We start from the raw sequence: 144179 nt of genomic DNA, 5'->3' as shown, positions 1-144179 counted from the left end.
TTTCTGGCTCAAAGGGCAGTGGTGGCAGTGGCCCCTCTTACCGGGCCTAGGCTCCAGTTCCTCAACAGTCTGATGAGGCTTTGAGGCCGGTTCTGCCTTCTTTGTCTCCACCAGGAGTTCTGTGAGCTGGTGTAGGGATTTTGACTGGAGCTGGGCTGGGCCACAGTGAGCTATCACTAGATAAGGGCCTAGGTCTGGAGGAGGGGAGAGTAAAGAACTGGCCTAGTCAGGATTTCTCAGGCCTCCCTCACCTCCCCCACCCTGAATATCCCTTTTGGTCTTCAGCTGAAGGCCCGAAGCAGCAGGAATATCCGGTCGGTTAACCCAGCTCTGCCCCTGGGTACGTTACTTCACCTTAGTGCGCTTTGTCTTGTAAAAAGGGGAGACCAGGTGTGCTTACCTCTTGAGTTATTGTGAGGGTTAAATGAATTAATCATTTAAAGTGCTTGCAGATGGGGGCAAACCTCCGTACCCGTGAGCTTGATTTCTAGAACCTTGTGCTGCTGGGTTTGTGACTGCTGAGCCTCAGTGGTTTTTTGTTTTTCTCCTGAATCCGTGATTGCCGTGGGGAGTTGGGGAAGGGCCGACTCTCCAGGAGAGCCCTGGGTTGGATGCAGGGTTATTGTCAGCCAAGAGACCGCCTCTGTGCAAAGCAGGAAGAACATCTCTTTAATTCTGGCTAAGTTATGCTCAGGGTTCCATTATATACAATCAAAAATATCCTTCCACAAAGAAAATACCACTTCCAAAAGTAAGAATTGCGCTAAGTAAAGTTCGCCTTAGCAGGATAGAGAATTGTGACCAAAGCTGTGTCAAATTATTTTAAGTCAGCCAGTTCCACCTCTGCGGGTGATAAGGAGTGCTGACTGTTCTCAGCCACTCTATGTAAGGGATTTGAGCATCCACAAGTTTTGGAATCCGGGGGGGGGTGGTCCTGGAACCAATCTCCTGTGGATACTGAAGGACAATTGTACTTTTTTTTTTTTTAATAGACCTTATATTTTAGAGCAGTTTTAGGGTGAAACTATAGGGGAGGAAAATTTTTTATTCTCTGCTAGGTTCTTAGGCTGTTCTAATAATTAAATCAGCATACAGCAGATTGACAGGAGAAAAACAAATTTTAATTTTGTCTGAGGAGGAGACACAAAGATATGAGACCCAAAGGCAGGCAGGCAGTTGAGGCTTATATACCATCCTGATCTAAGGAAAGGGGTGGGGGCCTGGGGCTTCAAAGAAGAGGAGGACAAATCTCAGGAACGTGAGAAGAGCAAGTGTTTGGTAACAAATGTTTTCCCTCATGCAGATAAGTCAGATATAAAAAGTTACCTCTGGCGATGGCTCCTGGTATAGGTCCCCTTTCTAAGTTCTTGTAGGCGGTTAAGGAGGAGTTGGAAATCTTTTCCGAGTCTACTGTGCTTTGACTGCCTTTAGCTCAAAATAATGCCAAAGAACATGCCAGACTGGCCCATTGTGGGGTGGCTTGAACCCCTTCAACGGAAGGATGATCAGGAAGTGTAGAGTTCCTTACTCTCCATCACTTCTGCAATTTTCCTGTATTAATACCCTGCATTAGTGTGGTACATGTTAATTGGTGAGCCAATATGGACACATTAGTGTTAACAAGTCCATAATTCGCATTAGGATTCACTCTTTGCATGTGCTATTTTGAATGCTAGTGAAACTTTTGACCAGAAACTTCCATTATATGTGTGTCTTTACCCACAGTAAATACAATCTTGTTTGAAAAAAGATTTGTGTGAATTCAGGGTCTTTTCTTTCCCTGAACTGGCTTTTAGGTTAGTCTTGGCTTTGCCCGAGGGGGTGGCAGCTGGCATTGTGATTCTTTCTTTAAAATTGTGCTGTACTTTGTTGTTGCTACTTTTTGAATTCAGGTTCTTGGTGCCTGCTCTTTACTCAACTGGGCCAGCCTCTGCACCTAACATTCTTACTATTTCTGCTTTTACTTGTTAGACCTCTCAGTAGAGTCGGGGTGCTAAGTGGGAACAGGTGGTGGCTTTCCTGGGTGATGGTAAAATCAGTTGGGAATCCCACTCGTTAGAATTTGAGTTAAGCAATTGAGTCCAAAGTTTAGGGAAGAAGCAGAGCCTTTCCTAACTGTGCCTCTGGACTCCTGCCAGCAGGGCCGCTGGTTCTCAAACAAGAACAGACCAAAGCTTGATCCCCTCCTGGTATATACACTTTTCCTCTTGGATGCTCACTCATGTGGGGCTACTTCTGCTTGGTCCTGACCTTTCTGGATGGCCTTGCCTGTGAGGACAAACCACGGTTTCGTTTAGTTCATTTGTGTTAAACCTGGAATTTTTCAAAGGGAACTTTGTCTCCTTTTTCCTTAAAAAAAAAAAGTATGAAAATATGAAAAAGTAGTTATAAAAACATTTCTTTCTCTTAACTAAATCTAACCACAGGGAACCTGGTTGGGACTTCTCGCTCTGTTGCTTTCTTTCATGAGCTAAGTTTAGTCTGAATGCCACCTGTTTCTGCCTCTCTCCATCTGCTGTGTGTGTCATCATTTTCTCCATTTCTGGTGAGGAAGTGCCAGAGATGACAGGAACTGTGAATGGGGCTCCTCTAGCTGAATAAAAGGATACCAGATACTTGGTAACTCTTTAACATGGGTGGGTATCTTTGTAGTACTTCCCCAAGGGCTCAGCTGATACTTCCTCAGTGGTCATAGTTGTCTCCTATGGCTGCCTTTGATGCTCATTCTAAATCTAACTTCACGGTGAGGTGTGTAGGGATAAGGGCTCTCGTTTGCCATCTCAGGAGGGTCTGAGGTTATTGATGCCCCGTCACGCTGGGACTGATCAAGCCCACACGGGGAATATGGCTGTATTCCTGGTTTCCCGCTCCCACCTCACATCCCTCACCTCATACCTAATCCTGCCTTTCTTCTCATCTCTTGCCGCTCCTACTAATCATCTTGGAAGCTGGAGGAAAAAGAAAAAAAGAAACGCCAGGTTTGAGTGGTCTGGGATGGAATGTAGTTTAAAGTGTGGGTGGTGGTTCTAATATGTAGCCAGGGTTGAGACTTGATCAATTACCAAGCCTTAAACACTTTGAATTATATTTCTCTCTATTGCTATTTTTGTGGTCCAGACAGCCACCATCTCTTGTCTGGCCTCATTTCCTACCTGAGTCTTTTCTCCCTCCAATCCATTTTCTATACACATTTAGAGTGGTATTTTAAAAAGCACTGTGATTTTTCTCCCCACCATATAAAACCCTCTAGTGATTTCCCCACTGCTCTTTGGATCCTTTACATAGTCCTTGGCAGTGTGGCCCCTACATTCCTCTCCTACCTCTTTGAAGTCTTTATAGTTTTCCAGAATCACCGTGTTCTCTTGTCTTTTAGCCTTTGCGTATGTTATGCTCCCTGTCCCCCATACTTTCTCTACCTCTTCAGCTGGTGAACACCAGTCATGCTTTAGGTCTTAGGTCTCAACTCTAAACTTCTTTTTTTTTTTTTTTTTTTGCGGTACACGGGCCTCTCACTGTTGTGGCCTCTCCTGTTGCGGAGCGCAGGCTCAGTGGCCATGGCTCACGGGCGCAGCCGCTCCGCGGCATGTGGGATCTTCCCGGACTGGGGCACGAACCCGTGTCCCCTGCATCGGCAGGCAGACTCTCAGCCACTGCGCCACCAGGGAAGCCCTCTAAACTTCTTTAAAAAGCCTCCTACCTCCCCACCTCCTTGCCTGCAAGTAATGCTAGGTTAACACTCATAGGTGGTCCAGTTGTGCAGTCTAGCTCCATCACGGTGCTTACCACATGAAATTGTAATCTCCTGTTTTGTTTCTACCACCCTCACTCGATCATTGGCTCTAGGGGGCATGAATCGTAGCTGACTTGTTTCCCTAGTATCCCAGGGGTTAGCACAATATCTGGCACATAGAACGTGTGCAGTAAGTGGTGGTCGAAAGACTGATAGAATAAATGTGCTTAGAATAGCTATGTGTACTGAGTTGGCCATTCTGAGTTGAAATTAACCAATTTGCTAAGTTTATAAATGTGGGCTAAATTTGATCAAAACATTATTAAACCCATTCCATGCCTTAGAAAATACAAAGGATCTGTGCTACTTCATTTAATGTTATAATTTTTGTTTACTGTTTCTGAAAGTGTGCAGGTATCGTAAAAATGGCAAATATCCACATACAAAATGTGGAGAATGAAAGTCTCTTATGATTCCATTTCCCAGAAATTACAACTGTTAATATCTTTTATATTCCTTCAAACTTAATGCATATGGTAAGTAAACTTTTGCTTATCTTGCTTTTTTTTTTTTTTTTGCGGTACGCGGGCCTCCCGCCGCTGTGGCCTCTCCCGCTGCGGAGCACAGGCTCCGGACGCGCAGGCTCAGTGGCCATGGCTCATGGGCCTAGCCACTCTGCGGCATGTGGGATCCTCCCGGACCGGGGCACGTCCCCTACGTCGGCAGGCGGACTCCCAACCACTGCGCCAGCAGGGAAGCCCCTATCTTGCTATTTTTATGGCTTTTAAAAGTTTTTCCTTATAAATCTATTCTTTAGAAAGTGTCAAGCATTCCATTTTATGGCTATTCCATAATAAACCAATCATATACCGATGGACATTTAGATGGTTTTTGTTTTCTCTACTGGAAACAGCACTGCAGTAAATGCTGTTGTACCTCTACTTTTGCACACTTATGTATATACTCAATTTCCAGAAGTAGAACTGCCTATTCAAAGCAGGGGACATTTTAAATGTTAATAGAATACCAAGCTACCCTTCAGAAAAGCTATACTAAGACATTTGGGGTACATCTGGGAAGGAGAGAGAGCGAGGAAGAGCCCTGAGCTCACGGTCAAGCTCTGGGAGGCCTCTCTGTGAGGAGGTCATGGGGGGACTGGCTGCAGCCTGGGGGGGTGGGAATGGTCCGGTTAGTTGCCTTTTGAGGGAGAGGTGGAATAAATCAGGAAGAGCTGGAAGGGAGAGAAGGGGTGACATCATAGGTGGCGAAAGTATGTCTCCATTCATGCATCACATCTCAAACTTAATATGGCCCAACCTGTACTCCACCTCCAAAAGAAAATCCTGATGCTTCTTCTGAGTTATCTTCATCCCTGTAATTCTACTTCCATCTACCTAGCTATTCAAGCCAGAGACCTGGGAGTCATCCTTAGTGCTTTCATTTCCCATACCTGTTCCATTAGTGTGTTCTGTCCATTCTACTTCCAAAATAGATTCTGAATCCACTTTTTGTCTCCCTTGCTTCTATCTTAAGGCTCAGTCACCAGTATTTTTTGCCTAGGCTAGTAGAACATGTTCTTAGTTGGTCTCCCTGCTTCTACTCTTTTCCCCTGCAACTTATTCTACACCCATCAGGCACTGATCTTAGAAAAGTTCAAGCGAATCATCTTATTCTGCCTCTTAAAAACCATTAAAGACGTCCCATTGCACCTGGAGTAAAATTCAGACTGCTTAAAGCTCCTTCTAGCTGTAGGCGTAGTGTCCTCCTCAGTCAGCCCCTCATATATGATAGGCTTTTATTTTCTATGGGTCTCTTACACGTTTTTCTTTTCCTTGGGAAGAATATTCCTATGGTTGACTTTTCCCAACCTTAGGTTTCGGCTTAAATCTCACCTTGGAGATTTGGGTTGACAGCCTTTTAGGTAAAGTAATGTACCCATTTATCCTCCAAGCCTGCTGTTTTCTCTGTCTTAGAACCCTCTTTATTTCCTTGGTCTTTATAGCCCTTGTGGCACTTCGTAATTATTTGTTGCCTCCCCCCGCCCGTTATTAGTACCATGACTGCTGCTAGATAATTATTAGCTCCATGAGTGCCTCACTTATTTTAGCCCCGGTGCCTAGTACTGCTGTTGTCACATAGTATGTAGGTGCTTAGAAGTATTTGGTGAGTGAGTGGTACTATTTGAATGGATTATGGAATACCAGCTTTGTAAGTAAGCTGAATTTAGGGTTTGGGCATGCAGTCAGTTTGACCCATATGAAAATACCTCTGGGAATCATAAAGGGTTACAGGTATGTAAGGCATTCTGAGCTTTCTGGAGCCATCCCCAAAAGTTGTGTTCAATCTGAATTTCTCTATGTACTTAGCACAGTCCTTGGCTCACGAAGAACGTATCATCTGGATATTTTTTTGGTCTGTGGTATGGGTTTTGGGGCCTGCCATGTCACAGTCTTGATGGGATCAAAACAGTTGTCTTTGATGTGCTTGTACTTTGTTCTCTTTTTGCACATTTATCTAATACTGTGTTATAGACACAAGCTTACACTTTGAATCAGACACTAAAATTCCACTATTTTCTTAGATTCCTGCTCCAAAGCGAGGAGAAGTAGTGAGACAGATTGGTGATGCCTTGCGGGAGAAGATCCAAGTACTAGGAAGCTTGGTAAAGTATTTTTGTAGTAAATATACAATCCTTCGAGTGAGGAATAAGGCTATCTTGTCCTCCTGTGTATAAGATTGTGATTTTTAAGAAGAGTAATTTATATATTTCAAAAATGTTTTCTTTAGAGGGAAGATTAACAAGATGGACAGGAAAAAGTGAAGACAATTCTTGGGTTTTAAAATTCTTCAGAAAAATAAGAACGGACTTGATGAAGTTTATGAGCATCACAAAACAAACAAAATATGTTTTGATTTACCCACCATAAATTTAATCTTTAAAGTACGAATTCTCTTGGAAAAATACGGCTTGGTCTTTTGTATTTTTAGGTGTCTTTGGAGATGGGGAAGATCTTAGTGGAAGGTGTGGGAGAAGTTCAAGAGTACGTGGATATTTGTGATTATGCTGTTGGCTTATCTCGGATGATTGGGGGACCCATCCTGCCTTCTGAAAGTAAGCAATGAAGTCAGTTCAGCTAAGAAATTTTTTATTTTATTTTATTTATTTTTAAGGGTTTCATACTCTAATACAGAGAGCTCCAAAAATTTCTCTGGCTGTGAACAGTTTGCAAAAAAGGAATTTCAGGTAATACATAGATATGATAATAACTTTAATCTCTTTACTAAGAAAGGCAAAGTAAAACAAATGAAGACATCAGATTAAAATGCTTAAACTTTAAAAAAATTTTTTTAAATTGGCAAGTCCATGGGTGAGACAGACACTCTTTTACGGGGACTTTTGGCAATGTGGATCACCAGTCTGTCTGGGGAACAGTTTGGAAAAATATCTATCCAAAGAGCCTTAAATACTTAATACCAGTTTCCAGAATCTAATTGAAGTAAATAATCTGAAATGTGACTGAGGTTCATGTGTGAAGATGTTCATTGTCCTATTCATAGGAAACATTAGAAATGGCCTACATGTCAAATCATATGACAAAAGTTGAGTAAATAATTTTGGTAGTCTATTAGCAGGCATTAAAAAAATCATGAAGTTTGCTTTCCCCAACCCCAAATTTTATAGGAAAGTTGTATTTACTTATTTTTGAATTATTTTTATTTTTTTGAAGAGGTAATATGTTCATATCACAAAATTAAAAAGGAATAAAAGGGTAAAGGATGAAAAGTTTTTGTCCTCCCCACGGGATACTCCATAGTATCTCCATGGAAGTATCGAATGTTTCTGGTTTCTTGTGTATCTTTTTAGAGCTTTTATTCACGTGCAGGCAAATACGTGTCTTAGGAACATAAACGTTAGCAAACTGTATGTTCTGTTCTCTACTTTTTTACTACTTAATGTGTCTTAGAAATTGTTTCATATTATTCCAATAAGGTACTTCCTTCATCGTTTTTTTATGGTTTCTGTTTGTTGTAAGGATGGCCAGTTCTTAAAAGATGGATATTTAGGGTATTTTCAGTCTTTGGTTGTTAAACTGTGCTGCGGGGACCAACCTTGTACTTATGATGAGAACAAGGAAAAGTACCAGGGTGGAAGTCTGCCAAAGTAGTCACGGCAGAATTATTGATGGTTGTTATTGTCTTCTTTATATTTTTCTATATTTTCCAAAGTTTCCACAATGGGAATTGTGTTACATTTATAATCAGGAAAAGAAATTTTTTAAAAAATCGTATTTTCCTGGGCTTCCCTGGTGGTGCAGTGGTTGAGAGTCCGCCTGCCGATGCAGGGGACACGGGATTGTGCCCCGGTCCGGGAAGATCCCACATGCTGCGGAGTGACTGGGCCCGTGAGCCATGGCCGCTGAGCCTGTGTGTCTGGAGCCTGTGCTCCGCAACGGGAGAGGCCACAACGGTGAGAGGCCTGCGTACCGCAAAAAAAAAAAAAAATCGTATTTTCCTATTTTTTCTTAGAATATCGGGCAAATTCCCTGCTTGTAGGAAGTTAGGGGATTCTTTTCAAATGTACAGTTACTGTCTTTAATTAGATACATAATAGCGATTGCCTTTAGCCATTAGTAACTGTGTTAACTTCAACACTGCTGGAGGGCACAGTGTGAGGGGGAGAGATGGGTGGAGAGGGAACCTTGGGGTAGGGACTTTTCAAGGAGTTTGGACTTTATCCTGAGGGCAGCTGCAGTACTGATCCAGACACCAAAGTGTGGCAAGCTACCGAGGGATGTTATAAGAGCTCCCCTGGCCTACTTGAGGGGAGGATAAAGACGGAAGGGGCAGAGAAGAGGAGGCAGGCCCTGCAGGAAGAGGCCCTGTGAGGCTGTACCAGCACATCATCTCCAGGGAGATTAGGGTTCCTAGACTAAGGAAGGGCCTGGGAATGAGGTGCAGCAAGTGGTGGGTTCCCTGTTTTTGCTAGCAGCGTGAGCGTGGCCAGAAAGGTGGATGGCTGGGAACGTGACCTTCCTAGTGCTTTTAACCAGGTTTTGTGAACCTTCACACTCCTTGCTCTGCTTCTTCACTGCTCCAGCTGCCTTTGATTAAAATAAGGCCCTTGTGGGATTATGGTGTCTTTAAAGTTTGTCTATAAAATGCAAATGGTTCAATTTATATTTTCAGTTTTCCTGTATGTATGTAAAGCTTTATTTGTGCACTTCATTCGTTCAGCATTTTTATAATTATTATAACTTTTTTCACTGTACATGAGCCACTTTGTTTTGAATTTAGAGAGGTTAGCTGAGGGCTTCATCAGAACATCAAGAACACGGCCCTGAGAGTCACGACTCCTGTGTTGTGATCATGCCCTGCCCTTGGCAATCACATCACCTAGGACACGTCTCATCTACTCTCTGAAGTTTCCTTGTCTCCCAGATGGGACTGAAACTGCTCTGATCTACACCGAGTTCCTATGAGCAGAGGCGTAATGGATATCCTCATGGTTTATAAGATAATGTGGTAGTAATAACAGCTTTTGTTGTATGCTCATTAATGTACCAACATCCCACAGCTGTGTAAAGTGATCCGCTACAAGGCATCTGGAGTCGCCACCTGGTGTGGTGCACCTTTGTTCTGAAAATGAAAGATTGCAGACTTTGTTCTTATTACCTTGACAGGCATGAAATTAACGTGCTTAAGCATGTTGCATGCTTTCCCTCTCCTCAGGACCTGGCCATGCGCTCATTGAACAGTGGAATCCTGTAGGCCTGGTTGGAATCATAACTGCGTTCAACTTCCCTGTGGCGGTGTATGGCTGGAACAACGCCATCGCCATGATCTGTGGGAATGCCTGCCTTTGGTAAGAACGGCTCATTTTCTTATCCAGTAGTTAGATAGTAAAATTAGCTATTTTCAAGTACTACTGAAAGTATTGCAAATGTATTGAAATGTTTTCTACTACTCTTTAAAGTAACATAGCTAAGTCACACCTGGTAGTTGTGAAATGCTGATTTTTAATTATTACAAATTTTACCATTGGTAAAATTTATTTTTTTGACCTCCTTTTTTTGACACAGCCTTGTCCCCTGTTCCTTCCAGTTATTTCCATCCCAAGCAGGTGTACTGTAATTCAATTCTGACACTATCTGTACTCAGTGTCAGGCTCCACCTGTTTAAGGGCTCAGTCTTCCACAATACTGCCCCTACTTAAGATGCAAGCTGCAGATGTTCCCAGTCCCCGGGACATCTGTAGTTCTGACCAGCCATCTACAAATCTGGAGGTTCCTGTGAACCATTGGTTTCAGTAATTCATTAGAATGGCCTACAAAACTCAAGAGAGCGCAATATTTAATGATTGCAGTTTTATTTTAAAGGATACATATAGGGCATGGTCTAGAAGGGTCCCAGACTCAGAGCTTCCCTGCTCTCTCCCTGTGAGGGGAGGACACGTCACCTTCCCAACCAGGAGGCTCCACTGAGCTTTGGAGTCCAGAATTTTTATGGGGGTTTTAGTACGTTGGCATGACTGAGTAAATCATTGTACATGTGATTGAACTTTAGTCTTCATCCCTCCTCCCCTCCCCATGGTTGATCTTTCTGGTGAACAATGACCAGCACCCATCCTGACTATCTTGGGGGCGGGCCCACTAGTCACCTATTAGCATAACAAAGACACTTCTCTCACTCGGGAAATTCCAAGGGGTGTTGATAACAGGGTATGCCGGAAAACTGGGAGTGAAAACCAGATAGTCTTTATTATACTATACTAACAAACAGAAAACTAAGTGAACAAATAGGAGGGAAAAAAATAACTTGTGATACGTCACAACCTTTTAAAAATTCGATTCTTTTTTTTAACTCAGTAAAATTTGACAGTGAATTCCCAAGTGATTCTGAGGCACTTGGCCATATTCCCATTGATGCATTAAATGTTACATCGCTATAAAATATGTGATAGTAAAAATTAGCTGGGACAATGTCAGTATTTATAGTTGACAAAATGGTTGCTTGTTTTTAGCTTTCCTGTTCAATGGAGGAACTTAGATGGGAAAACCAGGAGAATTGTCTTTGCCCCTTTTCTGTCGGTCCTGCTAATATGTACTGATCTTAGTGTTGTTTTCAGTTGAAGGTATTCAAAGACTGTATGAAAGCAAGGGCATAGTTGGGAGGATTAATGATCTGGCACCATGTTACCAAAGGCTAGTTGTATAGTTTTCCTCAGCCCTCTGAGCCTTCCAATGAAAGTTCATGTTGATTGATTTCTGTTTTACTCAGTTTCCTTAATTGGCAGAGGTTAATGTAACAGTTCCTGTGATCAGTGCAGCAAGCAGGTTCAGAATTGCTTGGTGCCATTTTTCTATTTATAAAAGTTTTATAGTTCCTTAGGTCCCAGAGGCACCAAGCTGAAGGATAGACTTCTCTTTTAGTTACTAGTCTCAGTTGCTTAATTGGAGAGAACTTTTTCTCACAAAGACTTCTGCTTGAAAATAAAAGGTATTTATGATTTCTACCAAATTAAACTGCCTTTTTTTTTTTTTTTTTTTAACCCTTATAAGGAAAGGAGCTCCAACAACTTCCCTCATTAGTGTAGCTGTCACAAAGTAAGTATGTATGACTTTATTCTTTCTGGGTATGGAAGAATCTTAAAAGGGTGATTGATAGGCACTGAATTTTTAATATGACATGGAAGTGTCATATTTATTTTAGCATGGAGTTTGGATAAACTCTTTCTTCTTTGGTTGTAATAACATTTTTGATTCATTAGGCCGTTTACAGAGCTTTTTCAGAGCCATACATTTAAGTCTTGGGAAACATGCCAAATACTGATATAAATGTTGAACTTGAACTCTTTTTTTTTTTTTGCAGTACATGGGCCTCTCACTGTTGTGGCCTCTCCCGCTGCGGAGCACAGGCTCCGGACGCGCAGGCTCAGCGTCCATGGCTCACGGGCCCAGCTGCTCCGCGGCATGTGGGATCTTCCCGGACCGGGGCACGAACCCGTGTCCCCTGCATCAGAGGCAGACTCTCAACCACTGCGCCACCAGGGAAGCCTGAACTTGAACTCTTAAAACATTTTTTTTTTTTTGTCACTTGCAAAATAAAAACAAATCCAGTAGAGAGGAAATAGTCTTACAATTTAGGGGCTTTATGCTATAACTATTCAGCATGTTAATGGTCTTGATTTCTACTCACCTGATACTTTTACTGCTTTTGTTTAATAGACAGTTAGCAAAGCAGAAAGAAAGGGTTATTATATTATTCCACTGATTCTTCTGACACTATGTAAAATGTATTTCATCTTTTGGTTAAAAAAATTACTGTTTTATTTATTCCTATTTGGAAACATGACAACTCTGATTAGGTCATAAAATCAGTGTTACTAATTTATCATTCCAGAATTTAGAGAATGTATAGAAGAGAGTGCCTTCCCATGTAGGGTGACGGTGGGCCCTTGATGTTCCATCGTTTGTGTGGTCTACATTCTCTGATTTAAAGAATTGTTGGTAGAAAGTTTGTGATGGATTCTATACATAAGAGGGTCCTTAATGTTGGAAGGTCATTTTAGGAACACTGGCTTAGGAAGTGAAAAGTCGGCTAAAAAAAGAGTAGCATGTATTAAGTGTTTACTTGAAAGGAATATGTGATATTGAGAAAACAATATCTTTTAAGGCAATGTTGTTCAAATTAAGTATTAAGAACACTGACATACAAAGCACATAAAAATTATGAGATTCCCCAGGCAATTTTTAAAAATAATCCTTGGGCTTCCCTGGTGGCCCAGTGGTTGAGAGTCCGCCTCTGATGCAGGGGACACGGGTTCGTGCCCCGGTCCGGGAAGATCCCACATGCCGCGGAGCGGCTGGGCCCGTGAGCCATGCCACTGAGCCTGCACGTCCAGAGCCTGTGCTCTGCAATGGGAGAGGCCACAACAGTGAGAGGCCCGCGTACCGCAAAAAAAAAAAAAAAAAAATCCGTAAAAAAAATTAATGTGGATATAGTGAACTGACTTGCCAATTGTTATTAGTAGCTGGTTAAATTATTATTAATTTTGATATTCGTTCTAAGTTATTGTTGCCTTGTGCTTTTAAATATTTGCTTTATTTATTTAAACCTTTGAAGGGTTTGAGGTGTTCATAGGAACATGGATGATTTTTTTTAGGTAATTGAGAATATTATCTGATTTTTAATGTAAGACAATAAGTAAAATGATGCTAAATTGTGCTGGAATTAACCAAGGGTGCTGCAACGTCCACTGGGAGTTTTTAAAATTCAGCTAATATTCAGACTCATAAAATGACCACATATTGTACCTCTATATGTTCAGAAAGATATAGGACAGGAACATAGTTTGCTAGGAGGATAACATCAGGTGTTCCTCTTGATTCAGTGTCTTTGTAGCAGTTTATTCAGGGCAAAGGAGATGAGATCCATACTGGACAGGTGTGAAGGTTGCCCTGGCTTAAAAGCCTAATGCCCCACACGAGCTAAAATGTCTTGTAACAATTCTATCCACGTGGCTTTCAACCACCCACCAGGGACATACAGTTATAGGAGTCACTGCGCTCAGAGAAGGGCAAGCATGAGGTTTCCAGCTGTAGTTCTCAGGTCGTTAATTCCAGTTTAGATTGAGTTGACCAGTCAGGGGTCATCTTTACCATGAGCCATATTGTCTAGGTAGCATTGTTGATACTCTGGCATTTATCAGGTAACTTGAGGAACAAAACTAAAGAGTTACCCCAAGGTCAGATTCTCACGCATTAGGGGAAGAGGTTTTGGTTAACCTTTACCCACAGGCCAAAGCAAAATACCTACCCTTCAGGAGCAGTCAGCTACTTGTACAGATAGTAGATACACCCTGAGTCCCTGGAGAGAATTGTACAGCCTGACACCTGGTCTCAGACATGACAACTGCAGTATGTGGTCCTTGATTGGGTGGAGGAAAAAAAACTGCTGTAAAGGACATTTTTGGGGACAATTGGAGAATTTACTTAGGTGACAATGGTATCTTTTTTATGGAAGTGGGTACAGGATTTGGATCCTTTTGAAATGTAAGTTAAGCAAATTAGAAAGTAGCCTGTAGCTTGGGATGATTGATCGAAAGAACTTTTGCTCTATTTAGGCCCATGCTCCTCAGGAAGCTCAAAATCGATGAAAGAACCCTGTTCCAGAGAAATCAGAATTACTGGAGCCATTTTTTACAACTTAAAATCAGATTTAAGTAGCATTGAACTGTGTTTCTCATTTTGACTCTAACAGCCTAAGTTGTAAGCGGACTAATTAAGAAAAAGCTGTGCTTGTCCACCTTACTTTAGCCTGGAGGGCACTATTTCCTGACTAAGGTGGGCGCGAAGCCAGTAGAAACTAGTCCTGAACTTCTCTGGGGTTCTGCAGGCAGGTCCAGTGCCTTCTGCTCTGTCTTCTCAGCATACTGTCTAGGTGTGGCAAACCTCTTTCCCTTTTCACCCTTTACCACTTCTCTGGCTGGCTCTGCTTGGGAGAGATGCGTCAAAACCTCTCATTTGCTAATGGGAGCTATCTTTCATTTTCTTCATCTTTGTGGGTTTTATTCCATATTTCCCTTTTTATTTCTTTAACATCATTTTAGTGGATTTGTGGTGAGAAGCCAAAAAAAAAAAAAAAAAGCCCTGCAATCAGGCTACCATCTTGAACCAGATATGTCTTCATAGTTTGGCAGAAAATACTTGAGAACAGTGGTCACTTGAACTTCCTGACCAGTGCTTTAGGTGTTTTGTATATTTCGCATGTCTTTTTTTTTTTTTTTGGTGTGTGTGTGTGTGTGTGTGGTTCGCGGGCCTCTCACTGTTGTGGCCTCTCCCGTTGCGGAGCACAGGCTCTGGACGCGCAGGCTCAGTGGCCATGGCTCACGGGCCCAGCCGCTCCGCGGCATGTGGGATCTCCCTGGACTGGGGCACAAACCCGTGTTCCCTGCATTGGCAGGCGAGCTCTCAACCACTGCGCCACCAGGGAAGCCCACATGTCTTCTTCTTAAGTTTCTTTTAGGAAAAAAAAAAAAAGAGTCCTGCTTTGTAAGTGTTTGAAAACCTCATCTGTAGTATGTGAGGAGAAATCTAGGCCTGGATATTTGAGGGATGGGAGAGAAAGTTGAAAAAAGAAAGTAGTCACGTAGTTGGGATTTATTGTTATTTTTCAAAAAATGGTAAGAAATTAAATCACTCCTTTCCTTAGTAATTGCTTTTTTCCCCCTAGGATAATAGCCAAGGTTCTGGAGGACAACAAGCTGCCTGGTGCGATTTGTTCCTTGACTTGTGGTGGAGCGGTTATTGGGTAGGTCAATAGTAGGCCCAGAGTGTCTTTCTGCTGAAGGGCTTGGGTTGATCAACTAGAATCATCTTTACTAGAATTTCGAAACTCGGTATAGCTCAGGAGGTGAGAATGGTTTTTTGGAAACATTATTGTTACGGATCTCATTGGGCTTTACTTCATTAATGTGTAGCGTCTGTTGGAGGATGAGTGAGAACTGTCTTTTTCATTGCCCAGAGCTACTATTGTAAGGTGTTTATATCCTAAAATAACACCCTGCCGTACCACTGTGCAGCCCATGACTTCCTAACGCTTGATTTATCAACGTGCTCACTTACAAAGCAAAGCTGTGGAATTGTGCTCTGGTTTCTCACTCCCCACCAAGGACCTAGCCTCTTCTCTGGGTTCTTCAGCTGACCAAAAAAGGGAACCCTGGAGACACAGCTTCTAATTTATTGCTTTTTAAAAATCGTCATGTAATTCACATACCATAAAGTTCTCTCCTTAAAAATGTACAATTCAGTGGTTTTTAGAATAGTCACAGTGTTGTGCAACCATCCCCATTACCTTATTCCAGACTTTTTTGTTACCCCCAAAGGGACCTGGTGTACCCCTTAGCAGTCATTTCCCCCTCCCCTTCCCCTGGCAGTCCCTCATCGGCTTCATGCCTGTTGGTTTGCCTCTTCGGGGTGTTACAGGTAAATGGAATCATGCGGCCTTTATATCCGGCTGCTTTCACTTGGCAGAATGTCATAGCATCTTTTCAGCTGGAATGGACTGTACTGTCTCTGAACCATGGTGAAGCTGGTTCTAGCAGCCTTGACTTTGATTAGATGGCGTTTCATAGGAGTCAGGTCTTAGAACCCTTACAGGTGTGATGAACGTGTTAGTCCCCCTCTAGCACTTTGACCGCATTATTGTACTTCATGGGCAGTCTCAAAAAGGTGTAATACCTGACTCCTTTTTTTAGATAAGTGAGAAAATTTTAGAAATTTTATTTAGAAAATACAACTCGCACATAAAGAGTGCATAGTGAAGTGTTATCTAAATTGTCATTTACAACAAATAGTCTATCCTTTGACGCGCTCTGTTCTTGTACTTTGGGCATGCAGTCCTTCACGTTGGCCTTGGAATAGCTCAGATAATAACAATAATGTGTGCAGAAGGGCTTTACACAGCAACCCCCTTGAGTGTCAGTGCTCACATGTGCTGTGCTGACCTGGGAAGCCCACATGCACTGTCTGATCACACAGTTCCAGCCCTTTGAAGCCCTGAACTATGAGCAAGAAGGTTCAGATCAGTAGTGTCTGGTCTACATTCCTTAGACACTGGAAATAGCACAGCCTTTCTGAGTCAGCTTCCAAGAAGGACACTTAGGATATTTCCCTACAGTCTTTAAAATTGTCTTCTTTTTTTTTTTTTTGCATATTTTTAAAAATTTTATTTTTTATTTTTGGCCGTTTTGGGTCTTCGTCACGGCATGCAGGCTGTTCATCACGGCACATGGATTCTCTCTAGTTGTGGCGTGCAGTGTTCTCTCTCTAGTTGTAACGTGTGGGCTCTGTAGTTGTGGCACATGGGCTTTCTCGTTGAGGCACACGAGCTTAGTAGTTGTGGCACGTGGGCTTAGTTGCCCCGTGGCATGTGGGATCTTAGTTCCCCAACCAAGGATTGAACCCACATACATCCCCTGCATTGGAAGGTGGCTTCTTTACCACTGGACCACCGGGGAAGTCCCTAAACTTTTAATTCTTAAAGGAATCAGTTTTAAGAGACTGCAAAATAACTGGGATGCTCGTCAAGGAACTGCTACGGTTGTATTGTCCAGTCACCCATCAGTACAAGAAAGAATATCTTCCTTAACAACATCCTTGTGGTGATTTCTGTTTACGGAGAGCTTCCAGAACGGGTTCGTCTGTTCTGCTGTATGGTTCTCCTTGTGAAAATCATTTTCATGAAGACCTTCCCTTGCTCCCTTGGGATAGATCCTTGTGTCTTTTTTTTTTTTTTTAACATCTTTATTGGAGTATAGTTGCTTTACAATGGTGTGTTAGTTTCTGCTTCGATCCTTGTGTCTTTCACTGACGTCTTTCCATGACAGGGGTTTCAGAGTTTTCTGGCCTGGCACCGTCGAGTGCCACCATTGCTGGGTTTCTCTGCTTCGGTGACCGTGTCTGTTCCCCTTGCAGCACAGCCATGGCCAAAGATGAGCGAATGAACCTGCTGTCCTTCACTGGGAGCACTCAGGTGGGAAAACAAGTGGCTCTTATGGTGCAGGAGAGGTTTGGTAAGTGTTGGCTTTATATCGAGCTTTTAATTCCCTCAGGTATGGATATGAAATAAAGGTTGGGTGTTTTTCCTTGACTCTTTCCGTGGAGACACCAGCTGTGTTTATTTGAATGTCCAAGTAAAAGGAAGGGTACAGTTAATAGTGGCTTAATATTAGGGAGATAGCAGATTTAATAGCATAATTTGGAAAAGGATGTCATTCCCTCCCTAAATGACCATAGTAGAATCATATCAAATGTACTTATCAATTTCTATCAGACTGGTTTGGCAAATAAAAAAGAAAACTGACATTTAAACAGGACCAGTGAGAGTACAGGACCTAGAGTGAATGTTGTGTAGAAGACTTACATCTGTTTTTCTCTCATTTCTGTTTCATGCATATATGACTGAAAAGGGCTGTAAGACATAGCTTTGTATGCTCTACTTTATGGCTCATTAAAGAGGTTTTCTAGGATAATATTTATGGTCAATTTTTGCCTATTTTGCTGATTTAGACTAACCCTAGCATAAGGTGAGATTCGAATAGTTAATCTGTTAGCTATTTTGCTATATGGCCATTGCTTTTATAAAGGAAGTTTACAAACTATTAGAGCTAATAAACATGGTTGGCAAGGTTGCAGGATACAAAAATCAATTGTATTTCTATACATTAACAACGAGCAATCTGAAAATGAAATTCATAAAACTTTCATTTACAGTAGCATCAGAAAGAATAAAATTCTTAGGAATAAATTTAACAAAAGAAGTATAAGTCTTTCACACAGAGTACCACAAAGCATCATTGAAAGAAATTTTAAAAGACCTAAATAAATGTAAATACCTCCCATTTTCAAATTGTTTGGAAACAATTTAATACTATTACTGCCCAAGATAAGTACTGTCCAAGTGATTTGCAGATTGAATGCAATCCCTTTCAAAATGTCACTTGGCTTCTTTGTAGAAATGACAAGCTGATTCTAAAGTTCATATGAAATGCAAGGGACCCCAAATAGCCAAAACAATCTTGGAAAGAACGAAGTCAGAGGACTCACACTTCCCAATTTCAGAATTTATTACAGAAGTATAGCAATCCAGACTGTGTACTGGCATAAAGATAGAAAATTCAATGGAATAGATTGAGAGCCCAGAAATGCACGCTTACACTTATGGTCAAGGATGCCAAGACATTTCAATGAGGAAAATAGTCTTCAACAAATAGTGCTGGGACAACTAGATAACCATAACGTATGTATGAAGTTGGACCCCAACCTACCCCTATACACAAAAATTAATTTAAAACATAATCAAAGACCTAAAGGTGAGAGCTATAAACTGCTTGAGGGAAACATAGGAATAGGTCTTTGTGACCTTGGATTAGGCAGTGGTTTCTTAGATATGACACCTAAAGCAGAAGCAACAAAAGAAAGAATAGATAAATTAGACTTCATCAAAATTAAAAACTTTTCTGTTTGAAAAGATCAGGACTTCGCTGGCGGTCCAGTGGTTGAGACTTCGCCTTCCAATGCAGGGGGCACGGGTTTGATCCCTGGTCGGGGAGCTGAGATCCCACATGCGTCGCAGCCAAAAAACCAAAACATAAAACAGAAGCAATATTGTAACAAATTCAATAAAGACTTTAAAAATGGTCCACATTAAAAAAAAAACAAAACTTAAAAAGGGCACACCATCAAAAAAGTGAAAAGAGGGCTTCCCTGGTGGTGCAGTGGTTGAGAGTCTGCCTGCCGATGCAGGGGACGCAGGTTTGTGCCCCGGTCTGGGAGGATCCCACATGCTACAGAGCTGCTGGGCCCGTGAGCCATGGCCGCTGGGCCTGCGCGGAGCCTGTGCTCCGCGGCGGGAGGGGCCGCAGCAGTGAGAGGCCCGCGTACCCCCCCCCCCCCAAAAAGTGAAAAGAACAACCTATAGAATGGGAGAAAATATTTAGAAATCCTTTATCTGATAAGGGATTTATGTCTAGAATATATAAAGAATTCTTACAATTCAGTAATATAAAAGACAACCCAATTAAAAAATGGGCAAGCATTTGATTAGATGATTTCTTCAAAGATAAACAAATGTCCAGTAAGTATGTGTAGTGGTGCTTAAGATCGTTAATCCTGCTTCTCCCACTAGAAGATACTGTCCTCCTCCCTATGCCTCCTTTTAACTCAAAGCGGTAGAGTTTGTAGTTCTCTTATAAGTAGTACCATTAGTAGGATTACAATTTTTAAATGATGCATCTGCCTGTCTTAAGTTGTAGGTGCTTTTCCTGGAGGGGGTTGGTGGTTTTGAACATGGTTAGGGAGCACATAGAGAATTGGAAGGATATGGAAGGTACAGATGGAATTGTCAGATCTTATGGTAATACTGTATTGGGAAATTGTCATACAATTTTCCAAAGTGACTGCACCATTTTATACTAACTGGAGTTTTGGGGGATATAATTTTAAACTTAGAGAAATTCCAAGACTAACTCAAGGAATTCCCATATTCCCTTTAATGAGTTTTACCAATTGTACCATTTTTAAAATCACTTTCTCTCTACCAACACACACACACACACACACACACACAAACAAACATATATATTGTGAGAGCATATTTTTGAACCTTTTGAGAAAATTGAAGACATTGTATTCCTTTACCACTAAATGTGTTTTGTGTATTTCCTAAGAACAAGGACATTCTATCATATAACCATGATACAATTATTAAAATCAGGAATCTAGACATTGATGCGATGCTCATGCTTTTTTTTTCCCTTGAAAATTTTTTTAAGAGTTACAGTTTATTGTCATGCTGTGTTTTAAATCAGAAAATAAAACAATTGGGATAGGCTATGATTTGAGGCCGTGTAGCTGTGTGCATTAAACAATGAAATAGGAATTAATTTGTGTTTATATATTTTAAAGGGAGAAGTTTATTAGAACTTGGAGGAAACAATGCAATTATAGGTAAAGCTGCCTTTTCTTTGTTTGCGTGATTTCTGTTTAGAATATCTTCAGTAGCCATCCTGAATGTATAGAACTTGTGTAAGAACTCATCCCTTTTATGTTGTGTGTGTGTCTAAGATCTAATTCCCATGCTTAGGAACTTTCCTTGTGAGACAGGACACATGGTTTGTAGGCAGAGATAACTAGGAGGGAAAGGCGTTCATGTTTGGAAAATGTTACCTGGGGCTTAGAATCTGTGTATGAGAGTTTCTAATGTGTCATTGTTTCTTGTTTTCCTTCTGTTTTTTGAAAACTGGCCACATGTTTCTCTAGAATAAATAAGTAAGTAACTCTATGTGACCTGCTGTTTCCAAAAACATTAGTTCGTCTTCAGTGGGGTATTGAGTGCTTTTACATTGGGAAGGAACGCTTCCTTAAGGCATTTTATCATTTACCTATAGTCTTGGAGATTATTTAATTCTCTTTTTCACTGGTTTGACACAAAAGGAAATAGTCTACCAGCCTAACTTCTGGATAATATAATGAACATCAGTTGGTTGAGACTTCATAGAATCATGAATTTTATGCTAAAAACTTGCTAATTGTATATTGCCATCATTATCATCATGTTTAAGTGCTTATGTGTTTGTGGGGTACACCAGAAATATAAAAATTATATGGTGAAGGGTTTGTTTTGGATGAACTTCTGATTTCGTAAAAGAGAGAGTTGATTAGAAAATATAGTTAGCGTTTATTGATCAGTGGGTATGTGTCAGGCACTGTGCTCAGTTTTTTCATATGCAATATGTCATTTAATCCCCAGAGTAACCGCATGAGGCAGATACCTTTATTAATCTCATTTGAAGGTTACACCCTGAGGCTTAAAATGATTATGTGCCTGAAGTGACAGAGCCAGCATTTGTATCCTTGCAATCAGACCCCAGAGCATAGCTCTCTTCCTAAAACTCCTTACTATCGTCCCTTAGTACCCCAGATAATGTTATCCCATTTTATGGATGAGGAAACTGAGGCTTAAAAAGTTAAAATAACACGATGAAAAAGTGGTGGTGATGGATAAGAGCTTCGGTCTGTTTGGTTGTGTAATCCACCTTCTTAACCATCATGCTAGTCTGAGAATGCTCTTAGACTGGACAGGGGAAAATTGAAGATGTAAGAGGGAATTGGGACTGTAAGTTTCTGGAAGGGATAGAAAGGAAGGAATTATAAGTAATACAATGGATCGATGGACGGGTAACCTTGTAAAGACTATGTTAGTTTTTTCTTCGGAGGGCAGAAGAGGAGGAGGAAGGAATAGACAAAAGTAGAGAGCAGTCTGAAAGTGATTTTGCACTGATCTCTTCAGAGATGCAGAGGAAGCAGGAAAGGGCCTTGTGTGTGATCACTTTGAGATTTTCCTCGAAGTAAAGGGTGAAGTCATCTGGAGCAGGACTACAGGGCTGGAGGGGTTTGAGACATTTGAAAAAGCTGCTGTAGCGGGGAGAACAAGAGGCATTTTAGGGAATGGACTGATGTGGATGAGGGTGCAGAGGTTGTTGGAGAGCTTGGTTTGATGGCGGTAATAAATCAGAAGGATCCCACTGACTTCCCTATGGGCCCAGGGAAGCTGCCGTCTAAATGGGTGGTGGGGTTGAGACTGGAGGCAAGTAAGACTGACAGACAGTGGTGCTTTTAGAGAAGAGACCACATGAAGGTGCAGAGAAGGCTCAGTCAGCACCAGAAACTTCAGAGAGGTGAAAGATGAAGAGGTCAGAGGAGGGGGAGCTCATTGCTCTCTTCTCATATCATTTTCTTTGGGAGAAAAGTTGCCTCTGCGGTATGAACTTGCTTATTTTACAAGGATAGTTCTGGCGTTCTCTCACTGCGCTTTCTAAAGGCATCATCTTATACCAGTTAGTAAAGTACCTTGTCTGACTACCTCACGACACTGATGGGTATGTTTCTGCTTCCCTAAGCTTTTGAGGATTCGGACCTCAGCTTAGTCGTTCCCTCAGCTCTCTTTGCAGCCGTGGGGACAGCCGGCCAGAGGTGTACCACTGCGAGGCGCCTGGTGAGTGTGTCTGCGTGGGCACATGAGAGTGTCCTCCTCTTCCAGTGCTGCTTTTCAACACATTGTACTTTTAAGGAGGTGTCGTAGAAACACTGCTAGAAACGTGTATTCCCTGGATGTGGTTGGCAAGCATGTGGCCCTGCTGCTCTGTTCTGTGCTCCTGGCAGATGCTGCTAGTCAGCGAGGGACCCTGCCTTACCTCCCCAAGCTGAACGTGGTCCAGTCCTCATTGACTGGAGTTGGACGTGGGTGATGAGACCTGCTTTCAATGCTACACCTAGAACAATGTGGACAAAGTCCCATGTCACTTAGAGAATAAAACAAGATAAACATTTGAAAAATTCACAACTATTTGCTAAAAGGTAGACAGTCTTAGCTGTCATGTAAAAACATTTTAAGTAGTAAAATATTTAAAAAAATCAAAAATTTTTGGCTTATAGGTCAAGTCTTAGATTTGACTTGATGTGACGTAGTTTATTGGAAAGTAAATATATGTGTGTTCTCTATATAAGTGTATAAGTCTGCATGCATATATATAGGACACATTAATATTAAGTGCACGTGAGGAGAGTGGTTTCGCTTCAGTGTTTGGGGTTTGGGAAGTTTAATCTCCACACTTAGATTTGAGCTGGATTTTAAAATGTTTTTTATGAGGTACAACCTTGATTTTCATGACTCATGCTATTGAAAAACTGGGCCAAACAAGTTTTGATTAGGTAGAAAATTTGGCTACAATTGCCTTTTTAAAAATTATTATTGTTGAGTTTTCCTCCTGTGATTAAAAAAAAATAAACAGTTTACAATTGAAGTATGGAGGAATTGGCCTTGGGTTTTTCCTCTTACCCACAATGAGTATGAACAAATTCTTTATAAGGTTGACATAATCTAAATTAATTAGAATAGATAAAAAATATAGGGAAATTAAGTCTTTACTTTTGCCCATGGTCTTCCAAATCTGCAGATCCAACCAATTGGGAACAATGTAGTCCTGTAACATTTACTCTTGAAAAATATGTTTATACAGGTGGACCCATGCAGTTCAAACCCATGTTGTTCAAGGGTCAACTGTATAAATCAGTACTGTTAAGAAAACTTGAGGGAATTCCCTGGTTGTCCAGTGGTTAGGACTCCGCGCTTTCACTGCTGAGGGTGCAGGTTCAATCCCTGGTTGGGGAGCTAAGACCTACAAGCTGTGCACCACGGCCAGAAAAAAAGGCTGGGGGAAAAAAAATAAAAATTGTGCATTTTTAACAATTTCGTACATTTATTTGTGCTATTTAATAGTTCATTTATATGTACTAATCCCTTGAATGTTTCTTTTTTCATTTAGTTTTTACATGAAAGCATTCATGATGAAGTTGTTAATAGACTTAAAAAGGCCTATGCACAGATCCGTGTTGGGAACCCATGGGACTGTGAGTATCTGGTTGATTCCAAAGATGTTGCTTTTTGACAGATGGTGTTATAAGAGTTTCTGATTTTCTACTTTTATTTTTTTCCCTTTCCTGAGAGGCCCGAGGGAATACAAAGCAGTGTATTTTGCATTTGGGGTGACACGTCTGCTCCTAGTTTAGTATATCAGTGCTTGACGTGGGCCGGTGGGTGAGCTTGGGAGATGGTATTGAGATGGGATGAGTCTGAGAAGCTTTTCCCTCTTCACTTCCCTCCTCCCAGATACCACCATCCTCCCTCATGCAAGGTTGCAAGAGTCACCTGCCTGACTTTTCTGCTTTCACTTCTGCCTTCCACCATAACCAAAGTAATTTTTAAACATGTAATTAAATAATTCACTCTCTTGCTAAAAACACTCATCACTGTTTGACTAAAACTTGGATGCCTTTTGAGACCCTTTTTGCAAGCTCACAGTCTTTCGTGATCTGACCCCGGCCACGTCCCCTTCTGGACCCGCTGTGCGCCATTTGCCCCATTGCTCCCGGAGCTCCAGCTTCTCCAACCTTCTTTCAGTGCTCTGGACATTCCAGGCTCTGCCCTGCTGGAACTGCTCTTTGCCCAGTCCTTCCCACCTCCTCGCTGAGGCCTACCTATATCTTCCTTCTTACTCTGTCTCACGGTCACCTTTAATGCTCTGGTTTCTGACAGCCATACAGAGGGAGCATCAGCCTCTTCCCCTTAAATTGTTCACCGACTGCTGGTTCTGTGAAGTTCTTAGAGAATGATCACCCTGTAATAAGCAGAGCCTATATTTTTACTGCAGGACTCTGATGAATTGATAGCTCTTTCCCTAGATTTGGCCCTCCGTGCTTCTGTATAGAAAGCTTATGAGGACCCAGCCATACCTTTTGTGCATATCTTCTGTGGCTGCTTTTGCACTACATTGGCAGAATTGAGTAGTCGTGGCAGAGACCACATGACATGCAAAGTATTAAATAGTTACTGTCCGGCTCTTTGCAGAGAAAGGTTGCTGACTCCTGCTCTCAGCTGAGGGGATATATGAAGGGATTGGTCTGTTCATTGGGAAAGCTGTTTAATTATAAAATGATGCCAGTTACGGTGAAATGAAGAGCATTCCTTTTTCTTTCCAGCTAATGTTCTCTATGGGCCACTCCACACCAAACAGGCAGTGAGCATGTTTCTTGGAGCAGTGGAGGAAGCAAAGAAAGAAGGTGGCACCGTGGTCTATGGTGGCAAGGTAATGACAACTTGAGATCAGGAGTGACAGGTTCTTTCTTTTCCTTTCGCACAAGCAGGGCTCTGGGTAAATTGATGAAGGGTGCCTGACTGCCACTTTTCTTTTCTCCATCCCTTTTATAACGGGGAAATACATATTTTAAAGAATGACAATGTAACATGAATGGAAAATTTCTGGAAAGACACAACTCAGAGCCAGGGTTGCCTATAAATTGAGTCCCTGGGAATTTGTATGGAAGGGAGACCTCTTTTTCATGGTATGGAAGACTGTATTTAGTGCAATTTAAAATCCGCGTTTAGGGCTTCCCTGGTGGTGCAGTGGTTGAGGGTCCACCTGCTGATGCATGGGACATGGGTTCGTGCCCCGGTCCAGGAGGATCCCACATGCCGCGGAGCAGCTGGGCCCGTGGGCCATGGCCGCTGAGCCTGTGCTCCGCAACGGGAGAGGCCGCAGTGGTGAGAGGCCCACGTACTGCAAAAAAAAAAAAAAAAAAAAAAAAAAAATCCACATTTAGTAGTGATTATTAAATCATTTAAGGCAGGGAATCAAAAAAAAAAACATACCAAAAGGACTTTTAACACATATTACTATTGTCGATGAAAAATTAGTTGATTTAAGAAAGAAATGGAAATTTTTATTTGAGCCAAATCGAGGATTATAACCCGGGAACCGCACCTCAGAAAGCTCCGAGAACCGTTCTACCTGTTAGAAGTCAAGGCAGTTATATAGGTTTTTTGCTGTACATTGAATGACGTATCTTTGACAGTTTACACAATCTAGATCTAAGCATCTAAGCGTCATCATGGCCCCTTACAATATAAGGAATGTTATCTTTTAAGGAGTTGTCTTGGTGGTGCTAGGAGAATGTTGCTGTTTATGGTTGAGCAGGTATTTCTGCCAATGGGGAGGTTTGGTTGATGCATGATACAGATACACAGTGCACAGTTGAGGGGAGAGAGGAGGCCATAGGGCAGAGAGTTTTTGATGTTTAAATTTTTCTTGTCTTCCCATAAAATATGAATTTCATTTCACACTATATTTGTTTGATTCTTGAGATGTAGATTCAAGGCGTTTTCTTCGTGTATGATAGGAATTTGTCTTCATCCTTGAATAAGCTATACATATAATTTATTATCTACAATTTATTTTCACTTCTTTAAAACTCACTGAAAACTGAGTCTCTTGGCAAAGCTCTCTGAGAAGCAGAATCCTTCTCCCTAGTCTCTCAACGTTGACATACCCACATCTCATTGCATAGAGATGTGTATGTGTATTTGTACTTTTTGTTACTTACCTTGAGTTTTTTAAAGCATTTTAACTTAATCTTTAGAAGTAGCTTTTTTTTCCCCTTTGTGTAATATTTACTTAAGTTACATAATGCAATATGGTATTGTAATAACAAATACAGCTGCCACATACAGGATTGGGAGTAAATACAGATGACTCTTGGTAAACATACAGCTCAGAGGGTGAGAGCAGAATCACACAGTCACCCCGGAGAGCTGACCACCAGCCAAGCAGCTTGCTGCAGGCATCAGAATATTTTATAGAAGTTAAGTGGAGATGAACTAGTAATTTTGTTATGTGGAGGTTAGTTAGGAGAGTGTCTATAGTATACCCTTTTAGAGCTTTTGATTTCTGTATTAATATGTTAGTTTGCTAGGGCTGCCATAGCAAAATATCACAGACTGGGTGGCTTAAACAACAAATTTGTCTCACAGTTCTGGAAGCTGAGTCCCAAATCACGGTGCTGGCCGGGTTGATCCTTCCTGGTGAGGCCTCTGTCCCTGGCTTGCAGACAGCCACCTTCTCTCCATGTCCTCACATGGCCTTTCCTCCCTGCCTGGAGAGAGGAGGTCCCTGGTGTCTCTTCCTCTTCTTATGAGGAATTATTTCTGTCTGATTAGGGCCTCACCCACATGACCTCATTTAACTTTACCTCCTTAAAGGTCCTGTCTCCAAATTTAGTCATAATGGGAGTGGGGTGGGTTTAAGGCTTCAACATAAGAATTTGGGGGTGTGGGTATGGGCACAATACAGTTTGTAACAGAACAGGTATAGATTACCTCTTTTAAAATTATGTGAAGTTAAAAATAACCACCAGCGTTTTTTCCCTGTAACTTGGTCATGATGCACGGCACAGCTCTTTATCCTTGACTCCTTTATTCTATTTTTTTTCTAACCAACTAAGTTAGAACCAATAAGAGGCAGAGAAAATTTTCATTCATGATGGGAGGTTATTTTGGAGAAATAATTCACTTATAAATGGTGTTTATTTTTTTTTCTCAAAATTATAAACAAAGATGGTATCCTCTGACTTCAGGAACCAGAAAACAAAATGCTCTTGTTTTTATTTCCTTTCTCTACTGCAGGTTATGGATCGCCCTGGAAATTATGTAGAACCGACAATTGTGACAGGCCTTGACCACAACGCGTCCATTGTACACACAGAGACTTTTGCCCCAATTCTTTATGTCTTTAAATTCAAGGTAAAAAACTGGATTCCTTCTCTCTTTTCTCTAGTTCAACATTGAAACAAGTGAGAAGACTAGGAGAAAATAAAGGTATATTAAATTTCAGTCAGCCTTTAGGGAGGTTTTAGAAAGTCACTCCGATTAGTAAAGATTTGAAGGTTAAGGACAAACTATGATGAGATGAACACTTTCAACAATAGAGCATAAGCTAGCTGCCAGGGGAATTAAGACAAGTAGAGGGCCAACATTGAAATTTATGGAGAGCGTGGCCCTCATCACCTGTATCAGCTGTGTGGACTATGAAGTCAGCTTCTGCACAAAAGGGCGAGGTAGTTTGATAGTCTGAGTGCTAAGTATCAGTGGACAAAATGAGAAGATACAAGGGCAATTTGTAGACATACAATTACAACTTGTATCAGAGGACAGGCTGTGGAGGTTTTAACAGATAAAGGTAACTAGAGGGCCTCCTTCCCAGCCCATGACAGGCCCTACCATGCCAGCAGATGTCTAGAGATTGAATCAAGGCTTGGCTGTGCCATGATTAACAGTTGAAGGATGATGAGATTTATACCTTGTTGCAATTATATGATTGCACTAATTAAAATCTTGCTTTAAGTTGTCTATTATTGTTTCACATAATGTGACTACAGAGTGTAATTTCATGTTTTGTCTTGTGTCTGTGTGTTTGACTGTGAGTTCCTGAGCAAATCATTTAGCCTCTCTTGCCTAATCTGTACATTAGGGATAATACAGAGCCTGTGTCATTGGGTGAGGATTAAATGTATAAATGCATGCTCAGTGCCTAGGTCAGTGTGTTGCGCATAGTAAGAGCTCAGTAAATAACAGCTCTTATACGTAGTGGCTTGAATGGAAGAATGTACTCATGTTTTTCTCAAAGTTCAGGTAAAGGGAAAATCCCACAAAGCACTGTACAAGATAAACAGAATTAGGAAGATGTTGACTCCTTAGTTTCCTTTTGTGCACTAAAATTATACTGGTAAATTTCACGAAATGAGTTTACTATTAGTCAGTTTGGACCAGAACAGTGTGTATCATCTAACAGCTTCCAATGCCTGTCCTTTTAGAATGAAGACGAGGTCTTTGCATGGAATAATGAAGTAAAACAGGGACTTTCAAGCAGCATCTTTACCAAGGATTTGGGCAGAATCTTTCGCTGGCTTGGGTATAACTTTGTCTATTTTGAAAACTTACGTAAGTCTGATTTATGTGGTGAATGGACTATAAAAAAAGAAAATGAAACCATCATAGGTGAAAATATTTTTTTAAATAAATTTATTTATTTATATTTTAAAATTTTGGCTGCGTTGGGTCTTCGTTGCTGCACGTGGGCTTTCTCTGGTTGCAGCGCGCGGGGGCTACCCTTCATAGCGGTTGTGGTGCATGGGCTTTTCACTGCGGTGGCTTCTCTTGTTGCGGAGCATGGGCTCTAGGCGCACATGAGCTCAGTAGTTGTGGCTCGTGGACTCTAGAGCGTAGGCTCAGTAGTTGTGGTGCACGGGCTTAGTTGCTCCGTGGCATGTGGGATCTTCCTGGACCAAGGATCGAACCCGTGTCCCCTGCATTGGCAGGCGGATTCTAAACCACTGCGCCACCAGGGAAGTCCCCTATTTTATTTATTTATTTATTGTTTAGCATTGAGAGTCTTAGAGGTTTTGTTTGGATTATTTATTCATTTCTGTATATTTGTTTTATGTGTGTGTGTTTTTCCTTTTTATTTATTTATTTATTTTTAACTTTCACATATTTTGCTTTCACTTTGCCTCCCTTTTTACACACAGCCCAAAAGGATCAGACTGTGGCATTGTAAACGTCAACATTCCAACGAGTGGGGCTGAGATTGGAGGTGCGTTTGGTACGTAGAGAATCCTTTCTCTTTTTCATGTTGGCCAGTTTATTAGTCTGCCGGGGCTGCCATAACAAAATACCAGACTGGGTGGCTCAAACAATAGAAATGTGTTTTCTCACATTCTTGGAGGCTGGAAGTCCAAAATCAAGGTGTTGGCAGGTTTGGTTTTTCCTGAGGCCTCTCTTCTGGCTTGTAGATGGCCGTCTTCCTCCTGTGTCCTCACATGGCCTGTTCTCTGTGCACGTACATCCCTGGTGTCTCTTTATCTTCTTATAAGGACATTAGTCCTATTGGCTTAAAACCCCACCTTTATGACTTCATTTAACCTTAATTACCTCTTTAAGGGCACTGTTGCCAAATACAGCCAGCCACGTTCTAAGGAGTTGGAGGTTGGGGCTTCAACCTATGAAATTGGGGCAGGGGAACACAATTTAGTCCATAACAGGTGGCAAAGAAAAAGTACTAGTCTTTTAGAAAAGTTTGACCAAGACACTGAAATAATAATCTTATCTGGTCTGACATGCTCGAGAGAGCTTATGCTCTATATTCAGAGTTATTGTCCAAGGTCCTACATTTTATTCTCAGATGCAGCATCATGTTAGAACAGGGGCCCTTCACGTGAATTATGTGAACTCTTGAAATGGCATCTGTTTTCTTGGGAGACGCTTGAAGACCCCAAAAAGATTAAGAACCTCTGCTTCAAAGCCAGAAAATTTCACATGAAAAATTCTGGTTTTTATTTGCAAAATGGGCATAGTAAATATTATACATTATCTTTTATCTTAGATAAAATATTGAGTTGTTTCTTTTCATTAGGCCCAGCTCCTCTTTTCTCTTAATGAGCCTGGGGCTCTTGATGCTTAAACTTAGTACTAATAGTAAAAGTTTTTTGTTTTTTTTTTAAAAAGGCCTTCCCAACAATCATATATTAACTTATTAAAAATTATCCAAAATATAGTAAAAACAGATTGCATTATTTATATATATATACACACACAGAGAAGTAAAACAAATACCTGTAAAATTTAAATAATTAGAAGCATTTTTTTTGAAGCATTCTTTTATACATTTTAAAGCAGAGGGCAATTACTATTCAGCGTACAGAGATTGATAAACGTTCCTGATTTCAGCTTAGCCATTTATCTCTGTGCTCCACTATTAAGTGAGTGTCTGCTCCTTCTGTAGGCCCTCAATCCCTGTTTGCCGCCCGTGCCTTCTCTCTCCAATTGACTCTTTTATTTCAGCCTTTACAGTTCATTTCTAAAGTTTTTAAAAAGTCTCATTAATGGAAAAAGCAGTTCTGCCCCATACTTTGCTTTTCCTCCTCTTTTCCCGGAGGCAGCTACTTTGAGATTCTTACTGAAGGAAAAAGGAAATTGACCTTTGAATTTACTTCAGTTTTTCTAAGTAATGTGCTTTAACTGCTCTTTCACAACTTTAGACATTATGTACCGACCCTTTGTTATCATAGATTAACTTTCTTAAACCCTCCCTCTCTTTTCCTGTGAGCTGTTATTGCACAGGGTGAGGTCTAGAGAAAACCAGATACTAAGTGTCTGGCTCCTAAGTCTTCTCCCAGTGTAGTCACAGAAGATGTGCTTAATTCTTCCTGCATCGGATTGTGACAACATATGTGAAACATTGTCTACCAGCAAAGCATAGACTCAGTACCCAAGGCTTTTATTGGGGGTCGGTCACACAGGCAACCTCTGCCTAAGCACCCAAATTCCAGACTCCCTGAAGGAAAGCAGGTATTTAACATAAACCACATTGCTCAATGAGACAGTGTAGGGGACTGTTTAGCCTACAAGTTTCCAGATGCCAGCAACATTGTAAGCAGACCTGCTATTCTTTTCTGCACAGGTTGTAAGTTTTTCTCAGCCTTTGGAAGCTATAACTTACTTGTCTTCTGGTTTCCATTACTGTGGTTGAAAAGCCCAATCCACTTTGATTTCTGGTCTTTTTTTCCCCCATTTCAAAAAATTTGGGGTCTGTTATTTATGTCTGATGTTCTGAAATTCTTCAGTAATATGCCTCAATGGAGATCTTGGTAAACATTTTTGTTGGACAGTCAATGGGCCAGTAATTGGCCTTAGCATTGGGACTCACAGTTTTTAGTTCTGGGAAGTTTTTGATAGTTTTATTTTGTTTTGATAGTGTTTCTTTGACAATTTTTTCCCTTTGATTTTTCTGTATTTTAATTTCTAGAACTGCTAGTATTTGAATGTTATCTCTTGAAGAATGATCTAATTGTGTTATTTTTTCCCCTCTTATTTTCCATCTCGTTAGTCTTTTTGGGAGATTTCCTCAAACTTTTCTTCTAACGCTTCTATTTTTTTTTCTCCTCTGCTCTTACTAAAAACGATACTAAGTGTGCTTTGATGGCACGCTTTTAAACAGTACCCTTTTCTTGTTTTATGGAATCATTATCCTTTTTGTAACCTTTAAAAATAATAGGACATTTAAACATTTTTATTATAAAATCAGTTTATGTATACCGTAGAAAATTATATACAGATAAGCATAAATGGGAAAATAAAATTACATTTCCACTATTCAGAGGTTTCCACTCTTAACACCTTGGTCTAATGGTAAGGTTTTTTTTAAGGTGCTTCCTGACATTTCTGTTTTTTTGGTTAATTCCTTTTACTTTATTTTCCAACCTAGTTCCCTCTTTCCCATTTGGTTTGGCCTCTGTCTTTTATTTATTTGTTTGCAGAGGGCATACTCTGGCTACCTGTTGGTCAGGTGGCTCTGGTCTCCTGGCGCCTTCATTTCTGTGATCCTGAGTAGGAGCCCACACAGAGGCACTGCGCAAGATTCATGACCTGCTTGTGTATTTCTCTAGGAGGAGAGAAGCACACTGGCGGTGGCAGGGAGTCTGGTAGTGATGCCTGGAAACAGTACATGAGAAGATCTACTTGGTAAGGAAAGGCTTTGGGAAAATCGTTTGGCTTTACAGCCTCTGGAATGTACTTCTACAGTCTCCTACTGTCTGTTCTGTTCGTGCAGTTTCTCTCGATTTTGTGTTTCTAACATTCCACAGCTCTCCCCTCCCAGAGCAGCTATTTGGTGCTATTATTTTCCTACCCATCTTTCCAGCTTCAGCTAGTGCCCAGCACCTGACTGTGAAACTATCTCGGTAGTGGTTTCTGTCTAGAGACAGCACAGGAGCAGGACACTTGGGGTCAACCAGCAGGAGAAAGTGAAGAGGCTGTCCTTTCAGTTTTTTTCCTTGGGTACAGTTACCACCCCTGCAGGCTGCCAGGGCAGTAGGACATGGAAGTGGGCAGGCGGGCTGCGGGCCTGGCTAGCGAGCTGGGGGATACAGCTCTGGGAATAGTGAGCACAAGCTTTGAAAGTGGATTAGCACGTTCACCCAGCACAAGGGTAGCTGGCAAGGGAACCTGTTGCTGGGACGTTCTGGCTAGGAGCTTCTTTTTATTTGTTTTCTGTTTTCCCTCCCTCTTGGGTAGAAATCACTTTATCCAAGAGCAGTAAAATGGTGTGTGGGGTCAGGCCCATGTCATGTTAGGTTGTAGAAAGAGCACAGGGTGAGGAACCCAGGACGCCGTCTGTCTCATTTACTACTTTTTACTGGCTCTGGAACCTCTCGGGGAGAGGGGTTTCCTACACCTTCGCTCATTGTCTCCTCAGCAACTTCATGTCTGTTAGGAATTTTTTTTTCCCCTCCAGCTTTATTGAGGTATAATTGACAAATTAAATCGTAATATATTTAAAGTGTGCAACATGCTGATTTGACATACACATACATTGTGAAAAGATTCCCACAATCAAGTTAGCACATCCTTTACCTCACAACAGTGTGTGTGTGTGTGTGTGTGTGTGTGTGTGTGTGAGAGAGAGAGAGAGAGAGAGAGAGAGAGAGAGAGAGAGAGAGCTTAAGATCCACTCTTAGCAAATTTCAAGTATATATCAGGAGTTTCTGAGTTGCTTTGGCTATGGCTTGTTTACTCTCAGACACATGCATGCTCTTTGCCTGATTCCCATTTGTTGAAGTCAGTTATGTTCCTTTTACTTTTCTTGTGTACCTGAGATCTAGGGGACCAAGCATGTAGCTGCAGCCTTTTTGGAACCCATCTGATGGAGACACTTCCTCTCAGAAGAAAAGCCAGATGGCTGACTAAGAGGGAATCTTTTATTTTCCAAATTATTATAGTTTTATTTTATTTCTATCAAAATGGGAATATCTGTATTTTTCCTCCTAATTCAGTACAAGGTATTGAGAGACATAAAGAAGAGGAAGTTATAATCCCCATATTCTTGTGCCCTGAAAACCATTACTAACACATATGCTGTGTGTCCTTCCAGAATTTTGTGTTTCTCATTTTTTTTCTTTTATAAAACTGGATCTATACTAACGTTTTTTTGTATCCTAATTTTTTTCTTCATTAACTTATAGCTTGAATATTTGACCTTGTTAATATATGCAGATCCGACACATTTTTTTAATGGCATAAAATTTCCTCTATTACGTGTATACTATATCCATTTAATTTTGTTCATTTTCTCCCCCACCTTAGTACCATCAACTACAGTAAGGACCTGCCTCTGGCCCAAGGAATCAAGTTTCAGTAAAGTTGCTTTCAATTGACATTTCAAGTGTTTCAGGCATTGTTGCATCTCTTTCTTCTGAAGAAGATGAAGAAAATTACTATTTGCCTTGAATAAATGGATCATTTTGAATTTGACAGTGGTTAATCCCTTATGCTTCTGAAGCCTAAATCAAGAGACTTTTTTAAAAAATAAAAATTTTCATGACATAGCCTTAAGTAATAAAAGATAGATTAGATGGATTTTTATGTTACTAGTAGTTACTGATTTTTTTAAACTTTAGCATTATTTTTATAATTTAGAAAAATATAATGCATGCCATGGTAGGAATTTGAAAAGTACAGAACATAATAGGGAAAAAAATAGAAGCCTTGTCAGGAGGTGCAGGAACGTCTCCTGAGCAAGTAAAGAAATCGGTAGCAAGTATTGATTCATGTCACCTTCCTCAGCAGGTGTTGGAAAGGTTGTGATTGAAGGGAGTGTCCCTTGTTTATGGAGGACCATAGCACAGTATCCCTGTGGAACGACTTGCTGTTTAAGATGTCTGAGGGCATTCATCATTATCACAGCTTCTCTCGCTCAGGATGACTTGTGTCACCACAGAAGAAATTTGGGGGGTGGATGGAGATTTTGCTCCTGCCCTACCTAGAACCTGCACCTGCGGATGACTGTGTGGAATTCTATGCAGAGCACATCTGGATTTCTTATGCAACCTCAGACCATCTTCATTAGCTGTTAGGCTTCTTTAGTTGCCCTTAGGTTTGTTGTCAGAATAACCAAGTGTGTAGCAGCATGTGTTCGCAGTGGACTCGGCATAGTTCACTTTTTCTTTCCTGGGAGTCCACTTCCTTCTCTTGAGAAGCTGCCCGGGAGCTACTGGAGTGATTCAGCCCAGGGCCCTGTCGAGCTCACGCTGGCTCCTGCAGTTCTGTCTTCCTGGCAGCCTTCACTTCCCTGATGGGTAGCAGCCACCACCCCGTCGACTCCTGCCAGACTGGACTGGGACAGAAGAAGCCTTGCAAGAAGATGACATCTATAGATGACCTGATGTGTCAAGATATATGGAGAGATGTAGACACCTGGCAAAGAATTTGGGGTTGAGTTATGGCAGAGAAGCAAGCAAATGAAAAAACAAAGCAATTATAAATTTATCAGGGAAGGAAAGGTATAACATGTTCCATGGCCCAGCTGTGACTAGTGTTCACCCAGGTATGCTGTTGTCAACCTTGAATATTAAGCCAAACATGGACGATAGGCCTTCTGAGAGCGTGTTGGCAGGAAAAGTTCAGGGTTTGAAGGTAGGTCAGAGAGGCAGGCAGTTTATGTTCTGTAGTGGAAAATCAATAATGCCTAAAATTACAAAAGCAAGAAATAGAAACATAGGCTTATAAAAGATAGCTAAATTCTGAAAATATCATTGCTTCAGGAGAGGGCAAGTGGGGGGTGGGGCATGGAGACAGGAGGGATTATCTTCCATAACAAGTCTTGTAGAGCTATTTGACTCTTTAAATCAAGAGAATGTATAACTTTGATTAAAAATTCAAACCAACAAAAAAATGATGTCGGAGAATCAGGTGCTTGGAATCCTAGGCTTCCTAACCCCCTTTCCACCACCCCTCTCCCAGCACACACAAACTGCACACTTGTGAGCTTCCCCTTATTCAACTAGGGACTCTTTAAATATCTCATGAAAGGATTGTGCTGAAAGCCAAGTTTCCTTCCATGTGTTGAAGCACAAAATAGATTAAAAGTATATGTGTATCAATACAAGGTTAATACAAGCAGTTGCCTAAGAAAATTACGCAGTTTGGGCATTTGTATAAAAAAACCTTGCTGTGGTTTTTCTTTGTAAGTCACAATGTTAGGTATTGTAGCCCTGTCTTTAGTGTCTATAATAATGTCTGAAGAAAATAGTAAAGCACTATTTAAAACGTTTTTAGAAACCATTTAGTAATTGGCTATTTTCATTTTGTGAAATTGAGATTAATTTCGATTGAAATATTTTTTTATATCCTGTTTTTTCCAAGCATATTATTTTTTTAACAAGTATTTTGAAACGCGAGCTGTGTTGGTGTTTTTTCAATTTTTACATTTATAATTTCTCTCCAATCAGGTATGTATTCTCTCCAATGAGGAGGCTCTCCATCCTCCTGTGTATTTGCTAAAGCCATGCCATGGTGGCCAATATGGAATAATCTCTAGTACACTGGTGAGAGGGGGACCGGCAACTCTAATCTTAGGTATGGAAGTCAAGTTAAACTGATTCTGAAAGCTTTCTTTGAAACTTAATTCACAAGTTTTCTACAAATGTTACTAGCAACAAGGACATCTTTTTGTCATGATGTTTATTAAAAAATTTTGGCCTTACATGTCCCTCTGTTTTTTACTGACTTAATGAAAGTTACTTATTAGTATTTTTAACCACAGAAGTTAAAATTTACATTTGTGTGTGTTATTGCTGGCCATGTGATTTAAGGTGCTGGGAGTCCTGTACTGCTGGTTACTGGTTACACTGAGCCCCTTGTGACTGTCTGCCCCTCCCTGCCTGTATCCGGTGTTATAGCCATACTGCCAGAGTTCCCAGCTCCCACAGTGGACCTGAGTGGCTGTGATTAGCGTTCCCACTGTATAGGATGGTAATAACGCCCATCCCAAACAACTGTAAAGATTAAAGGAAAAAATTACAAAAGTAATATAGTGCCTGGCAGTGGTAAGAGCTCGATAAATGTTGTTATTGGGGTATTTTGCACTTTTAAATATTGTCTATTTTCCTAAGTGAAATTTAGAAGCATTTTTTCAGGTTTCTGAAAAGCGAAGTTCTTTGAGATTTTTATCGGGATCACACATTTATAAATAGGAAAGAATCAATTTACAATACTCATGTTTTTTAAAATCTAGGTATATGGTATGTACGTTGAATTCAAATACTTAAGATTCTTAGCAAAATTATTTTAAGTTTATTCTTATATGGTTTATAATTTTAGTCATTGTCAATTGGATTTCTCTCATGTGTAAATTATCGCAGAGGCCATTTGTTTTCCAAGGTAGATTAGCTATGAAAATAGGAACACAGATCCAATAATTCCTCAGTGTTTGCTGTTTGCTGGTTGAAGGCTTTTTCACTGGCAATTCCAGGGTTCTAGAAATCTGGCCAGGAATCAGATACTATCAAGTTGTCTTCATGGTGTTGACCTGTAGGTGGTGCTGTTGGTCAGAGCAAGCGCCTCAGTTGGGCAGGGCCGAGAGTTGTGTGGACTCTGCTCTCCAGGAAGTCATCGTGGAAAAGGTTTTGCATTCAGCAGGCAGATGTGCTGAGCTCAGTGCCCCATTCTTTTTTTTTTTAAACTGAGTCTCCTTTTTTTTTTTTAAAAAAAATTATTTATTTTTGGCTGTGTTGGGTCTTCGTTGCTGTGTGCGGGCTTTCTCTAGTTGTGGCGAGCTGGGACTACTCTTCCTTGTGCGCAGGTTTCTCATTGCGGTAGCTTCTCTTGTTGCGGAGCTCGGGCTCTAGGCATGCGGGCTCAGTAGTTGTGGCTCGAGGGCTCTAGAGCTCAGGCTCAGTAGTCGTTCACAGACTTAGCTGCTCTGCGGCATGTGGGATCTTCCCAGACCAGGGCTCGAATCCGTGTCCCCTGCACTGGCAGGCGGATTCTTAACCACTGCACCATCAGGGAGGCCCTAGTGTCCCACTCTTCTGAGCTGCTTTCCATTCCAGCACCACTGGTTACCTGCCTTCCCTTCTCCTGTCTGATTACACGGATCATTTCTGCTGCAGTTGATTACTATGTTTAAGTAAAACATGAGCCCCGAAATATCAGAGAAAAAACGATGGCTGTAATCAGAGTAGTGTCTTTTAAATTTAAAATATTAAATAAGCTTTATTTTCCATCCACTCCCCCCCTCCCCACAGTAAGCATGTATGTGAGGTTACTCCATTTTTTAACAACTCCAGGGGACATTGTGTTTTACTTAACCATGGTCCAGGCACTTTTCAAAGCACTTAAATATAAACCCATTTAATTCTCATAACAATTCTACAAAGTAGGTATTATGATCCTCATTTTACTAATGAGACAGGTACAGAGAGGGTTAGCAACTTTCCCCAGGTCTTACGGCTGATAAACGACGGGCACTGAAATTGGCACCCAAGCAGTCTGGCTCCAGGTTAGTGCTCTGGTGATAGGAACTGCAGTCCCTGAAACTGTGGAGCTCTTACAGTGCCCTCCTTCCCTGGCTGCCTGTTTCTCAATCGCTGATATTTCCTTTTTCCTTTTGTATTGTTCTTTATTTTTGACATAATCACGAACTTAAAATGGAACTTTTGCCCCCTAAACTGAGAATATGTTGTTGACCTGATTTGGCATCAACTCCAAATACTTTAGTGTATATTTCCCACAAACTACATTTTCCTACATAACCATGTACAAGCATCAAAAGCAGGAAATTGATGTTACTAACATTCTAATTCTTAGATCCATTCACCTGTCGTTTGAGCCAGTAGAGTCCCTTATAGCAAAAGGAGCCATGCTGTCATATCTCCTTAGTTTCCTTTAGTCTCTTCTTAACTTTTATGGCCTTGATACTTTGGAAGTTACAGACCACTGACTTGGTAGGATGACCTTCAACTTGGTGTTTCCTCATGATTAGGTTCAGGTTGCGCGCCTTTAGCAGTACGATTGCAGAAATGGTGCCATATTCCCCTGAGTCCCATCAGGTGGTGCATGATTCTGTTTTGTCTGTTATTCATGTTACCGTTGATATCTTGACTAGAGTGGTGTCCACCAGCTTTTTTCATTGTAAAGTGTTTCTCCTTTTTAAGTTAATATGTCTTGTAAGGAGGCACTTTGAAACTATATGTTCAGTTCTCCCTCAAACTTTCCATTTATCCACTTTTATTTGTCTCTATTTTCCTATTTTATCCAGTAAGTGATAATCCATTTATTTCATTCCTTATTTGGATGCTCAGAATGTACTTCGATGTCCCTGATTTGCCCAGCAGGATTCCCTTCAAGCTGGCTTCTGTGTTCTTTGGATGTGTCCCCATTCTTTGGGCGCTTCTTTGCTATTTGAAACAAGATGTCTCAGGTGGTTCTTGTACTTTTCCTTCTCCAGCCCTGGAATCAGCCATTTCTCCCAGGAGCCCTGATTCCATTTAGTCAAGAACCGTATTTAGGAGCCAAGATCTGGTGTAGGTATGCCTATTGACGTGAAGATGTCACTGCTCCTAGGTCCTCACAGAGGACAGAGCTGGGAAATACATGTACAGTTGACTTTTTTAATATAAATTTATTTTTAATTTTATTTATTTTTGGCTGTGTTGGGTCTTCGTTGCCCACGGGCTTTCTCTAGTTGCGGCAACTGGGGGCTACTCTTCGTTGTGCACGGGCTTCTCATCGCGGTGGCTTCCCTTGTGGAGCACGGGCTCTAGGCACTCGGGCTTCAGTAGTTGTGGTGCACGGGCTCAGTAGTTGTGGCTCGCGGGCTCTAGAGCGCAGGCTCAGTAGTTGTGGAGCATGGGCTTAGTTGTTCCACGGCATGTGGGATCTTCCCGGACCAGGGCTCTAACCCGTGTCCCCTGCGTTGGCAGGCAGATTCTTAACCCCTTTGCTACCAGGGAAGCCCCCCTACAGTTGACTTGAACAACAGAGGTTTGAACTGCACTGGGCCACTTACACTGGGATTGTTTTCAGTGTCATTACTACAGTACTGCAAAATCCATGGTTGGTTGAACTCGCAGAATTGGAATGTCGTATACAGAGGGACAACTATAAGTTTATGCGTGGATTTTCCACTCTGCAGAAGGTCAGCACCCCTAATGCCTGTGTTGTTCAAGGGTCAACTGTACACACAAGTATGTCTATATTTACTTCTGAATCTATCTGCTTATACTGAGAGCCAGGAGTTCACATCAAAACTTCCACATCCAGCCCAACATTACAGGGTTCATTCTGGTTTTTTCCCTTTCAGTATTTGCAGCTCTTATCTCTGATAGTAAGAAACTGCCTCTCATTACCCTTGATGTACTTTCTCTTTGGAATAACCTGTTTCCCACCCTTCTGAGGACACCTCCCTCACCTTCTGGTTCTGAGGGTGCTGGTCTCATCTCCCGCATGGATGTCCTCCTCACCCACCTAATGACTTTAGGCCTGAACTGTTCTGGAAGAAATGAGGTGGAGAAAGAGGAACTGGCCTTTCCTTAAATGTAGATTTTTTAGTCAGAATTAAAATGTTACTTGACTCTCCCCCACCTCGCATGTTTGTCCGGGAGCTGAGCTGCCAAGGGGTTCAGCCGGATAAATGAGTGGCACGGGTCTGGGAGGTGGAACACCTGAGTTCTAGGCACAGCTCTGCTCCTAAAGGGCTGGATGCTCTTAGAGGAGTAATCTGACCTCTCCGTGCCCTAGCTCTTTTGTCTGCAAAATGAATAGTCTGGACCAAATCTGAAGTAAAAAAAACTGGTGTCCGTGGGCCACAATCGGTTAAGTGGTTGAGTCATCCTTGGGAGTTAGCTTTCAGAAAAAATAAAATATAAATTTCTTTAGATGGAGGCTGTGCATGCCAGTTAGCTACAGGTGGGCCACAGCTCGGATGATCTTTTCCAGTTTCACACATCTCCTTCCAGCCCAAGGATTCTATGGCTTTATTCTTTAGGCTCTGATGAATCAGGCTTGCCCACCTCTAACCCTTCTTGGCTAAAGACAGTGTTTCTACCACAAAGAGCGAAACAGCCTATAGACTTCCAATAAAGGCCCTGCTGTTATTCAGGATATGATTTTATCTCCTCTAACAGACTACAGAGAATGAAGACTCAACAAGGTAGTTTGTCTCTCCTATTTAACAGTCCAGGTGTAAGTAGTCCAGGGTGGACTGGTGACCCCATGGTGTCTGGGCCTTAAGCTTCTTCTGGTTGCTGTTCTGCTTGGTGAAGATGGCTCATTGCTACCACCTACATAATTAGGGGAGGGCCCTCTTCCACTTAAAGGTGTGACCCAGAAGTTGCATACCTCATTTCCACTCACATCACATTGGCAGAACTTAGTCACATAGCACATACTATATAGCCAAATGGGAGGTTGAGAACCAAACCTTTATTTTTGGGAGCTGTGTACTCAGACAAAACTTGGGTGTTCTATTATGTTGAGAGAGGGAGAGAGGACAGAATGGATACTGGGGGAAAATTAGCAGCTTCCACCACATGATTTGTTGAAAATATTCTCCTCCTCCCACTGTCTGGAATATCCTCTGTCGCATGTCATTTTACTTCCTTATGCTATCTGATGATCAGCCAATTAAGAATTCATTTAGATTCTGCTATCATTTCCCATTTCCCATTTCCTATCCGTTACTCATCCCTTTGGTAAAAAAAATAGAAGTAATCAGCTTCCAGAAGCAACCAGTCAGGGAAATTTCAAAATTAGTTAGGACAGAGTGGGAGGTAGAAGAGAGAAGTTTGGACAAATGAGACAGTTGGAGGAAGGGTTGGCAAAGATTGGCAGTCCTGTAGGGAGCGAAGAGGCCAAATGGAAAGAGTGTGACCTAGAAAAGTCAGTGCTGGTAAAAGAGAAGTGGGAAATGGGAGAGGGGCTGGGTGGGAACCAGATGTGAGCTTCCTCTGCATTACCTCTTTGCTCCATTTTTCTACTCTGACTCAGTGGATTCTTAATCTACCACATTGGGGCTGTCAGAAGAGCTGGATTCGATTCCCAACTCTGGACCGTGTAACACTGGGAAAACCACATCTCTTCTAAGGCCCCCATCTTCCTCTGTAAAATGGGCATAATCTTCCTACCATACTTCTTTTCCCAGAACTATTGTAAAATACAAATGCAATATCGGATACAAGAACTTTCTGGGTAAAGTGTAGTAGACACCTGGCATTATTGGTTGAAGTGATGGAGCTCCCTGTGTTCTGTGTGGAGCTGTCCTAGGCCTGGGCCAGCCCAAGGGCTCTGATTTAATTAAGAGAGGCTTAGTGGTCTGGACCAATGGGGGACTGATGGGGGTCAGCCCTGATTCAGAGGTCATTCCTTTGGCAAATAGGGTCTGGGGGAGATGACATAGTCTGGGGGGTTAGCCCCTATTTGGCAGGTCCGGGACCTGGGCTATTAGAGTAGACACCTATCTGGAAAGGAGGAGGGGGAGATGGGCATATCTCAGGTGTATGGTCAGAGAGAAGCATGTTAGGCTAGGCTTCTGTAGCTGTGGTGGGATCTCCAGTGCTTTCTCTGATGAGCTCAGTCTCTTTAAGGAAGTCTTAGCCCAGGACTTTTGAGAGAAACCCAAGAACCGTGACTGGAACTGGTTTGATCTTGGATTGCAGTGAGCCAAATACCATACCACTGAATTTCTCTCCTTTTGACCTGATTTGAGCTGGTGAACTCATATTCAAATTGTTCCGCTTTCAGCTGCGAAAATCTTCTGAGTGGAAAGAGGAGACATTTTCTCCGGTTTAGGGATCATTTAAGTATGCAATTAACATGAGGACATTCAGCTGTGAGCCAGGAAATGCGCTTCACTCATGATCTCAAACAGAGCCTGTGAGCCTCATGTTCTGTGAGAGAGGCTTTGCCGGTGTCCTTTTTTGGGGAGGAGATGACACATTGCCTTATCTTTTCTGGGGATAACATGAGGGGCCAGTGTCTTAGGGATACATCTTGTCTTATTTCAAATTGCAACTTGGAGAATCAGATGTTAGTTTTATACTACTTCCCTCAGAATTAACAGCTTTCATTTTAAAAATATAACAAACTGTGTTAAGAATAACCAAGACAATTCATTGAAGGTTTTTCTTTCTTGCCTTGAAGTAACGATCTGCCCCAACTTAAAAAAAATCATGCATAATCACTGCAATATTTCCTGGTGTTTTTTAAACTTTTTTTTTTTTTTTTTGATGTTGGGGGTAGGAGTTTATTTATTTATTTATTTTTGCTGTGTTGGATCTTCGTTTCTGTGCGAGGGCTTTCTCTAGTTGTGGCAAGCGGGGGCCACTCTTCATCGCGGTGCGCAGGCCTTTCACTGTCGCAGCCTCTCTTGTTGCGGAGCACAGGCTCCAGACGTGCAGGCTCAGTAGTTGTGGCTCACGGGCCTAGTTGCTCCGCGGCATGTGGGATCCTCCCAGACCAGGGCTCGGACCTGTGTCCCCTGCATTAGCAGGCAGATTCTCAGCCACTGCACCACCAGGGAAGCCCTTTCCCGGTGTTTTAAATCCAGACTCTGTCTACCCAAAACAGAGTGATCAAATGTTTTTAACCTCTTGAAATGGAAAAGAACCTCTACGGAAAAAGTACCAGGCTTTCTACAGCTTCTGGACCGTAGACCCTATGGAAACGACCCAGTGAATTTTTATTCCTGCAGTTTGCCCTGAGCAAGGAGTCAAAGAGAAGACGTCTTCTCACCTCTGCCTACCTCTGCCGTCGGCCTTAGTTGCCAAGTAAGTGGCAACTCATTCCAGTATCTCCTGTGAATACAGGTAAGCTGAGCCCGCATTCCCCATTTGTATTGTTTGACCTCTACACATTTACCAAGGACTTTTTCGTGACCACACTGCCTCCTTTCCTCCTTGAGGGATTTCATTTTATTCTTTCTCACAAAAGCTCAGAGCCATGCTGGCTGCAGCTGCTATGGCCTTCCCGGCAGCACACTCCACCGGGCCTCCCAGGGCTTCCCCACCACAGAGGGTCCCCACCCCCATCAAGATGTCACAGCCTATGTGCTGCTCAGGCTAAGTGACTGGAGTCACGACATCCCCTCAGTCCTGGGTCTTTATAAAGAACCTAGTCAGTGTGTTGTCCTCTTTCTCCCCCAGCAGGATTCATCTCTGTAAAGTACATCCTCTGAAGGAGGGAAAAGCCCAATTGTTCCCTCTAAGTTGCCTAAATGACTTGAAGGGCTTGGATTTTTAGTAGCTTCCAGAAACAAAAAGGGCTTTTTAACTGGACAGACCATTTCCTCCAGCGAAATCTCACTGGCTGGCCTTTGTTTACTATTAAGCAACATAGGGCCGCCGTTCTGTGGCTCATAGTCAAAGAATCACTACAGGAAATTCGCTTCCGGGTTATTATTGGACTTATAAGGTCTACTTCTGGTTTGTTATTTCTTTTCCTTCTGTGTTCCTTAACAACCATAAGGAAGGTTACAGAAAACTTTATATGATCATCCTCACCCCAATGTGAAATTGACTGCTCCCTCTTGCACCCCCATGGTTATGATGTACCTGTAATTTTTATTTATTTGTTTGTTTATTCTTTTGACTGCATTGGGTCTTCGTTGCTGCACGTGGTCTTTCTCTAGTTGTGGCGAGTGGGGGCTACTCTTCATTGTGGAGCACGGTCTCTAGGCACACGGGCTTCAGTAGCTGTGGCACGTGGGCTCAGTGGTTGTGGCTCGAGGGCTTAGTTGCTCCGCGGCATGTGGGATCTTCCCGGACCAGGGCTCGAACTCGTGTCCCCTGCAGTGGTGGGCGGATTCTCAACCACTGTGCCACCAGGGAAGTCCCTACATTCCATTTTAACCAAGGGCAATAAATTGTGGAGAAGTGACAAGATGAAGGAAAAGGGTTTGGGCTTCTAGGCATAGTAAATTGTGGGATGCTAAGTATATGGGGGAAACATGGAAGACAAGGGTTATCTAGTAAGGTTTAGTTTATGCAGACTCATCTGGGTGCTGTCTCTACCTCTGGTGATAAAGGTTGTCCTTTCCTTCCGGGTATGAGAGAGGAGGACACCTTCACAAGTCAAGTTAAGCTTTTAGGCAGATGGGGGATGGACAGAGAGCTTTTCCTGTGTCTGCTTTTTCTCAACTGCCTTCAGCTCAAAAGAATCCTTCTGCCAAAGTGGCATATTTTGGGGTGGCATATTGTGATCCCTTTCATGTTTTTGGTAGAATTTGGATGTAGTAGAGATGGCTCATTTCCTAATCCAACATCCATCCTCTCCCTCTTGTGGTGGCACGATTGCCTAGAATAAAGACAGACAGCATCTTCTAGTCTCTTGCAAAAAGGTGTGGCCATGTGTGAAAATAGCTTGGGTTCCTGAGGACTTTTAGGTGCAGCTCTGGACTGCCAACCCCTAGGCTCTTCTGAAACAGAGAGATAATCTTCTATCTTGTTTATGCTGTTGTATTTTTGGCGTTTTATTACTTGCAGCCACACCTAATTGTAACAGGTATGTTGGTTTAACATTTGCATTTCCGAGGGAAAGATTGGGAGTAGAAACCTAAATCTAGCTGGGATGATCACAGAAAACCATGCCAGTTAGAGGTGTTCTGAATCTTATGACAGCCTCAACTGAGGTTATTTTCTTTGGTAATTTATTTCATATTTATCCACTTACCAATGTGGATCATGTCCCCTCTTTCCTTCTTAGCCTTTGGATTAGAAATATTAATAACAAATTAGTATATTAAATGTTGACATATTGATGTGTCCTATTAGGCTGAAAATAGCTGTGCACTGACAACTGCCAACAAAGCAAGAAGTCTGATATACCCATCTTAGTATTTTTCACTGTTAGGCATAAGAAAAGAGCAAGAAATTCCTTTTTTTTTTTTTTTTTTTTTTAAGGTTTTCCCCTTTTATATTTATGTCATCGGAAGCATTTTCTGTTTCCAGGATTTGAATTTCTTTACTGCCTAGTCTAATTTAGCTCATATGAATAAGAATTTCTTGACAATGGTAGGTTTCCTTATTTTGTGAACTAGTTGTTTCCTATATAGACTGGTTGTTTAAACTATGTTTCACTTACCTTAACCATAAAGGAACAAGGAAATTCTGTTGTTTTTCAAGGAGTGGTGGCTATGGTGACGTGCAGACAGTGTGGAGGGGGCAGTCTGTGAGCTATACCTCTAGATGAACAGGTTTGTGAGCCATGGTTCTACGAGAAAATGCTTTCCCTTCAGTTTTAGGTGAGTAATATGTTTTTTCCCTCCATTAAGCTCAGACAATCATGAAGTTAGGAACTTTCTCAATCTAATTGGAGTCATGAAACATTAAAATAAGAACTTTTACCTCTGCATGCCCCTGCCCCAAAAGCAGATTGGGTCATCAGGTTGGCCGTTTTGGGAATTGTTATTGTTAATCTCTCTTTTGTCTGTTCAGTTCATACACCCCAGCTACAGAAGCTGAGACGGTGGAGGAGCCAGGCCCTCCTCCCCTCCAGCAGGAAGGAGGTTGGCACATGTGACGGACTTTCCAGGAGGAGGGAGGCGAGGCCAGTGTTGTTGGTCTGGAGTGAGGCAGGGGGTGTGGACTGAGACCCGTGGTGCACACTTTCATGAACTTGGAAGAGAGCTGGAATTCTGTCCCATGGGACTTTAATTATATATGTAGTTTTAAAAGCAAAAATGGAATAATTCTGTACCCATAATCATTTGTGACTTATTCTTTGAAATTATCTATACCTGTGTTTTGGGTCCATAGTCTTTCTGATGCACGAGTGTCCTTACCTAGGTAGCCCTAGCCTGTTTCCTGCTCCCTTACTGCCTTTGTAAGAGAGAGAACTAGTCTAGCTTTTCCTACCAATATAAAACAAATTAGGAAAAAGAAAAGCTGCCACTTTCCTGTGTATGCATCTATGAAAGTAGTTCCCCTGGAACTGAGTAAAAACCCACAAATGGGCGTTTTCCTGATAGGAAAAGATTCTTTTTTGTTACCGGCCTGTCTCCTGCCTTCTTTGAAGCCCAGACAGAGGATAAAATTGAATTTGTACACAGTATATATTTTTTAATTTTTACTTTTGGCTACGTTGGGTCTTTGTTGCTGCGCGCTGGCTTTCTCTAGTTGTGGTGAGCGGGGGCTACTCTTCAGTAGTTGTGGCTCGCAGGCTCAGTAGTTGTGGCTTGCGGGCTCTAGAGCGCAGGCTCAGTAGTTGTGGCGCACGGGCTTAGTTGCTCTGTGCATGTGGGATCTTCCCGGACCAGGGCTCGAACCCATGTCCCCTGAATTGGCAGGCGGATTCTTAACCACTGCACCACCAGGGAAGTCCTGTACACAGTATTAATACCGTTAGTTAAATTGTAACACCTTAAAATAACATTATCTATCTACTCTTATTTTCTTCAGAATCACACATAACTCGGTATTTAGTCAGAGTGATAGTCCGATTTCTCTGAGAAATTAATATGCCCCTCTGCCCTTCAGCTGGTATATCAGTGGGGCATTTGGGGAGATAGTCTGTTTGCTCTTTTTTGTCATTGTCACTATTGTCAGTTGATAATCACCAAAAGGGACACAGGGATTATGGCATGTGCCAGCCTGGGACATGAGTTGCTTTCAGAGTTTCAGCACTGAGAATCTCAATATCCAGTCCTGACTAGTCAAACTTCATAGGCTCAAGTGAAAAAGACAATGTTTTGAGAGGCAAGTACAGCAAAAATGACTGGCATATTTTGGGTGGTACTTGATGGCAGGTTTACCCAAGACAAAGCAAACAAACAAAATAAGCCAGGGATGTTTTTTAATAGGTGGGTGATTTCCCAGGGTTTTCACAGGTGTCAGAGAAGAGAAATTCTTTTCAGGTTTGTGTGTGCGTTGGAAAGCTTTGCTTGGTTGATAGTGAGAAAAAGACACCTCCACATTCTCACACACACAGTCTGAGGGGAAAAACCACTCACAATCCCCACCCAGCTGGAATTCCCCACTTGATCCACTTTTTGGTGAAACCTAAGATCTGAGATGGGACAGCTGTTTCCAGCTGTAGTCTCAGGAGCCCAGTACGTTCCGTGATTGGTGTGGATTTGTTGGGGTAGGCGGGGCGTGGCCACATACACTGCAAATTCAGACCAGGTTGAGATTTAGAGGATTTGGGAGCAGTATTCTTGGCAGGTATTTTCCTGAATTATCATAAGGAAAAAAACCCATCAAATTAATACAAAGAGGTTTTTGCTTTTAGTGCATTTTATTTATATAAAACCTAAGCTTCCTTGTTGTCTGTCCCATGTGGAAGGAGTAAGACATTTGAAATATATTTTATTAAAGCAATCTGAGGCCCAGAAAGAGGACAAGAAACCTGCCATTTGTAAGATTCAGAATCTCGGGAAGTGGTAATTCCCAAGTGGGCGCTCTTGGGTGCAGAATCTGAATGGATGGATGGAAGCCAGAGTGTGGATTTTCTCCACTGAATGGCTTCCAAAAATGCAGGAGACTCTACTTAGTTGGGATAACTTAGAAGCAACGCCCAATAACAGGAAACTCACCACTAGAAAAATCCAGAGAGTTTTCACTTGAACACTCTAATGGATTCTTGAACAATTTAATGGATTTATACTCCCAGGAGACTCTAAAGAAATGGGAATTTTGGGCCTCTGGAACTCCTGTGTGTGAGGCTGAAATGAGGAGCAGCTTTGGTTCCTTACGTCTTTGGTTCCAGGGCACTGGGTGCTGGCTGTGCAATCCCGGCCTCAGAGGGAATTAGATGAGGATCCCTGTGCTGCTGCAGGAGCCAAGGGTGCCCGCACTGACCTCCAGAGCTGGGGCCGGACAGCAAGTGGCAGGCGGACAGTTCAGCCTGAGATGAGATGGAAGGCCCCGGGCAGCCCTTGTGCAGCATTTGTTGCCAGGGCTTTCAATTCTGTAGTCCCTTCTCTGAAAAGGAAACCTTTTCTAGAAATGTTTACTTTTAGGAAGTAAACTTAGGGTGGCGAGACATGTTTCCAAGCCTACAAAGAAAAGCCTCATCCAGTGATACAGGACTATTTACCTGGTTTGTCATTCAGAGTTTGGTCTCATTTGGTCCTAGATAATGAAAACGTATTTCAGATATTCTAAGATTTGAGGAACCTAATGAAATAGTAGAGTTTACTGATGTTTTTGTGCTCTTAAAAAGGAATAGTGACCAGACAGAGAACAGACTTGTGGTTGCCAAAGGGGAGACAGGGTGGGATGGAAAAAAAAAAAAAAAAAAAGAGAGTGATAATTTCAATTATCCCATATTATGGGCCCAGGAGTCATTCTGGATGTGTAATTTTTTAGATTGCTCTATCTAGGCTTGGGAAATAATCTCCTAATTTGTTCATTTGTAAACTTATTAACTGTGCTTTGCTGGACATCTGTTTAAACTATTATAACTTCTTTTCCTTGAATGCTGTTTTCCCAGTGAAGCATGTGTAGTTGTCTGTTAAAGACAATGTTGTGAACTTTGGACAGTTTCTGAAGGTGCAGAAAATGTGAGTTTAGACAGGAGACAGCCTAGCATAGTGGTCAGCAGCATGGCTTCTGGAACCAGAGCATCAAATCCCTGGCTCCTCTAACTAACTAGCCCTGACCTTTGAGAAGTTACTTAATTTCTCTGTGACTCAGTTTCACTACCTATCAAATGGGGTGGGGGACGTGGTGGCCACTAGGAAGTGCTTTGCAAACCTCCAGCTGCAGAAAGCATAACCGACCAAGGGCTCCAGCCACTGCTCTGACATCCGTCGCCGAGGTTCCCTGAGGCCAGGTGCCCACGGCTGCTCCTAGCCTACTGAGCGTGACAGGGATATGGGGCAGACCCAATCCTGGGCCACATGGAGCTCCTTTGTTTGCCACTTGGAACTAAGGATTCTTTGACGGCTTTGCCTAACCCACCCTTTGTGATGGTTCCAGCCAACGTTCTCTGTGTTTCCTTTCTGGGCTCAGACTTACATTGTGGTCTGAGGTCTCTCCTGGCCTGGTCTGGCTCCCAGCCTTCCTCCCAAAGTGAAGTGGGGACTGGTTGGCCTCCAAGCTATGTGTCAAGTTCAGGGCACCTCCCTGCTCTGGTGTTGGCACCCATGGGGCTGGTAGAAGTCTGGGTGATCCACTCAGAGAGGGGGACCCTCTCAGTGGGGCGCCTCTGCTCTCTTTTCTGCTGAGTGGACACTGCCTGGCTCCCCAGCCCTCACTGTTTCCTCTCCAGCAACACCCGTTTCTCATTTCCTTTGCTCTTTTTGTCTACTCATCTTCTGTTTCCCCACTGCTTTATGGCCTTTATACAGAGAGCCAGGCCTGGTCATCAGAAAACCAGAATGCTCTTTCTCTTCTGATAAACCTCCAAAACTTGTATTTCTAGTTATTCTTCAGGCTGTTTCTCTCTCTCTCTCTCTTTTGTTTTTGGATTTTGATCTATATATATTTTAAAAAATTTTTATTGAAATATAGTTGATTTACAGTGTTGTGTTTCAGGTGTACAGCAAAGTGATTCAGTTATACATATATATATATATATATTTTGTGTGTGTGTGTGTGGTACGTGGGCCTCTCACTGCTGTGGCCTCTCCCGTTGCGGAGCACAGGTTCCGGACGCGCAGGCTCAGCGGCCATGGCTCATGGGCCCAGCCACTCCGCGGCATGTGGGATCTTCCTGGACCGGGGCACGAACCCGTGTCCCCTGCATCGGCAGGTGGACTCTCAACCACTGCGCCACCAGGGAAGCCCTATATATATTCTTTTTTTACATTCTCTTGCATTATCAGGTATTACTGGATATTGCACATAGTTCCCTCTGCTATACAGTAGGTCCTTGTTGGCTATCTATTTTATATATAGTAGTGTGTGTATTTTAATCCCCAAATCCTAATTTATCCCTCCTCCCTTTCCCCTCCCCCCACCCTGGGCTGTTTCTCTTTTTAATTGTTTAGTTATTTTTACCTCTTAATCACTACTGCTTGCTTTCTTTGAACTATCAGGGTCTGCGATAGTCTTGTTGCTTGAGAATTCTGGAGGGTTGAAATCCGGATAACTGAGGTGATATGAGTGAATTATGTATGAGTAGAAACTAATGGAGCAAATGAACAATTTCATTGTTATCTGGGAAATGCAGAGAATCTTTAAGCTCAAAACAAAATGTCCTGGATGCTTGGAATAGAATCTGGATATTTAAATCTTATATGTTAGGACCAGATTCATATGAGATTTTTGATACCAGTAATACATGAATTGATTTACATTTCCCTAAAATCCAGAAAATAATAATTTCAGAATACTATGTGGACATCAATTAGTTCTTATGAAAGATAACTTTGTAATGAATTTGCTACCCCCTTAAAATAGCAGCCTTCTATGTGCATTAAACTTCATAATACTGATGCAAATTACCAGTGGCAACACTATAATCACAAATACTGGTTATACAATTGAGCTTAAAATTCAGGTCTCAGTAAAATCATAGGATCATTGCACTAAATGGATTTTGAAAGGTTATTGGACCCAACACTTTGCAAAGGCAAGTTGTCCCAACAAGATCAAAATCAAACTTATTTCAAAATTTCTGGAAGGGCTTCCCTGGTGGCGCAGTGGTTGAGAGTCCGCCTGCCGATGCAGGGAACAAGGGTTCGTGCCCCGGTCTGGGAAGATCCCACATGCCGTGGAGCGGCTGGGCCCGTGAGCCGTGGCCCCTGAGCCTGCGCGTCCGGAGCCTGTGCTACGCAACAGGAGAGGCCACAACAGTGAGAGGCCCACGTACCTCAAAAACAAAAACAAAAAAAAATTTCTGGAAGATGTTTGCATAACTTGACGCAAAATGTAAATTCTTATTTAACAAAAAATGCAAACTGAGTTATTTAAAGAGTGGTTGTATTAATCTTGTCCATATAATGGTTGGTTTGTGACATATTTGATGCTTAATGAGATATGATATAACATGAAGTCTACAGTAATTTTAATTTTGAGAGTCTTTTGGAATTAGTTTTTTTTCCCTAGTGGTTATGAGATTTTTCAAAGCTTTGCAGTCTGGGGGTTCCCTGGTGGCGCAGTGGTTAAGAATCCGCCTGCCAATGCAGGGGACACGGGTTCAATCCCCGGACCGGGAAGATCCCACGTGCCACGGAGCAACTAAGCCCGTGCACTACAACTACTGAGCATGCGGTCTAGAGCCCGCGAGCCACAACTACTGAAGCCCATGTGCTAGAGCCCATGCTCTGCAACGAGAAGCCGCTGCAATGACAAGCCCGTGCACCGCAAGGAAGAGTAGCCCCCGCTCGCCGCAACTAGAGGAAAGCCGACGCTCAGCAACGAAGACCCAACGCAGCCAAAAATATAAATACATTTATTTTTTTGTTTTTTGTTTTTGTTTTTGCGGTATGCGGGCCTCTCACTGTTGTGGCCTCTCCCGTTGCGGAGCACAGGCTCCGGACGCGCAGGCTCAGCGGCCATGGCTCACAGGCCCAGCCGCTCCGCGGCATGTGGGATCCTCCCGGACCAGGGCACGAACCCGTGTCCCCTGCATCGGCAGGCGGACTCTCAATCACTGCGCCACCAGGGAAGCCCCTAAATACATTTATTTTTTAAAAAAGGCTTTACAGTCTGGATTTAGGATAAACTCATGAGGCATGGCATATGGTAGAGGCAGAAGCTGGGATTTTGAATCAGAACACCTGGATTCAAGTGTGTTTCCCTGCCATTTAGTCCCTTGGGAAAGTCATCTAGCTTCTCAGAATTTAGATTCCTCATCTGTAAAATTTTAATACTAATATGGGAATGAATTTTTTTGGCCAGATTTTTCTGTGGCTTGAAGGCATACTATATAAAAAAGAGCTTTGTAACAAGTTCCTGTTACTATTTGCGTGAGGAAGACAATGTTCATATAATTTGTCACTCATAAGGAGAAACCTCGGGTTTGTTTTTAATTACATTCAATTATGAGGTGCTCAATTCCAACAGAAGTTGATCTTTTTTTGGGAGGGTAGGGCACATCAGTCATTCTGCTCTTACAAGTGATCCTTAATCAAGGAAAAAAAAATCATAAAGGAGGACTTATGCGTATTATATTCCTGGTAGGTGAGGCTCAGCCTCTCTTCCCATGATGCCATCAGCAGCAGCAATGCCAAGCACTCGGTGACCCTGTTACTGAAACATTGTGCTCGTTATCTCACTGACTGCTGCCAACAAACCTGCAGAATTGTGAGTCATTATCTCGATTGCAGGCAATGTGACTAATGCCAAAAAGATAGGGAACTTTGCCAAACCTCATTATTAGTAAGTCACAGAAGAAAAATTTGAATGTAGAGATTTGAGTTCCAGCATCTATGCTCTTAACACTTGATAACTGCCTTTGAGATCACAAGTCACTGGGTTTAGGAATATCGTCGTCATGGGTATCTCTCTTTTCCAAGAACTCCTGGGAATATCAAGAAAGTCAGTGCCCTTTGGCTGGGCCAGTTCTGCTCTAAAAATGCAAAATTCTTCTTGCTGTTGTTCTACTGGGTGAATGGCATGAATTTCTGTGGACTTTACTTGTCATTGTAGAGGAGGAAAAACTTTTCCTCTACCCTCTTAGGTTTAGTCTATGAGACCTGCGAATTAAATTGATAAACAGCAGCTTCACAGGAGAAAAGCTATACAGATTTTACTGATGTATATAATTTTACATGTATGAGGAACTTCACAGAAAAAAAGTGAAAACCCCAAAGAAGCAGTTAGACTTGGAGTCTTATATACCTAGCTTAGTAGGAGAAAGGGAGGGAGAGAAAAGGCATTCAGGGGAAAACAAATGAAGTTTTGGAAAGATAAAGGGACCCTTAGGAGACTAGATGGAGGTATGCTAGTCTTGCAACAATGTCTGTTTGGGTGTGATTAGATTAGAGTTCTTCTCAGAGAGGGGATTTATGACAATTGAGTTCTTTTGGGAGGCTCTGCTTTTTGGTAGATAAGGGATTTCAGGGACTCAAAAGCCTTCAGTGCAAAATAAGTTTTATGCCCAAATGGGATGGCATATTGTGATCCCTTTTAGTATGTTTGACTGAGAATGAAGTTCTTAAGTTACCTAATAAAGTGGTATTTAGAGTTATTATCATTTGGTGCAATCTGTGAAGACGATCTTATTCACTTTGTAGCTGGTAAGCAAATTCCTTGTAGGGGGGACTTCATCTTTGTGGAGGCAATGCATGAAGCACCCTTAGGGACAGAAGGTTGGCCTCCTGGCTGGAGAGGCTGGCTGGCTGGAGGCCCTGCTGCCTGTGGTGTGTGCTTGGGAAGGTCACATGGTGTGAGCAAGGACTTCTGCAAAGGGCAGACTCTGAGAGATCAGGGGAGAGGAGGAAAACCTGTGCAATACCACAAGTCTGGACAGTGCATGATGAATGCTTTCCCTGGGACCCCTCAAATTACCACATTTATATCAGTACATTTATATGCCCAGAAACTTGTACTGGATCTTTTGAGGAAACCAATGAAGACAGTGGTATCCAGGTCACCAGCACCCACAATCAGAGAATTGGCAATATAGGTACCAAGAGGAAGTAAAAAATGGGGGCAGTAAACATGTCAAACAGAAAAATACATCCTTTTGAGCAAAAACTAAATATTAAAAAAAAATAATAAACCACTCGTGATGGTTCATTTTATGTGTCAGCTTGACTGGACTAAGGGATACCCTGATACTTGCTAAAACCTTATTTCTGGGTGTGTCTGTGAGGTAGTCTTGGGAAGAGATTAGCATTTGAATCAGTAGACTGAGTGAAGTAGATCACCCTCACCAGTGTGGGTGGGCAGCCAATCCTTGGGGCCCAATAGAATAACAAGGCGGAGGAAAGGCAAATTTGCTCTCTGTTTTTGAGCTGTGACATCCTTCCTCTCCTGCCCTTGGACATTGGAGCTCTTGGTTCTCAGGCCTTTGGACTTAGACTGAATTATATCACTGGCTTTTCTGGTTCTCCTGTTTGCAGACAGCATATGATGGGATTTCTTAACCTCTATGACCACAAAGTAAATCTCTTATATCTGCATATATCCTATTGGTTCTGTTTCTCTGGAAAACTCTGACTAATAAAATGCAGTAGGCCATATAATATACCTTAATAGATTACAAAAGGAACAGTATCATCCAGACTATGTTATCTGTCCATAATTGTCAATAACTTAGAAATCAGTAACAGAAGAATAGCTTAAACATCTCATATGTTGGAAACCAAATATTATTAAAGAAATCTTAGCTTTAAAACTCATGAATTTAAAAAGAAGCCCAAATTAAGAAATATTTGGAACTGAGTGACATGAGAGGTGAGGCAGTTACAGATAGGAACCCTCATGGCTGAAGTCAGATTGACCTAAACTTCTGAGGTGTCTGGACACTAGAATCAGCCTGCTGTTAGAAAATTCCACAAATTTTTTTGTGGTGTCTTTAGGATTTTCTATACATAGTATCATGTCATCTGCAAACAGTGACAGTTTTACATCTTCCTTTCCCATTTGGATTCCTTTTATTTATTTTTCTTGTCTGATTTCTGTGGCTAGGACTTTCAATATTATGTTGAGTAAAAGTGGCAAGAGTGGGCATTCTTGTCTTGCTCCTGATCTTAGAGGAAATGCTTTCAGCTTTTCCCTATTGAGTATGATGTTAGCTGTGAGCTTATTCCATATGGCCTTTACTATGTTGAGGTATGTTCCCTCTATGACCACTTTGTGGAGAATTTTTATTTTAAATGGATGTTGACTCTGTAATGGCCTGTATGGGAAAAGAATCTTAAAAAAAAGTGGATATATGTATATGTATAACCTATTCACTTTGCTGTACACATGAAACTAACACAACATTGTAAATCAACTATACTCGAATAAAAATTTTTAAAAAATGTATGTTGAGTTTTGTCAGAAGCTTTTCCTGGACTTCCCTGGTGGTGCAGTGATTTAGAATCCGCCTGCCAATGCAGGGGACATGGGTTTGAGCCCTGTCCGGGAAGATCCCACATGCCACGGAGCAACTAAGCCCATGTGCCACAACTACTGAGCCTGTGCTCTAGAGCCCGCGAGCCACAACTATTGAGCCCGTTTGCTGCAGCTGCTGAAGCCCGCATGCCTAGAGCTCGTGCTCCACAGCAAGAGAAGCCATCGCAATGAGAAGCCCACACACCACAATGAAGAGTAGATCCCGCTCACCACAACTAGAGAAAACCTGAGTGTAGAAACAAAGACCCAACACAACCAAAAATAAATAAATAAAATGTTAAAAAATAAAAAAAAAAGCTTTTCCTGCATCTATTGGGATAGTCATGTGAGTATTATTCTTCAGTTTGTAAATGTGGTGTATCCCATTGATTGATTTGTGGATACTGATCCATCCTTGCATCCCTGGGATGAATCCCACTTGATCATGGTGTATGATTCTTTTAATGTACTGTTGAATTTAGTTTTTAATATTTTGCTTAAGATTTTTGCATTTATGTTCATCAGTGATATTGGCCTGTGATTTTCTTTTTTTGTGGTGTCTTTGTCTGGTTTTGGTATCAGGGTGATGCTGGCCTCGTACAATGAATTCAGAAGCATTTATTCTTCTTCATTTGTTTGGGATAGTTTGAGAAGGATAGTTGTTAACTCTTCTTTAAACGTTTGGTAGAATTCAACTGTGAAGCTGTCTGATTCTGGACTTTGTTCCTTGGGAGTCTTAGTACTGATTTAATTTTGTTACTGATAATCAGTTTGTTCATATTTTCTATTTCTTCCTGATTTAGTCATGGGACATTGTAGATTTCTAGGAATTTATCCATTTCTTGTAGATTGTCCATTTTAATGGTGTGTAATTGTTCATAGTGATGTCTTATAATCCTTTGTATTTCTATGGTGTTGGTTGTTACTTCTCTTTTATTTCTGATTTTATTACCTGGGGCCTCTCTCTCTCTCTTTTTTTTAATGAGTCTGGATAAAGCTTTATCAATTTTGTTTATCTTTTCAAAGAATCAGCTCTGCATTTCATTAATCTTTTCTATTGTTCTTTAGTCTCTATTTCATTTATTTCTGCTCTGATCTTTATGACTTCTTTTCTTCTACTAACTTTGGGTTTTGTTTATCCTCCTTTTTCTAGTTCTTTTAGGTGTAAGGTTAGATTTTTTTTTTTTTTTTTTTTTTGCAGTACGTGGGCCTCTCACTGTTGTGGCCTCTCCCGTTGCGGAGCACAGGCTCCGGGCATGCAGGCTCAGCGGCCACGACTCACAGGGCTAGCCGCTCCGCGGCATGTGGGATCTTCCCGGACCGGGGCATGAACCCGTGTCCCCTGCATCAGCAGGCGGACTCTCAACCACTGCGCCACCAGGGAAGCCCAAGGTTAGATTTTTTAGTTGAGATTTTTCTTGTTTCCTGAGGTAGGCTTGTATCATAATAAACCTCCCTCTTAGAATTGCTCTTGCTGCATCCCATATATTTTTGGATTGTGTGTTTCCGTTTTCATTTGTTTCCAGATATTTTTTTGATTTCCTCTTTGTTTTCTTCAGTGACACATTGGTTGTTTAGTAGCATATTGTTTAGCTTCCACGTGTTTGTGTGTTTTGCAGTTTTTTTCCTTGTAGTTCATTTCTAGTCTCATACTGTTGTTGTTGGAAACTATATTTGATATGATTTTAGTATTTTTAAATTTATTGAGACATGTTTTGTTGCTTAGCATGCAACCTATCCTGAAGAATGTTACATGTGCACTTGAAAAGAATGTATTTTGCTACTTTTGGATGGAATGTTCTATATATATCTATTAAGTCTTTTGGTCTAATGTATCATTTAAGACCAGTGTTTCCTTATTGATTTTCTTTCTGAATGATTTGTCCATTGATGTAGGTGGGGTATTAAAGTCCCCTAAGATTATTGTGTTACTGTCACTTTCTCCCTTTATGTTGGGTAATATTTGCTTTATATATTTAGGTGCTCTTATGTTGTTGCCTATATACGTACAGTTATTATATCTTCTTGTTGGATTGATCCTTTTGTCATTATATAATGTCCTTCTTTGTCTCTTGTTACAGTCTTTGTTTTAAAGTCTATTTTGTCTGATATAAGTATTGCTACCCAGCTTTCTTTTTGTTTTCATTTGCATGGAATCCGTTTTTCCATCCCCTCACTTTCAGTCTGTGTGTGTCTTTAGATCTGAAGTGAGCCTCCTGTAGGCAGCATATATATGGGTCTTGTTTTTGTAGCCATTCAGCCACTCTGTGTCTTTTGATTGGAGAATTTAGTCCATTTACATTGAAAGTAATTATTGGTAGGTATGTATTTATTGCCATTTCGTTAATTGTTTTCTGATTGTTTTTGTAGTTGTTTTTCCTTTCTTCTTCTTTTGTTCTCTTCCCTAGTAATTGGATGACTATCTTTAGTTTTATGTTTGGATTCCTTTCTCTTTTTTGTGTGTGTTTCTATTACAGATGTTTGGTTTTGGTTACCATGAGGCTTATGTATAGCAACATATACATATATACGTGATTATTTTAAGCTGATGATCTCTTTTTTGTTTATAGCAGCTTTATTCATCATTACAAAAAAATTGGAAACAACTAAGACATCCTTCAATAAGTGAATGGATAAACACATTGTGGTACATATATACAATGAAATACTATTCAGCAATAAAATGTAATGAGTTTTCAAGCCATGAAAAGACTTGGGGGAATCTTAAATACATATTGTTATGTGAAAGAAACCAGTCTGAAAAAGCTACAATACTATATGATTCCAACCATATGACATTCTGGAAAAGGCAAAACTGGAGAGAGTAAAAAGATCATTGGTAGCCAAGGGCTGGGGAGGGAGGGAGGGAGGAAAGGACAAATAGATGAAGCACGGGGATTTTTCAGGGCAGTGAAATTATTTTTTATGATATTATAATGGTGAATATACAACATTATGCATTTTTAAAGCTAATAGACTGTACAACACAAAGAATGAACTCTAATGTAAACTATGAACTTTAGTTAAAAATAATGTATCAATACTGGCTTATCAATTGTAAAAAGAAAAAAAAGGTGGATTGTGAAGCATTCTTTTTCTTTTTTTTAATTTAATTTATTTTTTATATAGCAGGTTCTTATTAGTTATCTATTTTATACATATTAGTGTATATATGTCAATCCCAATCTCCCATTTCTTCCCACCCACCCCCTTACTGTCCCCCCTTGGTGTCCATATGTTTGTTCTCTACATCTCTGTCTCTATTTTTGCCTTGCAAACTGGTTCATCTGTACTATTTTTATAGATTTCACATATATGCGTTAATATATGATATTTGTTTTTCTGACTTACTTCACTCTGTATGACAGTCTCTAAGTCCACCCATATCTCTACAAATGACCCAATTTCATGCCTTTTCATGGCTAATATTCCACTGTATATATGTGCCACACCTTCTTTATCCGTTCGTCTATTAATGGGCATTTAGGTTGCTTCCATGACCTGGCTATTGTAAATAGTGCTGCAATAAACACTGGGGTGCATGTGTCTTTTTGAATTATGGTTTTCTCTGGGTATATTCCCAGTAGTGGGATTGCTGGGTCATATGGTAAGTCTATTTTTAGTTTTTTAAGGAACCTCCATACTGTTCTCCATAATGGCTGTTATCAATTTACATTCCCACCAACAGTGCAAGAGGGTACCCTTTTCTCCACACCCTCTCCAGCATTTGTTGTTTGTAGATTTTCTGATGATGGCCATTCTGGCTGGTGTGAGGTGATACCTCACTGTAGTTTTGATTTACATTTCTCTGATAATTAGTGATATGATTAGTGACATTCATGTGCCTCTTGGCCATCTGTATGTCTTCTTTGGAGAAATGTCTATTTAGGTCTTCTGCCCATTTTTTGATTGGATTGTTTGTTTTTTTTAATATTGAGCTGCATGAGCTGTTTATGTATTTTGGAGATTAATCTTTTGTTTGTTGATACATTTGCAAATATTTTCTCCCATTCTGAGGGTTGTCTTTTCGTCTTGTTTATAGTTTCCTTTGCTGTGCAAAAGCTATTAAGTTTCGTTAGGTCCCATTTGTTTATTTTTGTTTTTATTTCCATTACTCTAGGAGGTGGGTTAAAAAAGATCTTGCTGTGATTTATGTCAAAGAGTGTTCTTCCTGTGTTTTCCTCTAAGAGTTTTATAGTGTCCAGTTTTACATTTAGGTCTCTAATCCAATTTGAGTTTATTTTCGTGTATGGTGTTAGGGAGTGTTCTAATTTCATTCTTTTATATGTAGCTGTCCAGTTTTCCCAGCACCACTTATTGAAGAGGCTGTCTTTTCTCCATTGTATATCGTTGCCTCCTTTGTCATAGATTAGTTGATCATAGGTGCATGGGTTTATCTCTGGGCTTTCTATCCTGTTTCATTGATCTATATTTCTTTTGTTGTGCCAGTACCACATTGTCTTGATTACTATAGCTTTGTATTGCAGTCTTAAGTCTGGGAGTCTGATTCTTCCGGCTCCACTTTTTTCCTCAAGATTGCTTTGGCTATTTGGGGTCTTTTGGGTCTCCATACAAATTTTAAGATTTTTTGTTCTAGTTCTGTAAAAAATGCCATTGGTAATTTGATAGGGATTGCATTGAATCTGTAGATTGCTTTGGGTGGTATAGTCATTTTGACAATATTGATTCTTCCAATCCAAGAACATGGTATATCTCTCCATCTGTTTGTGTCACCTTTGATTTCTTCCATCAGTGTCTTATTGTTTTCTGAGTACAGGTCTTTTACCTCCTTAGGTAGGTTTATTCCTAGGTTTTTATTTTGCAGTGGTGAATGGGATTGTTTCCCTAATTTCTCTTTCTGATCATTTGTTGTTAGTGTATAGGAATGCGAGAGATTTCTGTGCATTAATTTTGTATCCTGCAACCTTATACCAAAATCACTGATTAGCTCTAGTAATTTTCTGGTGGCATCTTTTGGATTTTCTATGTATAGTATCATGTCATCTGCAAACAGTGACAGTTTTACTTCTTCTTTTCCGATTTGGATTCTTTTTATTTCTTTTTCTTCTCTGATTGCCGTGGCTCGGACTTCCAATACTATGTTGAATAATAGTGGTGAGAGTGGACATCCTTGTCTTGTTCCTGATCTTAGAGGAAATGCTTTCAGTTTTTCACCATTGAGAATGATGTTTGCTGTGGGTTTGTTGCATATGGCCTTTATTATGTTGAGGTAGGTTCCCTCTATGCCTACTTTCTGGAGAGTTTTTGTCCTAAATAGGTGTTGAATTTTGTCAAAAGCTTTTTCTGTATCTATTAAGATGATCATATGGTTTTTATTCTTCAGTTTGTTAATATGGTGTATCACATTGATTGATTTGCATATATTGAAGGATCCTTGCATCCCTGGGATAAATCCCACTTGATCATGGTGTATGACCCTTTTAATGTATTGTTGGATTCTGTTTGCTAGTATTTTGTTGAGGATTTTTGCATCTACATTCATCAGTGATATTGGTCTGTAATTTTCTTTTTTTGTAGTATCTTTGTCTGGTTTTGGTATCAGGATGATGGTGGCCCCATAGAGTGAGTTTGGGAGTGTTCCTTCCTCTGCAATTTTTTGGAAGAGTTTGAGAAGGATTAGTGTTAGCTATTCTCTAAATGTTTGATAGAATTCACCTGTGAAGCCATCTTGTCCTGGACTTTTGATTGTTGGAATTTTTTTAATCTTTTCTGACCACAGTGCTATGAGATTAGAAATAGATTACAGGGAAAAAAACATAAAAAACACAAACACATGGAGACTAAACAATATGTTACTAAATAACCAAGAGATCACTGAAGAAATCAAAGAGGAAATCAAAAAATACCTAGAGGGACTTCCCTGGTGGCTCAGTGGTTAAGAATCTTCCTTCCAATGCAGGGGACATGGGTCTAAGCCCTGGTCTGGGAAGATCCCACATGCCGTGGAGCAACTAAGCCCGTGCACCACAGCTACTGAGCCTGTGCTCTAGAGCCCACAAGCCACAACTACTGAAGCCTGCATGCCTAGAGCTCTTGCTCCGCAACAACAGAAGCCACTGCAGTGAGATGTCCATGCATCGCAATGAAGAGTAGCCCCTGCTCGCCACAACTAGAGATAGCCAGCGCATAGCAATGAAGACCCAGTGCAACCGTAAATAAATAAATAAATTTATAAAATAAAAAATACCTAGAGACAAATGACAATGAAAACATGATCATCCAAAACCTATGGGATGCAGCAAGAGCTGTTCTAAGTGGGAAGTTTATAGCAGTACAATCCTACCTCAAGAAACAAGAAAAATCTCAAATAAGCAATCTAAACTTACACCTAAAGGAACTAGAGAAAGAAGAAAAAACAAAACCCAAAGTTAGAAGAAGGAAAGAAATCATAAAGATCAGAGCAGAAATAAATGAAATAGAAACAAAGAAAGCAGTAGCAAAGATCAATAAAACTAAAAGCTGGTTCTTTGAGAAGATAAACAAAATTAATAAACCTTTAGCCAGACTCATCATGAAAAAGAGGGAGAGGACTCAAATCAATAAAATTAGAAATGAAAAAGGTGAAGTTACAACAGACACCGCAGAAATACAAAGCATCCTAAGAGACTACTACAAGCAGTTCTATGCCAATAAAATGGACAACCTGGAAGAAATGGACAAATTCTTAGAAAGGTATAACCTTCCAAGACTGAACCAGGAAGAAATAGAAAATATGAACAGACCAATCACAAGTAATGAAATGGAAACTGAGTTGATGATCTCTTAAGTTCAAACACATTCTAACAACATTGCAATTTTATCTGTCTCCCATGCTTAATATTTTTGACATCATTCTTTACATCCTTTTGTTCTGCATATCTCTTAACTACTTATTGTGGATAGAGGTGATTTTACTACTTTTGTCTTTTACCCTTCCTACCAGCTTTATAAGTGGTTGACCTACTACCTTTACTGCATGTTTGCCTTTATCAATGAGATTTTTCTTTTCATAATTTTCGTATTTCTAGTTGTGGTCTTTTCTTTTCCACTTAGAGAACTCCCTTTAACTTTTTTTGTAAAGCTGATTTAGTGGTGCTGAACTCTTTTAGCTTTTGCTTGTCTATAAAACTCTATCACCCCTTAAAATCTGAGTAGATTGCCAGGTAGAGCATTCTTGGTTTTACGTTTTTTCTTCTCATCACTTTAAATGTATTGTGCCACTCCCTTCGCGCCTGCTAAGTTTCTGCTGAAAAGTCACCTGGTAGTCTTATGGGAGTTCCTTTATATATAACTAGTTGCTTTTTCCTTGCTGCTTTTAAGATTCTTTACCTTTAATTTTTGCCATTTTAATTGCAATGTATCTTGGTGTGGATATCTTTGAGTTCAGCTTATTTGGGACTGTCTGTGCTTCCTGGATCTGGACTTCTGTTTCTTTTCCCAGGTTAGGGAAGTTTTCACCTGTTATTTGTTTAAATAACTTTTCTGCCCCGCTCTCTCTCTTTTTTCCTTCTGGGATCCCTATAATGCAAATGTCAGTACACTTGATGTTGTCCCAGAGGTCTCTTCAACTATCCTCATTTTTTTTTTAATTAATTTATTTCTGGCTGCATTGGGTCTTCGTTGCTGTGCGCAGGCTTTTCCCTAGTTGCAGTGAGAGGGGGCTATTCTTCGTTGCTGTGTGCGGGCTTCTCATTGTGGTGGCTTCTCTAGTTGCAGAGCATGGGGTCTAGGCACCCAGGCTTCAGTAGCTGTGGCGCACAGGCTCTGTAGTTGTGGCGCATGGACTTAGTTGCTCTGCAGCATGTGGGATCTTCCCAGACCAGGGCTTGAACCCATGTCCCATGCATTGGCAGGTGGATTCTTAACTACTGTGCCACCAGGGAAGCCCTATCCTCATTTTTAAAAATTATTTTTTCTTTTTTCTGTTCACCTTGAGTGATTCCACTACTCTGTCTTCCAGTTCACTGATCTGTTCCTCTGAATCATCCAATCTACTGAATCTGTTTTTCTTTCTGGTATATTTTTAATTTTAGTTACTGTATTCTTAAGCTCGGTTTAGTTTTTCTTTTTAGTTTCAAACTTTTAGTTAAACATCTCACTGTATTCATTCTTTCTTTTCCTGAGTTTGTTGAACATCTTTATGATCATTACCTTGATCTCTTTATTGGGTAGATTACTTTGCTTAGTTCTTTTTCTGGGGCTTTTTCTTGTTCCTTTTTTTTTGGAACACACTCCTCTATCACCATTCATTCATTCATTCATTTATTCATTTATTTATTTATTTATGGCTGCCTTGGGTCATTGTTGCTGTGCATGGGCTTTCTCTAGTTGTGGCGAGCGGGGGCTACTCTTTGTTGTGGTGTGCGGGTTTCTCATTGCGGTGGCTTCTCGTTGCGGAGCACAGGCTTTAAGGTGTGTGGGCTTCAGTAGTTGTGGCTTGTGGGCTCTAGAGCGCAGGCTCAGTAGTTGTGGTGCACGGGCTTAGTTGCTCCGCAGCATGTGGGATCTAGTTCCCGGACCAGGGCTCTAGCCCATGTCCCCTGCATTGGCAGGCGGATTCTTAACCACCATGCCACCAGGGAAGCCCCTGTCACCACATTTTGCCTATTTCTCTGTTTTTATTTCTATGTGTTCGGTGGATCAGTTACATTTCCTGATCCTAGACCAATGTCCTTATGTAGGAGACATCCTATGGGGCCCAGCAGCACACTCCCTTCAGGTCACCAGATTAATATGCTCTAGGGTTGCCCCCTATGTTGGCTGCATGGGCCCATCTGTTATGGTGTGGCTGACTACTGTTAGTGCCCTGGTAGGCAGGGCTGGCGCCTGGTCTGGTTGGCTGCCAGGCCCTGCCTCATACAAAAGCTGCTGGCCTGCTGGTGGGGCAGGGTCATGGCATTGCTGGCTGCACATCTCAGGGAGCCCTGGGGTTGGTGCTGGCCTATTGGTGGACAGGGCTGGGTCCAGGGGCAAGTGGGTTTCCAGGACAGGTGCTGACCAGCTGGTGGGCAGATAAGCCCTGATGCTAATAGGCTGGAGAGGACTCCAAAATGGCACTTTCCAGGACCAGTGTCCTTGTCATAGAACAGGCTTCTCAAAATGGCTGCTGTCAGTATTTATGTCCCTAAGGGGAGTCCCATTTGCCTCCCGCTGCTCTAGGAAGCTCTCCAAGATGAGCAAGGGGGTCTGATCAGGCTCCTTTCAGATTACTGCCTCTGTGTTGGGTCTCTGAGCATGTGAGATTTTGCATGAGCCCTTTAAAAGTGGAGTTTGTTTCCTATAGCCCTCTGGCTCTCCCAAAAGTAAGCCCATCTGGCCTTCAGAGCCAGTGGTTCTGGGGACTTGTCTTCCTGGCACAGGACCCTGGGTTGGGGAGCCCAATGCGGGAGCTCAAAACCCTCACTCTTTTGGGAAAACCTCTGCAATTGTGATTGTCCTTCTGATTGTGGATTGCCTATCTAGGGATGTGGACCTTGACTCTATTGCATCTCCACCCCTCCTACCAATATCATTGTGGTTCCTTCTTTATATCTTTGGTTGTGGAAAATCTTTTCTGCTAGTCTTCAGGTTGTTTTCATCAATAGTTGCTCTGTAAATAGTTGTAATTTTGGTGCACCCATGGGAGGAGGTGAGCTCAGGGTCTTCCTACTCTGCCATTTCATCTGAAGCCAGCAAACTTTTAACCTTCATTTAGGCTCCATGCAGAAATGGAAGATCTAGTTCTGATTGGAGCCAGTCATGTTCTTTCCTTCCCTGGATAAATCCTTCTTCTGGAGTGTACAATTTGATATAGAGATTCTTCTTCTGGAGACTACAACTTGACATAGTTGGATTACCACCCAATTTAATACTCTGCCTCTCAAATGTAGAAATGAATCAATTGCTCAGAAAGGTTTACAGTTGCTTCATATGACTACCAGTCATACAATTGGCATGATTATATGATTACATGACAGTGAAAGAACTGGCAAAACTCAGAACTTAACTGCTGCAGATTTTAAATGTTTGCAACCTAAAATCAAAACCATAAAATTAAAGAGCATTTAAGATAATTAAATATATACCTTAAGTAGTACTAACAAGATAGAGCCCATACCTATTTTAGTTACCAAAGTTTAAAAAAATTTATGGGGAGATGTAAGTAGAAATCACCCAGTATTTCATTTCTAGTGAATCCCTCTTCCTCCTTGTTATTTAGTTTTCTTTACTCCAGGGTGGCTTCTGGATTTACACAGCATTTTATTCTGTTCAGCAGCCACTCGGATTTGATTGTGCAATCAGTACTCTGCCTTCATTTTTCTTCTGTCAGTAAACTACCTCTCTGAAGCAAACAAATTGGGTCACAAATGCTTATCTGTAAAGCTGACAGCATATCACATCCTTCACGCAACGTTACAGAGATCAGCCGTGTCAGAGCCCCAGCATCATCATGTGAGTGCTGTTCTTATTTCTTTGTTTACCAAGAAATGGCTTAAATTCCCCATGGGCGGCTTTAACCCTTGAATGGAAATTGCCACAGCCTTAAAAAGGAGGGAATGTGCAGTGGAAGGATGCATATTGCTCACTCACCACTGTTCTCGCCTAAAGTGGTCAGCAGAACCATTCAATGCCAAGCAATCTAGGAGATTTCTTCACACCCCCCTGACAGCTGACTGGCTTGGACTGACTTCCTAACTGGGCATCCACTTAATAAACAGCGTTTTAACAAGTCCAATGCTGATGCTGGGGCAGACCAGAAACTGTGAATATCTCTATTTTTTCAAAGGGCAACTCTAAGAACTAGAGTCCTTGTTCAATCTAAAAGAGCCCATTCAGATTTTAATCTTTAAGTAGAGAATAAATATTATCATGAAGTTTTGTTCTGGGTTCAACCTCACAAACTTCCCCTCACCAAGGGTGCCCCAGCTGAGTGCGTAACCTGGCAACAGCCTTCCATAGAGTGTCTTCCTCTGTGGCCATCCACTTGGTGGCAAGACTATTGCTTGGGACCTCTTCTAGCATGGAGGAGAAAGATTTCTCTTTGGAATAGATTTGTGTCCTAGATATTGATCTGCCTTCCTTGTCCATAATGTTTCTGCCTTACCATCATGGTGACTTCGCTACGCACCACATTGCTTCTGATCAAGAAGCTCATTTCACAGCACAAGAATTTCAGTAGAGGGCTAGTGCCCACAGAATTCACTGGTTTTTACCACATACTCCATTGCTTAGCAGCTGCTGGCTTAATAAGACAGTAACATGGCCTCATGAAGGCCCTGTTAGGCTACCAGTTAGGAGAGACACCCTGAAAGTATGGGGTTTCATTTTACAGGATGAAGAAACCAACATATATGTGCCTCTCCTATAGGCATGGGGCCTATAGGAGTCGAGGTTGGAGTTAAGAGTAGCTCCTTAGACTATTATGGCTAATAATCTACTTATGGGAGTCTTGCTTCCCATCCCTGCCATTTTGAGCTCTGCTGGTTTGGAGGTGTTGGTTCCTAATGGACAAATGTTTCAATTGAATTGGAAGCTAAGACTGCCAAATATCTCTTTTGGTTTATTAAAGCCATTGAACCAACATGCAACCACCACCACTACCACCACCACAAATAACAACAAAGCGGAGTGGGGAGGAAGAAGAGAGAGAGAGAAAGGCTCAGGGAATTCAGACCCTTCAGGAATAAAGATTTGGGTCACCTCACCAGGTAAAGAATTGTGACCAGCTGAGGTTCTTTCTGAGGGCAAAGAAAAGATGAAATGGGTAGTGGAAGATGAAAGAAGATTATAAATATATCTTTGCAATTAGTTACAGAAATGAAGACTAGAGCAGCTATGCATATTTTCTTCCTTTCTTTGTGTATATATGTGTATGCATTTGTATGATATGTATTATAAATTTGTTTATAGTAACAATTTTCTCTTTTCCTTCCCTTTTTAATTATTTTTTTAAAATGTATTTATTTATTTATGGCTGCGTTGGTTCTTCGTTGCTGTGCGCGGGCTTTCTCTAGTTGTGGCGAGTGGGGGTTACTGTTCATTGAGGTGCGCAGGCTTCTCACTGCGGTGGCTTCTCTTGTTGAGGAGCACAGTCTCTAGGTGCACAGGCTTCAGTAGTTGTGGCACGTGTGCTCATTAGTTATGGCTCGTGGACTCTAGATCACAGGCTCAGTAGTTGTGGCACACGGGCTTAGTTGCTCTGCGGAATGTGGGACCTTCCCGGACCAGGGCTCGAACCCGTGTCCCCTGCATTGGCAGGCGGATTCTTAACCACTGTGCCACCAGGGAAGTCCCTCCTTCCCTTTAATATTCTACTCAAGTTTTGTTGGAGGCTAACTTTACAGTTTAGTCACTAGAGGATAGAATATTCAGATGGCACTGTGACCAAATTTGAGGAATAATTTTATTAATAATTTTAAAATTATTTTAAATAATTTTATAATTAAAATAATTTTAAAATTATTTTATTAAATAAAATAATTTTATTAATTTATTTTAATTATTAATTTATTTTTAATTAAAACTCTTTGGGGAACTTTGAATTCATTATTTTCCCCATTCTTGGTCCGATTACATCTAGAAATGGCCCCTAGATTATAAGACCAGGAGACAGGGCCAGGCACCAGGGAGAGGAGAAGGAGGCGGCTGCCAGTGCTGGAGTCCTGGGGAAGGGGCCACTCCTTTTTCACGCAGGAGTTAGGACAGGTACAGGTGCAGGATTGCCTCTGACGCTTCAGCTAGTTGGCTGCCTTCCTCACACCCTCCCTGAGGGCAGGGGATGGGTCACTGGGATCTCCATGAAGCAGGATGTGCACCCCATCCCGGTAATCCTGCAGAGCTGCAGGGTAGGTGCTTGCCTTCTCCTCCCGCAGCCCTGGATGATGAGCTCTGTAGCTTGGCTCAGAAAGGTGGTGGTGGGCCCTCCTTCCTTTTCCTCTCCCTGCCTTCCTGTTTCCCAAGGTCCCTGGTCCAGCCTTTAGGACTCTGCATCAATGCCAACTCACTTAGGCAGGTAGGACTGAGGCCTGAGCCTTCTTCCTTGGAAAAGGGGTCCAAGAGGGCAAGTTCACCCTTGGTGTGCGGGGCTCAGCAGGGGCACGGGACGCCTCCTTGGTACTCCCACAGTTAAAGATGGCAGGTCCGGATGGTGAGGGCGTGGCGTGGGGGATGGTCCGTTGGCACCTCCAACACGTCGAGGCCCCTCCTCTCCACGCCCCTCCTTTCTGCCGGGGAGCCGCTGGTGCAACCAGGACGCATCAGGGCCCCAGGGCCGGGGCTCATCGAGGGGGTGGTATGGGGATCAGAGAGGCTGGCAGGATGTGCAGGTCCCTGGACACTTCGGAGGACCGTGTCACCTCCCCACCCCAGAAGAACTCCTTGAGTTGGGGGCTGTCGAGCGCGGAGATGTGCACCGTGAAGCGAACCAAATCCTCAGCCGCCTTTCGAGGCTTCTTGGAAGCTTTGAACCGCCAAACACCTGTGCGCGGGGAGGGTCGGGACCCGGGGGAAGCAGGGAACTCGTGGAGGAAGCGGAAGAAGTTGGGTGGAGGCTGTAGGCCGGGTCTCCAAGCAGCTTGTGGAAGTTGCTGAATCGCAGAGATGGATACAGCCAATGTTGGGACTTTGCATCTCATCATTTTCAGGTAAGGATGAGACTGTCTTCCTTTGTATGAAGTAGAGTGGTGTCTCGTTAGAAACAGAGTTGTGTTTCTTGTTGCGTGAGAGTTCAAATATGTATAGAAAAGGTGTGTATGGGGCTTCCCTGGTGGCGCAGTGGTTGAGAGTCTGCCTGCCGATGCAGGGGACGCGGGTTCGTGCCCCGGTCTGGGAAGATTCTTCATGCCGCGGAGCGGCTGGGCCCGTGAGCCATGGCCACTGAGCCTGCGCGTCCGGAGCCTGTGCTCCGCAACGGGAGAGGCCACAACAGTGAAGAGGCCCGCGTACCGCAAAAAAAATAAAGGACAAGAAAGGGTGTGTATGGATGCTGCGTAGCCCACGGGGTGGCTAGTAACCAGTATTAAGGGATTCCCTCTTAGCTTGAAGCCCTCTCTTGTGATGCTAAGGTTGCAACACTTCAAACCGTATTGATGTTTTGCCAGCTGTTCCCTGTTAGATTCCGCTAACAAAGGGCCCTAGAGAGAGACTGCGCTGAACGGGAAGAAGGGATTGCTCCTTTCTGTTTACTCCCTCAGAGCTGCTAAACTTCCTCCTGTTACAGTGAGTGTCGCCTTATCCTCACTTCTTCGGCTTGGCACTGGCAGTTTCTTTCTGGAGCAGCAGCTGGATCCAGTTTGCAGTTTACCCAGCATTTGCAGAACCAGGCTCATTACGCCCCCTCTTGAGACATTAGCGCCACCTGACGTGCCCGTTCTGCAGACGGCAGAGTTTCAGCTCCACCCAGACCCTCCCCAGCTTTTAAGCTTGGGTAGTTTCAGCCACCTGGCTCTTGTTCCCTCCAAACCTGAGTTTGCTACTTCCCTGCTATCTTTGTGTTCTGATTCCCTTTACTGTCACTGTTACCGAACCAAACTTGGGTCTGCTTGCCCACGTGCAGTAAAGCCAATCTACTGACACACCACACTGGATCGTGGTGAAGGAAAGTGCAGTGTTTATTGCAGGCCAAGCAGGGAGTCCAGGCAGCCAGTGCTTAAAAGGCCCAAACTCCTTGAAGGCTTTCAGGGAAAGGTTTTTAAAGACAGGGTGAGGGAGGGAGGTCATGGGGTGTGTGATCAGCTCCTGGACATTCTTCTGATTGGCTGGTGGTGAGGTTAATTGGGAGTCAACATCGTCAGCCTTCTGTTCCAACAGGTCTGGGGTCTCGGTGCTCGTGGGCAGCACACAGTTAACTTCTTCCACGTGGTGGGGGTTTCAGGATCTGCAAAACAGCTCAAAGGACATGGCTCAGAATATTATCTCTAGCCCTTGAGGAGGAACTAAAGGTCCTTGACTTTAACGGCTGAACTATTATTGTCTTGCTTGACTGTTTTCCCTTATTTCTGCATTTTCTCACCCTTCTGATTAAAGTTACTCTTTGGAACTCGGGGAAGGCCTAGGAGGCTTAGGTTTTTCTACAGACAGGAGGCAGGCAGAGGACGTGGGGGTTCTTTTATGGGAAGGCTCCATAGGGCCCTGTTCAGTTACAACACCAAGTTAACAGTTTTCTTTGTAATTGGAGTATAGTTGATTTACAATGTTGTGTTAATTTCTGCTGTACAGCAAAGAGATTGTTATACATATATAATTCTTTTATGTTCTTTTCCATTATGGCTTATCATAGGATACTGAATATAGTTCTCTGTGCTATACAGTAGGGCCTTGTTATCCATCCACTCCATATATAATAGCTTATATCTACTAACCCTAACCTCCCACTCCATCCCTCCCCCAACCCCCTCCCCCGTGGCAACCACAAGTGTGTTCTCTATGCCTGAGTCTGTTTCTGTTTCATAGATAGGTTCATTTGTGTCATAATTTAGATTCTACATGTAAGTGATATCATATGGTATTTGTCTTTCTCTTTATGACTTACTTCAATCTCTAGTTGTATCCATGTTGCTGCAAATGGCATTATTTCATTCTTTTTTTTTAAGGCTGAGTAGTATTCCATTGTATATATGTACCACGTCTTCTCTATCCATTCACCTGTCGATGGACATTTAGGTTGTTTCCATGTCTTGGCTATTGTGAATAGTGCTGCTATGAACATTGGGGTGCATGTATCTTTTTGGATTATAGTTTTGTCTGGATATATGCCCAGGAGCGGGATTGCTGGATCGTATCATAATTCTATTTTTAGTTTTCTGAGGAACCTTCATACTGTTTTGCATAGTGGCTATACCAACTTACATTCCCATCAACAGTGTAGGAGGGTTCCCTTTTCCACATCCTCTCTATATGCTTACCTTTTTAATGCTATTTTCTATGCCATTTTTTGACAATACCATTCTAAATAGTGTCATAATTTAAGTGCTCTGCTATTGAATAGTCTCTAATATTTTGCTGTTAAGGCTTCAAAGAATATTCTTCTATATAAATCCTTGACTAGATCTCTGCTTATTGCTCTGGTGTAAATTCCTGGATAGAAGGTTACTAATCCAGTGAAATTTGAACCATTTAAAGGCTCTTCACACAGTTGTAGAATTTCTCTCCAGAGGTAGCTGACCCACTCTTGAATCTCTAATGGGTTTTAACTATAGAGCATTGACATAGAACTTTTATAAAACCGGACTGTCAGACATGCAAACATTTTAAGAAATAATATGGTTCCTATTAAGAGGAGAGTATACAATTTGCCTCACATGGCAGATGTGCTTTAGAAACTTTGTAACATTTTATTCTCACAATGACACTTTCCCCTGGTACTTTTACCCTCATCAATAAAATGGGGGAAAATGACCAAATATTTAGCTTACGGTCACATAGCTCATAAAATGAGGACCCAGGAATCAAGCATTGGTTTTCTGATTTCACAGTTAATTTTTCTTTCCCCTATATCATTGCAACCCAAGAACTTGAATCAGTTTTTCGGAAGTGAATACTTGGGAGGAAAGAAGTATGGGTGAGTTGGAAGTAGTAGAGAGGAGGTGAGAAGCAATTAAAAAGCATATTGTCTCTGTTAAAACAATTTACAAACTGACAAAATACAGCGTTGGCAGGGCATTTTAACCAATGAGTATTTATTAAAAGCTAGGGGTGCACCAGGCACAATTCTTGTCCAGTAGGCCAACAAATACAAATGATGTAACCAATTCACTTATTAGCTTATCTGATTAAACAAAATACATTTCATAGAAATGATTATAAAATGCATCATAGATAAACAGAATATCTTTTATATTACAGATATTAGGGTACCTAAATAATTATGAATAAAAACCAGCCAACCCATATGGTAAATAGAAGTTAGCAAAACCACTAGTTAAATATTTTAGTCAGCAAGAGAAAAGCATGCTATCATCATGCTGAGATGGGTTTCAGCATTAATTACAGACATCCTATTTCAAAACACACACAGTCCACCTACAATCTTAAAAATGCAGTGTTTTTCATCCTGCATCAAATCACTATCATACTTTTTGGTTTAAAGATTAGTTTTGGTTTCAACGTAAGTTAATTTAGTACTTCAGTCTCATGTCTCACAAATTCTTGACCTGGGGTGGGTGAGAATCAGTCCTATTAGTTATTAGAGGAACAAAACATAAAATGAGATAGTTTAATGCACTGAGAAGTTAAGATATACAGGTGACTTAAACCAGAACATAACAGCAGAAGGGAGAAAACCAAAAACTAAAATGTTATTTGTTTGAAGCAAGTCTGTCCATTAGGGCTTTTTTGTTTCTTTTTATCTTTTGGGAGAGTCATGGCAAATTCTTTAAAGGATCCTATCGAGTTTGTTGGCACACGATATATCCCTTAGTTTGAAGGTTGGTTAAGAGGGGTGTACAGGAGAGAAAAGGCAGGTGGGTAGGACTGAAAAGGCATGGAGTGGAGGAGTATGTCAGTACCGCTGACACAGTCACGATAACCCACTGAACCACAATCGTCCAAGTCTGCCAGGCCCTTCCTGAGACCTCCAGAGATGGGTCTGTTTTTTTCAGGCAGCAGCCCTGAAAACTTCCTCAGAGAGTCAAGGTCAAATTTTATTGCACAGGAACCAAAATTATTCCCCTTCCCCCATTTCCTGAGCTGGAGACCTCCAAGGGCAAGCATGGCTGGGGCTGCCCATCTGCTTGCTCCTCTGGCCAGCAGGGAGCACTCCACCAGAATGCCTGGGGAGCACCTACTTCAAGGGAAGTGCGAGGTTTTGCATTGGTCCAAGCTTCTGGCTGGTCAGTCACCATTCTCAAGTAGCTTTTGTAAGTTGTTTTGTATCTTGAAATAAGAGAAAAGCTCCTGTTATTACATAGAATGGAGTATATTGAGGGCATATTTGCTATGGTCTATATAATGCTTGAGCTTAACCTCTTCTATCTTGAATAAAAAGCTACACATGGGTTCAATTTAGATCAGGCAAATAAATGCATGATTGTGGCACAGAATTCTGTTTGACAAACCACTTTAAAATGAAAAAAGATAGGCTAAAAATTTTTGAAAGAGTGGCACAAAGATGAAAATGTCGGTAGAGACAGAAACAGAACAGAAGACCTGGCAACACCAGGTGTGACCCATATGCATTCAGAGACAACAAGAAACCGGGTTTGACAAAGCCCATGTGATGGTCTGAATTGGACAAACACCACAAATAATGTTTAACACTCCTATTAGATATGACATTTCCCATGGACCCTGCCTATCTGTGGATCTTAAGACCACAGTATAGTGTTGGGCATTGAAAATGTGCTTGGTAAATGTTTGTTGGGTAAATGAACTTTAAAGAATTCAGAGCAAGGGATTTTCAAGAGCCAATACTGTGAGGGAGTAGGGAACCCTGTGGAACAAAAGAAAGAGAACAGTCTTCTTTTGGAAGAACATTCTGTGATGTCCTAGAGATCTAATCAGTATGTGCCAGGAACATCATGTGTGCTCACCTTGACCACACACCACCACACACAGAGGGAGGTTTTATACACCAAGCTAAGGGCCAGAGATGCTACGTAACAAGACCAGTCACACAGTAAGTGGCAGAGTAGGGAAAAGAACAGACATCTGACTCCAAAGTTCATGCTTTCTTCTGCACCGCTCCACCATTAATGCCATTCCCAGTACTAAGAAAATAAGTATTTACTTCTTTACGTGTAAGAGGCATTGCCTTCATCCCCCAAATTCCTACTTCATAGCTTCCCTAGCTTCCCACAGGACCAAAGATGAATGGAAAAGCAGGAGTGGGGAGGTAGAGAAAGAAATGAAAGAAAAGACTGATATCCAAAATATTTAAAACACCTGCAAAGACAAAAACCCCAAAAGTAAAACAAAGGAGATAAATGGGCAATTTACAGAAAGAAATCCATATGGCCAGTATATATATGAAAAGATGCTCAACCGCAGCAGTAATTAGGAAAATGCAAATACAAACCATAATGAGATTGGACTTCATACTCTTAGACTAGGAGGTAGTAGGGGGTCAGAATGGCCTAATGGTGCCCATCTTAGAGAAACTGAGGAGACATTTGAAGCTAATTAGTTGACAAAGTCCTGCGTAATCTATCAGTGGCAAGTGAAAAGGATGACTGAAAGGGCAGTGATGCCATGAACAGAAATGGGGAAGTTACAAGAGGGCAGATCAGGAGGCTGAGACATGACCAGTCCCTGCAGGAGAGTAGAAGGAAGTTGCTGGTACTGAGTAGAAAGAGCTGAGACCTGGCTCTGACTTTCCCGCAGCACACAGCTGCTGTCCCCCGACCATGCGCTGCTGCGTTACTACCAGCTTCCCTTTAGGCTTGGGGGTGCAGACCGAGCAACAGCACATGGATGTGGCCTGGTGGCTATTTTTATACTAAGATTCCTATGAGCAATGTGTGCAACTTATGACTTTTTACAACTTCAACACATTCCTTTTGACCCTAAATCCCCTCTTCCCTTCTTCTGCTTTGGGACACAGGTTTCTGTTGGTAGTATAGGCCTCCTAGCCAAGTAGCTGGGCTCTGCACAAGACATGGCCAGCTGTCTGCCTGTTGTGGACGAGCTCTCCTGTTTTCCTGTCCCTCATTACAGAAAGTGGTGTCCCAGCCGGGCCCGGCAGGGGAGTGGGAAGAAATGCACGGGAGGGCAGCAGGGTTCCGTGTGTTTCCAGTCCAAAGAACACCACTGTGTGCCAGAGTGAACGAGAGAGAAAATTACCATCCCGTTCTCTAGGTCAGCACGGAAGCCAAACATTTCTAAGCATTTCATCAAAAAAATTTTATCTTCACTTCTTAGCAACTGACATTTTAGAAGGGAAAACAGTTCTCTTTGCTATCCCATACCTTCTCTAGCTTAATTGTGGATTTAAAAGAGAAAATTTCCAAGCTTGCCCACGGATACAGTGATTCAGTGGGAATTATCTGTCATGCCTTGGTTTACAACAGAAGTATGCAGACTCCTTTGCTCTCCATACTTCAGTGGTTAAATGCTAGATACCATTTAGTATTGCAAGACAAGCATAATTTGACTCATTTGTGTTTCATGTTTCTTCCCAAGTGAGCATAACTGCACCATTGTGGAAAGCCACCAAATGCATTTGTGGCAGCAAGTCGAATTGAACAACTCACTCTAAACCTTTCCTTTAAGGATAAGGGTCAAAATAAAGCATGAGATAGGGACAGACATGCTGAAAGGAGAAATAAGAAATGTTAACTAGGTTTAACTCTGGGGATATTTCTGGGTGCCTACCTTCTCCTGTTTACCTCCCTACTCAGTGGCCTTATCCCCCAGGCCTAAGGTTGGATTCTGAGGAGCAGTAAAAGCAGAGGGCTTCGAGGCACAACTTTGGAGTCAGACCTGGTTCAAATTCCAGTCCTGCCAGCTCTCTGGGTGTGTCTCCTGGAGCAAGTTCACTTGAAACTTGGCCTCTTTTGTCAGATGGGAACAATGGCATGTATCATAGAGAGACTGAATGCAAATATTTTCTGTATGGCGACAACCAGCCTGGGTGGAGCTGGGGGCTGCCCTCTCTGGTTGCGGGCACTCCTGACCGTGCCCCTCCCCGAGCCCTGTGTCAGCCGACACTTACCATTGGGCCCTATGGCACAGAGAATGATTTCTAACCAAGTGGGAAAACCACAAGGTCAACCAACAAGGAAGATGGGGTTGGAACCTATTTCTCAGTGGAAAATCCCCTGGCTGCGTATGGTCATTTAAGTGGCCTGTTGCACAGCCATGCGTGTGTAACCCCTGCCCTGTGGCAGTGGACAGGCACTACTGCAACGCCCCCAACCCAGGAAAGAGACCTGTCACCTTTTCTAGTCTCATTATGTTGGCTGTAAGCTCTCGGCACAGGACCTCCACATTTAACTGTACGTGTGACCCCGGGCTGGATGGTGCTGTCTGTCTGTAAGAACACAGAGAAGAATTACTGTGGGCAGGGATGGCAAAGAAAGAAGTGGAATGAACACATTTTACATTTATCTGACCAGAAAACTAGGTTATAATAGAAGACAGTGTGCATTTACCTTGTTCACATCAGAAAGGCCCTGCAGTAATCCTCAACTTCAGACTAGATGTTTAGGGGACTAAGTCTTCAAAGCTTAGCTGGAAATCTCTTAAGCTATTTTTGTTTAAGTGGCTACATTGCGCCTCAGCTTCCACACACAAATCAGACAATTATTCTCAAGCACACAGTTTCTTAGACTACTTTTACTAACTCCCGATACCCTCTCTCTGCCCACAACTGCACGCATTTGCAAGGCTTACTGCTCTTCTCAGTCATGTGTGTACTGTTTACAGGAGAAGCAACCATTTACACTAGAACTTTCATAATGTTTAGGAATGTCTTTAATCAAACTTCTGTTGATGTGTGACTTTTGCAGTTCCTTCTTTGAGACCTGCGGTACCAACATAATTGCCCTTGTCTAGTAATATAACCGATGTATTCACTATTTACCACTTGACTGTTAAAGGCATGGGCTCTTACTCTGAGGTCCACTGGGGTCCTATACCAGCTAAAACTGTAGGAAATTTAGAGATGTGTGTACATTTTCCCAGAGAGCTGCTCTAAAACCATTGATTAGATTTTCATGTTAAGGTTAAGAACCATGGTCTGTATCTCCTTTCTATTTCTTGGTTGTAATTTAATTTTAGATGTGAAGTTTTTAGATGGCATTGACTGGTCTAATTTATTTTACATAGGATCCATTTTTGAGACATAGGTACTTGGTAACTTATCGATGATTATCTAAATATTAAGAAAGCAATCAGATGTTTTTCACTGAGTAGTTCTGAAACAGTTTTTTCTTTGTCCTTGATCCATAGTATCAAAATCTTAGATCCCAAAAAGGAAACTGAATCTAAACATTCTGATTTCTAAACGAGGTATCTGAGACCCAGAGTACTGATTTATCCACACGGAATTCTGACAATCCAGACCTTCCCGTCATGGGTATTCCCTGACCTCATATAATATGTGATCTTTGTGATTTTCCCTTTAAATGGTTGTTCTTCAAATTGTATCTCCTCCTGGATTGATTATTTAAATAGTAGAATAAGTATTCCATTTGCTTTCTATTAGTGGAGTTTCCCCCTCATCATCATGGTTAATTAAATGATAACAGGACATGAGGTACATTTTCCTAATAAAATCAACCCCTTATATGGTAGTGAACTAATAGTTTGCAATAATGTAGAGCTATCTCCTAGCTTTAAGTGTATTATTAACATTTTGAACAACACGTGAGAGAGTAAGGGCAGGGTATGAATTTATCCCAAACCATTCATTAGACTTATTACTGTTTCAAATGTATATTTATGGTTCAGAAATAATCTGTGTACCAGCATTGCATAAGCCATAGAACAAGACTTTTAGGTGACTGTTAAGACTGTAAAGAAAGGCCCTAGAATTGTATAGCATAATAGTTCTCAAAGTGTAGACCCCAGGCCAGCACCAGAAATTTGGAGAACGGGCCCTGCAATCTGTTTTAACAAGCCATCCAGATGATTCTGATACACACTGAAAATATCCTGACTCACTTCTCCGCTGTTCCTTGTAAGCAACCACTGGTGACTAGGTTTTTGTAGTCATATAGACCTGAAACCTGATTCTGTTAAAATTATTTCTCTGAGTCTCAGTTTCTTCATCTGTAAAATGGGAATAATAGCTATCTTATAAGGTTATGGTGAAGTTATGAGAGGAAACTGTATCTGTGTAAAAGATCTACTGTAATAGATCTCTAGCACACAGTACTTACTCTGTAAAGAAATATCTCTACTTTTAAAACTTCAGGTAAAAGTATGCTCTAAACATGGAATACTTTATTTTACTTTTTAGAGAATGTGTCAAAATCCTCATGTAAATGGGTTTAAAGGAAAGACCACTATGGCAATAGATTTAATTAGGTTAGGCATGTTAAAAATACATGGTAGAAAATACGTGGTAGAAAATCTTCACAGACACATTCAACTAATTACTAGTCTCATGGATCTTTATAGTGGTCAAGAGTTTTGTAAATAAGTGAGTTCATACAAAGAGTTAATATATGATGAAATGTGCTGAGTTACTTGAATTGCTTCTTTTCTATGAATGTCTTTTGACTCATTGCCATTGTACGAAGATAAACTTGACTATCTTAATAAATGGGCCAAGGTCACAACTGAGTCTTAGGATAAGAGAACAAGATAATGTAAAATTAGGCTTGTTTCTTGCCTTATCACTGGCGACACTATAGCAACTCAAGAACATGAAGAGTCAGGTCATTTCTTTCCATATATACACTTAACAGAATGTCTCATACACAATGTATCCTCAATTAATGCTTGCTAAGAAGGATGCCAAGCTCAGGTCAAACATTATACTAATGTGAACAGCAAGCAGAAGACAGCACTGGAGGGAAGTGTCTTACTCAGTCTGATGGGTGTCCACAATGGAGGTTAGTGACCCCAGCCGCTCCTCCAGAGAATTAATTCTGTATCTCATGTAGAAGGTCGAGATGATTAGTGCACAGACACTGGAAAGGGATAAAAGAGAAATTCCCAATAGGTTAGTGGCCAGGACCTGATAGATGTTCATAAAACAGTAACCTCAGAGGCAACACTGTACATTTGAGGCAAGGTATTTTACAAAATAACTTGGCTACAGAGACTTCAAAAGTCTTTTTTCAACAGACTGATGCTTACACTAAACTTTAGAACTAGAAGGATATTTAAAATTCTCTATTTCCTCAATTTACAAATAATGGCATTTCAGTAGTCTCGCTCAAGGCCAGCCAATGTAGATTCCCGAGCTGGTGCTCATTCCTCCCACCAGGTACTGTCGAAGGCCCTGGCCAGCGAGGGTCCAGTCTTGTGACTCACATTCTCTGCTTTACCTGGAAACCAAACTGCAGATCCTCCTTGGTTCTGAGGAACAGCCTAGAACTGGGTCAGGTTATTTTCAGAAGAGCAACTGGCTAGAAGCTACAGGCTAGTTACAGGCTAGAAGCTGAGAGGGAACTTAAAAAAGTCAATGCCTAAGTTTTCAATAAAGGGGATGACATTTTCAAGTTGTTTTGGTCTCTATCCAGAGGACACGGGATAGATGGAAAAATAAACATGAACAAAGATGCTGCATAATCCAGGAAACAATTTCCTAACTAAGAGTATCTACTTAGAACTTAGTCTTCTGCTGGATTTGGCATATTTTGCTTTTCCTTCCTTCCTTCCCACTATTTACTTAAATAAGAAGGGGATGAATATGAAAAGGTGACCGAAGTTTAAGAAAAAAGGTATTGAAGTAGGAGACAAAAATTTCCCCCTAAAAGATTTGGGTCATATTAGAGGCAACTGAGATTCACAATGGCTCTTGGTAACGTGATGACATTATTCCTGTAGTGAAATGAATCATTAAGTCATTCATAATAAACACACTTACTTACACAATTGCATAGAATATAAGAATATGGTGGAGAGTCGGACATTTCTGAGACTTTACTCTGGGTATGATTCCAATGGTTTCTGACTGACCTGTTGGGTGGAAAACAAAAAGCTTCTGTTTAAAAATGATAACACATCTCCTTCGCGCAGCAGTATCCCTATAGGGAAGAAGTACTTGAGAGACAGAATTATTTCCAGGTAATAAAAATCAGAGGAAATACTAACCAAAGCCTTTGCTTCTCATTTTAACCAGTAGTTACAATTCCTTCCCACATGTTGCATTCAATACATATCTATTGAGAGCCTTCTCTGTGCCAAGCATTGCGATGGAGTGACTGGTGAACAATACAGACCCCATCCTTGATCTCCTACCAGTACAACCGGTAAGCAGTTGTTATAATAATCAGTAAATAATAATAAAATAACGTGAGTTTTACTGGTAATTTTTGAATCACAACCTCAAAGTATTCAGAATAATGAAAGGTCTTCCACGAAGGCTGTTCACCTTTGTATGCCCCACAGTAAAGCATGGAACTGGGTACGGTTTGTTGAGTGAATAAATGAATTAACATGCCAAGACCTACAGCAGGAAGGGAGGGGGAGGGAATAGCAAAGGCAGTCATAAAGTGAAACATGAGGGCCCTTTAAAAATTACAGGCAGATGCCCACCCCTGCCCCCCAAGTAATCCATTCCTTACCATGCCCAGGGAGACTCTTGGCTTTTCCTTCAGGCACTCTGTTCACAAGGGCATCTGCCCGAGTTGGTTTTGCTTCTCCCTTGGAGACATTCAGAACTGTCTGGGATTCTGTCACATGGAAATCTACCAAGATGAAACGGGTCTGGGTAAGCTTTCTCCCCAGTGCGTTTAAACACGTAGGATCAACCACAAAGCAAATCAATCCCTTAATATGCATAATCGCCAAAGAATATAAATGGATCTTCTTACAAGCTGGTTGAGTGGTTTGGGGATGAAATCCAATGTTCAAGCAAATAAAAAATAAAATGATATAAGGGCAGTCTGTCCTTATCCCACCGACTCATGGGGATGACTTCAGCTATAATAATTAAAATATTACTAAAGAAGAGGTAAGAAAATACTGCATGTTTCTGCCTTTCAACCACTCCAATATTATGTCTATTTAAGAGACTTTTTTTTTTTTCTTTTTTGTCACACCATGTGGCTTGTGGGATTTTAGTTCACCGACCAGGGACTGAACCTGGGTCCTCGGCAGTGAGAGCGTGGAGCCCTAACCACTGGACCGCCAGGGAATTCCCAAAGAGACATTTGTTAAATGCGTACTACCACATAGGCAACTCCTTTTCCTTGAACTTTCAAACTACCCTTTGTTTAGAGTCCCTTCCTAATTGTTAGCTCAGAAGGTGTGTTGTTTTTTGGTTGTTTTTGGCTTTTGGTTGAGCTAAGGATGTTTTGTGGAGAATTAAATTTCAGTAAAGATACAGAAATCTCCCAGACCTCGAGAGTTCTCAGATTCAGGAGTCTGGGATCCAGAACTGCTGTATCCTTCCATGTCTTGCCTTCTTTGCCGTACCACTCCATCCAGATCTGAGAATTCGTCGTTGAAATCCTGAGGGGAAATAATGAAATGAAGAGAGAGGCCCATTTTCCTTTATTCAACAGACAGACTTTGTAACCTCCAGGCCTTTCACTTAGGCCTGACCTATAAAAAATGGAAAAGAAGGAAGGATTACCCCATACTACTGGGTTTCCTCAACAGATCACAGAGTATCTGGTTACTGATTTTTTTGGGCAGTTAGAATTCTGTTAACAAACAGTGGCCAACTCGTTTGAAATAACAAATGTCTAGGAAAAAAACTGGGATGCTGTTGTTTGAAAAGCTTCTAGGGTAAAGCTAGAGAAGTCTCATTAGCATTTTGTAATGAGAAAACGTGACCAAAACAGACATACACAAGGCAAATAAGTAGCTAGAAAGTTCTAGATGCATGTTCTAAATGCAGAGAAAGGTTTTCTCAAATTATAGTTTTAAAAAGGTATTGGAAATAGAAAAGGGAAAATGGCTTTAGCAAATTAGACACCGAAAGGAAAGTTTTAGCTTTTTTCTTCCCTCAAACAAATCAAAACAGGGTCAGTAACATTACTTCTAAATGACAAAAGGGTGAGACAGGAGTGAGGAGTCGGGGAAAAGGCAGGATGTTTTTACTGTGTATCCCACTTGTTCCCCAAAGTGCTTAGGAAATGAAGAGACAAGACGCGTCACTAAAATGTCGCGGTGAAGGCACAATTCGGCGAGCTTTTCACAATTTATTTAGCTCCAAGTGAAGAAGAGGAGACATATCTTGTAAGCAAATTACCAACCTTTCACCTTCAACTAGCTGTCTCTTGATCATTTCAATAGTCATTTCAATGTCATGCAAGAATTTATAGGGGAAGGAAAATTTTAAAATTCAAGTCTCCTCAATTTAATAATTAATTGAACACCTACTACAGATCAGGCAGTATGCAAAGCTCCAAACACATATGACTGCGCCTGATCTCCACAGCCACGTCAGGAGCCTGGCATTTTACTGGGTGAGGAAGCTGAGTCAGAGCAGTTAAAGAGCTTGCCCCATGGCATAGCTCAGCTGGGTGGAACTCAGATTCGAAACCATGTTTGAGGGATTCCAAATCATAAGTGTTTCATTCTATTTTGTACTGTTTCTCACTATTTTTTAAGGTAGATTTTTTTTTCAAAAAATTGAGATAAAACCCACCAGTTTAAGTATACAAATGTAGTGGTTTTTAGAATAATTACATTGTCGTACAACCATCACCACTGTCTTATTTCACAATACGTCCATCTCCCCCCAGAAAGAAGCCCTTTACCCATTAGCATTCACTCCCAATCCCATCCCTTGGCAACCACGAATGCATTTTCTGCCCATATGGATTTGTCTGTTCTGGACATTTCATATACATGGAATCATGCAACATGTGGCCTTTTGCGTCTGCCTTCTTCCACTAAGCATAATGTGTTCAAGGTTCGTCCATGTTGTATTATGTATCAGTAGTTCTTCATTTTTATGGTCAAATAATATTTCCCTGTATGGATATTACATTTTATTTATCCATTTATCAGCTGATGGCTATCAGGGTTGCTTCCACTTTTTGGCTATGATGTATAATGCAGCTATGAACATTCTGGTTTAAGTTTTTGTGTGAACACGTTTTCAATCCCTATACTTTTTAACAGCTCTCAAAAAAAAAAAGATTTGTAGGGCTTCCCTGGTGGCGCAGTGGTTAGAAATCCACCTGCCAATGCGGGGGACACGGGTTCGAGCCCTGGTCCGGGAAGATCCCACATGCCACGGAGCAACTAAGCCCGTGCACCACAACTACTGAGCCTGTGCTCTAGAGCCCACGCGCCACAACTACTGAAGCCTGCGCGCCTAGAGCCCGTGCTCCGCAACAAGAGAAGCCACTACAATGAGGAGCCCACGCACCTCAGTGAAGAGTAGCCCCCGTTCACTGCAACTAGACAAGGCCTGTGCGCAGCGACGAAGACCCAACGCAGCCAAAAATAAATAAATAAAAAAAATTGTAGATGTTGAAACTCTGGGCTCATACTGCTTCACCAAAGGTATTAAAACGTTTAACGATTATCAATTTGGGAACAACCATTTGAACAACACGGCTAGGACTCTCTTGGGCTTGCATGATACCATCACAGGTATAAATCTTGTACAAATCGGGGGAGCTACTTCCCGTTCGAGATTTACTCTGTAGTCAGAAAGTCTAAGGGAATCAAAGAATCTCTACCTCTTGGGCATTACAGCTTTCTTCTTTTACAGTTATTTCTGGGTATCCCTCATCTTCTCTACTAAGCTGTAAAGACTTTGAAGGCAAGAACTAGTTTTGATTTTTCCTGGTGTCCTTATGGGTATACTAGCATGGTGCCTTGAACATAGAAGGCATTCAACGACTTGTGGGATGAATCATGCCCTACCTAAATAGACTGGTGAATCCCTCTAAAACAACGCTGACAGACAAACAGAGCAAGATTTGCTGAATACCTCCATGGACCAGTAACTGGCTAAAACAGCGCACTATCATGTTTCTTTTCTTTTGCAGGATGACTCTTTAATTACCTGAAAAAGTTGATGACCTCCTATGGTCCCCTCTTCTTCAGGACAGAAATGCCCTGTTTCTTCAACTTTGCCTCCAATACTGTGGTCCTAAGTTCCTCCCGCACCCTGGTCATGGTGTAAGGAGAAGTGTGATTGTGGGACTTACTCACTTTCTTTTGCATTTAGATAGTTATGTAGGCAACTCACCAGAGGCAGAGATGAAGGGCGGTCTGCCTGGAAACTGTTTTCAAGAGAAGATGGATTGGGACTGTTGCCAGTACTTGTATTCTGAAATTATCGAAACAAAATTAGTTTTACAAAATGAAAAAACCAGATCAACTACAAAACCATAAGAAATACAGAAGAGAGACAGCAATTGAGGCTCAGAGATGTTGTACTTACTTCTAAGTGTCCACACACAGATTTTAGTAGTTTGTAAGTTGAATCTCTGGAGAGTAAGGAGACAAATATGTACTGAAAAACAAAATAATAATTATTTAATTATTAACAGATACTGCTCGACTAGAAGTGAGTGTTTAGAGTTAAAAAATGTATCTGTATATTTTGTCATTTTCAAACACCATAGACTATATTCTATACCAAGTCTATATTCTCATTCCGCTCAGCCACACATTCAGTTTTTATTCCATTCCTGGAATAAAGTGAATATATTCTCCCACAATAGCAACAAAACTCTCAAACCCAACTTAAATAATACAGAAATGTAGAGCAAAATGAAATCTCCGGTGCTCTGACATAGGTGCCCCAAACAAGCATGGATGGAAAAGACCTGGATAGTAAAGAAAGGCCAGTTGTATTCACCAGGTCCTCTTTTAAGCCTCTCCCTCCCTTCCCCGCCCCCCTTTTAGAAGGTATTTAACAATTCCCAAGGGTCTGCTTTCTCTGCTCTGACCTAGATTTCCATTGAAAATGTCCCAGCCACTCTAAAAGGCTCATTCTTTTTCAAGCCACTTCCAGATTCTTTCTTGTACAAATATGGAGATTTTCTGGTGAATGCTTATAAATAAGTTATGGGAAAGAAGTCAAGTCAGAGCTAGACAAGTAATTTGGAGACAAATAACACAAGGAAAAATGATTTTACCATAAACCACAGGTAGAGAAAAAAGTTCACACTTTTTCCATCTATTTGAGCCACAGCATCTTTTCACACCCCCTTTCCAAAGTTTGTGATTACCCTCTCCTGCATTCCCATGAGAGAAACTGATACACTTTCCGAGCAAATACTGTATTCCAAAGTAGTTAACATTACGGGTTCTGGCATTAGACAGACCGGGTTGCAAATTTTGGCTCTGTTACCTACCAAGTGGGTGACACTGGGCAAACTCTTAGTTTCAGTTTTCTTAACAGTCCCCATCCCTTACAGTATGGTAGTGTGGAATAAACGTGTAAATATAAGGAAAGCATTTTGTGTACTCCTGGTAAGAAGTACCTGATGCTTGTTAGCCATTCGTATTAAAAAAAAAAATCTAGAAACAGATATTAACATATTTCCTAGCTCATCAGAATAGCCTCTTTTAATCTTTCCTTCTTTCTCCTTCCCCCTTTAAGTTATTCAGTATGATTAGAAATGAAATGTAGCTTTTATGCTTTCATCAAAATAGTACGTAAAATATTTAAAAATAAGTTCAAGTGAAACATGAGTAACCAAACCATTCTACTCTCTCTCTCTTGCCAAGGTGAAACACACATCGCTCTCCATGCAAATATTTCAGGTTGCCCATGTCTGGGGTAGCCCAACAGTCAATGACAGCTCCAGAACTTCTGTATTGAAGAGGGGTAGTTAAGGCAACCTGGAGGCAAAGAGGGCCTAGGAACTGGTCCTCAAGCTGAACTTGAATAGCAAGCCCAAGTTTTACATCTTTAGGTTGGCTCTGGGGAGGCACCAATGGAGGTTATGGGGAGGCTGGCCAACCCCGCCCCAGGGACTCCTCATATCGCCCTGCCGCACCCTGTGAATAAGGTGGTGGTGATGGTGGCATTTTAAATAATAAAAAGAAATGAAATATATCCCTGTAGCCTGACCTGACCTAACAGATGTTAGGGAAAAGGAAGTTGGGAAAGAATTTTACTTTTTTGACTTTGGTCAGTAAGTATAATGAAGTCAGCAGGAAATTCAAAATTGGCAACTATTACATTAGAATAAATCACTTTGTCAGGGGGAACAACACTACACAAATGTCTAAAGGCTGTGATTTCAAAAATTAGTCTTACAGAGTAACTCCTGATTCATGGTATTATGGTTCAGGGTCTTGGTCCTCCGCAAGAAGCCCCTAAGGCAATGAAACCCAGAGTAGGACAAAGCAGCGTGCCCGCGCCTGCTGCGTACTTACCCTGTCTGTGACTGTCGCTATAATCAGGGCATTTGGCACCAGAAGGGCAGTTTTGGTTTTCTTTATCAGGGTTACCGAGAAAGCCGGAATAGAGATCTGAAACAGAATCACTGAGTTAACATGGGTTCAGGCTTCACAGAGCAGGACTCCAAATCTTCATGTTAAAGGAAAAATAAAAAAAGATAAAACCAGCAGCAAGCTCTCCAGCCTCCATGAAGAAAAGTGAATCTTAGAAGAGTGTCACCGAGGTCGTCTGGATCATCAAGTCTACAGAAGGGTTTGGTGGGAAACCTGGGACATGTGAATAGAATGCAAAATGTACAGCCATTTTAAAGGTAATCCCAAGGCTCTAAAGAAGTTACATGCTTGTGGTCATCTACTTTGAGCTCATCTCCACACACCCTGCTCTCTTCTGTCCTTGGGGAAAAAAGCTGAAAAGCACTGGTATAGTAGACCCATTTTTGAACAGGAAGTCTGGGGCCTGAATTCTCAGTTCTATTACTATCCATATGACTTATTCAACCTTGTAAGCTATTCTTTCTTGGCCTTGGTTTCCTGACTTATAAAATAGAGACAGTCTTACCTATTTCCCAGGATTTTCTGTGGATTGAATGAGATAATAGATAGAAAATGCCTAGCACTCAATAAAAATGTCATTCATTTCCTCATCTGTCTCATAAAAAAGAGGATGGGTGAAACACAAGCACCCTTATGTTCTTTTCTGGCTCAAACAATAAAGAATAACAACAATGACAATTACAGCAGCTACCATTATGAATACCTATTTACCAGATGACAATTTCATTTAAATATGACAGTCCTATAATGTAGACATTCTAAGAGATAAGGATGTTTGTTTAGAGAGGTATATGACTTTCTCAAGGTCATAAATAAGTTACAAACATAGAATTTGAACCAATCTGATCCAAAATAGGGGTTCTTTCTCATACAAGGTACTGCAAGAATGTACCAGATGCCGCAAAGAATAGTAGATGTTCCTGATATTTTTATGTTACAGCGCTTCAACCAGGTTTGATCTCAAAGGAAAATGGATCACATCACTTTGATCCCTGAAAAGAGTCACCCCCACTCCTAGTAAAAAGAAAAGGGCCTGAATCCCTCCACAGGTGCACACACTCACATGAACACACATTTTGTAAAAATGCTTCACATATTCTGAAAGAGATCAACAAGGTCAGTGGGGAAGAGGAGGGGCTTATGTTAGTACTGCCAGCTTGAAGGACCAAAACTAAGCTTTCAATTTTCTTACATTTCAATTTAGAATGTTTGCATTCATATTTAGGTTTATGAGATGGAGTTGTTCTACTGCCCCTCCAAGTTCCTGATGGGAAGACTATGAAGAATGAGGGGCTAATCTAAATTAGACACTAAAGAAAAAAATCTATTTTGCCAAAGAACTCTACCCACGAAACTTTTGAAGTTGGGGAGATAATTCAGAAGTGATAAATTGGGATTACTTTGGGAAAAAGAATTTAAGATCTTCCAAGATAGATGATGATATAAAAATGAGCCTAATTTCGTTTCTCACCAGCAACACAAACACACAGTGATAAGGGGCTATAAATTTGGATTTTTGCAGAATGTAAGGCATGGAAGAGAAACTCCTTAAGAAGGAGTTTCTCTCAATTGCTTCATGAGTATAAGTGACAACTAGATAACATTTGAGAAATAAAGCATGAATCACTTCTCTGTTTTAGCCTAGATGCAATGTGATACATGCCTTTAATTTTACTAGCATCTAAAAATACAAACAGGGCTTCCCTGGTGGCGCAGTGGTTGGGAGTCCGCCTGCCGATGCAGGGGACACGGGTTCGTGCCCCGGTCCGGGAAGATCCCACATGCCGCGGAGCGGCTGGGCCCGTGAGCCATGGCCGCTGAGCCTGCGCGTCCGGAGCCTGTGCCCCACAACGGGAGAGGCCACAGCAGTGGGAGGCCCGCGTACCGCAAAAAAATAAATAAAATAAATAAAAAATAAAATAAAAAAATAAAAATACAAACAGGCTGAGGAAAAGGTTCTGATTAAAGTTACACTTTAGGGTGCTTAGAAAATTCCCCTTCCTAGAGCAGATTGCTTGCTTGTTTTTAGTTCACATTTGATCATGTTGGACCAAGGTCTGTTGGCAGTGAGCAAATTCTGCCACAGAGCTGAAGCCCACATCTCCTTGACACCATCCTCAGTGGGTAAGGAATGTGCAAGTCACTATCATGGTTCTTATATCTTCCCACCCCCTCTTGTCTCTTAGATTAGATACAGCACATGCAAAAGCAATCCCACATGTCCTTGTCTTTAAAAAACCAGGTCACTCCTTTTAGCCTTTTTTGGTCAGTTCTTTCTTAGGTAGAGATAGGATTTTGAAACCATTGCTAGAATCATTATTAGCTTGAAATCACTTACTGGCTTTGTGAATTCCCCATCCTTTAATAAAGGCTAATTTTTTTAAAAAATTATTTTACTTATTTATTTTTTGGCTGTGTTGGGTCTTCATTACTGCGTGTGGGCTTTCTCTAGTTGTGGTGAGCGTGGGCTACTCTTCGTTGCGGTGCGCAGGCTTCTCATTGTCGTGGCTTCTCTTGTTGCAGAGCATGGGCTGTAGGCATGCAGACTTCGGTAGTTGCAGCACACGGGCTCAGTAGATGTGGCTCGCGGGCTCTAGAGCTCAGGCTCAGTAGTTGTGGCGCACGGGCTTAGTTGCTCCACGGCATGTGGCATCTTCCTGGTCCAGGGCTCGAACCCATGTCCCCTGCATTGGCAGGCGGATTCTTAACCACTGCGCCACCAGGGAAGCCCAAGGCTAATTCTTTGTTCACTACTGTTTTCAACCCCTGCTGCTTTGGTCAGAGGTGTTGGCTCTCTCTATTCCTGAGAATTGTCTTTATCCCACGGAATTGGAGATCAGTACTACCCAGTTCCCTTCCCCACTTCATGAACAACTGCTTATAATCCAGAAATCTAGAAATATGGTGCAATACTATTCAATATTGCTTTGCATTATACTGATTCAAATAATACTGTGAATCTAAACAATGTTTATCTAAACATAACTCTGTACAATAAAAATTACGTTTGACGTTAGTCTGCTGACTCAAAACCAAAATAAAGAATTTCCATTATATTTGTTAAGTGGTCTTTATTTATAAGACTGCCAGTGGCTTTAGGGAGAATATTTAAATAAAACATATCTACCAGTCAAAACAAAAGTTTTTAATCAGCAACTTCAAGAGTATAAAAGCTGCTTATTCATAATCACGAATCAGAATGATTAAAATCTTACTGAGGGCTTCCCTGGTGGCGCAGTGGTTGAGAATCCCCCTGCTGATGCAGGGGACATGGGTTCGTGCCCCGGTGTGGGAAGATCCCACATGCCGCGGAGCGGATAGGCCCGTGAGCCATGGCCGCTGAGCCTGCACGTCCGGAGCCTGTGCTCTGCAATGGGAGAGGCCACAACAGTGAGAGGCCCCCGTACCGCAAACAAACAAACAAAAACTCACTGAGGTCACGCAAACCCCAGGTGTTTCTCTGCTACTTTGTTCTGGTGGCCTGACTGAACTGTGTGATGTGACATCACAGCTCAAAGGGAAAGAATGTCAGTGGGGTGGAATTAGTTTTTCCCTTCTCATGCCAAAGTCCCAAGGGCCTCGTTTTAGAAGGCGGTGCCCTGGGAAAACTGCCAACTTCTTCAGGCTATCCTCCTTAAAGGCTCAGGTATCGTGGGCCTCTGCTCCCCCAAATCTGTGTTTAGTGAGAAGGAAAAGATGTCCGTGTTCACCGGGGACTGAGGGTATGTTACTCCCCCAGACCAGGCCTAAAATGCTCCAAATCCTGCTCATTTTGTGCTGGTGACAAAGTGAGCTCTAGTAAGTATCTTATTTATAGGCCTGTTTGCCTAGATATCTCTGATGGTAACTGTGAATATGGTATAAAATTCAGATTTCTTTAAAGAATTGTTTTGGGTTTAATGTATGTCTTTGAAACAAATTATGACACATTCTCCATATGAAAAACTTTAAGAGTGTACTGGTGACATCTTGGTAAAAAGGATTTAAGGTAGGATTGTGGGAGATATATATATATATATATATATATATAAGGAAATGAATGAGAGAGTGCTGTTTAGGGAAAAAGGGAAGTTTGGGTTATCTAGAGGCATTTAGAACCTGTAGTATTTGGAACTATAGTAAAGGAAACTTGGTATAAAGGAATAATAATGACACATATTTATAGACATTGCTACATTTAAAACAATAGTCACAATATATAAGAAAATGCAGGATTAGCTTTCTTTCTGAAAAATTATACCAACCTTAGTGTCTTTTCCAAAGACCTTGGAATGAAAACAAATCCAGTTTTCTGATACAAAGAGCTTCCCCTGGTATAATATTTCTTTCTGTAGAGCACAGGTAAAACCTGGGAAAATATATACAGGTATAACATCATTTAGAATTTCCATTTAAAATGAAAATTGTGTATATATGTTGGTGACTCAGAGATGCGCAGAGATAATACACTCACATGCTCAAAAGATCTCTCACCTCTTTTTCAGTCATCTTTAGTAGAATAAAGCTATGGAGATCAGAGTTTGTTTTTTAATTCCAAATCTTACAAACTTCAGTATAAACATCAAAATGGAAAGGCAAGGGGCTTCCCTGGTGGCGCAGTGGTTGAGAGTCCGCCTGCCAATGCAGGGGACACGGGTTCGTGCCCCGGTCCAGGAAGATCCCACATGCCGCGGAGCGGCTGGGCCCGTGAGCCATGGCCGCTGAGCCTGCGCATCCGGAGCCTGTGCTCCGCAACGGGAGAGGCCACAACAGTGAGAGGCCCGCGTACCGGGAAAAAAAAAAAAAAAAAAATCTCCTCTCTTTGGGAAGGTGTGGGGAAGGTGTGTCATCCTTGTGCTAATGTTGGCACTGCTGCCCTTTCTACCCTGGTATGGTCACTAATGACTCCTTTTGAAATAGATGGTCTCATTGTGGGGAGAGCACATGACCCACACCTTCCTGTTTGGAGATGGTGGGAGGAAGCCAGCATGCTGCCTTAGCATTTGTGTACTGAGGGAAGCTGGAATGGAACCCTGGGCCCCAGATGCGCTCAGCGGAGTAGAGCAGGTGCTGAACATCGTGCTGGGCCAGGCGTTTAGGTGTGACCACCGAGCCCTGCACAGCACAGGGGTTGACATGTCTGTCCACCTAGGTCTGTGTTTTCTTCTAGTGGCCTCTCTTGCTCTGGTCTTATTTTCTTAAATCTCAGCACGATCCAATCACAACACATTTCAGCAGTGAGTATGCAAGGCGAGGACATTCTGGAATCCCCTTGGATGGTTCCATATCACGTGGAGGAGGTCACTTTCCCATTCTACTCCCTTATCTTTCAAGGTGCTGGGTGAAAGCTGAGTGAGGTCGGTGTTATTGTTACATCATGACTTTCAGAAACCTATTCCCCTTGGTGATTCAGTCCCCAGACTCTTTCTTCTCCCAAACCAATTAGCATCTTTTCAAAGTCAACCAAGTCAGAACTTACTTTGCCTCAGGGGTTCCTCAGTGGGGACATCCAGAAACAGCTTGTGGAAGTGCATGTTTGCCTTGTCCTACAAGGACGACAAAACACAGGCATCACCGCTCTTGTTCTTCTCAAACATCACGAATTTTAACTTCAATCTAAATTATGTAACGAATCTCCCCACCCTTAACAGAGAATCTTAGGAGTTCATTCTCCCTGATCTTATAGTCCCCAACCCAACCCTTCAGTGAAAAACAGTGGAAGGCAGAGCACAAAGGTTTCATTTTCCAACAAGATTAGTGACTTGCTGACTGGACATATATATATCTATAATTGTGAAGTAGCTGGTGGTCAGCCTTCTGCAGAAGTGGCTGGACAAGGATGTCCCTAATAAGAAATGAGATAAAATTCTACGAAATCTCACCAGGTAGTGGATCCCAGGGCACTAAAGGTCCCAGTGAGTACTCTCAGAAGAGGGTAGTGGTTAAAAGCCCTGTATCAGATTACCCTGAGTTTAAGTTTTAGCTGCACCTCTTTTTGTGGCACGTGATCCTGGCCTAGTTACTTAACCTCTCTGGGCCAGTTTTCTCTTCTGTGCCAGTAGCTGCCTCAGACGGATGCCGTAAGGCTTAAATGGGGTAATACATCTCCGGTTTGTCACTGTGACTGTTACTGTTGTGAAGGTGTTCCCTTAACCAGTGTCAGGGGGAGGTGACAAGTAGGATTTCACACAAAAGACTTAGCTCTCCAGGGCGGTAGAAGGCCCAAGAGTCTGAAATGCTGCAAATCACTTCATTTTCATCTGTTTCCACTTGTGACAACAATGTATAGACAGCAATTTACAGTTTGTAAAATGCTTTAACAAAACACCACTCCCAGCCCCACAGTAACCTGGGAACTGATGTCAGTTCAGGACCCTGTGCCTCAGGGATTCTGAGCGACTTAACTGGCTCCACACAGCTACTAAGAGGTAGAGCTGGGTCCTCCATCCACAGGACCACTTTTCTTCAAAAGCATCCTAGCAGGCAGAGTCTTATGAGCGGAACAGAGAGATACCACAAGTTGGCCCTTGATGATGCATTATCCAAACTAGGAGTAGTCTCAGTGGCAGAAATGGCCCTACTATTGCCATAAAGAAGAGCTTCAGACAGGTCATGCGTATGACAGATGGTCCCCTCAAGTCCACTCGTTTATAGATGAACACCTCACATAAAGTAGGTTAGCTCATGCTGCTTCCTTGGAGTACATCTTCCATCCAGAAAGTTTCCTTGATTAAAGCTAGGTGTTCTATCAGGGCTTTGCCGAGATCTTCTTTTTAATGGCTACAGTGAGCACTGGTTGCATGCTTGATTTAAAAATATCCTGGGCCATGGAGTCTTCAAAAATGTGAAATTAATAAAAATAAAAATTAAAAAAAGGTAGGGACTGATCTAAATTAAAGGTGACATGACAAATAAATGCAATGCATGGTTCAACTGGATTCTAGAGAGGGGGAGCAAAAAGTCTTTATAAAGGACATTCACTACTGGGACAATTGTGGAAATCGAAAATGGATTTTATATTAGTAATATTTTTGTATATTTACTATTTAGTTAAATTTCTTGGGTGAGCCAACAGTTTCTTGTTCTAGTTCTTAGGAGATACATATTCAAGTATTTTAGGAGTGAAGTGTCAAAAAGCCCCAAACTGTTGGCCCCAGTAAGTATGTCATACTCTATGACACAGAACTGGGCTTTGTTACCCATCTGGGTGTATTTTGAAGCAGACCCCAAATTGCTTCCAAAGAAGAATCATGACCCTGTTGCCAGGTTTTCCTCCTCTGTGTGCAGTTGGGAAGCCTTCTATTCACACAGGTGCCTTATCACACTCTTTAATTGTAGTGCAAGGATGTCACACCTCTCCTGGTCTCCGCTAATTATTAGACAAGCACATGACTCTCAGTACTCACTGCCCCTCTGCATGTGCCGCATGGTCAGCTGTGAAATATAATGTTGATGAAAGCTCGCCCGAGGGAACTGCAGCCGGTCCTTTCTTCCTGATTCTCTAAAATCTGTGCCTACCTTAGTCCTGACCCTTGCGTTCCCTCTTCCCATTGGCTTCAATGCTTCTGTCACCCTCTGAGACAATACACTCTGAGACAATACACATTTCATTCCCAAATTACCTGGCTGGAAGATGAGGCCTTTTTCCTTTCAATCTTAGAGTCATTCTTGCTTTCTGTTTTACAGTCATTCTTCTCACTTGCTAAAGAGGCACCATCAAAACTGGATTTCGACCTGAGGAAAGAAAATCCAAGAAGTCCGTAAGATGAATTTTTTACGCTACCATTAATTGTATACAGTGTAATACATCTTGATTATTATACCAGCTCACAAGAAAGCCTGACATTGATTTTTCTCTTCTAGACATCGATAATCCCTCAGGACTCTAAGGACACGGTGTGGGAGACGGGGTGATTCCAGCAGGCGGGATCCCAAACTGAAGAAACCGTACCTTATGGAAGGGAGAAGTATCGATTGAGCTGTGAAAGTAATTATATCATCTCAAAAGTATTTTAAGCAGTATAAAGAGGAGTACTGGAGGCTGATTATTGAAACTGCAGCTATAGTTCAATCCAGAATTCTGTGAATACTTAACAAGTGTTAATTGAGAGAGGCGTAATGTTAAATGCCTCGGGGCGCACAAGACAGTCCTTATCCTTAAGGAACCTGTGCGCATATCAAGCATCTTTTTAAAAAGGCAGTACATGATGTAGCATCAAAACAATACATATCATAGGCATTAAGAGGTGGGATAGAGACAGTTAAGTCCAACAGGAGGTAAGAGAAGACACCAGCAGGTCAGTGAGGGTTTAATACACTGACCCTAACAGGATGAGCAGGAATTGGGTATGGGGAAAAGAGAGACAGAACATCCCAGAGTGGGAAAATAGAAGTGAAATCAGAATAAAAAAAGAACATGTTTGGAAGTCCTTCCTCTGTTCTCATAAGGGCAGAGGTCAGAGCTCCCGGATTTCTTTCCAAGGTGATTCTAGTCCTGGCTCTTCATTTGAGTAGAATTTGCATCTTTAACCGTACTGCAAAACCCAGCCATTTCAAATTGGAATGCATGCATGACTTTTAGAGGTATACACATGGAAAAATTTTGTGATACAATTATGTAGATTTTTTTCTGTTTATTGGGGGGAAAAATGGCACATGAAATTCATGATTCCACATAGGATTCTTTAGAATGAGGCTCAGTTAAAATAATGTTTGGTTCAAAGTGAATTTAAGAAGACTGTTAAGCAATTTGGGTGGCATATGGGTGTGACAGAGGGACAGAGATGAAGTTAGAGAGACTTTGGACTCTGGCTTTCTCAGCTGTGAAGAGACTGACTATGTGATGTCCCAGGCCTCTGCTGCCCGCAACAGTTTTGAGTCCACAGTGCTCAAACCAGAGGCAAAATCTCTCTCATCAATTCAAGGCACAGAGATTTGGATTCAGCTACTGGCCACTGAACCAATTCACAGATATAAATTTCTTTAGAATTCTAGGAATTACTTTTTTAAAAAAACTATGAGTAGACATTTGTACTCTACTTGAAAATAAAATTGTTTTTACAAATGTCAAATTACCTATTATTTATACTAGCCACTAATTTGAATTTATCACCTCTACTGATTCAAATTAATAAATGTTAATGGTACTGTCAAGGCAATGATCAGACCTTTTGAAGAACAATGGACTGTAAGCAAATGTGACAAAAGGGCAGCTGTACCCTTGATGATTTCAAGAGATACAAGTAGAAGGGCTTGTCTGCACAGCATTGGCTCTGAGGTAGGGGTGGGAGGCATGCTTATTTACATGCATTATTTCTTTGTATCTTTTCAACTGGGTTAGTCTCACTTCATACAGATGACTATGAGCAGGACCTGAAACCTAGTGCAAAACATTTTTATTCAAAAATTCAGAATTGGGGCTTCCCTGGTGGCGCAGTGGTTGAGAGTCCGCCTGCCGATGCAGGGCACACGGGTTCGTGCCCCGGTCTGGGAAGATCCCACATGCCACGGAGCGGCTGGGCCCATAAGCCATGGCCGCTGGACCTGCACGTCCAGAGCCTGTGCTCCGCAACGGGAGAGACCACAACAGTGAGAGACCCGCGTACCGCAAAAAAAAAAAAAAAAAGTGAGATGCATCAAAACAGTCATGCAGAAAAGATGGAGACAGAATTGGGAGTGATAGTCAGAATAGAAAAATCTGGGGGCAGAGTGAAGACTTATGCTTGGTCCTGAGTGAGGTATAGATTTGCAGAGAAGCCGTGGGCTGGGTAGCCAGGAAGGAAGGGAAAAGCAGGAGTTATTTAATCATCCTTTAGCAGAGGACAAAAGACGTAGAAGGTAGGAGTTCCGACAGTTCTAATATGGGGAGGAGAGCTATTACTCCTCCACTTGGTGTGGATAAATGGCCACAGTTACCTGTAATTGATCACTGGCTTAACCATTCTCTTTTAAGGGAAGAAAAGCAACTTGAAGTTCCTACTTCTTCCTTCCAAGTGAAAGCAAGCACATAATTGGTGCCCCTGAGAGTGACAGGGACCAGAGCTCCACATCTCAAACCGCCTGTCCCCTCACAGCCCCACGACCAAACTGAGCCCGGCTTCCAGCACCGGCCCCAGGAAATGGGCAGCCCAGGGAGATGTGCACACCCCGCCTGGGGATCCCAGGCAGGGTTTCCCTCCGCTCTTTTCCGTGGCTGCCAGGAAAGTGAGACAGCAGGTGTGCACACCCACAGGCCGAGCAGACAACCCAACCTGGGCGGCCTCAGCAGCAACCCTGGCAGCCTTTCCAGGTGCTTCTAACTCCATGCCAGAGAGGGGCCCACCCCGGCTTTATCATGTAGCAAAATCAGTGCTTTCAGAAAGGGGCAGAAATTCTGCAGAAGGCTGCAGTGGGAAGGAGAAGAGAGGCTGGCGGGAAGAGCTGAGAAAGGAAGGCAGGTGCCAGTGCCTGGATATCAAGGAAAAACACCCCACTTCTCAGGGGTGTCATCTGCTTGTAGGAGATCTTCACTGTTAACCATCACCATAAAACTAGAAACACCAGCTCCTCCCAGCAACCCCTCCTCCCCGAAAGGCCAAAAGAACAGAGTCAAGGTGAGGACTCACCGCAGGGAAATGATTCTCTTCGGGTCTGCAGACTCGGTCTCGCTGGACAGAGCAGGGGAAAGGGCTGCTGGCGACCTGCAGACCTTCTTTTTCTCCTCCACACCATTCTCAGCCTCTGAGCTGGAGAAAACACTTCACCTTAGATATCCAGAGTGGGGAGGAGGGAAAAACGATGACGTGACCTCGCTTTCTGGAGAGTGGAATGATCTTCAATGCCCGGGACTGGCTGAAGTCAACAAGGACAGCGGTGCCCTTTCCATCCCTCCATTCTGCCCCCTCAGCTGGTACCCCAGGGGGTGGAGCTCTGGATCATGCCTGCTCCAGATACACGTGCAGGTTTACGTGCAGGTAAATGTCCAACTTTGCAGGGACTTTCCGGCTCCCAGGTATGCGGCCCGTGGGCCTTGCGCTGCCTGGCTCTGCCCAGCCCAGCATGGAGGTGGAAGATCACCCAGAAGCTGGGAGGGCCCCTGACCTGTGCATGAGCTCACGTGCGGCCTCCTGCCAGCTTGAGCCTTTCTGCTGGGCGCTCCCACCCCGTCTGTTTGCACTTACGTCACTTATCATCTTTTGTTGTAGCTATATAGGTCCTGGTTTGGGTGCTTGCTAATTTCACCAAGCGCTTCTCTCAGCAATTACACTCTCTAATCCGCACCACCACCCAGGCTAGGTGGGAATTATTACTCCCAGTTCACAGACTAGGAATCTGAGGCTCTCACATAGTGAATTTCTTGCCCGAGTTTGCAGAACTAGTACCTGTCTGAGTTGGGATTCAAACTCAGGTCTGCCCATCTGAGAGGCCTTTGTGTACATGCCCATTCTCATATTTTCTTTCTTCGCATCCATCCACCCCCCAGCCACGCATCTATCCTCCGAGCCCTCTTACTAGCTCTTCAGTGTGGGAGCCCCAGGCTGGGGAGAAGAATCTCATTGATTTTTATACTGACCACGAGGTCAGGATAGTGCGGGTATATAATCGCACTCAGTAGGCTTTTGGAAAACTACGTCTGACCTTGGTGAAAAAGGGAGTAGAGGAGACAGTAAATCAGAGGGTCAGCACGCTGAACCATTAACAGATGGAGGACGGCCAGTGCAGTGGACACAGGTGAGCTCCCTCAGTCTCGGGATCAGGGGAAACCATTTCAACATGGAAGGAGAGGAAGGAATGTGGCCAGGGAGAACACAAGGTGGTAGCATGGATCAGACCTTCTTTGGTGTCAGCCTGCACAGCAGAGGACTCACAAAACACACTTTTAGACCATGAGAACTCCACGGTGGCTGAGTGTAAAGGAAGACAGCATTGCTGTGACAGTTTAGCTAATTTTAATCCTACCTGACCACCCATTTGGTATCTTCACCTGCAAAAAACCTCGCAGGCAGGAAATGTTATTGGTTACTTGAACCTTTGTGGTTGCTTGCTTACCACTTTTCACAGCGCATGGAAATTCCAGCCCACATTGGGAGTCCTACTGTCGTGTCAAAATCAAAACCAGGTATGTCTGACAAGGTATCCAAGTAATAATCCCTACGAGTGGTTGATACTCTCATTCTGCATTTCTCCTTTTCTAGGTAGGTTAACATCGGAGGACATAGGCCCAACCTTCTATTTCTTCAGTTCTTTTCAAAGTACTTAAAGCACTTATGTACATTAAAAGGACTCAGTACATAAGTGAATTGCATTATGTGATAAAAGGTACATGGAAAGCCTTGAAACATTAAAATGAAAACATGGCTTTGGTTTAAAATAGAAGATTTATTTTGTTTATTTATTTATATTTTTTGTGGTATGCGGGCCTCTCACTGTTGTGGCCTCTCCCATTGTGGAGCACAGGCTCTGGACGCGCAGGCTCAGTGGCCATGGCTCACGGGCCCAGCCGCTCTGTGGCATGTGGGATCTTCCCAGACCGGGCACGAACCCGTGTCCCCTGCATCGGCAGGCGGACTCTCAACCACTGTGCCACCAGGGAAGCCCTAGAAGATTTATTTTAATATCAAATTTATGGACTCCAAGAATTTAATTTAATTTATGGACCCCAAGAATTATAGAACTGTTAAGGGCCCTTTGAGCACATCCCTGCCTTTTCCCTCTATCCCCCAAGACACACACATTACTCCTATTCTTCAAAAGCATAAGAAATCCACTCAAGTGAACTTATTTACAAAACAGAAACAGACTCACAGACATAGAAAATAAACTTACAGTTACCAAAGGGGATGGCAGTGGGGGCAGAGGGGTGGGTGGTGGAGATAAATTAGGAGTTTGGGATTAACAGATTCACACTACTATACATAAAATAAACAACACGCACCTACTGTACAGCACAGGAAACTATGTTCGGTATCTTGTAATAACCCATAATGGAAAAGAATCTGAAAAAGTACACATATGTGTGTGTATATATATAGATATATCTCTGAATCACTTTGCTGTACACCTGAATCTAACACAACACTGTAAATTAACTATACTTCAAGGAAAAAAATGTTATAAAAAAAAATAAATCAGAAAATCTCTTTAAAAAGTTTCCATAGGAGCCTTCATAGAAATGGGATACGGTGAGGACTGAGCTAATAATGGGAGTGTGCTTAGCTTTAACATGGATTGATTAGATTTAACAGTGTAGAGTGGCACAACCTTGTAAAAGCGATACTACAATTTGCATTTATTTCTAATGGGCCTCTGGCTAGACTTTGGGGTTGGCTGGGATCAGAGCCAGTTTGTTCTTAAGTTGAATTCATTCTGATGCTTGACAATCCACCACCCCCTTGTCCATTGGAGCCCTACTTCTAAAGGTCAGTATACCGTCTACTTGACACCCAACTAACACCTAACACCTACCTAACACCATACACAAAAGTAAACTCGGGGCTTCCCTGGTGGCGCAGTGGTTGAGAGTCTGCCTGCCGAAGCAGGGGACACGGGTTCGTGCCCCGGTCCGGGAGGATCCCACATGCCGCGGAGCGGCTGGGCCCGTGAGCCATGGCTGCTGAGCCTGCGCGTCCGGAGCCTGTGCTCCGCAACGGGAGAGGCCACAACAGTGAGAGGCCTGCGTACCGCAAAAAACAAAAATAAAAACAAAAACAACTCAAAATGGATTAAAGACCTAAATGGAAGACCAGACACTATAAAACTCTTAGAGGAAAACATAGGAAAAACAGTTTGACATAAACCACAGCAAGATCTTTTTTTACCCCCCTCCTAGAGTAATGAAAATAAAAACAAAATAAACAAATGGGACCTAATTAAACTTAAAAGCTTTTGCACAGCAAAGGAAATCATAAACAAGACGAAAAGACAACCCTCAGAATGGGAGGAAATAATTGCAAAGGAAGCAACAAAGGATTAATCTCCAAAATATACAAGCAGCACATGCAGCTCCATATCAAAAAAACAAACAACCCAATCCAAAAATGGGCAGAAGACCTAAATAGACATCTCTCCAAGGAGGACATACAGATGGCCAAGGGGCACATGAAAGGATGCTCAACATCACTAATTATTAGAGGAATGCAAATCAAAACTATAGTTAGTTATCACCTCACACCAGTCAGAATGGCCATCATCAAAAATCTACAAACAACAAATGCTGGAGAGGGTGTGGAGAAAAGGGAACCGTCTTACACTATTGGTGGGAATGTAAACTGATACAGCCACTATGGAGAACAGTATGGAGGTTCCTTAAAAAACTAAAAATACAACTACCATACGACACAGCAATGCCCCTACTGGGCATATACCCTGAGAAAACCATAACTCAGAAGGACACATGCACCCCAATGTTCACTGCAGCACTATTTACAATAGCCAGGACATGGAAATAACCTAAATGTCCACAGACAGATGAATGGATAAAGAAGATGTGGCACATATGTACAATGGAATATTAGCCATAAAAAGGAACGAAATTGGGTCATTTGTAGAGGTGTGGATGGACCTACAGTCTGTCATACAGAGTGAACTAAGCCAGAAAGAGAAAAACAAATATCGTATATTAACATGTATATGTGGAATCTAGAAAAATGGTACAGATGAACCTGTTTGCAGGGCAGGAACAGAGATGCAGATGTAGAGAACAGACATGTGGACACAGGGTGGGAAGGTGAGGGTGGGCCGAATTGGGAGATTAGGATTGACATACATACACTACTATGCATAAAATAGATAGCTAGTGGGTACATGCTATAAAGCACAGGAAGCTCAGCTCGGTGCTCTGTGATGACCTAGATGGGTGGGACAGGGCGGCGGGTGTGGGGGGGGTGGGGGGGACACGGTGGCAGGGGGTAAGGGGGCAAGAGGGAGGGGATATAGGTATGCATGTAGTTGATTCACTTCATTGTACAGCAGAAACTAACACAACATTGTAAAGCAATTATACTCCAATTAAACAAAAAAAGAAAAAAGAAGCTCTAAAGGAAAAAACAGGCATGCTTTTACATAAGTTACTGTCCTTGGTAGATTAAGAAGGTTAAAGGAAAATGGATATAACTTTTCTTGAATAAATTTGGCTTATTAGATTTTGATATTAAAAAAAAAGAGTAGGCTCTAAGGGAAGATTGTCAATATTCTGAGTGGCAAGAAAAGCCAGTCATTTTGTCTTTGCACCTTAGACGTCGAAATCTTCCTGTGGAACATAGCCACATCTAGATAAATATGAGCTTTTTCTTCTATTAAAATTATTTCCAATGTCTATCAAAATAATTTCTTCTACAGAATGTTTCTGACCCATAGTAGCCTGTAAAGCATGTATTTGGAATAATACTTGGAAAAGTAAATAGGTTTTTCAAAAAAAAAAAGTTTCCACAAACCAGTCAAGTAAATTGAATACAATAAACCAAAAAAAAAAAAAAAAAGAAATCCACTCAAATGAATTTATTTACAAAACAGAATCAGACTCACAGACAGAAAATAAACTTACGGTAACCAAAGGGGATAGCAGTGGGAGCAGAGGGGTGGGTGGTGGAGATAAATTAGGAGTTTGGGATTAACAGATTCACACTACTATATATAAAATAGATAAACAACACGTACCTACTGTATAGCACAGGGAACTATATTCAATATCTTATAATAACCTATAATGGAAAAGAATCTGAAAAAGTACATATATATATCTGAATCACTTTGCTGTACACCTGAAACTAATACAACATTGTAAATTATACTTCAAGGGAAAAAAATGGTTAAAAAAAAGTAAATCAGAAAATCTCTTCAACAAGTTTCCACAAACTAGTCAAGTAAATTGAAATACAATAAGCCACAAAAAAAAAGAAAAAGAAATCCACGACTCCCTCTGTAAGTAGGGAGATGAAGTGTGTGTGTAACTTCAATAATCCACCTCAGCATTCATTCAAATATTTACGGAATTCTATGCTATGCAGGGTCAGATTCAGACTTAGAGGCAGCATGGTAGCTGTCCTGCACAGCACCCTTGAAGACTCAGAAAGAGCCATGCCCGGCCAGAAGCACTCATAAAAAGGTGCTGTCTGTCTGGATGTAGCCCTACTGACACAGGACTTGGCAGAGAAATGGTGCCCCTTGCTCTGGGCAGAAAGAGCCCAGCACCAAGGAGCAGAGGAAGCGTAGTGGCTGAATTTCAGCCCCTCCTTGCCCCGCCCTTCCTGACCAGGCAATTGTGTGCAGTGCTGGGCACTCATCCCTCACCAAGTGGGTGGTCCTGATGCAGCACCCCTAGCTTAGCACTGACAAGATTACAGAGCCTGCCTCTAGGTCAACCCACCCACACAATTGTCTTTCAATGACAGAGCATTCAGGTATGTGCAGATTAAAATGACTTTTTTTTAAACATCTTTATTGGAGTATAATTGCTTTACAATGGTGTATTAGTTTCTGCTTTATAACAAAGTGAATCAGTTATACATATACATATGTTCCCATATCTCTTCCCTCTTGCATCTCCCTCCCTCCCACCCTCCCTATCCCACCCCTCTAGGTGCTCACAAAGCACCGAGCTGATCTCCCTGTGCTATGCGGCTGCTTCCCACTAGCTATCTATTTTACGTTTGGTAGTGTATATATGTCCATGCCACTCTCTCACTTTGTCACAGCTTACCCTTCCCCCTCCTCATATCCTCAAGTCCATTCTCTAGTAGGTCTGTGTCTTTATTCCCGTCTTACCCCTAGGTTCTTCATGAAATTTTTTTTTCCCCTTAGATTCCATATATATGTGTTAGCACACGGTATTTGTCTTTCTCTTTCTGACTTACTTCACTCTGTATGACAGACTCTAGGTCCATCCACCTCACTACAAATAACTCAATTTCATTTCTTTTTATGGCTGAGTAATATTCCATTGTATATATGTGCCACATCTTCTTTATCCATTCATCCGATGATGTACAGAGTCTCCACCCTTCTCTTCCCTAGACTGGCTCCTGGTCTCCAGCACTGGTTCTGCCCTGGAAAGCCCTCCCCAGCGGGCACAAGCTCCACAGAGCCTCCCATCCCATCACCTCAGCTCTGCTGCTGCTGGCTCTATAACTCACTAGGCCCCCCTCATCAATTAATGATCCAACTACGAGAAGCAGGGAACTTCTGTTTTTTTCCACAGCACTCAGCTCAGCATTTTGCTCAGTGTGGTCATTTATCAGTGTTGACTGATGTGGGATTAATTCTGCAGCATCCAAATCAGAAGTGAAATTCATCAATGGGCCAATTCAACTTTAGGTTTTTGTTTACTCAAAGATGCTACGGAACTCAAGCAAGTTAATTCCCAACACAGGCGAGATGATTCCTGGAGCACCCCTACCACGGAGGTCTTGTTGGCAGCAAACTGAAACTGCTAGGATCCGAAGAGCAGAGGCTCACCTGTGTTTGAGTGAGGAGGGCATAGGAGAAGAAACAGACCACTTTTGCAAGGCCTCTCAGTAACTTTAAAGTTACTGGCAGTGAAGCTGAACTCTCATTGACAAGGGAGATGAAATAACAGATCTCACTTAAGTCATGAAAATAAATCAGCTTGGGGGCTTCCCTGGTGGCGCAGTGGTTAAGAATCCGCCTGCCAATGTAGGGGACACGGGTTCGAGCCTTGGTCCGGGAAGATCCCACATGCCACGGAGCAACTAAGCCCATGAGCCACAACTACTGAGCCTGCGCTCTAGAACCCGTGAACCACAACTACTGAGCCCGTGAGCCACAACTACTGAGCCCACATGCCTAGAGCCCGTGCTCTACAACAAGAGAAGCCAACGCAATGAGAAGTCCGTGCACTGCAACAAAGAGTAACCCCGCTCACCGCAGCTAGAGACAGCCCGCTCACAGCAACGAAGACCCAACGCAGCCAAAAATAAATAAGTAAAATAAATTTATTTAAAAAAATGAGTGACAGTTTTAAGGAAGCATAGAGGCAGCAGAAGATGCTGGGAACATGGGATCCACCTTCACTTGGCTTTGGCAGGTTATTTCTTCTCCTATCTCCAACCCAATGTAAGCATCAGTTATGGGCCCTGAAAGCTTCTAAGCAGGAATTTCAGAGCAGTGAGACAGACACACTTAAACCAACCAAGCCTGACTTTACCAACTAGGCAACAGCATTTTTATTACCAGCTAGGAAGTGCTGGTTTCAACAAGACACTGCCACACACTGTCGCACCACAATCTATAAGTAAAAAACAGGTTGGACGATCCCTATCAACAGTCCAATATTCCTCACTTCCCAGACGTCATTAGTCTGACGATGACTTGATTCAGATTTCACCATTTTTCAGAATTAGAATTCTTACATGGGGTCAACTTACCATTCCTCCTGAAAAGAGTCTCTCTGAGTTAGAGTAAACTCAACACTCCTCTGTTCTGTCATATCCATCTCCCAGGCCCTTTGCCTCTCCTGTTGAAGATGTGTTGTACTCAGGCATCATCACGTGTAAGTGATAATTAGGTTCTATCTCAGGTGAGTGAATAAGCTGTATTTCAGGTAAATGCAAACAAGTGCCTCACTGTGGTTCAGTCCAGGAAGCTGTGCTCCTTCCTAGTTACAGTGATAAACCTGTGCTTGTCTACCTTCAAGTTAAATTAGTCTAAGCTTAGGCATAAAAAAGGTCACTAAACTCCTTTATGGTAGTACCAGTGAGATAGTTTTACACCCACTATCATTTAAAAAACTCCCTGATTATCATTACTCAAAACCACAGTCTTGACCAACAAAGGTTAAGAAGTGACTTGAAGATAGGATATGTTTCACCAGAGGATCCCCAGAAGATAAAATCCTGGAAATGGGATGGAAACCCTGTACTGAAAACTAGGCTGCACCTGGACTCGCCAAGATCTGTAGCCTGAAAGACTCTTGTTTTTGGTGTGCTGCCCACTTGGTGGCTCCCTGGCTGGCAGGCAAGGGTGGCAATACTTGGGAAGCTGAGAGATGGGCTATAGGGACAGAGGAGGACTCTGGGGGCTGCTGGGCAGCAGCCATAGTAGAAACAGAGACAACACAGTCACCAAAAGCAGGAAGCAGAATGGGGTGCAGAAGGTGCAGGAACTGGTGATAGAGACCAGGACCTCTCCAAGACCCCTAAGCCTCTCCAACTGCAAAGTCAACTCAGTCTCCCAACTAGATTTTTCTAAATCAGGAAGAACAGTCTTTCATTTACAATTCTGATATAAGGATATCTTTGGAAATTTTACATTGTATTTATTGATCTACATATTTATTTCTGAATAGGTACTAGAAGCACAACAACACAATTCAAAAGTTACAAACGGAAAAACAAATCTCCCTTCTACCCACCCCTGTTTTATGCTGGCCCTGTTTCTCTCCAGAGGCACCTACTGTTCCCAGCTCCTGTGTGTACTTCCAGGGAGTCTGAATGCATATGAGTATACTTTTAAGCACAAGTGATAGCATGTTATTCTAGACACCCCCCGCCCCCTTTTTTGAAACTAACTTGGTGTTCTTTCCCTATTAGTACCATAGAGCTTCCTCGTTCTTTTTAATGACTGCATAGAGTTCCACTGTAATGGCTTACAAAATTTAACCAGTTCCTTATTGATGGGCATTTAGGTGATTTCAGTCTTATCACTAATACAGACAGCACTGCAAAGAATGTCCTTATGTGACATATGTCCTTATGTTTTATTATGTGTGAATATATCCCTAGGATAACTTCCTGGAAATGAAACTGCTGTGTTAAAATGTACACAAATTAAAGAAAAATTTATAGTTATTGCCAAATTGCCTTTAGTAAAAGGTTTTGTGACCCACACCCATAATATGTAGCAGTGTTTACACATTCTTACTAAAGTGTTACACTTAAAAAACAACTCAGGGGCTCCCCTGGTGGTCCAGTGGTAAAGAATCCACCTTCCAATGCAGGGGACGTGGATTCGATCCCTGGTCGGGGAACTAAGATCCCACATCCTGCGGGGCAACTAAGCCAGCGCGCCACAACTACTGAGCTCGTGCACCTCAACTAGAGAGCCCATGCGCTCTGGAGCCTGTGCACCACGACTAGAAAGAGAAAACCCGCACGCCACAACTAGAGAGAAGCCCACGTGCTGCAACTAGAGAGAAACCCAAGCAGACCGCGAGCCGTAATGAAAAAGATCCTGTGTGCGGCGACTAAGTCCTGATGCAGCAAAAAATAATAAATAAAAGAAAAAAATAAATATTTTTTAAAAACCCAAAAAAACAATTCAGAGTGCTTAGCAGAGTACCTAGCACATAGAACAACAATTTTACCAATGATTAGTGCTAAACTTTTTGACCTCTACATATCTAAGAGGTAAAAAAAAAAAAAAAGTCCCATTATAGTTTTGATTTACATCTCTCTCCTGATGAGTAAGGTTGAGTGTATTTTCTTATATTTAAGAGTGTTTTTAATTTCCTGTTTTGTAAATTAGCTGTTTGTATGTACATTTTGCCAATTTTTCTAATGCGTTGCTGATTGAAACATTCGGGGAAAACAATTCTTATAACTGCATCACCAATTCTTGGCAATATCCTAGAATTGACTTTTTAAATAAATAAACATTTAGAAAAGTTAAATGGATATTAGGGCCCAGCATAACGTTAAAATAAAATGTTAATGACAAATTAAGTTTCTCTTTTTTCTTGATAGGCTTACTGGCAGATTTTTAAAAAAAGGAATGCCGAAAACACAGTATTCTTTGGTTTTGTCAAAACCTGTGATGAAAAGCCAACAGGCTTCCCAGTCCAGGATGGAGAACAGGAGCACAGATGTTTGCCTCTCCTTTCCGAGGCCTGTTAAGATGAGGATTTATAAAAGAAGTAGTAATCCTGCTCACAATTATGGTGGGAAACCATCAGCAGAAGAGTAATTTCCCCAAATTTCTGAAAAATGGAAAGTAGAAAGTAAATATTAACTCATGCAGCAAAGCAGAGGAAGCTGGATTTCAGAATTTGGGTATAAGTGGAAGATAAGAGAATACTGATCTGTTTGACAGAGTCCAATAAGGTGCTATAGGAGGAGGATGTAAGAAGTTGCCGAAAACATTAGATTAAATTAAAGGTGTGTGTGTGTGAGAAATTTCTGCCCACCTCTCACCTTGCCCACACCCCCATCCTCAAGACACAAATGGCAGACAGTCAACTACTTAGCTTGTGAGGAAAACATATCAGAAGGGTTGTCAATTAAAAAACTGAATAACTTAGCTGCAGAAAATCAGGGTACCTAAGAAGGGGGCTGGAACTCCAGAGTAAATCCCTTCTCTTCCTTCCATTTTGAATAAAGTGGTCCCAAGCTAAGTACCAACTCCCTATTAATATTCTTCCAAAACTACTCTAATCCCTTATTTTTTCCCTCTAGTCCCTCATTCTTAAATATGAAATGACAGCAAAGGATTGCCAGACCCTTGAAGAAAATCTGAAGTCTTAAAGAAAAGACCAAGATAAACAAGAAAGTAAAACCCTTAGAAAATTGACTTCAGAAAACAGAAGGAAACAAACAAGCAAACAAGAAAAACAAAACCCCCAAACCTTCTAATTAATATCTTCAGAAAGAAGATAGAACTCCTAAAACAGATCACAATATTATGGAAAAGGAAACCTTCCTTGACTCCTCAGTTCTCTCAGAGTCCGAATCCCTGATAGCCTACAAGGCACTTCATGACCTGCCCCTGTCTGCCCCACCTCATCTCTCTGACCCCCTTTTCTCACTCCACGCTCCCACAAGAAAATCTGTGCACTGGTTATTCCCTCTGCCTGGAACGCTGTTGCCCCCATAAAGCCATGTGGCTCTCTCCCTCTTTTCCTTCGAGTCTTTACTCAAATATTACCTTCTCAACGAGACCTATTTATTTAATCAAAGGGTTGGAAAATAGCATCAAGATACAGAAATTCAAAAGAGAGAAAAAGTAAGAGGGAAATACAAGACATGTTTAAGCCAGGCACTTTTTTTTTTTTTTAACATCTTTATTGGAGTATAATTGCTTTACAATGGTGTGTTAGTTTCTGCTGTGTAACAAAGTGATTCAGTTATACATATGTTCCCATATCTCTTCCCTCTTGCGTCTCCCTCCCTCCCACCTTCCCTATCCCACCCCTCTAGGTGGTCACAAACCACGTAAGCCAGGCACTTTTATATCAAATGAGTAGGAATTCTAAACAGGAAAAAAAGGAGAAGTTATTATTAAAGAAAAAACAGGAGTGGTAAAAAGGTGAAAGAAGGGCAGAGGTTACTAATTTCTTATTCTCAAAAGTTGGGAGTCAAATTAATTTAACAAGAGATTTAGGTCAGCGTGTTATTTAAAGAGGCAAATGTATGAAAATAGGAAGGAGAAAGAGTGATATGCCTATTTAAATTGGGGAGGAGGAAGAGAGGGAAGCAGGGCGTTAGTATAAGTGAGTTGACTCGTATGTTCCATTAAAACAGGAAGTTGAGACAGAAAGTTTAGAATATGTAAGCAAGAAAGAGCAGGATGAATACATTTTTATAGATAATGAAGTACCACTACCACTAAAATCAGGCATAGTTAAAACCAATGGTGGAGGCGGGGGCAGATGAAAAACCTAGCATTTTTTTTCTGGAGTAAGGCAGCAGAAAGAAGCAAATTAAATTGTTGTGAAGTTTGATTCCTAATGAGAAAGCGCTGCTTTGAGACTTCATTTGGTTGGCAGTAGGGATTAATTGAAGATTTTTAGACAGAAGGAATGAAATGATGAGGATGAGATATTATTCAGTGTCCACCTCTTCCTGTACCTACATCACGAGAGGCCTGATGAGATATGTGCTCCTGGAGGGTTACACTCGCATCAGTGTATAAGAATGGGGATGTGCTGGGATGGAGACTAGAGACAGAAAATGCAGAGGCAGATGTGGGGAGGAGTTTGAAGGCAAGAAGCAGACACGGCACTGGAGAGATAATCCAGAGGTAACACCAGGATGGGTGGGAGAGCAAGCACTGGAGAGCAACATTCAAGATAACCCAAAGGTTATCTGGGGAATGGAGATTAGCACCACCGTGCATAGTTACAGGGAACACAAGAGGAAAGTTGTGTTTGGTGGGAGGGACTTTGCAAATCTAGTTTGAGATATAATAGACACATATTGTTAACAGGTAAAAAACTGTATTTGAAAACCAGAAGAGCCCAAAGAACAACAAAAAGATACTGTCCTTGCAGAGGAAGGGCTCTGCCAGTTGGAAACGATTTCTGTTGAGTCCCAAGCACATTGCAATAGCAGAGAGCGGTGCCTAAATCTCAGCTGCAATACCAGGGCTGGAGGAATGGCTTAGCACAGCCATCAGTGGCCCCGACATGCCCCTTTAACCTGGTCCCATGAACAATCATGTGATTCATTTCTACCTTCTTGATATCTACTCCCAATTCTGTTTTCCTAAATCATTGCTTTTCCTTCAAAGCTTAAGGCAACTCACGTAACTCCGAAGAGTATTCAAATATCAGGATTCTGATTCTGAAGGGACAGAAACCCAACTCAAACTGGTTTACGTTTTTGTTTTTTTTAATAAAAACCACCCACAAGGGCTTCTGTCACTGCTTTAAGATGAAGTCAACAGCAGAGGACAGCCGCAGCTGCAGACGTGTCCCCTCAACATCGGGAACATTCAGCAGTGGTCTCCAAGGTCTCCCTCTCCAAGTCTTCTGGGACAATCAATGCCCCCATTCATCCTCTTAATACACTGCCTCCATTATGTCATGCCCCTGCTCCAGAACCAACAATGGCTTTCTATTGAGCATCACAGTGAGGTCTCTGGTTATGAGTCAAGACCCTCCAGAGTTTTGCAGTCTCCCTCTACTTTCTAAAAAGAGTTCTCCATTCCAGCCATGTTGGTCTTCTCACCATAGCCTCACTTACATCGTGTTTCATCCTCCCTCTGTGTGTGGCTCTTGGCTCCTCTAGCCTGGACTATCCTCTCTGTGCCTTCTTTTTTTTTTTTTTTTAAATTTTATTTATTTATTTATTTATTTTTGGCTGTGTTGGGTCTTCGTTTCTGTGCGTGGGCTTTCTCTAGTTGCAGCAAGTGGGGGCCACTCTTCATCGCGGTGTGCGGGCCTCTCACTGTCGCGGCCTTTCTTGTTGCAGAGCACAAGCTCCAGACGCACAGGCTCAGTAGTTGTGGCTCACGGGCCTAGTTGCTCCACGGCATGTGGGATCTTCCCAGACCAGGGCTCGAAGCCGTGTCCCCTGCATTGGCAGGCAGATTCTCAACCACTGCGCCACCAGGGAAGCCCCTGTGCCTTCTTAACTACCCACAACTATCCATTGTTCCATGCCCAGGACATGTCCAGTTATACACCCTCTTGATAACCAACCCCCATCTCTTTACTTCCAATGTCTGGATATAAGAAATTATGCAATTAATACTTGTTGACTGGACAACTTTGAGTATATATGGGGTTCGGAACCATAATCAGCATTTGAAAAAGGGCTTGGGCTAAAAATTTCATCTCAAGACCTATGTAGTAAACTCCTTCCCAAGTGTGATTTACAAGTCCTGTTGGAAGAGGGCCATGCTGAAGGTAGAAGAGGGGTATAAAGGTCGTCTTTCCACTTTCCCTTTCACTGAATCAGCATTGTGTGCATACTTATCTTTCAGACTGACCATTAGTTAGGTGAGTAATAATTTGAAACTATATGGAAACTTGAATAGACTGTCTTCATTGCTGGAAGAAACAACAGTCGTAAGCAAAATCCATAATCAAACTGAATAACTTCTCAGTAGTGGTATTTTGAGGCCAAGCACAATTGGAAAACAACAAAGGAAAATGACAAGAAAATGCATCACGGAGACAGCAATTGACTTTTCCAATTTCCAGGAAAGGTAGATTGACGCCACTGATAGTTCCACTTTGTTATTTACACCCTCAGCATGTAAATAGGATTTTGTAGCATGCATTGCTCAGTACGAACAAAGTTTCTAAAAATATATATCTCCTTCAAGCTAGTGATTTTCTCAGGGGCAAGGCCTTTAAATATTTTTTGTATTTCTATCTCTACACCTTTTTTGAAGGTGTTCTTCCACCAGCAACTGCTGAATGTCAGAATAAGCCGCCTTTCATGTACCTAAGATACATTAGAGGAGATCTAATTAAGGCTTTTGGCCAAAAGGGAGTGTTTGGGAAACACCTAGATTTTAAAAGTGTAATGAGGGACTTCCCTGGTGGTCCAGTGGGTAAGACTCTGCACTCCTGATGCAGGGGGCCTGGGTTCGATCCCTGATTGGGGAACTAGATCCCACGTGCACGCCGCAACTAAGACGCCCGCATGCCACAACTAAGAGCTGGTGCAGCCTAAATAAATAAATATTTAAAAAATAATAAAAATTTAAAAAGTGTAATGAGAAACTTACCAAAACAGAAAGATAAGAATGCAAAAGGCTGGGGCGTGAAATCCAGGAACAAAGTTTTTTAAGAGGAAGTACAATATTAACAGATCGTCCGCTATTATGGCAAATATTCAAAATATCATAAACATCAAAATAAGACTGAAAGGTACCTCAGGTACTGTAGATTAAGCACACACATAAAAAACAAAACCCACTGTCAAAACAACCCCATTAAAACCCAGAATAAAAAAATGTTAGGATCTCTAATTTTGGGTTTTTCAGAAGTAAGTGGAATCCATCACAGAAATGATCCATTTGGAGCCCCATTTTAAAGGAACAGAGGATCAAGAATAGCACAAAATTGGGAGGATGAGGATTTCAGGCAAAATTCATAAAAACTTTACAGTATGCAAAGAAGGAGAAAAAAAAGAACAAGTACCTTGTATATCAGGATTGCCAATAAGAAGGTATTTGTAGTATATGAACCTGGGAAGTGAGTAGGAATACAAGGAACTGAGTGTCTGAGGTGCTGTCCTTACAGCTGGAGGGATGAGGGTGAGGCTGAGCAGAGAAACTGAGTCCTGAAATGAGGCTCAGCTTTATGAAAATGCTACTCCTGAGAAAATTGTTGTGTATTTTCTTTTTTTTCTTTATAAATTTATTTATTTATATATTTAAATTTTTGGCTGCATTGGGTTGTCTTTGCTGCATGCAGGTTTTCTCTAGTTGTGGCGAGCGGGAGCTACTCTTTGTTGCGGTGCACGGGCTTCTCACTGTGGTGGCTTCTTGTTGCAGAGCTTGGGCTATAGGCGCGTGGACTTCAGCAGTTGCGGCATGAAGGCTTCAGTAGTTGTGGCTCGCGGGTTCTAGAGCGCAGGCTCAGTAGTTGTGGCTCACGGGCTTAGTTGCTCCATGGCAGGTGGGATCTTCCCAGACCAGGACTCGAACCCGTATCCCCTGTATTGGCAGGCGGATTCTTAACCACTCCGCCACCAGGGAAGTCTGTTGTGTATTTTCTGATAGAGGGGTACTAGAAGAGAGTCATGTCAGGGGGACCCAACTTAGAGGTACTCTTCCAGGAAAAAGAAGGAATGAGGACCCTTTTCCTTTTCCAGCAAAAGGAAAAGGGACAAGGGAGAGACACCCCGAAGGGAGACAGTCCTAGTAAACTTCATGGACAGAACATTCATTTGTCTTCATAGAAATTCCTCTTGAGTTAGACTTCCTTTCTCTTGTTACCATACCTACGGTAATAACTTTTACTTGGAGAGAGAGACAGAATGTATCATGTCAGAAATACATGTATTTAGCCAGAAGGGAATATTTTACCTATTAATAGCACAGTAATGTTTAAGGTTAAAGAAAACAGTAAAAATACCCAAGGCCATCAGAGCCGACTTGGGAAGAGAGAAATGTTTGCTTCTGTTTTGAGGAGCCCTGGTCCCCGTGGAGACAAGCTGCGCTACTTTGGCCCTTAGCTGTTGCAGGAGGCGTTTGGACTTGACGCACTGGAGATATGAGCTGTCTCCCACCACCCTGGCTGCCATCTGTGATGACTTAAGTGCTTTCTTTCCTCTATACCCTTCATTTCCTGGAACTCTGTCTTTGTGTTCCATGTGGGGGGAAACAAAAACATCAAATGCCAGAGAGCCGAAAGACCGAGGTACGCAGGCACTGCAACAGAGTTAAAAGTTTCCACAAGAGTCCAGAATAGCACCAGGGAGCCATCCAGAAACCCGTGTCTCCTTTGTTTTCCCCACACAAACTTGGCAGTACCATTTCCTGACTCCTGTACTCTGATCTCATTGCATGTGTATGAGGACAGCTCAGGATGTGCTGTGTAGGAATTTCCCAGAGGTCAGTTTCACACCTTATGCCACATCATCCCCAGTGATCAAAATGGACATGGAATCTCATGGATGTTATTAGCACACGTGACAATTCTCTTTGCTTGAACGCTAAGAGTAATATTATTGAAACTCAGGATTTCCTTTCTAATGAAAAATTAATGGGACTCAATTTCTAAAGAAGAGAGATACTATCACTTTTTAAAAATGGGATAACTCTACGTTAGAGAAAACAATTTTCTGTAAAAGGCTTTGGTTTAACCAAAACACTTCCAAACTAGATACACTTAAGGAAAGAACAGTTCATGCTACCCTATGGCAGAAAATAAAACAGTACATTTTTAGTTATTTCAATATGGAATTAATTCCATAATTATATCATATCATATATGATATAAATAATATATCATATATCAGAATATTTATATCATAAAATATCATAAAAATCATACATGATATACCATTATATATAATTGATATTATATATATCAAAATATGGAATAATTGTAGAACTAAGAACTCTACTGAAAAGAAATGTTTATCCTAGTATTTTAATGACAGCTAACTTTCACAGGATAGAAGAATTATAATTAATGTAATTTATACATGATAATTAGTACCTCTTTCAAGGAAGTAAGCAGTAAGTCTAATAAATCTTACATCTGATATCCTTATTTCCTGTCCTTTATTTCTCCCACTACAAATATGCATTTTCTCTACCTGTCCTAAAATATATATATATATAAATCTTTGGAAGACATCTATTCTTGACCCCTTCCCTCTTCCTTGCCACTCCTTCCTACTGGATTTTCTAGATGACTTTACACTTGCATTGCTGTTCTCAAAGAGCATTCACACCCATACCATGATACCATACTAGCCCTCATGCCAACCTTATGAGGCAGGTATGTAAGACAGGTGTTATCCATATTTCATAAATAAGGAAACTAAGTTGAGAGCTTTGAGCAACCAAAGAATAATAAGCTAACTGCTCTCATACTTTGACTATCTGTCTCCTACCAAACCTAGTCAGACACCAAGACCTGTGGATTTCTACCTCCTTAACATTTTTCCAGTTACACCCCCTCCTGCTCTTTCGCAGTTCTGTCGCGTTAGCTAGGGTCCTCAGTGTCTCCCGCCTGGACCCCTAAACCTCCCCACCTCATCTGAATGATATGCAACATTTCCTCTGTCCATCTCACACCTCCTTCCATCAATATGGAAGATCACTTTGCCCTGTGATCTTTGAAAAGCCCAAATATGATATGATATTCACATCATCTCCCCAACCCCACCCCATTTAAAACCCTTTTGGTTCTCCATTACCTACAGGATAAAGCTGAATTTGATTCTTTCTGCAATCTGGAACCTCCTCACTGGCATTTAACCTCTTGCCATGTTTTGCCCAGTCCTGTGCTTGGGCTGCCCGAGCCCTCTCTTGTGGCCTTGGTAAGCACTGGTCATCTTCCAGGATTTAGCTCTGGCTGGGGCCTTCTCCTATAGGAAGCCTTTTCCAACCCTCTTTGTGCCCTGAGGACTGACCCTCCTTTATCTAATGTTTCTCCCCAGTACCCTCAAAGGTATGATAGCCATGGAAACTGTATGCTTTAATATGGGGTTTGTTTAAGAATTATGAATGGGCTACAATTTGCTCATCTTTACTCTCCTTAGAGCATAAGCCCCGGAGGGCAGGGTCCGGGTCTTATCTCTGTATGGGGTGTTGGGGGGAGGGGGAGGTGCTCTACTCATTTCCCTTAAGTATTTCATGTTCCTTCTACCAGAACCAGAGGCCAGGCATTCCGATTTCTAGCCCAGAGTCCTTTTTGACTGCACCAGACCTTATAAATAGCGACAGGAAGGAATGTACTTCACTGTGAATTCCTGGACTCAGGAAGACTGGCATGGGAAAGGCCAGAGAAATTTTCTGCTGGGGGTTGGGTCATGTTTTGGCAAACTTAAACTAGTCAGGGGCAGTTTCAGTGAGGCCATGGCCTGCCCTTCCAATCCTGCCAGACAAAGATCTGACAAACTGGTCCTGCAAATGTTGGGGGCAAAGAAGAAACACTTCCACTGAAGAAGCGTCACCATTTCACTCACTAAACGGGGTGAAAGGTAATGGAGTCTGCCTTAGGAAGGCCAAATGAGCTGTCATTATTGCTGGGAGGGGCCATTACACCTTAGCTGGCTTTACTGTAAGAGTTTAAAGGGCAACGCTTGGTTATTGCAGATTCCGAGAAACAGGAAGAAAACAGGATTGCTTTTCTTCATTTTATGCCTCTGAACTGGATAAGCCTCCGGGAGAAGAATCAATTCCATGATCTGTGGCTTTCTAAGAGTAGCCCAATGCACAGTTTCTGGGAGTGGCGTCTTCATCAGGGATATTTATCATATTTCAGTGTCTTAGTAAGAGCCTGGCTTTCTCTCCTCCACACCAGGTCCTCGCTCTCACAGCATGTGTTACAGAGCTGCACTGCACAGAGCTGTTCTCTGTCACATCAAACTTGATTTTAGAAAACACATTTTTTTCATTAAAAAAACTGGGGTTAAAGGAGCTTAGAAAAATGTATGCATTTTCTATTTGACCAATGAAGCTAGGTGGCGTTGACAAGAGGAATAGTGGCAATGTTTGACGATCAGGCATATATTTCATCAGAAGAACTCAGACTGTCTGCGTCTTGTGATTAATACTTAATTCACATCATAGATGAGTAATCAAAGGTACCCACTTACTTTCATAAATGATTACAAAAATTTCCAACCACCTACTATGAAAATATTATGACACAGAGTAGGAAGAATGATTATCTACTCATGGCCCATCCTGTTTCACCTGTATCTCTGCACACTCCTCCCACCCCGTAATTACTTTAAAACAAATCCTATTACCTTCACGTCTGTAATTATTGCAATACGTAGCTCTAAAAGATGAGGACTTTTTAAAAAAAGAAAAGCACAATACCAGTAACAAACTCAAAAAGGATTAGCAATTATAATTAACTAAAAAACATGTGAAATCTAGCTGTTCTTTGGGGAAGGTTTTAGCATTACAAATTATTATTGAAGAATAGTGGGGCAATTCTAAGAGATGCCAACTTGGTATACTGATTTTGAGCTGTAGGCACTTGAAGAACAGCAAATGCAGGGAGAGGGTTTCTCTCAATGTCACATATCTGCCTAAAGACAGATCCTCCTGAAGGAACTCAGTTGTCATAAATCCCCTCCCCAAGTTTCATCAACCAGGGAGGATGGACTCTTATCACAGAGAGGAGACTAGGAGCTCAAACCATACCTAGACACAAACTGTCAAAACTATCATACCTCCCCTTTATTCTATGTGCCCTTCACCTTTCCTAAAAATCATTTACTCTCCCCTGAGAGGCCTATATCTTCTCTCCTCTTTCTTTATTAAGATGGTATTTAGTCCTAAATTCTATAGCCACCTGGAGTAACGCATTTTCCCCCGGGGAATCTCCCATGTATACATGAGATATACATGTTAATAAACTTCTGTTTGCTTTTCTCTTGTTAATCTGTCTTGTATTAATTACAGGGGTCTCAGCTAAGAACTCAGAAGGGTAGAGGGGAAATTATTTTTCTTGCTGTTCAGTATTTAGGACTGCAGTGGACTAAATCATCTCTGAAACAGAGCTGAATATTTAAGCATCCAATATGGGATTTGGGAGAGTTCATACTCCCTGTATGAGTCCACATGGCTGTCGCCAGCTTGGCAATAGAAGATACCCACCTTGGTATCTCCAGTTGCTGGGGGTGCCTTTTCTCTTGGGAGCCCAGCTGCCCTGGTTACTCTGGGGAGAGGCAGAAACAGACGTGACACTCCCTAATCTCGATACCTGGGCCAGATTAGGTTTTCTTGGGGGTGAAGGAAAACAGATTCGTAATTACGTGGGTCAACATGAAGCTAGTTGTAATTATGAGCAGAGCATATCCAACTGGATGAGCTACCATAACTCTAGGTGGGATGATGGAGCCACACCTGTATCCTGCCTGTGTCTCATGCAGCAACTGCTCCTCTGCAACCTCTCCCGGCTCACATCCAAAGGACAATCTTGAGAGAAACCTGAGCAGAGCAGACACAGGTGGTGATGTGATAGGGAAACTGCCCATTTCCTCTGGCCCATCAATACTAGGTGTCAGCAAAGCCTCAGGCTGTGCCGGCACCCGAGACTGTCTGGGCTTTCCCACAGACATGCTCGTTTGCCTTTGAGAATCTCCAGGGTTAGGTCACATCTCCTGAGCACAGAAGAGTGTCAATTCTGTACCCATCTAAAAAGCAAGCAGCATGTGGGTTTGAAACAAAATCTGGAGTTCTAGGTGCAAAGCTCAGTGCTCTCAAAAGTATTAGATTCTCAGGATTTGTCAGTCATAAATATACACCACAAATGGTACCTGCCTCCGTATCTTTACAAGAGGTTCTTGCCAGTTCTTAGAACAAAAACCTACACCATTTTGTTCAGGAAAAACAGCTCTTATGGAACAATGATTCCTACCCTCTCCCTTGAATGGCTTCAGGTACCAAACAGGCAGGTTGCCTTAGAAAAGACACTGAGGAAACATCTTTTCAAAGCTGGAAAGACTGTTTGTCTTTAAGGCAGCTATCTGCGTAGTATGGTTTGCTCAATGGTGCGAGATCACGGGCAGGGTTCCCCTTTTGTAGTGTCCCTGAATCCCCTTACCACCACCCCGCGTGCCCCACATAAGCCAGGACTGAGGAGGGGTAAGATGTTGGAAGGCATCTCTAGCTTTTACTTTTTTTTTTTTTTTTTTTTTGCGGTACGCGGGCCTCTCACTGTTGTGGCCTCTCCCGTTGCGGAGCACAGGCTCCGGACGCGCAGGCCCAGTGGCCATGGCTCACGGGCCTAGCCGCCCCGCGGCATATGGGATCTTCCCGGACCTGGGCACGAACCTGTGTCCCCTGCATCGGCAGGCGGACTCTCAACCACTGTGCCACCAGGGAAGCCCTAGCTTTTACTTTTATGCATGTAACCACACCGATACATGCAGTAACTAATGGCATCTTTCCATCACAGCCGAGAGAAAGTCGGTTTTACGGAAGGGAGAGAGCAAGGTTACTGTGCAGGAAAGTCATCACTGTGTCAATACCACCACTGGGACAGCAGTAGGTGACTGGGTAAAGGATGTCTTTGGAGACTGAAGGGAAGAGAAATGTGAAAGAGGCTGTGGGAGGACTCTGTGCTCTCAAGGTTTTGCCTGGACCCTGTTTTCTTTTAACTGACAGCACCCTGGCTCAGGACACAAATACACAGGCTGAAACAACACGTACCAAAACCAGGACTGAGAATACAAATCAGGCTGAAGAACTTTTCTCACCTCCAGGATGTGTCATTTTAGGCGTACAGTTTGAGCCATACAGTTTCTGGTAAGATCAGTCTGTGAACCCCACAAATTAGTGGTTCTCAAAGTGGGACCTAAGGACCTTCTATTTCAGAACCACCTGGGGTTGGGGGAGGGGCCTTGTAAAAATGCACATTATTAGCCCAACTTCAGACCACTTTAAGTCTTATACCCATTACAATCTTGGAACCACTGAACCGGGTGTCAACCACGCCAAGATTATTGAGCCAAGTGGAAAGCAAGTCCATTAACTTTTGTTTCTTTCACCCAGCCGTTGTATGAGGAGTACTGAGCGTGGTAAATTTATCAGCACAAACCAGTACTTCTGGAAAAATACTGCCCCTTAATGACGAGTATGCAATGCTACTTCAGGAATGAGGTTTCTATATTAGTTAAATGCACTCTCCAAAATCAAAATACAAACCATGTTAAGTTTTCTTTGGGAGACACAATTACTGGTGGTTTTTCTCTTATTTTTTTTTTTAATTGGGAGTAAAATTGCTTTACAGTGTTGTGTTAGTTTCTGCTGTACAATGAAGTGAATCAGCTATATGTATACCTAGATCCCCTCCCTCTTGGACCTCCCTCCCCTCCTTCCACACCCCCGCTCCCCCCCCCCCATCTAGGTCATCACAGAGCACTGAGCTGAGCTCCCTGTGCTATATAGCAGGTTCCCACTAGCTATCTACTGAAGCTCAATATCAAAAAACAAACGACCCAATTAAAAAATGTGCAGAAGACCTAAATAGATACTTCACCAAAGAAGGCATACAGATGGCCAAGAGTCACACGAAAAGATGCTCAACAGCGCTATTAGAGAAATGCAAATCAAAACTACAATGAGGTATCACCTCACACCAGTCAGAATGGCCATCATCAAAAAATCTACAAACGGGCTTCCTGGTGGCGCAGTGGTTAATAATCTGCCTGCCAATGCAGGGGACACGGGTTCGAGCCCTGGTCCGGGAAGATCCCACATGCCGTGGAGCAACTAAGCCTGTGTGTCACAACTATTGAACCTGCGCTCTAGAGCCTGTGAGCCACAACTACTGAGCCCGTGAGCCACAACTACTGAAGCCCGGGTGCCTAGAGCCCGTGCTCCGCAACAAGAGAAGCCACCGCAATGAGAAGCCTGCGCACTTCAATGAAGAGTAGCCCCCGCTCACTGCAACTAGAGAAAGCCCACACTCAGCAATGAAGACCCAAGGCGGCCAAAAATAAATAATTAAAAAAAATTTTTTTAAATCTACAATCAATAAATGCTGGAGGAGAGGTTGTGGAGAAAAGGGAACCCTCCTGCACTGTTGGTGGGAATGTAAATTGATACAGGCACTATGGAGAACAGTATGGAGGTTCCTTAAAAAACTAAAAATAGAACTACCATACGACAGCAATCCCACTACTGGGCAGATACCCTGAGAAAACCATAATTCAAAAAGAGTCATGTACCAAAATGTTCATTGCGGCACTATTTACAATAGCCAGGACATGGAAACAACCTAAATGTCCATCGACAAGATGAATGGATAAAGAAGATGCGGTACATGTTTTTATGCTTTGATCTATGGCTTTCAAGGTTACTACAGCAAGCTTCTTATAATCATAGATGTTAATTTGTTTAAAAGTTCTTTTAAAAAGAGGAAAAGGAAAAGGGATGACATCAGATTCTGAGACACTAATTATGCACAATATCTTAAACTAGAGTAGATTTCAAGTAAACGTTTAGTGGGGATTTTTAAGCCGTAGGCATACAAGAAAATCTAGAAGACATAACACATACATTTGAATACACCTTGGAAATGCATCTTAAATAGGCTTTTGAATGCGCTTGTTTCAAAATTATGACTGATGTAAATATTCAGGTAAAGAAAGCTGTTGAACATGAGATCAGGAGTTAATGGGTTACTACGCTAAATTTAAATCCTATAGCTTGACAGTACATCATGACAAGCTATGAGTCTATCTTCTATCATTCAGATTTAGGCTGGATATTCTTACAGGCTTATTCTTTCAGAGGAATTTTAGAATCATTCTGTAATGTTTTCTTAAGAGAGACATTGAGATTTTGTTTGGTTGCACTGAACTTATACATTCAAGGAATGAAGCTATCTTTATAATGTGAAGTTTTCCTTTTAAAGAAGGTAAACCTCTCCATTTAAGTTGTCTCCTTTAGTAGTTGTATTGTTTTACTTTAAGTTCTATTAAATCTATTTCTGGGAATTTTTATTTTTTGTTGCTTTTCAGTGTCTTTTCCTACAGTTTATTTTTTAAATTAGTAAGAAAGGTAATTGATTTTTAAATATTTATTTATTTATTCATTCTTGGCTGTGTTGGGTCTTCGTTGTTGCATGCAGGCTTTCTCTAGTTGCGGCGAGCGGGGGCTACTCTGTTGTGGTGCGCAGGCTTCTCACTGCGGTGGCTTCTCTTGTTGCAGAGCATGGGCTTTAGGGCGTGTGGGCTTCAGTAGTTGTGGCTTATGGGCTCTAGAGCGCAGGCTCAGTAGCTGTGGTGCACAGGCTTAGTTGCTCCGCGGCATGTGGGATCTTCCCAGACCAGGGCTCAAACCTGTGTCCCCTGCATTGGCAGGCAAATTCTTAACCACTGCACCACTAGGGAAGTCCCGGTAATTGATTTTTAAAAAATTTTTTTATTCGAGTATAGTTGACTTAACATGTATTAGTTTCTGTTGTTAATTTTTAAAATATTTCAGATAATCAGTCAACTTATTGAATACTCTTGTCTCTAACTTTGATAGTTCACTTAAGTTTCAAAAATAAAATTTCACCTACACTCAGCGTACAGAAAGTCCAACCTCCTGTGGGTTACACTGACCTAGCTGCATTTAGTGTTCCGTATTGTCTTCATCCTCTAACATACTGATCATGTTCCCTTTCTTGAGAACGTTGACACCTAGATCCTTCAGTGTCCAGGAGGATGGCATCCAACAACTTGGCATTAAGTCCAGGGATCTTTATTTTCACTTCACATAAATCACCACCAATGCCTGGCTTTCATCATTGCTCAGACTGCTCCAACCAGAAATCCTCTGTCAGTGAGACATCTTTAATCTCCCACTGTCAGCCTGTAACCTCTCCTTCCGTTTCCCACCACGTGCTTTTTGCCCTCAGACACAGACCACAGTCCTTGATATTTCCACGTTCTTCTAGTTGAATCAATCCCTTCTGGACTTATTTCCTGGACTTATATATACATATATGTATGTGATTGATCACCTTCAGTTTTCAGACATGCCTGTTCTTCTGCATAGCCATTCAGCATAAACACCCCAAGACCAGCTCAAAATTAGCCTTTTAAACTTCTAATCCCTGGATTCTGAGTGACGTCAAAGGGGGAAAAATTAGCCCTATGGTGGATTGGTTCTTTGCTGTCAGCAGGGCCCTCAACAGTCTTTGGACATTGTCCTCTCCTATTCCTTCAACTTGCATGCCAAACACTCTCCATGCTCTCAAGCCCCTAACCAAACACTACTCATCCCTTTTGATGAAAGGGGTCACGTCACTATCTTGCTGAGACAATTGAAAAATGAAGTATTCAGACAAGCACGTCTTCACCTGACCTACAATCACCTTGCATCTACTGCATCATACATTCCTCCAGTTTCAAAAGACAAGGTCTCTCTCTCTTACTGATGTTCAAGCCCACTTTCTGATACCTCTGGGCTTGTTCTATCAGTTATTCCATCTTTGTGCCACATCTTCATCTTTTCCTTCTTTGCTGGTTCTTTCTCCTAGTTTATGTACAGGCTCACAAAGCTCTCTGATCAAAAAACCAAAACCTTTGGGCTTCCCTGGGGGCGCAGTGGTTGAGAGTCCGCCTGCTGATGCAGGGGACGCGGGTTCGTGCCGCGGTCCGGGAAGATCCCACATGCTGCGGAGCGGCTGGGCCCGTGAGCCAAGGCCGCTGAGCCTGCGCATCCGGAGCCTGTGCTCCGCAACGGGAGAGGCCACAACAGTGAGAGGCCCGCGTACCGCAAAAACAAAAACAAAAACCTTTCTTAGACTTCACTTCCTAGAGTTACCTTCCTGTGTTTCCTTCACTTCTCAGCCAAGGCTCTCGGAGCCATAGTCTACCCGTGATGTCTCTGATTCCGCATTTCGCATCCACCCAGTCCACTATATTCTGGCCTCCATTCCCACTGCTCCACTAATATTTCTCTGGCAAAGTTCACCAATGATCTCTATGTTGCTAAACGGCAAGGGCATTTCAGGAGTTCTCTTAATGCCGCTATTGGTAGTCCATATTGTTGACTATCTCTTGAGATTTTTCTTCCCTTTTTTATGTTTCTATACCATTTTGTTTGTTTGATTTTGCTTTTGTTTTATTTTTTGCTGTGCTATTTATTCTCTATCAACCTGGTAGCATCTTCTTTGACCTTCATCTCAACATAGCATCGCTCCTAGGTTCTCTCTTTGGTCCTCTACTTTTCTCTCCACTGGAAAATTCGATCCAGTCTCATGATTTTAACTATCACCTATATGCTGACATTTCCCAAATCTGTCTCCCAACTCTGACATTCTGGGGTCTTGTCTTTTCTTTTTTTTTAATATTTATTTGGTTGGTTGCACCGGGTCTTAGTTGCAACACACAGGATCTTCGTTGTGGCATGCAGGATCCTTTTTTTTTTAGTTGCGGCATGCGGGATCTAGTTCCCTGACCAGGGATCGAACCCGGGCCCCCTGCGTCGGGAGCGTGAAGTCTTAACCACTGGACCGCCAGGGAAGTCCTTGGGGTGTTTTCTGACACCAACAACCAATTCTCTGATTCTCCAGATACCAACTGGGTATCCAACAATTCAATTCAATTCTGGCACTAACTACCCAAAGTTAGAGCCAACCTCATAGGTTAAGGGCTTAGTTCCACAAGGCTGCCCCCGCTTCAGATGTCAGCTGTAAGTCCCAGGCCAAGTGGGTATAAATCAGGGGTTCCCGTGACTCCCCCCCATCCCCCATCAGGTTCGATAATTTGTTGAATGGCTCACAGAACTCAGGGAAATGCTTAACTTACCTTTACTTCTTTATTATAAAAGACAAGTCAAGAACAGGCAGATGGAAGAGTTGCATAGGGCAGGGTATGCGGGCACGTAGAGCTTCCGTGTCCTCTCTGGGTGCACTGCCCTCCTAGCACCTTGGTGTGTTCACCAATCTGGAAGCTCATCAAATCTTACTGTTCAAGAGTTTTTATAGTACTTAATTTCTTGGTGCCCTCCCCTCCCAGGAGGTTAGGGATGGGGCCAAAAGCTCCCAAGCTCTAATCACTTGGCCTTTTTGGTGACCAGCCCCATCCTGAGGCTGTCTAAGGGTTCTACCCTAAACCATCTCATTAGTATAAACTCAAGTGTGATCAAAAGGGGTCATTATGAATAACAAGAGACAGTCCTTCTTAGCACTCAGGAAATTCCAATTCTAGGAACTCTGTGCCAGGAATTGGGGACAAAGACCAAATATATTTCTTATTACAGTACACACCTCCATCCCAAACTCAATTTTTTTTTTTTTTTTTTGCTTGCGGTACGCAGGCCTCTCACTGTTGTGGCCTCTCCCGTTGCGGAGCACAGGCTCCGGACGCGCAGGCTCAGCAGCCATGGCTCACGGGCCCAGCCGCTCCGCGGCGTGTGGGATCCTCCCAGACCGGGGCACGAACCCGTGTCGCCTGCATCGGCAGGCGGACTCTGAACCACTGCGACACCAGGGAAGCCCCCAATCTCAATTTTTATAAAAGGGAACCCATCATTTTAGATCCTAAGTCTCCTTTTCCTCCTATGTTCTATGGCTTAATTAATGGCATCACAATCCATGCAGCTTTCACCTGGAGAGAGAAACTAAGAGTCATTCTGCCTTCCTCTCTCTGTCAATGATAATCAATCACCTGGTTCTTCCAATTTTATCCCTTTGACATTTCTCAAACCTATTCTCCCATTTTTCCTACTAAAACAATCTCATTTGGATTATTTCACAGACAGCAAATCCCTGCTTCCTATTTTGTTCTCCATCCAATCTATCTTAAGCCTTGCTACTGGACTCATTTCTGAAAAAACTCAAACTTGCCTTTATCACATCCCTTCAGTGACTCCCTATGTCTTATAGCTAAGACCAAGCTCCTTCTCATGGCATAAAAGGTCGTCCTCTGTAACCTTCCTCCAATGCATTGCACCTGCTCAGGTACTGCTACTCAATATACAACTTATGTTCTAGTAATATTAGTTCTCCATAATCACCAGGTTGTTTCACATCACTGTGTCTTCATTTAGGCTATTCTTTCTGGATAAAATGATCTCTATTTTTTTTTTTTTTTTTGGCTAATTCCTATTCCTCCTTCAAAATTTAGGTATCACCATTTCTTCTAAGAAGTCTTTTACTTAATCCCCACCCTGGGCTGGATGCTTCTCCACTATTCTCTTAAAATGCCTGTACATATTCTTATTTATCACAATAGACTGAAATTCATATTTAATGTCATGGTAAGATATTGCTCAAGTTATAGTGAAATATGCTGTAATGTTCTTGAGGGCAAGATCCACGTCTAATACATCCTAATATCCCTGTAACATACTATAGTGCTTAATAGTAGGTCCTCAAAAAAATGTGTTAAATTCCAACCTTTGATATAAATAAAAGTACTTTAAAGAATACAAACTGCTTTATAAATGCTATAATAATTATTAAGTTGAAGTGGTAAGCTAGTATCCCCGACTTCAAATCTGAGGAAAAGGGCTTTTTATTTTTTTAAATTAATTTTTATTGGAGTACAGTTGCTTTACAATGTTGTGTTAGTTTCTGCTGTACAGCAAAGTGAATCAGTTACATGTATGCTTTTTTTTTTTGCTTTTTAACTTTAAATTGTATTCTGTATTCAAATGGAATATGTTTATTTTCATACCTGAAGTATACCAGAGAAACCTGCAATTCCATTGGTAATGAATTTGCTCCCCATTTATGTTATAGGTTTAAAATTGTTACTTGCTTAGACCTTTCTACTACGAGTTGTCCAGAAGGCATTGTGGCCCTGTTACCTGCAGCCAAAGGGCAAAGCAGAGTTGTCCAAATGCAACGTGAATGCTGATATGTATCTATAAATACGTAAGAGGAGAGTTGAGGTATGTTCCAGCGGCAGTCCCGCCTTCACCAGGTATAAGTTTACCAAGGGGAAGAAATAAAAGCAAAAATAATAATAATAATAAAAGAGGCCAAACCAAGTCAGAAAGCAAGGATTCTATTCATATTCAAAACACTTTCCTCAGTTTGTTCAGCCTGAAAGAATTCTTTACACAAAGGCTATAGAAGAGCACAGAGAAATAGGGCAGTTTCTTCAAAGACTCATACTCTTCAGGTTGGAAGGGATCTAACAAATCAGGTCATTCAGCCCTCTCTCTTTACAGAGGAGGAAAGTGAAGACCAGAGAGAACGACTTCCCTAAAGTTTCAAAGAATCAGTAGTAGAGTCAAAGCCGGAAGTGAAGCAAAGAGAGCCAAGCAAGGAGAATTCTGAATGGGGGATCCAGGTCCTCCTGTGTTCTGCTCTCCTGTCCCAACCGGTCAACAGTCTAGACACAGACCCCTAAGGATTCATCAAAAACACGAATTTGGACTTTCAAGTACCCTATCCTTGTTCATCCCTCGCCTGGAATAATTTTTCCCTCCAGTTGAGGCCAAATTCTTTCTTACCCATCAACCTCACTTCAGATATCACCACTTAGCTCAGCTCACCTCAAAAAAGCAGACTGCCTAGAAGGCAGGAGAAGAAGTGAGCCGGAACTCTCCTTACCATGGTGCCCCCAATTCAGTGGCTAATCTGCGTCTGGCACATGACCCTCAGTATCTCCCAGGGAGCTGTCTGGAGGTCATGCCCTACACCATTTCTATTAGCATTTGATAATTATTGTGGACTTTTTTATCACACAGTATTTGTGTGTGTGTATGTGTGTGTGTGTCCTGCTCTCCTCTTCCCAGTTGGGGAGCTCCTAAAGGGCGTCGCCCACACCTCACTCAGCCATGTGTTCTCAACATAGAGTAAGCGGTTAAGAAACGCTTGCTGAATTACACTGGATTAGAGAAGAGTGGAGATATGTCACAGAGAAGTTACCAAACAATACAGGATTAAAATCAGAAATGAGATATGCTATGCTAATGAATGCATTCCGGCCAAAAAGTCAAGAAAAGGGAACAGGAAAATATGCTTGTCTTTAAGTAGGCTCCAGGACTGATCAGGTAGTAGACCAACCAGCTCACAGATATTAACTAGCAGGTAACACAGAATAGGGAAAAAAAAAAAAGGAAAGCTTCATTAGCTTCATAGCTAATTGATTGCTATCATATGGGAAAGTCAGGAGTAGTGCCTTGCATATATCAGTGGAAAAGTCCATCTGGTATAAAACTAGGATATGGGGAGGGGACCTGAGAGAAATGTAATTTGTATACAAACTCCCATAATAAAATGGAACAAAGAACAAGATGATTGTGATAGCTGAACCTTCAGTTACTTCACTGCTTAAACTCATGGAAATTTTTTTCAAAAATTGTTTTCTGGGACTTCTCTGATGGTGCAGTGGTTAAGAATCCATCTGCCAATGCAGGAGACATGGGCTTGAGCCCTGATCCGGGACGATCCCACATGCCGCGGAGCAACTAAGCCCATGTGCCACAACTACTGAGCCAACGTGCCACAACTATTGAAGCCTGTGCACCTAGAGCCCGTGCTCTGCAACAAGAGAATCCACTGCAATGAGAAGCCCACGCATCGCAACAAAGTGTAGCCCGTGCTCGCTGCAACTGGAGAAAGCCCACGCACAGCAACAAAGACCCAACACAGCCAAAACAAATTAATTAATTAATAAACTCCTACCCCCAACATCTTCTTAAAATAAAAAAGTTGCGCAGCTTGGAGTTGTCTGTCGTGCACTAGAGTCCCATGGTTATAGTTAGAAGAGCAGGAATCTCCTGCGGATGCTTAATAGCTTGAGGAGAAGGTCTTTTTTCCTGCTAACCAGGTAAGCAGTCTGAGGAGAGCATGGGCATCGTTTCTGTGTTTGTGGGTATCCTGGTCGGGGTAAGACTGGGACTTACTTAAGATTCCTCTTGGGACATCCTTAATGTTTATTAGCTTCTAACTAGTGTTGTAAGCCCAATGGCAGAATTTGTGCAGATCTCAGTTCTTCTGTTCATGGCTTTTTATTCACTGTGACTAATAAGCTTCCTAATGAATCCTGGCCAGACTTAAAAAAAAAAAAAAAAAGAATGAGCTCCAGGCTCTGAAAGTACCCCGCAAGAAGAATTTCAAGAAGATTTCGTGCAACTGCAGCATTTTTGGAAAAGTTCTTGGGTCCCTTAGGTGACTACTTTAAAAAACAACAACAACAACAACATTCGTTTTTAGAAACAAAATCGGTCACATTACTTTACAGAAACACTCTGTACTTGTGCAAAGAAGAACCCAGCCACGGTTTTTAAAAATTGGAATCCATTAGTGACTGCTGTGCAAATCACCACGTAACGCTGCAACTGAAACAAAGTTCCCTATGGTCAGGTCTGAGCACAGATGAAGACAAAAGTATCCAGAAAGGCACCTGTGTCTGACAGTACACAGAGAAAGCACCAGCGCCCAATTGGTAGCTAAAGGTGCTCTCTCTACTCTGTCCTCTATAGATCATTAGAAATCCTTTCAATGTAAGAACTGTAGAAAGAAATGAAACGAGTCTCGGTTTTATAGTTGAGAAAGCAGACCTATAAAGGATGCAAAGGATGCATCCCAAGCAGGGATGCATAGACACCTAATGGGAGCCACTCTGCCTGCTTCATCTTTGCCCCTCCCAAGTGAGGTTGTACAATTAATCATTTTAGGAGGCTGGTTCAGATTAGACTGCCTGCATTTGAATTCTGGCTCCAACGCTTCAACAGCTGTTATAAACTTGGGCAAGTCACTGTGTCTGTTATGCACAAAACGTGACGATAATTGTAACCACCTCATTCCATGTATATATTTAAAACTTTGAACAATGGTTGAGCATGTAACAATGATATTACCTCATCTCATCTAAATATATCAACTGCTATATTTGATATGTTTTCCGAAGCGACCTGGTTTGATGTATTTTCTGGAGCTACCTAGTTTCCTCTTTGAAAGAAGATCAAATCTCTAAACAAAACATTCCTTTCCTCTACTCTGTTTTTCTTATGGGCAAAGGCCTCCTCTTCACCTTGGTGACTGCCATGACACTCAGCATAGTGCCCAGTACAGAGAACTGCTTAGTAAATGTCAGCTGACACACGAGCCAATCTCTCTGGTCCTTATCAACTGTTAAATATTGCCTTTCTCCCAGCTCATAAGCCATTTATTATTCTCTCATCGCAGGTTCCGATGACAGGTGTGACATTTTGTGATTTCAGAATTTGAATTTAGAAAACGTGTTGTGATTCTTTGTAAAAATTTCAGAAAAGATTCTGATCAAATCAAGAACAAGTATAAGAAATCTACCAACTTCACATCAAACTAGTCCAACTTTAGAAGAGAGGAAGGGAAAGAGGGAGGGAAAAAATATCCTTGACAGTTTGTACGGGCTCTCAGAGGACTACATTATTTGTTATACACAGCATCCAGCACAACATTTACGTTGTTAGGATCCAATGAGGAACTATTTTCTAATGAATTATAGAAATAGTACAGTGATAATAAAAGTTGTCATGATGAAGAGTTTTTCTTCACCGTTGACATATGGCAACTCAACTCACAATACAGCTTTTACAGTACTACACACTAGGGGTTTCAAAATAATTTGTAGGATCACAAGATAACTGTTTTCAGATAATAATCCTTAACAGTAAAAGACACAAAAATGAGAGTATTTCTGAGGTTCTTCCCAGTTTTTAACTCATTGCACAGGATGGAAGACATAATTTGAAAAATCTAGAAGATGACAACTATGGATATAATCATAAGCCTGACATATATGGACTTAAAGAAAACACCAACGTTTATATACAGCAGCATCTCCACTGGGGAAGAAGAGGCACGTCAGCCACCCAGCTCAGTGCCTGAGATTTCAGTGATAGGACACAGAAGAGCACAGGGAGAGGTGAGGAGGACCATCCGCCAGGAGAGAAGCGGGAGATCACATAGGTTAATGGTGAAGTAGCATTTTTTTCTTCATCTTTTCAATATGACTCAATCTTCCCCCCTCTCTTTCTAACTTTCTTCTTTTCTCCCCCCATCTCCTTACTCCTTGTCTCCAACGTCACATTTCCGTTTCTCCATTTTGGTCTCTGCTCTTCTTAAACAGGTCTCATCACTACTGTGACTTCTATCTAGTTGTTCACAGGGTGGCCCAGATTTATTGCTGCCTCATCTGACTGGGGGCCTGTCTAGGATCATCCGGTTGGACAGGGGCACAGCAGAGATTAGAAGATGAACGGGTAACTTGAGGATGGGCCAGTCAGACAGCAACCCTTCTGTCTAACACTCTGAGTCCACCTGGCTAAGGTCACTTAAGAAACCTCTGTTCCGATGGATTTATTTATTCATCAATATTAAAACTGTGTAGGTCAACTTATTGGTAGATAATTCTTCTGCAAAGAAGTCTGGGAAAACAGTGGTGTATGGGAATAAAGTCCGCCCTTTATCGAGCTCTCCTACAGTGTGCAGTCCAGATACTGTAGGATCACACTTAATCTTCCTGACAACCTCACAAGGTGCTTCATTGTGCCAAGTCCAACACACTTAGAGGCATATTGGAAGGTGGAGGTTCTAAGGAAAAATAAAACAACAAAAAACTTGATTCTGGCCTTAAATGACAAGACCATAAGAACAAAACCCAAACCCTTGGCAAGTGGTTACCCCTGAGACAAGGAACTGTCAGGTGGGAGATGGGAAGAAGACCTTCCTTTTTCATTTTGTACCTATCTATGTTGTTTTAATTTTGTAGCCTTTCAAATATGTCAGCACAGATAGGGGAAGATTACGGTCTCATTTAAAATTTTCTTCTTTGTATTACTGTCATTAAAAAAAAAAAAAGTAACAAATGTTACATGCAAAATTTTAAGAGCTTGTAAAAACAGTACCCAAGTATGACAGTCTGAGTTATCTTTAACACTGCAGTTTGAGGGAGTTTTCAAAACCCTAAGTATGAATTTCACTCAGTCAACAATTCAACAGATATTTGTTATGTTCTAAAGTGTAAGGTACTGACCTATCTTTAAGGTGTTTACAATCTTATTTCCCTGCTATGTGAAAAAACTTTCTCTTAAATCTACACCACGGGCCCTCATGCATTGCTGGTGAGCATGTAAAATGGTGTAGCTGCTTTGGAAAACAGTTTGCCAGTTCCTCAAAAAGTTAAACATAGAATTACCATATGACCCAGCAATGCCATTTCTAGGTATTTGCTCAAGAGAAATGAAAACATCTGCCCATACAAAGACTTGCACACAAATATTCATAGCAGCATTATTCATCATAATCAACAAGTGGAGACAACCTAAATGTTCATGAACAAGTGAACAGACAGACAAAATGTGGTCTATCCGCAAAAAGACAACCTCAGAATGGGAGAAAATATTTGCAAATGAAGCAACTGACAAAGGATTCATCTCCAAAATTTACAAGCAGCTCATGCAGCTTCATATCAAAACAACAAACAACCCAATCCAAAAATGGGCAGAAGACCTAAATAGACATTTCTCCAAAGAAGATATACAGATTGTCAACAAACACATGAAAGAATGCTCAACATCACTAATCATTAGAGAAATGGAAATCAAAATTACAATGAGATATCATCTCACACCGGTCAGAATGGGCATCATCAAAAAATCTAGAAACAATAAATGCTGGAGAGGGTGTGGAGAAAAGGGAACCCTCTTGCACTCTTGGTGGGAATGTAAATTGATACAGCCACTATGGAGAACAGTATGGAGGTTCCTTAAAAAACTACAAATAGAACTACCATACGTCCCAGCAATCCCACTACTAGGCATATACCCTGAGAAAACCATAATTCAGAGTCAAGTACCACAATATTCATTGCAGCTCTATTTACAATAGCCAGGACGTGGAAGCTACCTAAGTGTCCATCAACAGACGAATGGATAAAGAAGATGTGGCACATATATACAATGGAATATTACTCAGCCATAAAAAGGAATGAAATTCAGTTATTTGTAGAGATGTGGATGGACCTAGAGTCTGTCATACAGAGTGAAGTAAGTCAGAAAGAGAAAAACCAATACCGTATGCTAACACGTATATATGAAATCTCAAAAAAAAAAAAAAAAGGTCACGAAGAATCTACGGGCAAGACGGGAATAAAGACACAGGCCTACTAGAGAATGGACTTGAGGATATGGGGAGGGGGAAGGGTAAGCTGTGACAAAGCGAGAGAGTGGCATGGACATATATACACTACCAAACGTAAGGTAGATAGCTAGTGGGAAGCAGCCGCATAGCACAGGGAGATCAGCTCGGTGCTTTGTGACCGCCTGGAGGGGTGGGATAGGGAGGGTGGCAGGGAGGGAGACGCAAGAGAGAAGAGATATGAGAACATATGTATATGTATAACTGATTCACTTTGTTATAAAGCAGAAACTAACACACCATCGTAAAGCAATTATACGCCAATAAAGATGTTAAAATAAATAAATAAATAAAAAATAAACCTATGGGAATCAAGAAAAAGTGGTCTGTCCGTATAGTGGAATTCTATTCAGCAATTAGAAGGAGTGAGCCGCCGGTGTATGCTACTTCCCGGGTGAACCTCAAAAGCATGACGGTAAGTGAAAGCAGACAGACACAAGAGGCTGCATATTATATGTGACTCCATTTACACGACATGCCCAGAAAAGAGAAATTTACAGAGACAGAGAACAGATTAGTGACTACCTGGGCCTGGGGTAGGGGGTGAATTCTGACTCTTTTGTTTAAGTACATTTTATGTCATACTACTGGGAATTAGTATAAACGGGCCCAAGGGATCGTAATGGAGGATGTGAAAATGTTCTAAACCTGGGTATGGTGACGCTGCACCACTCAGTAATGTTACTCAAAGTCATTGAATTGTACACTTGAAACGGGTAAATTTTATGATATGTAAAATATGTCTCAATAAGCCTGTTAAAAATAATCTGCCTCTTGGGACATCATGTCCCATCATGAATGTGGGAACCTCTGACACACGTGGAATGACCAACGAGAACATATCAACTAGTTTACCTTAGGGAATGGAGTTTAAGTTGGTTCTGCTTCTCTCCTAAGGGTATATGATCAAGTTTAAGAGCATGGAAAAAAATACGCTCTTTTCTTTAAGAAGGAAGAACAGTCATTCAGGTGGCTGTGGAGGAGTCTGTCTCCAGGAACTGTGCTTTATGCCACTTGGAAATGTGTGAAATGCCTAAAGCTGGGCATTTAAAGAACTAGAAAGATGTTGAAGGGGAGGTCTACTGAAGTTCAGCAAATGGAAACAACTCAGCAATTTAAAGTTGAGGAGCCATGAAAGAAAAGCTCAGCACCAGGATGTAGGATGTAGAAATCAATGGATCAGAGATAAAAGCACTGGACAACAGATGTGAGAACACCAAATCAGTAAGCAACATTTAAATAAGCTGGTAGGTCACTAAAGAGTTATGGCATGAGATCTTTTCAGCATAAACTAAAAACCAAGATGCCATGTTGGATTCATGGAAATGCTCAGTGGCTGTCAAAGTGCCCTGTAGGTGTAGCTGACGCAACAGAGGCTCAGTTAATAGGACACTGGTGCCTGCGACTGTTAAGAGTTACTAGGCCTTTTGAATTTTGACTATTTTGTTTAATTATATTTTCTTTTTTTTTGTTTTTTAAATTAATTTTTATTCAAGTATGGTTGCTTTACAATGTTGCGTTAGCCTCCACTGCACAACAAAATGAATCAGCCATACACATACAGATATCCCCTCCCTTCTGGACTTCCCTCCCATTTAGGTTACCACAGTCCCAGACCTTCAACAGTGAGGACCACCACAGCTATGGCTTATGGAGCGCTGACCATGTCAGGCACTAGGTGAAGTGAATTTCTGACATTTCGCATTTAAGCCTCAAGGCAAGCCTAATCAAAACATCTGGCTTAATTAAATTTATTTATTTATTTATTTCTTGGCTGCACTGCACAGCTTGCAGGATGTTAGTTCCACGACCAGGGACTGAACCTGTGCCCTCGGTAGAGAAAGCGTGGAGTCCCAACCACTGGATGGCCAGGGAGTTCCCACAGCTGACTTTATTATTCTTTACAGATAATGAAGCTTGGAGGTGCTAAGCAACTCACCAGGGTCAAACTTCTAGGAGAGAGGAAAGTCAGACTTCACATCCTAGTTTCCCAGAGCCTGCATTCTTAACCTCTTTCTGTACTGCCTTGACAAATCAGCAATTTCCAATGATATTAACATTGAGCCATGGAGCTGATTTGGTTCATTAAATTTCTTTTCAAAACATTTAAAACCAGGACACTATTTTTCTCCATCTTTTCAAACTCCTCGATTGTTTTACCTTAATATAATTTTAATATTTTCTAAAGCTGTAATTTTTTCTTCTTATCCCAAAGTTTATATTAAAAAGTATGCTGGTTGGGGGCTTCCCTGGTGGCGCAGTGGTTGAGAGTCCGTCTGCCGATGCAGGGGACACGGGTTCGTGCCCGGATCCAGGAAGATCCCACATGCCGCGGAGCGGCTGGGCCCGTGAGCCATGGCCGCTGAGCCTGCGCGTCTGGAGCCTGTGCTCCGCAACGGGGGAGGCCACAACAGGGAGAGGCCCGCGTACCGCCAAAAAAAAAAAGTATGCTGGGTAATCTGTCAGAGTTGGTGAGCTGGAAATTAGAATTAAAGAAGAAAAATAATATACAAACACACATATGGAAAGATATATAATATATAGATAATTTATAGAGATTTTCTTGCTAAATAGTCACTTTCAATGTTTGGACTTCAGCAAGCACTAAGAAGTCGAGCTATACTCAATAATTGAATAATCTTTGCTCCTCTTGCTTCCAATGCAAGATCAGTCCCCAACTGCAACTCTTATTCTGTTTGTCAAGTACCCACAATATGCACAAGACTAAGGTAATTTATTTTTGCTTGAATTCACTCTTTAAAGTCAAAATATGTGCCCCAGATCATTATTATTTCTTGATAATCCCAGAGAACTTCCTTTTAAGGTAAACTGCTTATATTGCATACGTCTACCCTCTCTTTCTCCACACATATGAAATTGAACAAATTTCTAGAATTCTTACATCCCAAATTATTAAATTTTAAATGTTTAAAATCCAAACTGCATTACAAGTGTATGTGGCATGTGATATAATTCATTATTTGAAATATGAATCAACTGCCCAGAAGTATTATCAGTATTAGTTTTAGATGCTTTTTGAAATTCATTAAAAGTAACGAGGCCATTACTAAATGAGATCCGCCAGAGACTTTAAGAAATAAAAGTGTATCTAACAAAACGTGTGTCAAAAAAGTTAGGCTATGTTAGAAATATCTATGCAACGTGAACACAAAATTAAGAATGAAAAAGATAAAGTAGGGAAAAACCAGGATCTCGAAAGGAAATATGCAGCTAGAACTACCAATTCTTGGTTAAAACAAAGGGGGGGGGCTGTTATTTTTAAATTGAATATGTATTTTGGTGGTGAGTAAATGTGCAGTCTCACTTCCAGCACAAAGATGAATAAATAGGTCACAGTTCTTGGGCAAGTAAATGTACCTAAAAATTCTACTGCTACTTACAGCACCATGAGTAAACTTTAAAGTAAACATCAAAGATTCTTGTGATACAATAAAAAAAAAATTCTACTGCTGACAGATAATTTGATTTGAGAGTATAACTTCCCCTGAGGTCGTCAAACTGAAAGTCAGCTGTAAGTACATTATATACCTTAATCCGCGGGGGATGGGATCCCAGCCTCCACAGCTCACCAAGATAGTTATTGAAAGTGATTATTTGCTGAGTCCTTTGAGAAATTCAATAAGAAAAAACGTGATTGGAGTTTGCAACCTCTTTGGGGACAGTTAACTAATGTACACTGGACTACTGTGTGAATATATGTTAATAATTTAGAGCAGTATTTCGTACACACTAAACGTTACATAAACATTAACTGTTAATATATAGTAATAGTAGTAGCAGTGAACTTCTCTGGGCTGACCACATACAGACAGGGTGAGCACTGGTAAGAAAGAGGAGAGTATGGCCAGTGATTAGGAGAGGCTTTAAATGAAGGAAAGCTCGAGTTGATTTACAGAAGTATCTTAAGAGAGACAAGAGAGGGCACTGCTTGAGCAAAGTAATAGAGAGCTGAGGAGGGAAGAATGAGGGAACCTGATTCAGTACTACGTTTGGCACACATGTTCCTTATTCTTCTGCATTATCGCCTCTGAATTACAGTGCTGCTAGCGTGGCTGGCTACAGAGGCTGTGCAAGCTGACCAGGATTAGGAAATGAGGTTGAAATGGTCTATGTGTGTCCAGATCATTAAGGGTCTTAGATTCTTGGCAGAGGAGGCTGTTTTTTAAGAGTAGGTCATGGAGGGCCATCGTAGATTCTAGAGCATAGGAAGAGGGATAAAGATTCAAGGTCAAGCTCTAGAGTTAGGAGTCCTGGACTTGAATTTGAGCTGTTCTCTTATTAACTGTGTCTCTGCCTGGCTAGTTACTTAACTTCTCAGAATTTCAGTGTTCTTACTTGTAAAATGGAGATAATGATAGTATGACCGGATTCTGTATGACAATGAATGAGTAAGTGTTGAGCATACAGCCTGTCACATAGCAAGCATTCTCCATAATTGGCAGCTATTATTAATTAAGAGGCTAAGGTCCTAGGTGATGAGGCCCATGTGGGTGAAGTTACAGATGCAGAGAATGGGGAGGAGCAAGCCGTTCTAACACTCGTGAAGAAAATGTCCCCTTGGGACACTTAGCCTTCAACAACTTTGAGCTTAGTGATGATTAATCTAAGATGAAATTCAAAACAGACAAGTTAGACTGGGTTTCCAAGCATAAAAATTTTGCTACTCAACATGATTTCAAATATGGAATTATCACACCAATATATCACTGTGAAAATGTATCTACCTGTGTCTTTAAATTACTTTTATTCTGTTACCAGACCAGGAGTTTAAGAGCTCAGAAAAAAAGAGGGTCTAAAATCTTAAGATTGAATCAGAAGTGACTTTAGTAGGCCTGGGAATTAACACTTTGCGGGGGAAAAACCAAAGACTCAATAAACCAAAGACTGCCAAATGGGTACATATCCTAACTGCGGGAAGATTCAGTTATAGGCCAAACTTTTTATAATATCTTGTTTGTGTATTTAATGTGGCAATGGCCACCATCGTCCCTTGAAGTACTGTAATATACATACATGGCTCCCCTCAACAGTGCTCTTGGAGTTACAGAAAGACGGATACCAAATCACATTCATTCTTGTATTGTCCACCATTATTGAACAAATAGTAGGTATTCCCATTTGTAGAACTGAAACGAACTTGTGAAACTGAATGTTCCAAATGAAGGGCTGGCTGTTCGGGGCCTTGAGCTTCAAGGTGGTTGTGTATCTTCTACATAATTATGTTCTCAACATCTAAAGAATTTTAATTTAACAAAATTAGTCTAATGCTATGGCAGATGTTTTCAATCAATCAGAATGCTCTCCTTGACTGAGTATCTTCAGGACTGGGAGGGAATGTGAAGATTTAAAACTTAACAGCTGTTAAGTGGGTGGGCTTGAATCATTCTGCTTTGTGTAGCTGAAAATAATAAATAGTACCTCTGGATGAGTTCTGATCCAGGAGTTTAGAGTCCTGGGTTCCAGTCCTGCCAGTGCCACTTACCACTCCTGTCACCTCAAACATCTATGAAATGGTGACCAGACTAGCCACAACACCTCTTCTTCAGGGAGGTAAAGTTTATAAAAGAATGGTTAAGGAAATACATGTCATTTGCTGGTTCATCATTTTCTTGGGCTTTAATTATTAGTATAAAGTAAGGATGTTATTTCTGGGTAAGGAAACAAGAACATTTTGTGAGAGTTATACCTAGAGCAATTTTTCCTCAATCATCTTTTTTCAGCCAGTAAAGTGGAAAGAACTTGAGCTGAAGTAGCCAAGGAAAGCAGACACTTGAAGAGAATATGACCAAAGCCTTTGAAACCACAATTCAAAGCAGCTAATAAAAGCTATTCTTTTTCTAAAAGGTCGGCCCAAACTTCAATAAATGGGTGGAATATGCTTTTACCAACACAAGTCTTTATGTGGAACCAGGCTGTGTTCTTAAAAATGAGTAAATGCTGAAATAATGAAGGATGAGGATTGAATTTTTTTAATCTTTTCTTTTTGGGGGATTGAATCTTTACTATTAAAAAAGTCTGTCATCTGTTTTATACTAGTAGCAATAAAGCATTTTAGATACCCAACAGCTTGGTACCATAAAAATTAAAATTGGGCTTATTCAGATATTTACCTTAGTCTCACTTAATGTTATAGTGATATAGAAAATGACCAAACACTTAAAGATTCTTTTCTTTTTTAAAAGAAAAGTTTCGGAATAACAATCACATGAATAACCATACTTCTGGATTTTAAAAAGTACGTAAGATAAATTTTGTTACAGGAAGCTAATCCTTGTGATCAAATATTTGAGTTTTCAGCTTCTTAAAACAGAAGAGTTTATAGGTCAAACAATGTGCAAATCCTATTACGCACATGAATCTTTTGGGAGGATAGTCACAACCCAATATCTGATGTTTTATTTTATGTTCACTGTGCTCCCTCACCCCACTCCCACACCCTCCCTCAAAAAAAAAAAAAAAGCGTATAACAAGTTTGTGTTAAGTACTCAACAAAGGCAGGCAGTCTTTGAGGGGGAAAGATAAAGCGTATTTCATATTTTCCACTACTTTTCCTCTCTCGTGAGGGGAAACAGTGAAGGGGATGGGGGGAAAAAAACGCCCTCACGCTCCGAATCGAACGACAAAATACGCATCTTTGTGAAGCTAGTGACCAGACGACATCTACGGGACAGCTGCATCTTCACACAAGTCATTAAGATGTAAGACAGTTAGAATAAATGTTAAGCGCTGCTTCTTGAAGTGGCTTGGAGCTCTGAAGAGTCGCCCCAGACCTCCCTTGGGATTTATAAAACACCGGTCGTGCTCTCGGCTCAGATAATTCCCATCCCCACCGGACTGCAAGCTGCAGTGCGTTTCTGAAACGCTGCCGTGCCTTTTCTCTACTACAGAATCGGGGGCAAAAAAGAGACCGGGCGCCACAGGAAGAGTTCAAGCCACAATTCTGTCCACGTTAAAAGTTCCAGAAAACCGTTCCCACTCCCAACTCTTCCCTGGCAGAGAAGTTTGGGCAGCGCGCGTTCTACCGCCGCGGCTGGGATCCAGCGGAGGATACTTACTGGGCTGAGCCAATTTTGCTCTCTCTCTTCCCGAGCACTTTGGCAGGCTTTGTGTCGTCCACATCTTGCTGTAGTTCAGTCATCAGGGCCGCGTCTGGAGGGCACCTTCAGACAGTCTCCTCCTCCCGCTTCCCCGACTCCCACCGTCCGGGGCGCAGGCCCAGCGAACCCGCCGCGCCCTCCCCTGCGCCCTGGGCCGCTCGGCGCATCCGGGCCGGCCCTGCCGGGGGCCGCCAACCTGGACACGTTCGAGCCGGCGCGATTGGTCCGAGCTGGCGGGGCAGAGCTGGGAGGGAGGGAAGGGGAGGGTCGAAGCGAAGTGACAACCTCTTTCTCCAACCCAGGAGGCGGAGGAAGAGAAAAAGGAAACCTGTTGAACTAGTCTTGCGGGCAGAGGAAGCTAATTGGCCAAGCAGGTGAAACATATGCCTAACCCGGCGCCGTATAAGTAGCCTCCTGGTAAACTGGGCTTTTTTTCTACCCCGACTGTAAATATGGGGTATGAAAAATGGGCGGCCGGCTGTAGATGCTGGAAACGACAGGACTGAGTGAGGCTCTCTCTCGCACAGATGCGCTTTGTGGTCTGGCCTGTGCCCCAGCCTGAATTATTCAAGCAGGGTGTAGTCTCTTTGAGGACTGCCTGTCAGAGCTTAAAACAATAGGTCGGTTCAGTGACTGAGGCAATAAGAGGTAGTTGGTAGGGGCGGAGGGGAGCGTGGAGAAGCAGCCATCAAAACCTCACCAGCAACTTGCTTACTATGCGCCCAACCAATAAAATGAAGCCACTTCTTCCCGCCTTGCTGGTTCTGTCACGTTTTGTGTTTGAAGCATCCACGTACTCATTTAAGGAACTTTGAGACCTGCCATGTTCTAGCCATTATTCTAAACACCCATTTAGTAGAGTGGGGAAGGAGAAGAAACTTCCCTCTGCCCTTCTAGATTCTTCTGGCTGGTGTAAGGGTTAACTTGACATGAGATAGATTAATAGGAGAAAATCAAATTTAATTACCTGCGTCCAGGGGGCTCCCTAAGAAAATGAGGCCCAAGGACAAGTTAGGCAATCGAGGCTTATGTGCCACCTGAGAGAAGAGAATGGGGCAAGGGTTTGGGACTTCATAGCGTTGACTGAAAAAAAAAACAAAACTGCACAACCTAAAAGTTGAGAATTATGTTTTATTTGGCGGACTTGCTGAGTACTTAAGTCCAGAAGACAGCCTCTTGGAGAGCTCTGAGGGATTGCCCGGAAGAGGTAAGAGAGGAGCCAGGATATATACGAGTTTTGGCAACAAAAACCGGGTAGTCAAAAGATTACTGTTAATTAAAGAAAAACCAGACATCTCAAGTTAATGAATTTCACACTCTTCTATGTATGGGGAGATGCAAGAGTCTGGGCTTATTGAAATCATTCCTTTGATATGCACCTTAACTGTATGGGGCCAGTGTCCTGCTTTTTTCCATCCTGAATCCCCTCAGGGTGCACAGTTGTGGATGGCTCCATTGTTTGAGGGAAGGAAGGCAATTCACAGGAAGATGAAAATGAGCAAATGGGTGGCAAAAACTGTTTGCTGGGTCATACAGAAACAATGGAACACAGAGAGGAATTTCAACAAGCAGACTTTGCTAGGTTCCTCCCTGTCTACACACCTAGTTCATATTATACTGTAGTAATCTACGGTGACAGCTCCCTTCCTGGAACAGGTCTTCTATCTAAATTTTTTTTGGCAGTTAGGAGAAGGTTCAAAGATTCTTCCCCAATCTTTTGGGCCTTGCTTCTTTTTAGCTTGAAATAATCTGCATGCCAAAGGGATGCATTTTGGGGTGGCCAACTTTGCTCCCCTGCAATAGCAAATAACGTATGTGTTGGTAGATTTGTAATTTGCTACAGAGTAGTTGAGAATAAAGAATAACTAATATAAAACCTTATTGTTGGAGGCCTAACTTTATGGCTGGGATAAAATTACTAACATTACGTTCCGGGGCTGCCTTCGGATTTTCTTCTAAAATTAATTTTAGATTTAAGAATAATTACAGGGCTTCCCTGGTAGCGCAGTGGTTGAGAGTCCGCTTGCCGATGCGGGGGACACGGGTTCGTGCCCCAATCTGGGAGGATCCCGCGTGCCGTGGAGCGGCTGGGCCCGTGAGCATGGCCGCTGGGCCTGCGCGTCGGAGCCTGTGAAGTAGTCAATAGCCCTTTCCTAGTGGGGAGGAACTAGAAAGGAGCTAGTACACGTTTTTTTACTTAGTGGCATTTGCTTGAGTTTAAGAGACATTGTCAAACAGCTTCCTAATTTGTTTATTCTTTGGGCTATCCTACAGTAAAATGGAATGCAGTATTTAAAAGGCAGCAGCAGTAAAATGATAGGGAAACTTCATTGTCGTGTGATAAAATAAAGACATAAGATTATGTCTAAAATACATTTTGGGGGACTCTTTGATTTGGCACCAATAAAAAATCCTACCCCCTATTTTTCTTCCTCCAAGCCTCTGGGAACATAATTTCTTGTTTCTGACATCAAAGTTCTAGCCAATACTTCTTCCAGTTATCGAAGCAGTTCTAGTAGAAAATGCCTAACCCATAACCTTTCAGGAGGTAGGGGCTTCTATCCAACAGCTTAGAATACTGTGAACAGAGAATGTTGCCTGACATTCCAGTAAACAAAGTATGTTGCCTGCCATCCCTGTTCTGTAAGGATCAAGCCATTAGCCACCGCAGGTACCCACTTATGGTGTGCCCTATGGGGAATTCAGGATGGAGAAAACCAGGAAGCTATCTGTGCTTTGGATACTGGCCCTAGATACTAGATAGTTAAGATGTGTATCTAAGGAATAATTTCAGTGAACCCCAAATCTTGTATCTCCCCATACATAGAAAAACACTAAAATCATTAACTTGAGATATCTGTTTGTGATTAGCAGTAATCTTTTGATGTTCGACTACATGTTGTTTTGGGGGGGGTTTTTCCCAGCAAAAAAACTTGTATATATCCTGGCTCCTCTGTTATCTCTCTGGAGCAGTTCCTCATTGTTATCCGAGAGACTGTCTCCTGGACCATAGTCCTCAGTAAGATCCTCGAATAAAACTCAACTTGAAACTTTTAGGTTGTGTAGTTTTTCTTCAGTCAACAATATTGATCAGATTGTGATCTCTTTTTAACATTGATCAGAAACACTGTGCATCTGTCCATAGTTTTGGGGCAGAGTTCAAATATGAGTTTGGAGATTTGAGTGGCTATTTGGTTGCAACGTATGGTCAAGAAGTTACCTAATTTATAACACAGGGCGGGGTATGTGTTTATTAGCCAATATAAGTACATGTAAAGTGTCATTACATGCCTGTAATTTTATGTATATTGTCTGATGACATATGTTTTAGAAAATGCTGATGCTCTTACCAAGATGAAACCTGGAAGTGCTGTAATAAGTTAACTACACAAAATATTTAATATACATCATAAGTCATAGAATCCAGGAACACTCTTCAGACCATTCCTGTTTTCAATTTAAGGTTACTATGCAGAGGAGAAAATGGGGAAAAAGTGAGAGAGTTCAGAAGAGAGCTATACATGGAACTTCCCTGGTGACCCAGCGGTTAAGAATCCACCTGCCAGTGTAGGGGACACGGGTTCGAGCCCTGGTCCAGGAAGATCCCGCATGCCGCAGAGCAACTAAGCCCATGTGCCACAACTACTGAGCCTGCGCTCTAGAGCCTGCAAGCCACAACTACTGAAGCCCACGCACCTAGAGCCCAAGCTCAGCAACAAGAGAAGCCACTGCAATGAGAAGCCCGCACACTGCGACGAAGAGTAGTCCCTGCTCGCTGCAACTAGAGAAAGCCCGCACGCAGCAACGAATACCTAACGACGAAGATGCAATACAGCCAAAAATAAATAAATAAATTTTAAAAAATAAAAAATTAAAAAAAAAAGAAGAGAGCTGTACAGTGACACTGAAGAACTTAATTATAAGACATTTTTTAAAAGTTGTAGAAATGAAAGTTGAGAAGCATTATATGCAGGGGAACTTTATTGAGTGATTTCTGTCAAATATGAGGGAAAATTTCCAAATGAATACAGCCATTAAACATTGGAATGGGAAACTCTAGTAGGCTATCTCCTACTATAGAGGCCTTTGAAAATAAAATCTTAAAAAATCAAATAGAATGGTTTTAAACCAGTATTTCCCAAGCCAAGTTATACTGCAGATGGGGAAATTTGAAATACTCTATTTCTCTCTCTAGGGATGAAGCAAGAACTAAGTTTAGCACCTGTGTTGAGAGGAAGAGGCAAGATCGTAAGGGCTTTACTGCTCTAGGGGCAGATGGTAGTTGGGAGAAACCAGTATAAATCTGATTCTGTGAGAAAGCAGAAGCAATAAAAAACTCTTCCAGGTCAATACTCTGTTTTTAAATTAAAATAAATGACACCATATAAACAATAAATTAAAATCTACACTGAAGTTTTAAAATATATGTCTATTTTCTGTGTGGTAAATGTTACAGATCACAGCAATGTGAAGCGGGGAGGCCTCTGAGACAAGCCAGGATAGTGGTTTTCACACCGGGTTCTGGGGTGACTGGTGAGGGGATGGGCCAGCATTTGAGCTTAGGTCTTCTGACTGCAGTCCCCACCTCTAACCACTACTCCAATATACAGCCTGTCCTGCTTCAGTCAGAACTCTTCCACTTGTATCTCTCTCATTTATTTCTGTTCTGTATTAGTTTCAGTTTGAGGGAAGGGGTTGTCTGCCACACATCCAACAGAATTAAAATATCA

The 144179-nt window shown here is 41.9% G+C and overlaps 2 protein-coding genes and 1 pseudogene across 4 annotated transcripts in view; 1 reads left to right on the top strand and 2 right to left on the bottom strand.

Moving 5' to 3' along the window:
- Positions 1–36262, top strand: part of ALDH7A1 (aldehyde dehydrogenase 7 family member A1) — a 38750-nt gene extending 2488 nt beyond the window's left edge. The window contains exons 4-18 of one of the 2 annotated variants that reach the window (XM_029216955.1): positions 6312–6392; positions 6719–6842; positions 9461–9593; positions 11290–11334; positions 14963–15040; positions 17206–17303; positions 20197–20238; positions 22191–22285; positions 23616–23700; positions 24829–24935; positions 27308–27424; positions 28495–28592; positions 29209–29282; positions 32125–32200; positions 33821–36262. In XM_029216955.1, coding sequence (XP_029072788.1) covers positions 6312–6392; positions 6719–6842; positions 9461–9593; positions 11290–11334; positions 14963–15040; positions 17206–17303; positions 20197–20238; positions 22191–22285; positions 23616–23700; positions 24829–24935; positions 27308–27424; positions 28495–28592; positions 29209–29282; positions 32125–32200; positions 33821–33875 — 1308 coding nt within the window. In that variant the 3' untranslated portion in view covers positions 33876–36262. The remainder of the gene's footprint in view (positions 1–6311; positions 6393–6718; positions 6843–9460; positions 9594–11289; positions 11335–14962; positions 15041–17205; positions 17304–20196; positions 20239–22190; positions 22286–23615; positions 23701–24828; positions 24936–27307; positions 27425–28494; positions 28593–29208; positions 29283–32124; positions 32201–33820) is intronic. The other variant, XM_029216956.1, reaches the window with a different exon arrangement.
- A 31897-nt stretch (positions 36263–68159) lies between these two features.
- On the bottom strand, positions 68160–69749 carry LOC114892123 (annotated as a pseudogene).
- Positions 69750–72773: 3024 nt separating this feature from the next.
- Positions 72774–140545, bottom strand: GRAMD2B (GRAM domain containing 2B). Of its 2 annotated transcripts, XM_029216185.1 has the most exons (15): positions 139408–140545; positions 96996–97115; positions 94223–94342; positions 94014–94125; positions 91871–91937; positions 90657–90760; positions 86335–86430; positions 84386–84457; positions 84191–84271; positions 81375–81486; positions 80598–80720; positions 79902–79989; positions 78891–78995; positions 76294–76387; positions 72774–73293 (listed from the first exon to the last, which is right to left on the bottom strand). In XM_029216185.1, the coding sequence occupies exons 1-15, from the start codon at positions 139488–139490 to the stop codon at positions 73252–73254; spliced, it is 1419 nt and encodes a 472-aa protein (XP_029072018.1). In that variant the 5' UTR covers positions 139491–140545; the 3' UTR covers positions 72774–73251. The 2 variants fall into 2 exon arrangements, with proteins under 2 accessions (XP_029072018.1, XP_029072017.1); XM_029216184.1 differs by lacking the exon at positions 94223–94342.
- Between the last annotated feature and the right edge of the window lie 3634 nt (positions 140546–144179).

The sequence above is a fragment of the Monodon monoceros genome, unplaced genomic scaffold (assembly GCF_005190385.1).
Source record: "Monodon monoceros isolate NGI ecotype Baffin Bay Population unplaced genomic scaffold, NGI_Narwhal_1 Super_Scaffold_12, whole genome shotgun sequence".
Classification (NCBI taxonomy): Eukaryota; Metazoa; Chordata; class Mammalia; order Artiodactyla; family Monodontidae; genus Monodon; species Monodon monoceros.
This window is presented reverse-complemented; position numbering and strand designations above follow the sequence as displayed.

Coding starts and splice junctions, on each gene's coding strand:
- GRAMD2B (XM_029216185.1), bottom strand. CDS start 139,490: ATGACTGAACTACAGCAAGATGTGGACGACACAAAGCCTGCCAAAGTG. Junction 78,996..79,901: donor CTTATATTCTATGCAATTGT/GTAAGTAAGTGT, acceptor ATCCCTTTCCAG/TGTCTGTGCACTAATCATCT. Junction 76,388..78,890: donor GTGGACACCCATCAGACTGA/GTAAGACACTTC, acceptor GTGTTCTTACAG/ACAGACAGCACCATCCAGCC.